Source organism: Capra hircus, chromosome 10 (genome assembly GCF_001704415.2).
Source record: "Capra hircus breed San Clemente chromosome 10, ASM170441v1, whole genome shotgun sequence".
Lineage (NCBI taxonomy): Eukaryota > Metazoa > Chordata > Mammalia > Artiodactyla > Bovidae > Capra > Capra hircus.
The window spans coordinates 87,632,224-87,775,505 of NC_030817.1; the positions used below are offsets into that span (position 1 = coordinate 87,632,224).

The 143,282-nt window shown below is 50.7% G+C and overlaps 1 protein-coding gene and 1 long non-coding RNA gene across 3 annotated transcripts; one reads left to right on the forward strand and one right to left on the reverse strand.

The window, feature by feature from the left end:
* On the forward strand, nt 4,474-22,446 carry LOC108636838. The gene is made up of 2 exons (XR_001918599.1): nt 4,474-4,769; nt 21,183-22,446. It is a non-coding gene; the product is annotated as an uncharacterized LOC108636838 (long non-coding RNA).
* Nucleotides 22,306-98,866, reverse strand: SMAD6 (SMAD family member 6). Of its 2 annotated transcripts, XM_018053607.1 has the most exons (4): nt 96,583-98,863; nt 88,522-88,578; nt 84,723-84,800; nt 22,306-23,260 (listed from the first exon to the last, which is right to left on the reverse strand). In XM_018053607.1, the coding sequence occupies exons 1-4, from the start codon at nt 97,397-97,399 to the stop codon at nt 22,719-22,721; spliced, it is 1,494 nt and encodes a 497-aa protein (XP_017909096.1). In that variant the 5' UTR covers nt 97,400-98,863; the 3' UTR covers nt 22,306-22,718. The 2 variants fall into 2 exon arrangements, with proteins under 2 accessions (XP_017909096.1, XP_017909097.1); XM_018053608.1 differs by lacking the exons at nt 84,723-84,800; nt 88,522-88,578 and having other exon boundaries at nt 96,583-98,866.

A 143,282-nucleotide genomic window follows, 5' to 3' on the forward strand; every position in this document is an offset into this window, starting at 1 on the left:
CCCATCAGCCAATGAAGGGATAGAGAAGATGTGGAACAAATGGAATACTATTCAGCCACAGAAAAGAATGAAACAAGGCCACCTGCAGCAACATGGATGAGTCCAGAGAGACCATGCTCAGTGACGTGAGTTGGAGAAAGACAAATACCGTATGCTGTCACTTAAGGCAGAATGTAAAATGCGTACAAATGCACTTATCTACAAAGAAATAGACTCACAAACAGAAAATAACATATGGCTGCTGGAGGGAGGAGCTTGGGGAGGGGTGGAGTGGAAGGTTGGAGCTGGCAGATGCAAACCATTATGCATAGCAAGGTCCTACTGTAAGCACAGAGAGCTACAGTAGGTTCAATGTCCTGTGATAAACCATCAAAGAAAAGGGTATTAAAAAGGACGTACATATGTATATGTATGTATAACTGAATCACTTTGCTGTTCAGCAGAACTTAAACTTGTAAATTAGCTGTATTTCAATAAAATTTTAAAAATAAAAAAATCTTGAAAAAGAAATATGAAAAAGAATATACATATATATGTATATATGTAACTGAATCACTTTGCTATACACTACCAACTAACACAACACTGTAAATCAACTATACTTCAATTAAAATGTTTTTAAATAAAAAAAAATTACCATTCAAGTGTTCGTAATAGTTATCAGCTTTGGTGGCTTCTGCTTAAGTAAGCTGGTCTTAGCTGTGATCCTTTATATTCACCCGTCTCTCCAGATTTTAGAGCCGCAGTCTGCCCTGGGACCTTAATTCTCTGATGGATCTAAAAGTTGTTGACTTTCAGTTTGCTCAGCTTTTCCCTGCTGTGAGGATGAGAGGGACATCTTCCAACTCATTTTATACATGGGTGTTGAAACCAGAAGTCCCCTCACTGGAGTCTTAATACATCTGCCAAAGGCCTGCCTTCCAGTCAAGGCACACAGAGACGGGCAACTGTGTTGGAATGGGGTGTAAAGCCAGGAGCAGCTAAGCTCAGTGCAGGGCCACTCAGAAGACCCACTCTGGGACTTCCCTGGCGGTATAGTGTTCAAGAATCCACCTGCCAATGCAGGGGACACAGGTTCCTCCCTGGACTGAGACGATTCCACGTGCCACAGGGCAACTGGGCCCGTGTGCCACAACTACTGAGCCTCACTCTAGAGCCTGAGCTCCGCGACGAGAGAGGCCACTGCAGTGGGAAGCCCGCGTGCTGCAGGTAGAAAGCAGCCTTGGCTTGCCGCAACTAGAGAAAGCTGGCATACAGCAACGAAATCCCAGAGCAGTCGAAAATTAATTAAGAAAGAAAAAAGAAGACTCTCCCTGCTCCTTGCAAGAGTGAGGTACCATCAGGGGAAACTGAGGTTCTGATGAAACAGCCTAGAACCACAACGCTAGGACCCGTCTGCTTCCCAATCCTCTGCCAGCTCTGACCTTCTGGATCCCTCTATCTCCTCAAGGGACTGGCTTGAGCTGTAGTAGAGACAGAAGCATGGGGTCATGAGGGCAGGCTGGCCAAGAACACCCCCTCCAGCTCTAGCTCCATCCTTCACTAACTGTGGCCTTGGGTTGGTCACTGCACTTCTGAGGCCTCACAAGTCAGTCCTGCCTTCTCTACATCCCACCGCAGCCTGAGGGCCAGCTAAAGGAGGGAGAGAAGGCAGGCTGAAAGCAAGTAGCTAATGTTCGTGTAGTTATGCGCCAAGCATCGTTCCTAGTACTTGATGTGTATTCATAGATTTAACCTGCTCAACAAAAATGTATGATCCAGGAAATATTGTTACCCTATTCCCTGGTGGCTCATATGGTAAAAGCACTTGTTTGCAATGCAGGAGACCCAGGTTCAATCCCTGGGTTGGGAAGATCCCCTGGAGGAGGAAATGGCAACCCACTCCAGTACTCTTGTCTGGACAATTCCATGGATGAAGGAACCTGGTAGGCTACAGTCCATGGGGTCGCAAAGAGTCGGACATGACTGAGTGACTTCACTTTCACTTTCTTTTATGGAAAAGGAAAACCAAGGAACTAGAAGTTTGCAACAATAATCAGAGTAAGTGGTGAAGTCTGGGTTTGAACGCAGAGTGCATATTCTTCCTGGGTGGCTCAGCGGTAAAGAATCCACCAGCCAACATAGGAGACATGGGATACGGGGGTTTGATTCCTGGGTCAGAAGAGGAAATGGCAACCCGCTTTAGTATTCTTGCCTGGAAAATTCCATGGACAGAGGAGCTTCGGGGGCTACAGTCCTTGGGGTCGCAAAGAGTCAGATACAGCTGAGCACACACATACATGCACATTCTAGGAAGGAAGGGTGAAGGAGTTAAGATCCTCAGCTCTGGGAAGCGGGCTTATCAGAGGGAGAGTCCCTCCCACTGTATTAGTGTGCCTGTGGGTGTTAAGGGCTGGAGGCTCCCTCCAGGGTCTTCAGGGGATGCTGGTGCTAACAGGGGAGCCGAGACCATGGGAGCTGGGCTGCTGCTGCTGCTGCTGCAGCTGCTAAGTTGCGTCAGTCATGTCCGACTCTGTGCGACCCCATAGACGGCAGCCCACCAGGCTCCTCTGTCCCTGGGATTCTCCAGCAAGAACACTGGAGTGGGTCGCCATTTCCTTCTCCAATGCATGAAAGTGAAAAGTGAAAGTGAAGTTGCTCAATCCTGTCCAACTCCTAGCAACCCCGTGGATTGCAGCCTACCAGGCTCCTCCGTCCATGGGATTTGCCAGGCAAGAGTACTGGAGTGGGGTGCCATTGCCCTCTCTGGGAGCTGGGCTGAGGCTGGTGCAGGTCCTGTTATCCTGCCCCTCTATGTGGCAGGACAAGGCTGGGGGACACGTCTGTGTGCCTCACCCCGCTTCTCCAACCTGAATGTGCACACAAACCAGAAGGATCTTATTTAAATGCAGATTTGGATTCAGCAGTTCTGGGGCAAGGCCCTAGATTTCGAATTTCTAACAGTCTCCTGGGTAATGTTGATCCCTGCTGGCCCAGAGACCACATTTGGAGAAACAAGACACTACAGGACCCTACCTCTCAGGCTTCACCTGCCTGATCCCTCCCAGTTCTGGAATGAGAGCTCTCTCCACCACCACCTCTCAGGAGGCAGCATAGTCTCTGAAGGGCATTTGAGAAAAGTTGCACAGGGAAAGGTCAGCCTCATAAACCCACTCCGGTATTCTTGCCTGGAAAATCCCATGGACAGAGGAGCCTGGGGGGCTACAGTCCATGGGGTCACAAAGAGTTGGATAGGACTCTGTAAACCAGTTAATCAACATGGGCCAAATCTGAGTTGAGCCCCGCAACTCCCATCACCTACAAGGTCCCAGAGCACTGGCTTCTGGCTAAAAAGCAGTGCTTATGGCACCTGTAAGATGGAGAAATGATCACAGAAGATGATGTCACAGGGTTGACGTGGGGAGTGAATGAGCAAGCATGCGTCAAGCGGTTAGCCTGGGGTCTGGCACACAGAAGGCGCTCCTTAAGCATTACCTCTTAATTTGGTCAATAAATAACCAGCAGATGTGGGTTTGAAGCTGCCTTGGAGAAAATGAAGTACAGTGGTCCTCAAACCTGAGCGCACATCAGAGTCACCTGGGAGGGCTTGTTAAACCTCAGCTCTCTGGCCTCCACCCCAGCGTTTCTGATTAGCAGGGCTGGGGTGGGGGTCTGGGACTCTGCATTTCTCACCAGTCCCCAGGTGATGCTATGCCACTGATCCAGGGACCAATTTGGAAACCCTCTGACCTAGGGGAACTCTTGTCCCTACCCCAAAAGGAGGAGTTTGGAGGCCAGGCCAGAGCTGGCAGTGCCAGGGCAGTCATACCAGGAGGGGGTACCTTTCCAGCAGCCTGGGCTCCAAGGACACCAGACAGGGGCTCGTCAGGGGCCTGAGGCCCCTCCGCAGGCCTCTCCTCCAGGCCGGTTCCCTCCTGCCTGGCCCAGCGCCCTGGCCCTCAGAAGGCCCCTCCACCCAGCTTTGTTTGCATTCCTGGAGCCTGCGTCAGCTTGGGCAGTGGGCATGTCTATGCGGGCAGGCCTGGCGCAGTCCTGGCGGCTGGCCCCGCTCCCCAGGCCTCCTGGGCAGGCGCTGCAGTGGCCACGCAGGGCTCACTTAGCGGGCCTGGTGACTCACGCTTCCTCCCGGATTCCGGGAAATGCTTTCCTCCTGTTGCTGCTGCTGCTTTTTTTCTTGTTTAATGAGGAGTTCTCTGCAGACTTCCATGGCAACCTCAGGATGGAGAGGCAGCGGGAGAAGGTGGTCAAATCCATTCCCAAGAGGGGCCCCAAGAATTCCCATCACACACACACATATACACCCTTGCCAGCCCTGGCCGGAGCCCCCAACCCACCATGGAGCTCTGGTCCAGGAGGGCTAGCCCCAGAAATGCTCGCTTTTATTAAAAAGGAATGGCCTCACAAAGGCACGACTGTAGGAAAGGTTGTAATTTGCCCAAATAAAACTTAATTTGATCCATGAAATAGCTGTGGTTTATTGTGTAATAGATGTGCTATGTGTTTCAGTTTAATAGAAGCCAATATAATAGGGGGCCAGCTGGGGCCTCCAGAGGCCAGCCTCTTTCCCACCACGCACAGTAGGGCCACACAGCCCGCCCTGATGGCGAGACCCTCCAGCGGGAGGTGATGGAGAAGGGCTGGCCACAGACTCCTGGCCCAGACCACAGAGGCCCGTGGGAGAGACAGCCCAGGGACAGAAGAGTAAGAGCACTTGAAGGAAAAGGAGAAAAGAGAAGAAATGAAAACCACCCTTTTTCCAAAGCAAGACTGTAAGTGTGAGTCTGAGCAGGGGGCTGTAGGGACGGAGTCACTTTCCTGTCCCCTGCTGGAGTGGGAGGGCCCCTACCAGGGGCTGTGGGAGGAAGAAGGATTGGTCTGTCAGCTGGCATGGCTAGGGAAGGGAGCCTCCAGGACAGTCCCTGGGGAGTAGGTAGCTTCTTCGGCCTCCAGAGGCTTCGTGCGCAGGGTCAGGGCGGAGGGGGTACAGGCTGGGGGAGAGAGCCAGTGTGGGGGCGCTGAGTGGCTCACGTGGGTATGGCGGGGCCCCGGAGATGGTCCAGGCAGCATTCCCTGCCCCCGCCAATCCTGACCTGAAAGCCCAGACCGAGGGTCAGACAGAGTAAATAAGCTGGGTGGGGGGGCACTCAGTCGCTCAGTCGTGTCTGGCTCTTTGCGACCCCGTGGACTTCAGCCCACAAGGCTCCTCTGTCCATGGAACTTTCCAGGCAAGAATACTGGAGTGGGCTGCCATTTCCTCCTCCAGAGGATCTTCCCAACCCAGGGATCACAACTGCCCCTCCTGCATCTCCTGCGTTGGAAAGCAGATTCTTTACCTCTGAGCCACCTGGGTCAAACAGCCAGGGAGCAGCTCAGCCGGGTCTCAGTCCATGAACCCTGACGACACACTGGTGCTGGGTCTGGGACCGGGACCAGTAGATGCGATGCCAAAGTGGTCTTCCAGATACCAGGAATACTGGCCAGCTGACAGAGACCAACAGAGAAGGGGAAGGGGCGTGGGTGGAAGGAGCGGGGTCTCACATTTGCCTGCCGGTCTCTGTGAGCTCGGCACTGCTTTAAGCAAGTCATGCGCATTATCTCACGTAATCCTCTTGACGGCCCCATATAGTAGGTAATATGCGTGCTGTCGCTCAGTCATGTCCGTCTCTTTGTGACCCCAAGGACTGTAGCCCACCAGGCTCCTCTGTCCATGAGATTCTCCAGGCAGGAATATGGAGTGGGTTGCCAGGCTCTCCTCCAGGAAATCTTCCCGACCCAGAGATCGAACTCACATCTCTTGAGTCTCCTGTGTTGGCAGGCAAGTTCTTTACTACTAATGCCATCTAGGAAGCCCAGATATAGTAGATATTGGTGGTTCCATTTTTCAGATGAAGAAATTGAGGCCAGGGTGGCTTGTCCAAAATCATAGTTACCCATGGACCCTCTACTGCCTCCTGTGGGTGAAGACAGCATCCGGTTACCAGCTCGCCCTGCCCCACCCCATTCCCTAGTCCTTTCTGGCCCCTGGGTCCAGTTTGTTCCTGATTCATTCTCCCCAGGAGTGCGTCCCTAAAAAAGGTCTTTATTTGGCTCTGTTTGACCTTCAACAAACCTCTGAGCTTCAGTTTTCTCATTTATAAAATGGTAATAATTACACATACCCCACAAAGGCTGCTGTGGAGATTAAATGAGATATCATGTAAAAAGCACGTGAGCCATGATTTGGCCTTCAGAAGATATTCCTTAAGTCCATCTATTTCAAACAACTCCCATTGAGAATACTATGTGCCAGGTAAGTTCTGGACATTAGCTTAGGGGGAAGAAACACCTAGATTTGAATTCCAGCTCTGCTGTTTACTTGCTGAGTATCTGGAGGTTACTTTACCTCCCTCAGTTTCACCATCTGTAAATTGGACATAACATTACCTATTTCACAGGGATGATGGGATAATTAAGTGAGATTACAGATGGCACATAATAGACAGTGCTCAATAAACAATAGTTACTTCCTCCTCCTCATCCACATTATTATTCTCTTTCTAAACTCTTTTATGGCATGGCCTCTAGCATGTAGCAACGACATGTCTAATGCAATGTTGCCCCATAATCCTGCTTGACCTGTGTCCCCTCTCCCTCAAAGGTTTCTCAGTCTATCTGTGAACTAGGGTTCCAGTGCTGAGGCTCACAGAACCGTCTGTATCCCGAGTACCCCAGAAACCCATCACACATGAACCTAATGACTGAAAGAATGGAAAGCAGTTACCCTGGAAGCATGGTCTTCTGTTCTTCCAAGGAAATGTCCTTTTTTCGCCAACTCCACTGTTGAGCTGAGAAGGGCGGGTCTGTGCGGCATTCAGAGGGACAGCAGCCTCATTGATCAGGGTGGGGTCTTCCAGGGAGAGCAGCCGAAAAGTCTTCTCTGAAAGCCAAGTGAGAGAGGAAATGCGCCCCATCACCCTTCTGGGAACTGCGGGCATGTGCCTCTCTCCCCCTCCTACCCTGCTAACTCCCACCTGGACCTGACAGATGGCAGCAAGGCCAGGGAGCCCAGATAGAAAGCCATGCTGTGGCCTGGCCACCTAAAGCCACAGTGTGGGGCTTATATGAGACTGGAGCCATCGAGACTGTGCCTCAGCTGTGCGTGTGTGTGTGTGTGTGTGTGTACACTTTTCCCATTATGTCTTGTGAAGTTTTCCCAGGACTTTGCAGAGGTGCTATAGAGGTCAAGGCAGATAGTTGAGGGGTGGAAGTACACTACACAAATGTAAGGTCAGACTTCCCTGGCAGTCCAGTGGTTAAGACTCTGCCCTTCCAATGTAGGGGGCGCGGGTTCCAGCCCTGGTCTGGGAACTAAGATCCCACATGCCATGGGGCACCGCCAAAGAAATGGGGAAAAAAATGTAAGTTTCATTTATTGTCATTTAATACAGTCAAACTTCAACTAAGAAGAATACTGGCAGATAGAAATGTTTAATTAAGACTTAACACCAAATCCCTTGTGGTTCAATGTTTATAGTGGAGAGTCTGGTTTTATAATTATAATTTATAATAAAGTTTAATATAATATAATAAAGATAATGCATGCTCATTGTAGAAAATTTTAAAAACATGGGAAAGTAGTTTTAAAAAAAACGAATGCTAAAACTACCCCTAACTCCACAACCCAGAAATATTCACTGGATATATTTAATATACATGTTTATGCATTAATATCACAATATTGATATATATGTGTCAGGGGTGGAATTTCAGTGCTTACTGTATTATCTATGTACATACGGAAATGAAGTACTTTGTATATGTATAGATTTATCACTAGGTTTTTTTTCCCATTTGTCATTATATCATAAACTTTCCAGATAATTGAAGATTCTAAAACATGATAGTTTTCTTTATAACACATGCTGATGGTAGGATGAATAGTTCAGAAAAATAGAAATTGGAAAGAAAATACTCCCCCAGCTCACTTTGATCTTCTCTCCCATTTTCTCAGGCACAATTGCCATTAGCAATTAAACATAAAAAAAGAAGAATTAAACATGATTTTAAAAAGCTGCATAAAATTTTGTCACATGGATGTGCCATTATTTCTGTAATTTCTTATATTGGACAGTTAGACTTTTAAAATTTTTGCTGCCATACCAAATGAATATTCCTCAGGAAAAATCCCCAGAGGCAGAACTGCTGGCACAGAGGGCATAACATTTTTAAGGCTTTTAATCCATATTGAGAAACTGATTTCCTGAAAACTGCACCCCCCCCACCCCCCCCGCCCCAGTTTGTTGGCCCATCAGCATAGAAGTACATTCATCTTATTTACCTCACTCCATCTCAGCCCCGTTGAGGGCTATTTTTTTATAGTCTGGCCAAGGTGATAAGTGAAAAATAACATCTTGCAGTTTTAATTGAGGTTTTGTTTTCTAAAGAAGTTAAACATATTTTTAGATACTTACTTTCAAATATAAACATAAACTTAGTCACATTTTTTCCCCTTCATTAATTTTCTTTTCATGTCCACTGTGCATTTTTTTTTCCTATTGAGTTTCTTAAATTTTTTTCTTTTTGATTTGCCAGGGATCTTTACATATGTGTTGTTATTTTAATTCTATTTATGGGATGTTTTGATATACAGAAATTTCTGATCTCACGCACACAAACATATACATACATCTTTTTCTGTATAATTTCTTCCGTGACTGTTGGTGCTTAGAGACCCTTCCCATCCAGAGATCAAAATCATGAACATTTTATTCTAGTTATTTCATGGTTTGTTTTCACATTTGGCAGTCTCAGCCATCTGGAATTTGTTCTGCTCTATAGTGTGAGGTGAAGGTGGAGCTATTCTCTCTCCTCCCCATTGCTGCTGCTAAGTCCCTTCAGTCGTGCCCAACTCTGTGCGACCCCATAGATGGCAGCCCACCAAGCTCCCCCATCTCTGGGATTCTCCAGGCAAGAACACTGGAATGGGTTGCCATTTCCTTCTCCAATGCATGACAGTGAAAAGTGAAAGTGAAGTCGCTCAGTCGTATTCGACTCTTAGCGACCCCATGGACTGCAGCCCTCCAGGCTCCTCCGTCCATGGGATTTTCCAGGCAAGAGTACTGGAGTGGGGTGCCATTGCCGTCTCCCTCCTCCCCACTACACTCGTCCATCTCCTTGGTTTCCTAGGCACCACTCATAAAGCAAAACCTCCTTTCTAGAAGTGAAAGTGTGAGTCACTCAGTCATGTCTGACTCTGTGATCCTATGGACTGTAGTCCACCAGGTTCCTCTATCCATGGAATTCCCCAGGCAAGAACCCTGGAATAGCCTTTCCCTTCTCCAGCAGATCTTCCTGACCCAAGGATCGAACTCATGTCTCCTGCACTGCAGGCAGATTGTTAACTGTCTGAGTCACCAGGGAAGTCCTTTCTAGGAGATTCCGCAAAGTGTAGCAGCCTCAGACACTGTGCCGTCACCACCTGAAGACGCCCCCAGCCCTCCAGCGATACCTTCTGTACACAAAGGCACTCAACAAATAGGTGACCCAAGGGTGCCTGGGTGGAAGAAGACAGTCCTCATCATGCCATTTATAACACACATGCTTATCTCCTGTTGTGTTAAATACTCATAAGATATTCCAAACTTGAAAGGGAAGGAGTCTCACAGTGAAGCGCCAGAGTGGGTGAAAGGCATCTAGAAAAGGGAACGGCATAAGCAGGGGCTTGGAGGGACCTCCCTGGTGACCCAGTGGCTAAGTCTCCACACTTCCAATGCAGGGGGCTGGGGGGTTCGAGGTCCGGTCAGGGAACTAGATCCCACACATGCAGCAACTAAAGATCCTGTGCGCCACAGCTAAGACCCAGTGCAGCCAAATAAATAAATAATAAATATTTTTTCAAAAATTAGCAAAGGTTTGGAGTCACAAATCAGTTTGGCCTATTTAGGGAACATGGTTGGTTCAGACCTGGGAGGGTGAGGGACTGAGAAGGGCCTGATACATCCCACAAGGGGCTTGGACTTTGATGGGCAGCCAAAGGATAGCTTTTTGCAGAGGAATGACTGACTAAGCTGCGTTTTAGGAAGATCCATCTGGCTGCAGCATAGAGAGGGAACAAAGGGAGTTCCTAGAGGCCTGTGGAGGGATCCGCTATGAGGGGGTGACGGCGATGCCACAGAAAGATCATGTGACGGAGCCAAGGTGGTCTGGGGCTGCCCCTTCCAAGCCTGGAAGTCTGTCCTCAAACAAGCGAGCCCTGGCCTCCAGTCCCTGTGAGACACCACCCACCAGGGAGCATTCTGAGCCCCTTTGCCCTGGTCCCAGTCTTGGCGTGCTTGGCTGCTCTGGGGGTGAAAGTCTAGGATACAAAAACCTCGGAGCCCAAAGGCCACCAGATTTTGAAGCAGCAGTGATCTCAGTCGAACCCTAGCTCTATGCCTTATTTCCTGTGAGACCTCAGGCAAAGTCCTGAGCTCTTGCTAGCCTCATTCTTCCATATCTATAAAAGGGGACAGCCATATCTGTAGAAAGTGCTAGCATGAGGGTCCAGTGTGAGTATTCCATCAGTGGGAGGGGGACTCAGTTTATGTCAGTACCATACCACTGCCCTAAAGGTTAAGTCTCCTGCTTAACCCAAAGGAGTGGCCAGGTGTAAGGCCCAGGAAGGCAGGTGGTATCAGAGCGGATAAACAACAGTTTATAAAAGAACACTGGGCCAGTGTGTGTGTCTGACTAGCCCTTTCTGCTCTGCTTTCTTTCCCTCCCAGCCCTCTGTTGCTGGTGCTGCTGCTGCTGCTGTTTAATCCCTTCAGTCAAGTCTGACACTGTGCAACCCCATGAACTGTGGCCCACCAGGCTCCTCTGTCCATGGAATTCTCCAGGCAAGAACACTGGAGGGGTAGCCATTTCCTCCTCCAGGAGATCTTCCTGATCTAGGGATTGAGTCCAGGTCTCCTGCATTGCAGCAGATTCTTTACCACTGAGCCACCAGGGAAGTCCTCCCAGCCCTCTATCAAGCTCTTATTCTCTTCTAGGTCGTGTCTCAGACCACATCATTGCTTGCATCAGTTCCCATCTTGTTTTCCAAAGCACTTTCCTGCTTCCAAGTTCATTTATTCCTTGCAACCACTCTGTCAAAACAAGTATTAGACCCATTTCATAGATAAAGAAACTGAGACCACTCCCTTGTGGGGAGAAGGTGGTAGGACGCCCTTTGGCTGCTTTATGCTTCCCCAGCCTTCTCAGCCTCCCAACCATGGTGTCCAGAGTCAGGGCACTGGCTGAGAGGCATGAAATTCTACAAGCCAGTGTCTTCAACGCACACGAAAGAATCCCAGCACCTTAGGTGAGGGAAAGCTAATGAGCACTGGAACAAGAGTCAGGCAGACCCAGTTACAACCCAGCACCACCACGTGGCTGTGTGACCTTCAGGCAATCACTTGACCTCTCAGAGGTTTTGCTTCTCATCTATAAAACAGGCATCATCCCACAGATGCTAAAGCATTGCTGGGAGCATGAAACGAGAGAACTGATGGTGTACCAGTTATTTACTGCTGTGTAACAAACTACATTGTTTTTAGAAAGACTATCTCCCCAAACTAGTCAGTCCAACCTGTCCTATTTGTCAACACCATCAGTTCCACCAGATGCCTGAGTGATGGAAGCTGGGTGAGGCAGACATTCCAAGGTGCTGACAGGTGTTCTGCATGGGAGGTGCAGGAATAGGGGATATCTCATGCTGTTTCCCATAACTTCTTGGTTTGGGAAGGTTAAGAGAAAGAGTGATCAAATCACAGTCAGTGCTATTTGGTGGTAGATAGCTAGTCCAGCAGTGCATTTAAGGCATGCACACCAACATGGCAGGCTGCACGGGTGCTGCCCATTGTGAAGAAGGTCCTGGCATGCAAGGTGCTCCCTTCCCAGGTGCTGGGTTGCTGCTTTTCGCTCCACCGCCACAAAAGCTATGTGTTCTCTCCCAGAATCTATCTTTTCCACACTCACCCTCTACTTGTACCCAGATCTTTCACCCAGAAGGGCCAGGTACACTGAGTGGCAAGGCACTTTAATAAAAACTAACGAGAATTCCATTTGAATCCCCTTTTGGTCAGACTACCAAGCATAGGGTGCATTAACTAGGCTGGCCATTCAGGGAAGCTAAGAAGTCGTTGGCCCAGGAATTATTCGGGCAGAATCTCCTCAAATCCACCCCCAACCCTTTTCATCCTGGTTATTACCCAGGAGGTGACCCAGAGTTAGGTGATCCCTTTCTGGGAACAGTCACAATCAATGACCAAGTTGCCTTATTCAGGTGTGTGGACCAAGAAGAGGGGAGGGAGAGAAAGTTGGGAATGTTGACCCAACCAAGACCATCCCTGTGAACGGCAGGGAACAGGGACGGTCATGAACACTTTGACCATCAGCCCCTTGTCAAGTGTCTTCTGCACCGTTGTTAAACTGTAAATGGCCCTGAATGCGAAAACATGACCCAGATCAGCTTTGGGGCCAAAATGTTGTGGCTGGAATTGGCTGATCTGGCTGCCAGTGACAACATAACTTAAAAATGTGTCAACAGCATGGAAGCATACACCCACAGCCCCAAGACGGGGTCAGAGGTCTGAAGCAGTCAATCTCCCATCAGCAGCCAAGGTTCATGCTTACAGGTCAGCTTTGGGCAGCAGTCTCAGGCCTGGTGGACTGTGTAGAAACATGCCATCCTTTGCTTGCTCAGGTCTCTGAGGGTAGTCATGTCTGGTAGGGGATAGGTTCGGGCAGCAACAGGGGGCAGGCTGGCTAGGGCAGGCATGCCAGTCAGTCTCATCAGAGAACAGACCATTTCCAACAGGCATCTGCAGGAGTGACCCACGAAGTTCAATCAGCAGGCTCAATTAGTGGCAACAGTTTGTGTCCCTATAGAGAGGTGTCTTTAATTTGCCAGTTTGTAGTTCTCCTAGTGACAAATGAAACAGCCAGGTCATTGGTCAGATCCAAGAGACAGCAAAACTATAACAAGCTCCATCAAGAGGACTGTTGGCTGGAGCTATGAGAACAGGCTTGAGTTCTGCCCACTGAGCACAGCGGCTGTGCCCATTCGCAGAGCTGGCACACTGATGCGGAGTAGCTGCCGCTGCCCAGTGGACACCATCGGGACAAACCCAACCTGCAGGGGAAAGAGCCCTGATACCAGTCCATTCTCCACCTATGGTTTCCTCCTGGATTTTGTCTCAGGGAAATTTCCCCAAGAAAGTCAAAATTACCTTAGAGCAGCCAGGACCCACTTAAAGACTTCTGACTGTCATCTCTGCCTGGATCTAAAGTCGGTAGGATACACTGTATGAGGGGCTGAGTCATCATTCTTCCCTAAGGAGCGTGACCTGGGCCACCCTCTTGTCCCAAGTGAACCAGCTGAAGTTCTAAGGATTCCTCTGGTTCCTGTCCATGTCGGTGGTGAATTTCTCTTCTTTCTCAGTGTTAAGTACCCATCTCCATAACTGCTATCTAAAAGGCAAGAGCAACCTCAATCCCCCAGGAGAAACTCTAGTGGTGGCTCGTTTTGATGGGGGAAACTGACATTGAACGTTACCTTGACAAGGAAGTCCCACTACCTGGAAGAGAGTTAACCATGGTCAGGGAAACATTTTGGCAGCTGTCTTTGAATCTCCTTCTTAGCACTCAGCCTGAAACCACCTCCCCAATCCTCCTCAATAAAAGGCAATAAAATATAGGGACATCTATTGCTCAGAGGGTAAAGCATCTGCTTGCATTGCGAGAGACCTGGGTTTGATCCCTGGGTCAGGAAGATCCCCTGGAGAAGGAAATGGCAACCCACTCCAGTATTCTTGCCTGGAAAATCCCATGGACAGAGAAGCCTGGTAGGCTACAGTCCATGGGGTCGCAGAGTTGGACACGACTGAGCAACTTCACTTCACTTTATTGCCCAATTGGCCATACATCTTGATCAATATATTTGCTACTGAGTTCCATGGACTTCCTCAAAATTCCATTAACTGGCTTGTAAGACCCTCCTCTTTCCTCATCCAGAAAGCCACGTCTCTCTCAACATCCCTCCTGCATCACTGTCAAAGTCTATGAAGAATCTAAGACTTTCCCCAATTTGTAAGACAATAAGTTAGCTTGCCCTGTTTCCTGGATGCTGATGGAAGACATGAGACGCCTGGTTCAAAGACGACAGATTTCCAGCACTCAGGTCACTGCTGCAGCATGTCTGCACTGGTTTTCTTGTGATGCAAAGAGGGACAAGCGACAACTTCACACCCAGTAGGGTGCTTTATAGGAGCAGAATCCTAAGCTTGGGAACCCAGATCTTTTATAAGGGGTAGTAAAATGCCTGTCCTTTGCACCAGAGGGAGACACTATCTCTAAGGCTCTTGGTTATCATATATCCTGGAAGAAAGAGTCTGGAATACAAGCAGTCTGTGCCTTTGCTGCCAAGATTCTTAGAGAGTCCCATGGAGAATTATCTCCCCACACTACAAGCTTTCTCATTTGGTCCCTACGTGATAGAGGATATCATTCTCATTTTATGTATGAGAAAACCACAGCCCAGAGGAAACACATGAAAAGTTCAGAGAGAGTGGAAAATGGTGGGGCTAGGATTCAGACATCAAAGCTTCCCACTTCTCTCCAAAACTGGCCCAAATTCCTCAGCAACTGCAGTTCAGACAGAAGGCTTGACAGAGAATGTGGCAAAATCTCTAATTCAGAGATGGTTTTCATGGCTCTTCTCACCCTAACCATGACAAATTCCAGAACAGACTCACCTCAAAGGCCTTTGGCTTATCCTGGTCACTTGGGAGCCCACCCCTGAGGCTTAGAAACTGTTCCAGGGGATGTTTGATGACATCGCCTGCTTAAGCTAGGGCCAGGCCGGCCAGAGCCCTCCCCGAGTGGAAGACCCCTGGGAATCTCCAGCCTCAGACTCGGATAGAATGAGATCCCAAATATGCAGACTAATTCCTCAGTTTAAAAATCCTTGTGTGGCTCAAGCTGGTTCTTCCTCCCTGCAAGTTGTGGCAGGGACACCCCTCAGCACAGCCAGGGCCTGGCAGAGACCCGGGCTGTGAGCCCAGATGGGGCCAAGGAGCCCAAGGGTCAGACCTCAGCCCCGGAGCCCCAGAGTGCAGAGAGCTTGGGAGCCAGCCGAGGCCTGTCACCAAGGCGCCACTCGGCTTTCTGGGGATCCAATGTGGTTTTTGACGTGTATTGACATTATATGTTGGGCAGCACAAAGCTGGGGATTCTTAAAGAGTCAAAAGAGCTGTCATGAGGGCCAGGAACGGCAAGCATCACCGCTCCACGGGTGGAGGAGGAGAGCGAAGCGGGAACGGGGCGGGGGTGGGGTTGCCACTTCCGAAGGATCTGATTCCTGTACACATGCTCAGAAAGCACCAAACTGCTGCCCATTTTAGACAATTTAAGGAGCCTAGCCAACATTCTATGGCCAGCGGAGAAGGTCTTTCTTCCCCCTTCCCTGCAAACGCTCACGAGTAGCTGTGTTTCGTCTGCAGTGCTAACACCGCTTGCCCTGCACGCAGGACGCAGTGCTGTTTATATGCATGTTTTCCTAGGCATTCCTGAAGCTCAAAGATCACTGCTCAAAGATGAGAGCTCGAAAGTGAAACTGTGACAAATAAACATTCCCAATTAATGCGCTGGTTCAAGCAAAACTGACCCCCCAAAGCTGGCAATAAATACAGTATTTTAAAAATTCAACAAATGCTAAATGGCACTATAAGCAGGTCCTATTCTAACCGCTTCACAAATAGAAACCCATTTAATTTCATCTTCCTAACCATCCTAGAAGGTGTCCATTCTAACAAATGAGGAAACTGAGGCACAGAGTCCTTAAATAACTTATCCGAAGTCACTTAGCTGGAGGCAGAGCTGGGCCTGGAGCCGCGGGAGTTGCCTCCAAAGCTTGTGTGCTCAGTCAAGTTCAGAAGTGCACCATTTATTCACAGGATGAGGGGGGTCCGGATGGGTAGATAGGAACACCAGCTCTGGAACCAGGGATCTTGGTGGGAATCTTCCATCTGATACTTATTAGCTGTATGACCTTGCTTAACTTCCCTGAGCCTCACCTATGGATCAGGGATAAGGATTAAATGAGATAATACAAAGTGCCTAGTATACAACACTCAGATGGTAAAGAATTTGCCTGCAACGCAGAGACCCAGGTTTGACCCCTGGGTGGGGAAGATCCCCCGAAGAAGGGAATGGCAACCCAGTCCAGTATTCTTGCCTGGAGAATTCCATGGACAGAGGAGCCTGGAAGGCTATAGATCATGGTGTCACAAAGAGTCAGATATGACTGAGTGACTAACACTTTAGTATATATTAATAACAAGTCCCTTAATAAATGAAACTGTTATGCTTATTGCTAAACAAAGTAAGGGTTCTATTACTAGCAAGCGCCCCAGCTCCTCTCAGCAGATCCAATATGAAAGCCCACCCTAGGGCTTCCCTGGGTGGCTCAGTGGTAAAGAATCCACCTGCCAATGCAGGAGACACAGGTTCGATCCCTGGTCCAGGAAGACCCCACATGCTTTGGAGCAACCGAGCCCGTGTATTACTACTGAGCCTGTGCTCCAGAGCCTGTGCTCCGCAAGAAGAGAAGCCACTGCAATGGGAAGCCGGCGCACCGCAAAGAAGACTAGCCCCTGCTCACCGCAACTAGAGAAAAGCTGGCACAGCAAAAAAGTCCCGGCACAGCCAAAGATAAATAAATATATACAATTTCTAAAAAAGAAAGCCCACCTTAGATTTTGGGGTGGGCAGCGAGGGATCTCTAGAACCCCTGGGCTCCTCCAGAAGGCATCATCAAGACATCTGGTTTAGACCTTTCATTTTTGAAGGGAAATTAAAGCCCAGGGAGGAGGCTTTCCTAGCACCATTCAGCCAGGTCTCCCACAGTGCCCCCAGGGAGTCAAGGAGGTCACATTAAAAACGATCTGTATCCTCTGCTCAGCCCATGAGCTCCTGGTCTCACACTCAGAAATTCTAGGCATTTCATCTACACTCCACTAGCCTCGCTACGACCTGCATTGAAAACAGCAAGGCTGCGAGGCTGTTTCAACTCACATTCCCGGTGACAGTCAGCCTTCACCGTTCTCCCCTTTTCCCAGTATCCTCCACCAAGCCCCCAACCAGGCCAAGGTGACACTCAGCTTCCTCTGGGTTATCCAGGCTGCCGGAAGTCAGCAAAACCCTCAATCTCAGGGTGAAGAATTGTAAAACTTTGTCTTCATTTGCCTTTTATTAAAAAGCATAGGGAACACAACAAGGAGAATATTCTTAATGCCACAGAACCACACACTGAAAACTGGTTAAAATTGCAGTTTCTGCTATGTCTATTTTACCACAATAATAACACTCACCACAAAATCATAGAAAAGATGAAAAAGTTCTAGGGAGGGTTAGTGGTGATGATTGTGCAACAGTGCAAACACACTTAATGCCACTGCATTGTACACTTCAAAATGGTTCAACTGGTCAAATTTACACTATATATGTTCTTTTTTTTAACCACAATTAAAAACAGACACAACCAAAAAATGATCTCTGCCACTAACCTGCTTGCCTCTCCTCTGCTTTGGTCAGACTAATGCAGGTTTCTCAGAAGCCTTTACAGCATCTCTGGGAGGTCAACTCTGAAAGGAGCCCCGGGTCAAGGGTTTGGCCTCCACTGGCCATTGCCTTGCTGTGTGGCCCTGGTTAGTAGCCTGACTCTCTGAGCTTCAGTTCTATGAGAGTAATGGAACTAGACGCCCTCCCACTCTGGACATTTTCTGATTCTGTGCTCTAAATCATTAAAGGATGCTCCCCCATCCCAAATCAGGAATTCTTGCTATCACAGCCCCAAGAGGGTAAAATAAGACTATAGGACTGGGGCTTGAGGCTAGTGGAGGGCGTGAAGGTTCTTAGAGGCCTAGAAGGAGAAGTCAGCTGGGGTTGTCATGGAGATGCATGGTACTAATAAACACACCCCCCTCTGGATGCCTGCTCATTCCTGCAGAGTTTATAAAACACGCCCACATCTAGTACTCCCATGACCCTTTCACTCCACAAACATCCAAAAAGCCCATCCTCTGTGTCCGGCACTGGGCTAGACCAGGGTTATAAGACATCTCTGGCTTCCAGGAGACTCCTAGGGAGGAGAGAGGGGACAGCAGCGTGGTCAGATCTTGCACTGGGCAGGCCAGGGCATGGTCGGGAGCAGGGGGCAGTTTGGGCAAAGGCCTAGAGGGGAGAGAGAGGTCTGGAGTGTGGTGTTTGAAGGTACTTGGCCAAGACGACTCAGGGCAGGGCTAGGTCCTCTCAGAGGCAGTGCTATGTCCTAAACACACAGGCAGCCAGCGGAGAGGTCACCATCACATGGAAGAGGTTCACTGTCAGATTTGGGTGCAGGCGCTTCCCTGGTGGCTCAGTGGTAAAGAATCCGCCTGCCGACGCAGAAGACATGGCTTCGACCCCTGATCGAGGAAGACCCACATGCCGCGAAACGACGCTGCCCATGCACCACAGCTACTGAGCCTGTGCTCTGGAGCCGGCAGCTGCAACCACGGAAGCCCACTCGCCCTAGAGCCCACGCTCTGCTACAAGAGAAGCCACTGAAACGAAAAGCTTGTGCACTGCAACCAGAGAGAAGCCCCTGCTCCCCGCAACTCGAGGAAAGCCTGAGCAGCAGCGAAGACCCAGCACAGCCAAAAACACGTCAATTACTTATTTGTTAAACAAAGATTTGGGTGCAGACCATGACTCCGGGTGAGGAGTGGACTGAAAGGGGCGGGAGAGGGAGGGAGGCCTATTCAAGAGGCCACAGCAGCTGCTGGTGGAGGCCCTGGCATCCTGGACTATGGACATCCAAGTGGGTCACTGACTATTCCTGCTGCGGAAAGTGAGGTTCTCCCAGGTCAGCTGACTGCCCCAAGCCAGGAGTGAGTTAGGAGATCTGAATCTGAGACCTCATACATGCTGAGACCCTAACCCCAGCTTTCCTTAGCAACCTGAGCTGCTTTCTAGGCCTCAAGGCACTTGCTGAGAGCTTAATACATGCCAGTTGTGAGTGCCTGCTGCTGCTGCTGCTAAGTCGCTTCAGCCGTGTCCAACTCTGTGTGACCCCATAGACGGCAGCCCACCAGGCTCCCCCGATCCTGGGATTCTCCAGGCAAGAACACTGGAGTGGGTTGCCATTTCCTTCTCCAATGCATGAAAGTGAAAAGTGAAAGTGAAGTCAGGCATGTCTGACTCGTAGTGACCCCATGGACTGCAGCCTACCAGGCTCCTCCGTCCATGGGATTTTCCAGGCAAGAGTCCTGGAGTGGGCTGCCATTGCCTAACAGGTATTAATTCACATAATCCTCCTGACAACCCTAGGATGGAAATACTCTTGTAATTCTGATGAGGAAACTCGGGCACAGAGAGGTTAAGTAACATGCCTCAGATCACTTTATGTGGTAAGTGGCAGAGTCTGGATTAGAACAAGGCAGTTACAGCCAAAGACAGCCAGAACAATGAAGCCTTCTGAAATGTGTGGGATGGAAGCTTCCGGAACAGGTAGTGGGAAGGGATGGGGGGAGTTCCCAGAAGTGAACAGAGGTGTGTGCACACCCTCTGGAGTAATGAGGGAATCTGTGTCCAGACATTGAGGAAGCAGCCAGATCAGGCATTCTGAGACCTGGGATTCAGGCTCAGTTCTGCCCCCAAACTTGCTGTGTGACCTTGGGCTCCTCATAGCCCTCTTTGAGCCTTGCGTTTTCTCACCTGAAACCTGAACACAAGATCTCCAGGACCCCTCCCCCTCCCAGCTGTACTCCTCTGGCTCATAGACCCATCCTTGCACACCCTCACCCCCAGACACTTTCAGAGACTAAGGCAGGGAAGGGACAGGACATGGGGGTGGGCTGTGCAGCAGAGAGAGAGGGGCAAAGGAGGGACTAACGCCTCTCCCCAAATCTAGCCAATAGCAGGAAATCCATTCCCCCTCTGTTCCCATCCTAGGTCTGGGCCTGGGGGCAGTAAACCCCACCCACCGCACTTCCCAGAGCCTGCAGCGACCCGGCTCCCACCACGCTCTCCAGAGACAGGGCCTTGTTTAGAAAGTGTCTTTGGAGCCTGAGTCACCAATCCCTGGGTGGTCTGGGGAAAACCACAAAGTTTCTGCAGGCACCACGACTGGGAAAGGGGGAGGATGGAGGTCCTGCTGCCACTTGTGACCTCAGCAACTCAGCCTGTCCTGTCTGGGACTCGGTTTCCCCCTGTGAACTGAAGGACCAGAACTGGAGCCTCAGACCCCCGCTAAGAAAGGCAGCCATGAGGCCTCTCCGCAACACTTGAGGCCATCCAAGGAGCTCAGGGAGGTTCCCAGGCTGGGCAGAGGGCAGGCCTGGGAGCAAGACTGCTCCAAGGTTGAGGCCCCTGGGTCCCCAGAGTTCAGCCCTCCAGACTCAAGGACGGTCCCCAGGGGTCAGGCCCACTCCAGCAAAGCCAGTCACAACCAGCACAAGAGAGGACATCGGACAAGACGCCCAGCCCACATCTGAGACAGAGACGTGTCCTGTTCCCCAGGGAGCTTGGGCACAGGACAGCATTCCCCTAAGCATCCATTTCTCCCTCTGGAAAGAGGGACTGGCCAAGAACACCCTCGCAGAGGTTCTCGCTCCGTGGTATTAAGGACTCACAAACAGTTCATGTCAGTAATCACTGACTTGAAAAGGAGACAGATACAGTGACTCCGGGCCCATCCTCCCAACACAGCACGGCTCTGCCCACTGCACCCCAGGAGGACCAAGGCCTGGACAGCGGGGACAGCAGAGGAAGCGGGGACTCCTGGGAAGCTCGGGTCTGGGGTGGCAGAGGGGAGTGAAAGGGACTGGGCTGGCTGACCTGGGTCTGAGACAGAATTAGAGGGGTAGAAAGGAGTCCGCTAGCATAGCACTTTGGGAAATGAAGTAAAAATAGTGTAGTTCTTGGAGGATGTGGTGGCCATGATTCCCACCTCCGGGCACTTTTGTGTAGCAACACCACCCCCTCTCCCACACACACACACATCTGCCACCAACACACACACATACTGTAGCAAGAATGGTTTGTGTGACCAACAGAACATGGCAGAAGTGATGGAATGACGCTTCCGAGATAAGGTTAGGAAACACAGCAGCCTCACACTTGGTCTCTCTCCTTTGGATCAGTTGCTCTTAGGCAAGCCACGTCATGAGTGGCCCAATGGACAGGCCTACGTGGTGAGGAACTGAAGCCTCCAGCCAACAGCCACGTGAGCAGGCTTGGAAGTGGGTCCTCCAGGCCCAGTTAAGCCTCAGATGACTGCAGCCCTGGCCGACAGCTTGATTGCAGCCTCAAGAGACCCTGAATCAGAACCACCCAGCTAAGCTGCTCCCGCATTCCTGAGCACAGAAACTGTGATAATAAATGGTAGTTGTTTCAAGCTGCCAAGTTTTGGGATAATTTATTACGCAGCAATAGATAATACACAGGACTTCTCAGAGCATTTAATAGGCTAATGTAAATCTCCAAGAAAGAAGATATACAATGTAACATTCCCCTTAGTTATTTGGCCAAGAAGGCCGTCTTTTTTTGAGTTTTCTCAAGAGAGGAAACTAATTTAATATGGCTCTGGTCCTACAATTAGATGTAAGTTCAAACCTTGGTCTGTTTCATGAGCTAGTCATTTACCCTTCCAGAACCTTTTATAGAGTAGAAAGAAACCACCTGCCTTTGCATCAATCATGACGACAGCCCCAGATGGGCAGGTTCTGACCTCCTTGGTGAGGGATCGGAGGGTAGCTTATTTAGGTCCTACAAGGGAGTTTCACCCTGGGGCTCAGGGAGCTTCCACAAGGCCATTAAGTGGGTCCAACACCCACCATCTCAGTCTTTCTTCCACAGATCATTTCCCCAAAGTGGTGAGAATTAGTCCTCTAGTTTGCAGACAGCTCAGAGATGGGAGGTATGGACCCACATCTTCCCCATCAGACTGAGAGCTGGCGTAGGCCACAGCATGAGCCTCTCCCATCAGATTGGAAGCGTTTACCCAGGATGGATGGGCCACAAACTCCCCCTCCTCCTCCTCCTGAATCCTGTGGAACCCCACAGCCATGGGAGGGAAGGGTCAACAGAACCTTCTCTGGTCTTAAGAACAAACATAGGTCTTGCCTTCCTTTTCAAGGTAATTCCCTCTATTCTTTAACCACTAAAAGACTGAAATCAAGTTTCAAATGCCTGACTGGTCAGAAACCCACGGAAACCCTGCATATCCCTCTTTGTTAAAAAGAAGACAGTTAAAAAAAAAAAAACTATAATGCGAATACTTTATTATCAACGAGTGACTGGTATTAGCTTTTTGTCTGGGCATTAATATTTCAGAAACCAGACACCAAACCCAGGCTTTTCCACCTGGCTCTGCTGTATCATTTTCTTTAAAGAAAAAAAAAAAAACATAAAGAGGAAGGAGGAAGAGAAAGAAAATATATCTGTATTATAAGCCAAAGTGCGTCTTTCTTGTTTTGTCCATATACACACATTGCACCATACATAAATAATTACATTGTAAAAATGACTCCATAATTACAAGTATAATATATATTTCCATATAATATATAAAACTTTATATTAAATCTAGGTAGATGATATCTGGGGGGGGTTCGTCCGTGGGGGCTGTGTCTCTGGGCACGGGGCCCCCCCTGGCGGCGGGGCAGGTGGCGGGGGCGCTATCTGTGGTTGTTGAGAAGGATCTCGAGCCAGCAGGGGCAGGAGGTGATGAACTGCCGGGAGTAGCAGGGCCCCCAGCCCTTGGCGAAGCTGATGCGGACGCTGTTGGGGTCGTAGGGGCCGTCGGCGGCGTCGGGCTCGGGGCCGTGCTGGAGCAGGCCGGAGCGCTCGAAATCGAACACCTTGATGGAGTAGCCGGGAGGCACCTTGCGGACCACCAGGGCGCGGCCGCCGGGCGCGTCCAGCGTCGGGGAGTTGACGAAGATGGGGTGCTCGCCGCGGTTGTAGGCCCACACGCCGTCAGGCTCCTTGCTGAGCAGGATGCCGAAGCCGATCTTGCTGCGCGTGCGCCGCACCGACTCGCTGCGCTGCTCCAGGTTGAGCTGGCCCAGGCAGAAGCCGCTGCCCTGAGGTAGGTCGTAGAAGATGCTGACGGCCTGGTCGTACACCGCGTAGAGGCGGCCCACCCGCGTCCGGTGCTCCCAGTAGGCCACGCTGCACCAGTGGCTCGGCTTGGTGGCGTCCGGAGACATGCTGGCGTCTGCGGGGCAAGCACAGGGCACGCAGCTGTTATTGCCGGGCAGCGGAGGTGGTGTGGCTGCCTGGCCCGGGGAGAAGGGGAGGTGCGTGGAGTTTCTAGCACCCCACAGACATGGGGAGCATCCACTGCGGGCCAGGCTATCCTCAAACTTAACCCGCAGGCCCCCTCGCCCAGCCCCACCCACACACACACACAGGCAGGGCACCTACTGTGCCAGGTGCCACGGGCACCCAAACACGAGCCACACCCGGCTCCGGTCCATCGAGTTTTACAAGCCAGCGGAAGAGGGACACACACCCACACACCCAAGGGAGGGGCTGAACGGTGAGCACCTACATTGTTCTGGGTGCTGTGGTCTGCACTCGTCACTCCACACGTGACTCTCTGGGGCCTCATGAAACGGCGAGGAGGCCACCTTCTCATTTTACAGATGAGGATCTGAGACTTGGCAGCCCAGGGCCACCCAGCTGGCAAGTGGCACCACCAGGATTTGAACCCACTCAGTCCAAGCCTCAACTTGAACAGAGTGGGGTGAGGTGCAAGTTAGTCGCTCAGTCATTTCCAACTCCTTGCGACCCTGTGGACTATAGCCCGGCAGGCTTCTGTGTCCATGTGATTCTCCAGGCAAGAATACTGGAGTAGGTTGCTATTCCCTTCTCCAAGGGATCTTCCTGACCCAGGACTCAAACCCAGGTGTCCTGCATTGTAGGTGGATTCTTTACTGTGTGAGTTACCAGGGTGAGGCAATGGAGGGATGTAAATCACCCTTTGGAGGGGTCTCAGGAATCAGAAGGCAGGATAGGGTAGGGTAGGGGACGTGGCCCCCAGTATCTCTTGCAGCTGGGAATCACAGCTGCTCAATGCTGACGGCTCCCAGCCTCAGCCTTGAGCGTCATGCAGTCTCCCAGCAACCCCCACCCCCAGCCCCTCAGGTTGGCTCTCTTGGCAGGAAGTGGAGGTCTTCACCAGAACTGCAGCCGCTTCTGTGAGACAGAGAAACGAAGGGTCTCTAAGTGGGAAAGGAGATCGCTCCTCAAGGGCTCCAGTTTCCGAGCTGTTCCTCTCCAGACCCCACTTTCCCCAGTGACAGCAAAGATGTGGCCTGGATGAAGACTGGAATCCCTTTTCACTCCAGCTGGGAGCACCTCTATGCGTCTGCGTGAATTTAACAATTTCCTGAAACTAGGTATAGCAAGGGCCCCGTCTTGAAGGGCAGGCTCCTCCTCACTGCCCTCAGGCATCGCTGGCCTCAGATTCTGAAGCATTTTGACGCCTGGGCTCTCCTTTGAGCTCACGGCTCTGAGAAGCAGACTGCCCAGTGGGGTGATGTGTTTCCCACTCAGGCCCTTGGCTGGGGCTTTGGCAGAGGGAGAAGGTCTGCTGGAGGCCTGATGAGGACACAGTGAGGCCCTTTATAGCTCAGCTTCTCCCAGAGAAACAGAGCAAAGTCCAGTCACACCTGAGGGAGAAAGCACTGCCAACAACTTCATTCAGGAGCCTGGGTGAGGTCAGCTGTCTGCCTTCAGTCCAGTCCCGCCCAGACGTCCCAGAGCAGCAGGGTGACAGAGCTCCCGACGTTCCCTTATGTTCTGGGAGCCCCCCCCCCCCGCCCCAGCCAAGCAGGGAGCTGTGCACCTGAGGGGCTTCCTGTTAGGTTGCTTGCTGTGCTCTGCCTGGGGCTGGGCACAGTCTCAAAGGGTGGCATTAAGGTCCCAGCCACAGGGCCCCAGGCTAGCCCCTGAGGATGTATACTTTGTCTCATGGTCCCTACGCAGACCCCTCATGGTTCTAGCTGTGGTCAGAGTGGGGGAAATAGGCCCTGCTCCCTGCTCTCAGCTGACCTACCCCTCAGCCAGTGGGCACTAGGCCAGTCCCAGCAGCTGGGCAGCCAGGAGTACCCCACACCCTTGTCCCCTTCTCCATCCATCCATCTGGCCTTGGTCTGAGAGTTGTCAAGATGCAGAGGAGCAGCACCGTCCCAGCCTGGCTGTGAAACTCCGAAACCAACCTTCTCCTTAGAGGAGAATTCCATCAGTGCTCCAGGCACAGAGGTGTGGAGGCAAAGAAATGTGCCTGGAGAATGCTGGGCGACAACACAGGCAGCAGGCACCTCTGAGTGCCCTCCGTAAGCCAGGTGACTTCTTGGTGCACCTGCTACCAGCCTTGTTTACAGGTGTGGAAACTGAGGCCCCAGGAGGTGCCATAACCGGCTAAGGGCACATGCTCAACAGTGCTGGGGCTGGGGGAGGGAGGTGGGAGGGGGGTTCATGTTTGGGAATGCATGTAAGAATTAAAGATTTTAAAATTAAAAAAAAAAAAAACAAAAACCAGTGCTGGGGCTGGCATCAGTGCCAGGCCGCACTCTTGAGGGGAGCTCGTCTCCACACTCCAGACAGGCGCCCCGCCTTCTCGGAGCCTCAGTCTCCCTATCTGTAACCATGACAGTTCTCGTGGGCTGTGAATCCCTAGAAGTGCTTCCCCAAAAGCTGGTGAGTCACAAACGAAAGACCTTCATCCCCTGAAGACTTACACAATTCTACTGGGGGAGGGAGTGCTGCTGCCCCGCCGACCAGCACAGAGGGGCCACCCTAGTCATAAAGGGGCAGCTCTGCCCCAGGGTGTAGCCACTCGTAAAAGCTTAAGAAGCACTTTAACAGAGAGAAGAGTAATGGGACCCTAGGGGTGGGGCACTTCCTCCCTCCCAGCTCCTCAAAGGCTTTTAATTCAAGGCCAGGTGGGCCTTCCTGTCCCCCTCCTCAGCACCTCCAATCCCAGCCAAGCCAAACCAATTGTGCCCTCATCATCTAACCACCCCCCCAAACCCCAGTCAACACCTGTGCCCTGGGTCTTGTCCCAGTCAGTGCTCCTCACGGGGGATGGAACCCTATGCATGGGGATAAACCACCCACCCCGAGTTGCCCTGGGGCCCAGCCTGCCCCAGCTGTGGTGCTCCAGGACACCGCCTAGTCCAGGCCTCACCTCCTGTGGCCTCTGGATGAGCAGTAACACCTCATCAAGCCTGGGCTCTGGGCCAGGGCTTCCAAATTCCAAGGGATGGACTGCCGCCTCTGGGAAGCCCTCTCCGACCTCTCCCTCCTGTGCACCTAGAGCCTCAAATGCAGCCTCGCTCTTGGCCTGAGCAGGGGTCTGTGCGGTTGGTCAGTGTCCCTGGCTGGCCTCGACTCTCAAGGAGGAATGGGTGGGTCTTAGTCCCCTCTGCATCTGTCCCAAGTCTGCAGGTATCGTCCAGGGTGCTCTTGGAACACCCTGCAAGGGAAGGAAACAGAATATATGCCAAGTGTGGGCATACTGCCGTCACCCTACCCCTTACTGGAATCCTTCCCAGTAGCTGGGGCTGATGGCCTCAGGCCTGAAAGCTGCTGGCCAAGGTCTAGGGTCTCAGGTCTCATCCTCAGACAGCAGCCCAGCAGGTGAGCCTGTCACCATGCCTGAGGCCTCCTTGTCTCCACCTAGCTCTCAGGGTCTCTGGGCTCCAGTGCTTGAGGGTCCCTCAGCACTATTTCATCCAGGGAGCCCCAATACTCTGGAATTTCACAAACCAATACACTGTTTAATGGGTGTGGGGTGGGAATATTACAAGGTCACTACAATTTTATTTTGTCACATACAGACTGGTTAAAAACCCCAAGACCATCTACTGTCACTAGCACAAAAGAAAGTACAATTTGATTCTCAAAAAATAGAGTATTTTAAAAATCAAATCAGAAAATTTTTAAATACATTTACATTGTAAGAAATTTTCTTGTTTCTTTCACAATAGCCCAGTGAAAACTCAGTCCTGAGAGTGGCCTGTGGGAACCATCAACTGAGTCCAGTGTCCTTGTGCCCCAAAGATGGTGCCCGGGGGGAGGGGTACCAGGTGACTTGCCCAAGGTCATATAGCGGTGGGTGGCAGAAGTGGGACCAGAACTAGAGACCTCAGAATTCTAACCTCATGCTTGTCCCATGATCCGAAAGGTTTCCGAGTGAGACAGACCTAACTTTCACCACTGACTAGATATGTGGCCATGAACAAGTCACTGAATGTCCCCAAGCCTCAATCTCCCCATCTGTAAAATGGACTTGTTCATAATTGAGTACCTCAATTACACAGTCCCTCTTTGAACTTTCTGGCAACTCCAGCAGCAGATCAATTTGGAGCAGAAAGAAGCAGCTGTTTATTTGTCCCCATGCTGGCCTAACCCTTCAAAGGCCAGGGCTCCTTAGGTGTTGGGGGTCATGACCCAGGATCACCACCATGGGAGGTTACAACAGGACAATGGACAGCAGTGGCCTTTGCAAATTGTAAAGCACTTTACCAGTGTTAAGCTTTAGCTCCCAGCCTGGTACCTGAAGTGCAAAGAGGTGCTCCTAAGTGAAGAAATCAAAGTGAAGCGATGAATAGCTGAACATGAGGGACACAGATGAGTGCTCCTGTGGCTCTGTTTACACACACACGTGTATTCACATCTAATGCTGCGTGTTCACAAGCTAACAACGCTCTCTGCGAGTGAGCAGTCAGGCACGCCCAAACCCAGGGTCCCCTCTCCACTCCCCTGAGACGCCGAGCCCCACTCCACCCACCAGGCCGCTCATCTGCAGCCTGGGCTGCCTCTCGGGATGCGAGGGGACAGCCTCATCTGCAGCCTGGGCTGCCTCTCGGGATGCGAGGGGACAGCCTCATCTGCAGCAGATCCTTTTCTTCTCATGGTTCCAAGGCTGTGGTCCCGCCATCAGCCTAATTAGGAACCAGCTCCTTAATTGCAAATAAATACCGGGGAGTCAGACCCGAGTGAACAACATCAAAGATGACCGCTCTCTGACCGAAACTCCTGCTCGCTACCCCCTGCTCAGGGCCTGGCCTAGTTCCCAGCCAGACTCTGGGTCTGGCTGGAAGGGTTCCGGGGGGAGGGGGAGAGGAGAGGCGTGGTCTGGCGTGATGTCTGGGGCAGATCTGGAGGAGCAGCACCAGACCGGGGGGGTCAGGAGTGCTGCAGTCAGGTGTTCCGTCTCCCAGCCCCGATCTGCAGGCGCGCTCTCTTCTCCCGGCCTCAGTCTTCCCCTCTGAACAGTGAGCTCTACGCGTCTATGACTTCATGAGTGTTCACAGCAGCTCTACCCATAATCACCCAAACCTGGAAAGCAGCTCAGATGTCCATGAGCAGGAGGATGGATGTTAATGGACTAAATGCTCATGCGTGTCCCTCCCCAAGTTCAGGTTGAAAATGCTAATCCCTGACGTGACAGTATTAGAAGATAGGGCCCTTGGGAAATGAGGAGCTCATGAACAGATCAGTGCCCTTTAAAAGAGACCCCAGAAAGCCCCCTCACTCCACTGTGTGAGACTATAGCAAGAATATGGCCATTTATGAACCAGGAAATGGCCCTCACTAGAGACCAGGTTTACCAGCAAGCATTTTGATCTTGGATTTCCCAGACTCCAGAACTGTGAGAAATAAATATGTATTATTTAGGCCACCCAATTTAGGGTACCATTGTGATTACAGCCGAAACAGACTATGATAATGGATAAACAAAAATAAGGCACATCCATTCAGTACAAGAGGGCTTCCCAGGTGGTGCAGTGGTAAATTCCCACCTGCCAATGCAGGAGACGCAAGAGACTCAGGTTGGATCCGTGGGTTAGGAAGATCCCCGGGAGGAGGAAATAGCAACCCACTCCAGTAGTCTCGCTGAGAAAATCCTGTGGACAGAGGAGCCTGGCGGGCTACAATCCATAGGGTTTCAAGGAGTCAGATACAACTGAGCATGCACACAATATAGTGGAACACGATTCACCAGTAAAAAGTAATAAACTACTGAAACACACCCCAATGTGGGTGCATCTCAGATGCATCTGGCTGAGTGAAAGAAGCCAGACCCAAAAGATGTGCTGTCTCCACTGATATGAAATTCTTAAGTAGACAAAACGAAGCTAAAGTGACAGAAATCAGAACAGGGATTACCTCTGGGGAGTAATCCCTGGGGATGAGGAAACTTTCTGGGGTGCTGGAAACGTTTGCTGTCTTCAACAGCAGGAACTCGGGTATACACACTGTCAAAAATCATGACCTGTGCACTGAAGAGCTGTGCAATGCATCGTAGGTATGATGCCTTGAAAGGATGACAACAAAGATAGAAATGTGCTGCCAGGCCAGCCCTCTGTGTCTTGTCCTAAAAGTGGTCTCAGCAGGGCTCCCAGGGGGCCCAGGGGACAGGCCGGACAAGGGTGGCCTGGCCTCTGGGTGGCGCCCACATTCCTGCCACCAGAGGGTGGTGGATGCCTGTCGTGGGCAGGAGGAGACTGGCCCAGCAGAAGGTCCCCTCCCCTGCACTGCAGCCAGCCCCTCCGATGGCTGGCATTCCTTCCTCTGGGCCTCTTGACCAAGTGAGGGTCCTGCGAGCCCAATGTGTAATTTTGTGGGGGTGCTGGGGCACCTAGGGGGCCAACTGTAGTCTGGGGAAGGTGGGGAAAACTGAAATACCAAGGAAAGCCTTTAGCTTCTTTGAATCAGCAGCTTTCTGTCAAAACAAAGGGCAGGAACGTTCCTGCGTGCTCCCCCGTGGGCCGCACACTCCAAAAGCCTGAACAACGCAATGCAGCCTGTTTCCCTCGTGACTTCCCCTTTCCGCCGCGCCAGACTGCCCTGGACTTGCCCACCCTGGGAGGCGAACCAGAGAAGTGCCCAGATGAAAGTCTCCGGATCGCTTAGACTCCAAGGAAGGGAAATGTGAAGGCTCCGGGCATTCGCAGAAAGCTGGCCCTGAGTCCCCCAGGCTCCAGCGCCTAGCTGGGCTGCTCAGGCCTCCTCCATGTTCAAAGCTTTGGCTGCTGCTTCACACCCCCTTGGGCCACAGCAGCCTCACTGCCTTTCCGGGGGCTGGCCCAGCCACACCTTAAATGAACAATGAAACAAGGGCAGACCCCACCGAGAGCTGGGAAGGGAGGCTCAGAGAAGCTAAGTGACTTGCCCAGGGTCACCCAGCAAGTTGGTGGCAGAGCCAAGGAGGAGCCTAGGGCTGGCTTTTCCAATCCCCTTTGCACAGAGCCCTGCTGGGGCCGCCTGCCCTCCTGGAAAACTCCTTTCTTCTGGCCCATGTCATGCCCGCGGCTTTTAAGTTCCCATCCAACCAGGAGCTTTTTCATCTGAGGCTCTCAGGCCTGGGAGTAATTACGTGGCCCTGCATCTGGTTAACCTAACACCCCTTTAAAAGCCTTGTTTGCCCATTAGATAAGTAGTTTTTGTTATCAAACTAAAGGGGGGAAGAGAAGTTTCCACTTAACCTTCCTTTGTCATTTTAAGCTGCAGAAATGGCTTCAGGTTTTGCAGCAAGTCTAAAGATGCAGCATTAATTAGAGGCTCTTTTTTTTTCCTTCGTTAAGGGAGGGGGAGACCCGTCCTTTATTCACTGAGATCCGGCAGTAAAAGCAGAGAAAGAATGCACACAGGGCCATGTTAATGGTCAACAGCTCAGAACGAGCCTCTCTGCTGAAAGCTCTCCAAAAGCAGGGCCCAGCTGACAGGAGTTTCCTCTTATTCGCTCCAACCCGCCCCTCCCCGCCCCCACCTCAACTCCAGCACCTTTGGCCCCTGGAGGAAGCCAGGCTTCCAAGAGGAAGTTCCTAATCGGTCATTACATCACGGGCGGTCTGGCCACCACCGCCGCCTTCACGGGGTCCACCTTGGGGGCTCATTCAGCCGCTGGTCTCTGGGCCAAGGACTGTTTGGCCACCACTTTCCAGACAGTTGACTAGCCGCTCTGCTGGGGGCAGGAGGGCGGGGGGTTACCCCCTGGAGAGCAGTGAAGCAGGCAAAGGGAAAATGACAACAGGAGGAGGGAGTCCAGGAAATTCGTGGTCCATGTGGCCAAAACTCAGGATTCTGCAGATGCAAAACTGAGGCCCCAAGAGGGAAAGGAACTGGCCAGGGCTACAGAGAAATTCACAATAGACTGGCAGCTAGGACCAGTTGGGTGTCTCCTGCATAGGGTCCAGGAGCAAAGCTGCCTATGGTGAATCTCAGCCCTGCCACTCACCAGCAGTGAAATCTTGGGTAAGTGCTTTCACTCCCTGTGCCTCAGTTTCCTAATCTGTAAAATGGGGATGCAATCAGCACTTACTGCCTCGAGCTGGTGGGGTTAATTTCAAGCGCATAAAATAATGCCTGGTTCAAAATAAGCACTCGGTAAGTAACAGCTATTCTCTTTCACTAGTGTTATTACCACTGTATATCTTATCTCTAATTGTATAAATTATTTAATAGATTGATTCAGCCTGAATAGTTCATAAGGGTATTCATATTAGGTTAGGTAATGTGCCAGTGGAATTGAGAATCAAGGGGAAATGCTAAGAAGAGGCGCACTAGTAGTAAGAACAATAAAATGAACCAGCCAGTAGTAATAGTAGTAATAATGATGATGATATACCAGCCAACATCTAATGAACTTTTACCAAATGCTAAGCAGAGTAGGAAGCACTTTAAATGCACTGTCTCATCATACTGTTCATTCTCTTAGCAATTCCCATTTTTAGACGCCGCTGAGGCCTGAAAGTCAGGTAGTGAGTCCAGAGTCCTCACCTAAGAAGCTGCAGATAAATCTGGGATCCAAGCTCATGTCTATCTGGAGACTGGGGACTTTGCATTGCTCTCTCATGGTTACAACCTATAAGCTGCAAAACCCCAGAGGCCTGCAGGGTAATGGCACAGAATCTGTGTTGTAACAGCCCATCCATGTCCACTCCAAGCCGGCACCTGGCGGCTTTATAAAGACTGGATATTCAAAGTGGTCTTTAGATGTGTCAATATGGAGGCCCCAACAGACACTGCTCACCTTTGGGGGTTTTCAAAAACCATGCCTTCTAACAACTATCTATGGACCCCTATGCAGCCCTGCGAACATATATTTTTTCAGTGTTTCAGTACAGTTTCTCCCATGGACGCCCATCTCCCCTCCTCGACACAAGGAGCGTGTTCTACACGTACTGCAGTAATGGTGGGTGACCAGGGCTGCTGACCCTGGCTGAGTAATTGGAGGGTGTGGGGCGTGCCGGGTGCTCTCTGCTCCGCACCCAGTTCAGGAGGCAGGATCACCCCCATTCTCTGAGGACAGACCCCAAGTCACAGAGGCCACAGAGCAGGGCTGCGTGGGAATCCTGACCGGATGGCCTGACTCCGAGCCCGCTTCTCTCTGCTGGGCCCTGCGTGCTGCCTCTGCTCTGCTGGGAGGCCCAGGGAGCCGCCGCCCTGAGGGGTTTAGAGGGAGTAAGCGCTGTCAGTGGCCAGCCTGCTGAGTCGTCGCTGGTCTTCTCTAAGAACAGTCCTGCTGGACCCAGCGGGATTCTTTCACCCTTGGCACCTTGACCCCTGCCTGCTCAGTCCCATGTCTCCTGCAGAACCAGGTGGCGGCCTGGGCTGAGGTGGGTAAGGTTTCCGTTATTTAATCTCCTGCAGTATGCGAATGGATCCTGAAAAGATGAGCTCCTCTTGCAACCCTGGCATAAAACAAGCTCTCATCTGGGCCCTGCTACACAGGGCTGCTCAGGGTGTCCTCCACACGTAGTATCCCCGGAGCCCACCAGGACCTACCACTTCCATCAGCATCCTTCTCGCCCTGCTGCCCCTGTAAGCTTTTCTGAGGTTCTCTGGGCCTGGGGGCTGTGGCTTTTCTCCCCAGGCCTTGGTGCTTTGTGGTCCAAGCTTCCTTCTTAAAAACATTCTGCAGGCAGGCCCAGCTCTGAGAGCCACACTGAGGCTGCCATCAGATCACTCTCCATCAGAGCTGAGCATCAGACTGTACCCCAGAAACACCAGCAGGCCTACCTGGACCGGTCCGACGGTCCTAAAGGAAGCCCCAACACCCTATGCTGGACAAGACAAGACGCCAAAGAGGCAGCAAGGAGATCAAACCAGTCAAACCTAAAGGAAATCAACCCTGAATATTCACTGGAAGGACTGATGCTGATGCTGAAGCTGAAGCTCCAATACTCTGACCACCTGATGCAAAAAGCCGACTCATTGGAAAAGACCCTGATGCTGAGAAAGATGGAGGGCAAGACGAGAAGAGGGCAACAGAGGATGAGATGGTTGGATGCCATCACTGACTAAATAGACATGAATTTGAGTAAACTCCAGGAGATAGTGAAAGACAGGGAAGTCTGATGGGCTGCAGTCCATGGAGTGGTAAAGAGTTGGGTATGACTTAGTGACTGAAAAACAACCGCAAGGAGGCTGAGTGGGAGAGCCTCTCAGACTTCAGGCAGAAATTCTAGTCTAGGTGGGAGAATTCTGGTTCCCTGTGTCCTGGAGGGAAGGACGGTGAAAAGCGTCAGTCTCCAAGGGGAGGGGAGGGGAGAGCCGGTGATAAGCAGCTTATAAAATCAGCCCCAGGTTTTCCAGAAGGAACCAGTTTCTGCAACAAAAGCCTCTGAACTTTGCTCCCATTCCAGGTCGTCTTTTGTTTTATCACAAAGTCAGGGCTCTGAGTAAGTTTGTTTCCTTAGCCAGAGACCCCCTGGGGTGGGAAAGCCTGGCTCTTCATATTAACCCTGGAAAGATTCTAAAAGAGCACTGTGTGTGCACAATGACGAAGCTGGGTACCTGGGTCCCCAGGAGAGGCAGCAGTTGTGAGAAGGGAAGGCCCCCCCACCCTCCTGCCCCCGTCCTCCCTGCCTGCGAGTCAGCCTTGCTGATGGCTGAACTCCTGAATTCTCACAGGAGCCAGGCCCTGGCTGCTCTTCGGGGTTCCTGTCTTGGGGGAGAGTGGGTTTTCACCTGAGCCTTCAGGTGCCAGAGTTCACTGACTCAACCCCACCTTGACTTCCCTGTTGAATCCGAGAACACAGAGAACCAAGTCGGCCCTTTGGGGGTTCAGACGGGGACAGCCTGCGCAGGCGTCAGAAGTGGGGGGAAGCGGTCTCTGGTAATTGGCGACGTGCTTCAAGGAAGTCCATTTGGGGACACGCTCCTGCCCTGTCGGGGGCATTCAGGGCACCTCCACTTCTCTTTTATTTCCCAAATACAATATGAGTTTTATTGGCAAACCTCCTGCCTCAGACTTCTTCCTGGACCTAACAGAAAGCCATACAAGCAAAGAACCTTAAAACTGCCCTCAACCAACTTGTCTCGGAGGCAGGAACCTACACTGCTGCAGAAACATCCCAGGGGAGGCCCCGACAACCCAGGCCCCTCAAACCCCTGGCTCCACCGTCCGCTGTGAGGGGGATCCTTTAGCTCCCTGGGCCTTGAACACCTCCCCCGCCCCACCCCCAGGTGTACTTTGTCCATCCCACTCTCTCTTGATCTGGAAAGTTCCGAGAGACCACAGGCAGCAGAGAGGTGAACTAGCGCAGATCCTAACAACTGGATTACTGTGACCAGGGGACTACACCTCTGAGTGTAGAGACCCGCTAGAACTGGGGGGCCCAGTTCAAAATGAAAAGGCAGGGTTCCTTGTTCAAAATGTATCCAGAATTTCAGTAGTGAAAGCGGAGCCTTAAACTGAGCAGAGGCCCCTTCTCTGCACAAGGCCCTGAGTGGGGCACACATCACCGAACACCCATGAAGCTAGTGCAACTCACTCCAAGGGGTCAAGGTTGGGGGGCGGGTTCATGACAGCCCTAACGACAGTAACTGGCACTTGATGAACACGAGATTCTTCCTCCATTCCCCAAAGTACATCAGACTCTTACTCAACTACCAAGGCCCCAATGTCACCTCCTTTGAAAAGCCTTCCTGAGTCCCTGGGTCTGAACCACTCAGCCCCTCCTCCATGATGCTCTTTGATGCCGGCATCAGGAGGGCGTGTGTCTCCACCTCACCCACCTGCAAGCAGGCTGGCCGGGGATTTGCCTCTGCCCTTCCCACGCTGGGATCAGGCACCCTGCCTCCTGACCAAGACGCTGTCAATAACAGGAGATGACTGGAATTTCGCATCTGAGGGCTGGGCAGGCACTTGGGAAATCATCGGATTTTCCCCAGGTTGGAAAAAACACAGCAGCCATGCCATTCCCCTTGAACAGATGACAGACACCAAGGTGGCCTAGAAGCCAGGGCATGGAGCCGGGGAGGGAGAAGCAACATCCTGTTTGCTGATCTTCACGATGCAACCCAGCCAATGGAACGCCAGATGAGCTCCCTATGTGCCACACTTGTTTCAATAAAGCAAAATCACCTGAAGCCCACAGTCACCTTGTTTGGCAATGGGGGTGGACTTAATTTCTCAGGCTTGCTAGGTCTGTGAGGGTGAATGGAACAGGGAGCATGGCTCTCCATGGAAATGCCAGAGAACAGGATGGGAGCTGATTTTCTCATTTGCAAAGCTCTCAAAGATATGCCTCACCTAACACCAGCGTGTTGTTATTTACCAATGAACCAGTATCATGTGACCTCTGCAAGTCAAATATGCCTTATTCACATTAAAGATGCGCTTTGGGATGCGTTTTGGGTGGCTCAGATGGTAAAGAATGTGCCTGCAATGCAGAAGACCCAGGTTAGATCCCTGGGTTAGAAAGATCTGGAGAAGGGAATGGCTACCCACTCCAGTATTCTTGCCTGGAGAATTCCATGGACAGAGGAGACTGGCAGCCTACAGTCATGGGGTTGAAAGGAGTTGGACATGACTGAGCAACTAACACTTTGGGATAAACACCCCCAAATTAAAGTCCCAGGGGCAGAGGCATTCAATTTACAAATAATCCTTGCATTGAAACCTTATCTTTAAACACAAAGGTACCTAATCCATATCTCTTTAGTGAAGGCAGGGTCCTACATACTGGATTTTCTTCAAGTGAGGCTTGCCTGGATCATTCTTACACATTTCTGGAGCAAACAAGGATGCTTTATAATAAGCAAAAAGCTAATATTGACTGGAGAGATCATTAAGCCACAATTAAATATTCATATTTGCTGTAAAGAACACAGTAGCATGAGATTTAAAGGTTCCTTACAAAAATGTTGCAAAATGACCTAGGACTTGGCAGAAGTTCATCCCTGCTAGTCGGCCTCCTGTTTGCAGTCGCGCTACTGTGCGCAGCTGGAGCTGCTGGGCGCCATCCCTGCCCAAGCTCCAAGCTGTCTGGAAAGGGATGGCTTGTTTGACATGGGGCTAGAGGTGCGGAGGAGGAGCAAGTCAGGCAACCATCCATCACAGCAGGCCTGCAGGTGGACACAGACTCATAGACTTGCACCCCATGCCTCAACCCCAAGTCCAGGGTCAGTTTCCAAAGCAGAAGGAAGCAGCCAAGCTTGGTTCTCGCAGCCCCTATAGCCCAAGTCAAGAAGTTGGTTCTCCCCCAATCAGTGGTGATGGCAGGATGCTGTTTCTAACTGTGGCTGCTGCTGCTGCTGCTGCTAAGTCGCTTCAGTCGTGTCCAACTCTGTGCGACCCCACAGACGGCAGCCCACCAGGCTCCCCCGTCCCTAGGATTCTCCAGGCAAGAACACTGGAGTGGGTTGCCATTTCCTTCTCCAATGCATGAAAGTGAAAAGTGAAAGTGAAGTCGTTCAGTTGTGTCCGACTCTTCGCGACTCCATGGACTGCAGCCTGCCAGGCTCCTCTGTCCATGGGATTTTCCAGGCAAGAGTACTGGAGTGGGGTGCCATTGCCTTCTCTGTCTAACTGGAGGGTTTTCCAATTCTCTAAGTCCATTCATAAAGGACCCCTTTTTAGGTTATGGCCTATAAAGTTCAGAGAGGCTGGGTGACTGCCCACAGGGTTAACGAGGAAGGAGGATCAGGGTTCATCCCTGTCTCTGGAGGGCAAAGATGCTCCCCCGACTGTCGGTTCCACTGTCAGCCAAGCATCTTGGGAAAGTGAACCGTCGGCTCAGTAAGTCCCTCAGAGTAATTCTTTAATCTGTGTCCAGATACACACGGGCACACAAGCTGCACGACTCAAGTCAATGCAGCAAAATGTGGGAGCAATGTCACAGCTGTCAACTGTGCTTCTGTTTGGTCTCCTATTCCCAAGGCTAACTTTTCAGTAGAGAGAGGTACAAGGCTTGTTTGCCATGACCCAGTGCCTAATTCTTTTTAACATACTTATCTGTACTTATTTGCCTATGCCTGCTCTTAGCTGCAACACACAGGATCTTCAATGTTTGTTGACATGTGGATCTTTAGTTGCAGCATGTGAACTCTTGGTTTCAGGATGTGGGATCTAGTTCCCTGACCAGGGATCAAATCTGGGTCCCAACATTGGGAGCTTGGAGTCTTAGCCACTGAACCACCAGGGAAGTTCCCAGTTCGTAATTCTTAACGTCTTCTATGAAAGACAAAGAGCTCAGGTAGATACCTGGGCTGAACCCAACAGATGGCAACACCCAAGGGCGTTCTAGAACTACTTCCCCCTCCTCCACGGGGCTGTTTGCAGCCACAGGGACCTGCATGACAAGGGCGGGGAAGGAGTGCCTTTCCTGAATCTGAAGTTTGAAGCAACTCTAGTAGGGAAAGGAGGTTGGATAATCGTGTCTACTTGACCAAGTGGCACACACCTGACATGCATGGGCCCAGCAAACATTAGCAGGACTTCGCCAAGTAATGATCCTGCCACTGCTGGGCCAATACTGAGGCCTCCATTCATCCCATGGGAATTCAGGGGCTCTCAATCACCATCTGTCCCCACACGCCATCTCATTTAACCCTGAGAACAACCCTAGGAGGTGGGCAGAATCTTACAGTGGAGGCAATGGAGGGTCACTGAAGTTAAGCCCCAGGCTCAAGGTCACAAAGTCAATCAGCCATAATTTGAACCCAGGAGAACCAGACTCCATACCCACTCTTCCTCCCATCCTTCTTGCAGAGGGTGACCTGATGGGCACTCAGCTTCTAGCCTACACAATTTCCAACAGGCAGTTAGCCAGCCTCTCTCCTGGTCCTCTCCTAGGGGTTTGACCAACACCTCCTCCACCGAGGCTGGCGCCTGTCCCCCCACTCCTCCCACCTCCCTTCCCCGTGGGCACAATTGGCTCTGCATTCCTGGAGTGCAGGCCCAAGAAGGAGGATCCGAAGTAATTCAGCTCATAAATCACGGCCATTGTGAATTTCCCTTTTAGCCACAGGCAAAGTCAAACTTTTCCTTCCCCCACTGCAGTTAACCACTCTCGGTTCACTGTATCTCTCCTGGCTCCTTCTGGCCAGGAGCCAGCGCTCAATTATTAATTAATCTGGGAGGTGCAGGTTGCATTCTTGGCCACCTAACCACTTCCTCCCTGGTCAGGAACTCACAGGCCAGGCCCTTTCAGTTACATCAAGAGTCTCACAACATCCCAGCCCTATCTCGTGGCCATAACTGCAAGAAAGGATGCTTCATACCAGAGTTAAAAATAACAGCAGAAAACCCAAACACCCAGAAGTCTCCTTTTCCAACTCCATCCCAGAGTGTCTACCTTACCTGTGTGCAAAAGCATAGTATGCCTGTTTCCCGTCTGTAAAATGGGGCTACATCCCCCTCAACGTGTGTGTGTGCGTGTGTGCGTCCATGCATGTGTGTGTGTGTGCGTCCATGCATGTGTGTGTGTGTGTGTGTAGGCAGGGGGAAGGTGGTGCTCCTAACTTCACCTGTTCACTTTAGCCTCAGGAAAAGGTTAAATGATGAATAAAAATGATGGGAGCTGGGTAAGCAGAGGGCAGGAGAGGCTACAGCTGTGTTCAGTTTTATTCAAGTGGTTCAGGTGAGTTCGGGCGTGAGAAAGAGGATAGAACTGTGAGCCCCTCTTTGGGTCAAGTCTTTGGGAGGTCTTTATACAGACAAACACCCCAAGAAAAGTGGGGATCAACAGAACAAGGTGACCAACCTCAGTGTGAAATGTATTCCCCTGTAACAGTGAGGTTCAATTGTGAAATCAGAGCAAAGCTCTCCTGAGATCAGTGCCAAAGCCTTGGGCTAAGTGGCACCATTAATTCCTGATTAGAAGTCACGCTGAAGGGTGGATGCCAATGCTAGTGGGGGAACGTCAAAAGTAAGCTGTAAGACCAGTGAAGGACAAAAACAATAGAGAGGTTAGCCATGAAATTAAAAGATGCTTTCTCCTTGAAAGGAAAGCTATGACAAACCTAGACAGTGTGTTAAAAAAGCAAGGACATTACCTTGCTGACAAAGGTTCGTCTAGTCAAGGCTATGGTTTTTCCAGTGATCATGTATGGATGTGAGAGTTGGACTATAAAGAAAGCTGAACGCTTAAGAATTGATGCTTTTGAACTGTGGTGTTGGAGAAGACTCTTGAGAGTCCCTTGGACTGCAAGGAGATCCAACCAGTCCATTCTGAAGGAGATCAGCCCTGGGATTTCTTTGGAAGGAATGATGCTGAAGCTGAAGCTCCAATACTTTGGTCACCTGATGCGAAGAGCTGACTCATTGGAAAAGACCCTGATGCTGGGAAAGATTGAAGGCAAAGGAAAAGAGTGTGGCAGAGGATGAGATGGCTAGATAGCATCACTGACTCCACAGACGTGAGTCTGAGCAAACCCCAGGAGATAGTGAAGGACAGGGAAGACTGGTGTGTGGCAGGCCACTGGGTCACAAAGAGTTGGACGTGACAGCAACTGAACAATGACAACATATCATTATATGTTCATAAATATGGTCATATTTGGTCATATACGGTCATAAATAAAGGAGAAATATCTGTTGTTGCTGGAAACTGCTGCCAAGTATCCTTTGGTCATCTCTGCTCCTCCATCCTCCACTGGCCACATACGCATCCCCCAGGAGTCAGCCTCACCACAGTGTCCCAGTTAAGCTCTGCACACTCAAGCCCTCAGGGTTTAGTCTAGGAAGGCACTTTGAAATCCCATGCGTTATCTACTCCATGATTTTGATCAGATAAGACAAACAGTTGTCTCCCAACCTTCCTATAGCATTGACATTCCGGGGAGGAAGGGACACTCTTAGCTTCCCTTACCCCATGCACTGAGGCTCTTGGATAAAACATGCATGCTGTCAAAATAAATGATCACACACACATAAAGTATCACTGATCAGGACCCATAAATCCAGAGTTTGTAACAATTCCGAAAGCAGCTGGGTTGAAGTTTTAAAAAAAAGTTTTGATAAACAAATGCAAAATATAAATAAGGTTCAGGAGAACTGTTTATTCTACTAGCACTGTATAAACAACGGGCATACCAATTACAAATCACTCTTATCTGTGCACTAAAGCACATCTCCCAATGACCTCTAACGGGAAACATTATCCGGTTAGCATCACCGTCTCGGGTACTTGAACGTCACAAAATTTGGTTCCCAGAGGCTAACCTTTCCAATCAGCCACCCGCCAATGGCCTCAGCTGGTGAGCCCCTGGGTTTTCAGTGCTCCCTTTCTGAGCATCTGCAAAGAAAGCCACTTGTGGGGGGCTACACTTCTAGCACCCCCAGGTCCCTCAGCGGCCGCCCAGGAAGGAGAGGGAGCTCTTGGCTCCCGCAAGCCAATGTGCCACCCGATTATCTCCATGCCCATCTGAAAGAAGCAGCTTCTCCGAGGGCGTGTGGCCAGGGGACGCAGCCAACTGGGGCGTTTCCACGTGAGAGCTGGTGGGCAGGGGCCCCACCCCACGTGGAAACCCCTCGGGCGTCAACTGCAGCAGGGGAACCCGGGATGTTTATGGCTTCCTCGGTGATTTCTAAATGAGCCAGGCCCCACATTTCTCCCTGGGAGGAAGTGCATTTCACCTCCGGGGGATGGGGGTAGAGGGTGGCCACTGATGGTTTCTGAGAGGCAGGCTAGGTGAGGGGACCGAAGATTCGGCTCAGGGAGTCGGGGGTGGCAGGAAGAGGCCCAGGCACGGCTGGGAAGCCGTCACGCTGAGAGGGTGTGTTGGTCCTGGCCCGGGAGGACAGACTGCGAGGCCCCAGCGAGGCGGGCAGAGGGCCAAGCTGGAAATACCGAGGGCTGCTCCAGCGCGAGGAGATGGCCCTGCCAAGTCAGGGAGGCGGCACTGACGGGGGAATGGCAGGTTCCGGCCGGGCGGGTCCCCAAGGCCACCGAGTCAGGAGCAACCGCCTGTGTCTCTGGGCACGTGGGGGCTGGAGCTGTGCCAGGGAGACCTGGAGCCGCCAGCCTCCCCGGGGTGCCCCTGTCCTGGCGCTACCCCGCAGCCTGCCCACCTAGAGACCCCAGAGGAAGGCAGAGCCTCCCCCCCCCAGCCCGCCCCGCAAGGGGCACTGGCCTCAGGCTCAGCTTTGAGGCTGAAAGATTGTTCTCCCTCCACCCACCCCATCTCCTAGATCCAGAGTTGCCCCGCAGAGCCGCCGCCCCCCATCCTGAGACCACCACCCCGCGGCTCCGGTCCTCTGTGCATTCCTGACATCTTTTGGATCACCAAGACTCTGGAGCACCCCCTGGGTGATGAAGCCAGCCGTAGAGGTGCCCCTTAGGCTAGCAAGGGCCTCTCGCCGTGTCCCATGGGCAAGATGCATCCTGTGTCTTGCAGGGTGGGGGAGCCAGGTACGCTGGGGGATGCTTCTTCCCCCTCTCCCTCCCAATGCCTTTGCACTCCTGCACCTCTTCCCTGGGCTTCACATATCGCCGTCAGGTAAGACCAACAACACAATGGAGGCTGCGGCTTGCCATATGCCCGCCTCTGCCCCCAGACGGACGTCCTACCACGGTCACCATGGGTTCTGTAGCTGACCCACAGTTTGGCCAGGACCTTCACCCATATGTTTGGAATCTGGGCATCCTCTAGGTTTGACCCTCTCCCTCCTCATGGTCTTTACCATCAAACAGGCAGACCGACTCGCTTACTTACAAAGATCCACCAAGAACTGCATCTTAGCAGGTCACTCATGCCACAGTCTGACCATCTCTACCTTCCCAAGGCACCGCTCCTCCTGACTGCTCCCACCCAGCCATGAGAGCTGCCCTGCCCAGGCCTGGAATATGTAGGGCCCCACCCTGAAACCCTGAAAGCAATTCCCTGAGGGGAAAGAGTGGGAAGGATGTTTTCAAGAACCACTCATTGTGGGTTTGGGGTCCAGCCAACAGAAGTGCCACGGAGAGGCAAGAAGAGCATTTGCCCAGGAGGTGGGGCTCCTCTCTCACGCTCACTTCATGCCTACTGTGTGCAACGGTGCACCAACCTGGACTCCCTGGAAGCAGGAATCATCAGTCCTGTGGCAAGGAGTGTGTGTCAAAGGAAATCAGAGAGGCTCTCGTTTCTGTAAACATCAGTCCTTCTGGTCAGTTCCAAGTTATTTAGTGGGCTACACACACACATTTTTTTCCCCTCAAACCGAGTCCTCCTTAAGACTTCCAGGCTGAGGGGAATAAAAGAAACTGCATAAACATTCTCTGCAGCTGGCCCATAGGAAGTGAGTTCTGGACCGGGCGTGTAGCTAACTGCAAGCCCGCAGAAAGTCTGCTCCCTTTGAGTTCCCAGGGGCATTTCCCTGCTCCCAGTTCAAAATGGAACCTGTTACTCGGGAAATCCACTCACCACCCCAATGGGTCATGTGAATGTCTCAGAGTTGAGGGTGAGGAGGGACATGACTGTCTTGGATTGGTGGAATCTCGGAAAATTATAGGGTACTCCGGAACACACTGTCTAACAGCAATAGCATGCTGATTTCAAAGAGAAACTTGGAGGAAGCAGAGGAATCAAAAGGATACTTGGGGAGCTATTCACTGTTAGCGCCAGAACTTATCCAGCCCAGCCTCCTCCCTTTACAGAAGGGGAAACCGAGGCTCAGAGAGCAGAAGTCACTTGCCAGAGGTTAGGCAGCAGAGTTGGGCCTCGTGGCTAGGGAGCCTGTCTCTAAGGAAGGACATGCTCCTCAGTATCACTGAGCTCAAGGAACAAACGCTCCTGATGAGTCTGGCCAACAGGAATTATTTTTGCAAAAGGGTCTGTTTGTTTGTTCTTGTGGGTAGCAGGCAAAGAGGTCTTCCTCACATGGCTGTCAGAACGACTCCCCGCCTCTGCCTGAGAAGTGACCCGCCCCGGCTGGCCGGCACCACCACAGACTCTCAGGCAAAGGATGTGCGTTGCAAAAATGGGGCAAAGTTTCCTATTCTGAAGATAACATTGTAAGACACAGGAAGTCTCCAAGCAGAGCCTGAGTTTCCAGAAGGTCTCTGCACACCCATTTGCAACCACTTCCATTGCACAGGGTTCCTAGAGGTCCAAGGCTAAGGGCTTGGCTGGGGCCAGGGCAGGGGAGGGCTGCGGAGGGCACCAGCGCTGGCCCAGGTAAGGGTCTAGAGAAGGCTTTTCAGGCCCCCAGGCTCTCTGAGCCTCCCTGCAACACAGACTCCTCTCTGAAGCCCAGTTTCTTTAACTGAAAAATAAAAGGGTTAAAAGAACTAGTGTTTCCCCTGCTTTGGGCCCTTCTGTCCAGATTCCCAGGCCCCGCCCCTGGAGATTCTGATTCATGGGTCCTGGGTGGAGCCCAGGAATCTATGTTTTTCACAAGATTTAAGAGGCCCCTTTCTGGCTGATATGTCACGATCCCATGAGGAGAGGGTTCAGCAGCCTGGCATAGCAGTGACAGAGCTGGCTTCCCCAGGGGACAGATGACAGGGGCAGGAAGGAGACCAAACCGAATCGACTTCCTAGCATTAGACAGACGTGGCGGTCCCAGTGCCAGGCTGGGAGACCAGCCGGGAAGGCGACACTCCGGAGCCACCGCGGATGGGCCTGACTCAGTGCATCTGGGCGTGTTTGAGCACAGGCCCTGGGGACAGCATGCACCTCCTCGTGGGATCCTGTGTCAGGGGCCTCAGCTCAAATCCCAGTTCTGCCACTTACTAGCTATGTGTCAGGGATGAATGGCCTTAGCCTCTCTGGGCCTCAGGCTCCCTATCTGTGAAATGGGATCAAGAGCATCCAGGACAAAGAATCATGGGAGAGGGAACGACTGTGCCAGGAGCTGACGTGTCCTGCTAGCTCACCCCATGGCAGGCATCTACTTCCCACAGCAACTCTGGGTGGGTGGGGGTGGGGTAGGGGGGAATATTATTAATCGCCTGTTCACTGGACACTGAGGAAACTGAGGCCTCCTAACTCATCCAAGGTCACCCACTGGTGAAGGGGTGGTGGCGGGACTCACAAACATGCAGTCTAACCTCCGCTCCCAGGGCGCGTGCGAGAGGCAGGGAGGCTCTCTCTCCATGGACACCCCTTTCCATATGCAGTCCCTGCTCAGAGTCCCCGCAGGGCACAAGGCTGGTCTCCTGGGGTCAGGGGACCGGGTGCACCTCTGCCCTCAGAACTCCAAGCCTGGGTAAGAGAGGACATGACCACCAAAAACGTAAGTGAGGGGCAGCGAGGCGAAGAAGGCTGGGCCACCAAATTCACCCAGGGGAAGAGGAAGCTGAGGGGGACCACGGAGGGGTGGAAGGGGTCGGGCGCGGCGCTTCGGGGCTGAGGGCTGGGCTGGGCAAAGGCACATGGGCAAAGTCAAGGCAAAGCAGCCTTCTGAGGCCAGATCACAGAATACAGAAGGGCTCACGGAGAAAAGAGAGTCTGCAGGCGTCGGTGAGGGCTGCGCCCTTGGCTGTTGGGGACACAAGGAGCCACAGGAAGGTGGTGGGCAAGGATCCCACTCCACTGTGAGCTCATTCAGGGCGGCAACCCTGCCTACAACTGGGTGTGTTTAACACTGGGAGACAGGTGGATTTTGTAGGTGGGGCTTCCACACTGCAGGAAGCACAGAATGCTGAAGAGGCAGAGCTCTTTCAACCTTATCTTGATCCATCAAGTCCTTTTAGAGACAAGACGGACCACCCTAAAACACCTGGAGGAGGCACAGGGTCCTGGCATAGGACAATGGGACAAGCACCAGGAAATAGACAGATACACGTAGTGCATAATGTTTGCCGTGGTCTTCATAAAACCCTCTTTCTCTCTCTCGTCTCCCGGATCTGTCAGCTTCGGAAAGCACTGTGTTACAAACTCCCATTCTTCTGGAGGTCTGTCAAATTCCCTTTTTATTTCTGTCTATCTTTTGTGTTGCTGTTCTTGTTTAGTCGCTAAGTCATGTCCAGCTCTTTGTGACCCCACGGATTTTAGCCCCCCAGGCTCCTCTGTCCATGGAATTCTCCAGGCAAGAATACTGGAGCGGGTTGCCATTTCCTTCTCCAGGGGATCGAACCCAGGGATCGAACCCTCATCTTCTGCTTGACAGGTGGATTCTTTACCATTGAGCCATCAGGGAAGCTCTATCCATCTTCTGATTTATTAGAGATTTCAAAACTATGTTGCTAAGTGTATAAAGATTCTTGATTATTATATCTTTCTGGCTGTTTAGCTTTGACCTATGTCAGGGGTCAGCAAATACCAAATGTGGCCTGCCACTTGTTTGGGGTACTGAAGTTTTACTGGAACATAATCACGAGCATTGTGGTGTGTGTGTGTGTGTGTCTGTGTGTGTGTCTGTGTCTGTGTGTTTGTGTGTGTCTGTGTGTGTGTCTCTGTGTGTCTGTGTCTGTGTGTGTCTGTCTGTGTGTGTCTGTGTCTGTGTGTTTGTGTGTGTCTGTGTGTGTGTCTCTGTGTGTCTGTGTGTGTGTGTTTGTGTGTGTCTGTGTGTGTGTCTCTGTGTGTCTGTGTCTGTGTGTCTGTGTGTGTGTGTTTGTGTGTGTCTGTGTCTGTGTGTCTCAGTGTGTCTGTGTCTGTGTGTATGTGTATGCCACACAGCAGAGCTCGGCAGTGGGACAGAGACGGAACAGCCTGCAAAGCCGACAATGTTTATCTAGCCCTTTACGGCGAAGTCTGCCAACCCTTGATCTTTGTAGAGTTTGCCTCTTTGTTCCTTCTAATGCTCTTTCGCCTGGAATTATATTACCTTGTGTTAATACTGCTGCACTTGCTTTCTCTCTGCTTAGCACTGACTTAGGTTATCTTCCCTGTCCCACCCACCTCCACCAATTCTCTTCAGTTTCAACCTTCCTATATGATTTTGTTTAGCTATGTCTCTCCTAGATTTATGAAAATAGTCTGAGAGCTTCCGTGATGTTTTCGTTACTATCACTAGTGTCGGGATTTGCCGTGTTGTTATTTTTTAATCTACCTTGTTTCGTTGCTGTTTTGCTTAACCCCCAGAAGGAAAGTCGCAAGGAAAGAGAGGGAGACTTCTGCTTTGCCAGTATATTTTCAGTGTTATAAAAAGAGGCTATAACTACATTGCTTGTGTGATGACATGCTACTTTATATTTAGTAATAAAAAGGAGAGTGTTAAGGAACCAAGGGTCATGAGTATACAAGGATCCATGTGATGAATTCTTCAGGCAACAAAAGTTCCAGTCACCCTTCCCTTCCCACCACCTCCACCCGCAGACATACACAAAGACAACAACCACTTTATATAAATGGGGTTTGCATAATGTGGACTTGGTTTCAAGGAGGGTCCCTGGTCCTCTCGTCAGCCTCACCAGAAACCAGGCCCTCGAGGCTACGGGAAACTGCTCCCTGAGGTCACCTAGCCTGCCAAGGAGGCCGTCCCTCCATCCCTGGCCCTAGCCCGGCCATCTCCACGTCTGCAGCGGGCCCGATCTCCAGTGCCCGGGCCCATCGCGTTCCGCCCGCCCGCGGCTCTGTTGTCCTGCCAGCACTTCCTTCGCAGCTCAGTGGACATTCTAGCATCTAGGGCGTGTGTGTGGAATGCGGCGATCGGGGCAGGCCCAGCCAGGCGCCTTCCAGCACTGAATCGCTGCCCCCACGCTCCTGGCTGGCCCCACCTCCAGAATCTCCTTTAGCCTGCTCCAGAAGGCTGGAGCCAGGCAAGCCCTCCAAGAGACTGGGGGCGAGGCCCTGAAAGGGGCCAGGGTCAAGATGTACCAGCCCCCAACCTGGGGACTCAGAGAGAGACCCATCCTCAGGGCCTGACCCCCCGAACCCATCACCACAGGAGCCAGTAAGAGTGATGCCCTGGGTTTGAGCTCTGCCCCTGACAAGTCCCCTGCCAGTCTGGGCCTCTGCCTCTACTCAGTAAAATAATCTGCTCACTCTCTCCTGACACCACGGGAGTCCTTGTCATTCTGGGTGAGTCCTCATTAAAGAGAGGGTGGCTGGTGGAGCAGGGGTTCCCACACTGAAGAGAAGGGGCGTGTCCTACTACATCTGACCCAGATCCTGGTACCCACAGACCCCAGGTTCACTTGCTTGTCACACCTCTCTTCCTGCGCCCCCCCGTGGGGAGTGGCAGTGTGTGAGGATGTTACAAAAGCATTCCCTGAACACCTGCTGGGCTTCCAGCCAGAGCTTCTCACACTGGCCTCCTCATTAGATCCTGACAGAGGAGACGAGGACTCTCACCTACACTGTACATGTGGGGAAACTGAGGCTTGGGGAGAGGAAACAATTTACCAGCTCACAGAAGACAGCCAAGCAGCAGGAACCCTTCCCCACAGCTCCAAGCCTCAGCGCTCTCGGGGTATTTCTACACTAGCTATAGCCGCCTCAGGTAAATATGAAGCAGAACTTCCCCTGGCACAGGAGAGTCAAGCCCAAACCACCCCCAGCCCAGCAGTGGCGGGGTCGGGGGAGAGGGCAGATATCTTCCTAGAGAGAAGAACCAGCCAAAATAGCCACAAGGCAAAAACACCCTGACTCCTCCACTCTCACCTCTCTCCAGAGGACCCAGCTTATGCCTCAAGCCTCCATGCTCCTAATTTGCTGTGCGACTTTAGGCAAGTCACTTCCCCACTCTGAGCATCCATTCCCTCAAAACAAGGGGGTTGGACTGTAAGAAACTCTGGTGTCCCTTCAGTCCAGTTCCACCCATGACTGAAACTGACTGAGTTGCCTCTGGAAGAATTTGCTGTGTATGGGACCCCTCCCCTCTGTGGGCATGTGGGATGGAGGGGAGGGCAGCCAGCGCAATGGAAAACAAATATTTTCAAGGGCTGGGAGTAAACACCACGGTTGGCATGGCAGAGCCGGCGGAGTTGCTGAACTAGAATCCTGAAACCGTTAAAAATAGGAAAAGAAACGGTACAGTTCACATATTTTGCAAAGCTAAGTTAAATCAACATCTGCAAAAAATATCCCCGTTAAACGGAATAGCAGGATTTCATTAAGTAAATTGCAAGTTGGCAAAAATTCTGAAAGAAAGGGGAAAAGCCACGGGCTGGCCTGTAATTTAAACCTTATTTTAACTGTGACAGCATGACTGCAAAGGGCTCCATTTCCAAACGAAAGGAAAAAAATAAAGCCTAAAAAAAAAAAAAAATTTTTTTTTTTAAAAAGGCCTCCTGCACTCCCAGGCACAGGGCCCCTCCCCCTAGCTTCCACGGACCCACAATATTTTCAGTAATTATAACGTTACCTAGTTTTCCCATGGATATAACAAATGAGGGACAGAGAAGGGGGAGGTGTGGGGAAGAGGGAGGAAAACGTGAGCACACAGACAAAGTCACCATTGTCACCTCTAATTAGGTTTTTTTAACCAAAATGGCCTGAAGCACAGAACTCTGGGAATCTTTTCCTTCCTCCAGGAGGCCTTTCTGTTTAACCCCACTGTGGGTTCCGCTGGCTGGAAGCCCCATGCAGAGGTGGGGGCCAAGCCCAGCCTGGCCCTTGAGCAGGATATTACCACCCGGCCCCCACGGTGATGGCCCAGCCTCTCACCTTGGGCAGGCTCTTCCTGCCCCAAGCCTCAGTTTCTCATTCCTAAAGTGGGGTGGCAACCGCAGCTGCCTTACCCAAGCTAGTGCTAAGAGGTCAGTGGTGAGCACCCTGTCAGCCACAGAGTACCCACAAAGTCCAGGGACATGCTGCGGGTTCTTCCACCTGGAGCCCATGTAGGGCCATTACTGCAGGTGAGCAGAAGGCTGCAGTGGCGATCACAGGGCCTTGGGGTCATCCAAGGATGACCTTAGCATGATAATATTCTCATCACAATGGACTTGAGCCAGAAGGTGTCGTCTACTGGTTCTTAATGCTTGTTTCCTTCTTTAGCAATGGAACATTCACTGCCCTTTGTCTCGCATATAGAATCTTCCTGTTAATCTCAGGATCTAAAACAGGTACAGGGACAACTACTCCTTCCCTCATGCTTTAGAGCAGCACCTGAAAAAGTCTGAAAAGTAAAGATCCAAGCTGTCCCCTCTCCTGGCACAAAAGGGGGAAACAGGACCAGTAACAGTCATGGCCCATGGTTTGTTAATTTCAGGGCAGGCGGGGACTCTGGGAAGTGCGGTCCTGCATGCACACTGAAGAGGCCTAGGAATCCATGTGGGCATGTTTGGGACCATCCTGTGAGCAAACAGGAACTTTCTGACAGCTTCCCAGCCTGGTGATGACTCCTCAACATAAAGGTCACCCTGAGAGCTGGGCCATGACCCCCCACAGTCCTAAGGAGTTTTTGAAAAGTAAGGACAGCACTAGAACCAACATGTTTGATTAGCTGCCTGAGTTTCCAGAAAATTCAAAGAGAGAGTGAATGAGCGAGCAGTCCTTATAGACCCAGAGAGGGAAAGACATTGCCTAAGGTCACACAGCAAGCACACAGCAGAGGAGGGCCCAGGAACAATGACAAAGCAGCCTACCCTGAGCTCCAATGGAAGCCTTCTCTTTCTGGCGAGGGGAGACACACGGCGCCCCCAGACCACAGGGCTCCCCCTCCCCTCCCCCAGCTCCTCACTGCTGCCTCTGAAGGCAGCCACAAGGCTCATCCTGTCCTCTGTGCCCTCTTGTCTTAAACGGACATTTTTTTTTATTTTATGAGATCATCTTTTTAACACAAGTTTTTTTTTTTTAATTTAAGTACAGTTGATGTACAATGTTTCAGGCATACAGCAAAGTGATTCATATACACACAAGTTTTCCGATCCTTTTCCATTATAGGTTATTACAAGATCCCTGTGCTATACATTAGATCCTTGTTTTTGTCTATTTACATACAGTAGTATATATCTGTTTATCCCCAATTCTTAATTTATCCTCCCCCCTCCTTCTCCTTTGGTAACCATAAGTTCGCTTTGTATGTCTGTGAGACTGTTGCTATTCTGTAAATAAGTGCATCTGTATCATTAAATGGACTTTTAACCCCTGCACTGTTGCCTTAAGTGCAATGTGCCTTTTCTCTGAGCCTTAGTGAACCCACCTGTAAAATGGGGATTAATGAACTATACTGCCCCCTACTCCCAGTGCTTACAAGAATCATGGGAAACACTTTCCTAAAAATGCCCAACTCTGTGCTGAACAGATGCTGCTGCTGCTAAGTCGCTTCAGGTGTGTTCAGCTCTGTGCGACCCCATAGTCGGCAGACCACCAGGCTCCTCCATCCCTGGGAGTCTCCAGGCAAGAATGCTGGAGTGGGTTGCCATTTCCTTCTCCAACACATGCATGCATGCTAAGTTGCTTCAGTCGTGACCGACTCTGTGCAACAGCTAGTAGGCACTTATTCTGCTCAACCCTCTAATACTTAGCTTAGTGCCTGCCTGGTAACACCACCACCAAAGGACAGAAAATAAAATGGGCACATGCCTTTACTGAGCTCCAACCAAGTACCACCAGTGGTACTTTCATGAGGATTTGCATGAACCGTGTGTGTGTGTGTGTGTGTGTGTGTTCCTGTGCTAGGGGAGGACAGCCAGGGAAGAAGTGGGTGTGAACCCTTGCATATTGCAAACTGCAGCCAACTCTTTGAGTAGTGCAATGAGACAACGCCCCAGGCAGGGTCACCTGGAGCCTGGCAAACTCTGACCTTTTTGCAAGTATGACTCTGAACTTGACCCCTGCCTTGATTTAAAGAGATCACAAGCAAGAGGCCAGTCAGTAAGAGTGAGCAAGTTCAGAGAACACAAGAGAGTGAGATGGAGACAGAAGAAGGATGAGAAGTAACCCCCCTTGGACCAGATAACAATATGACCCATTCATGGAGCTCTTCCTACAGGCCTGTTATTAAATCGGGCCCCTGAGGTAGGGCTCCTATTATCCTCACTCTTATAGAGGAGGACAAACGAGCCCGTGACCACCCACGGTGACTGTGCCATTTGACCCCAGAGCTTGAATCCCCAAGCACCCCACATGCTGCCTTTCGGGCCCGCTGATAGTAAAGGCAGGCAGTGCCAGGAAGCATCACCTGGCTGGGGCTTTTTCCCTCAGCAACAACACCCTGTCCGCACAAACCTCCAAAAGACCAATGAAGCCCTTGCAGCAAGAGGAGGAAAATGTTCTAAGTTTCCTTCTCAAGTTCACGAGGCTGTTTAGGGTGAGGCACCAGAGTCATAAAAGGTGGGCAGTGTGTACTGAATCCCATGAGCCATCCTATCGTGGCGGCGGGCTGCAGAGTCCCCCAACAGTCACTCCCGGCCAGGCCTTGCCAGGAGTTCTGGCCCAGCCCCTAATGCAGTGAGACTTTGAGCAAGTCACTTCCCTTCTGAGAGCCGGGGCTACCCCATCTGTGCAAAGAAATCTTGAGCTGACTGACCCCGATGTTTCACGCCCATAAGGCAGGACCCTTTAAAAAAAGGCCGCCCAGAGAGCTGAGCGGGGAGCAGGCATGCAGAGGCAACATGCTCACCCCTGGTGTATGCTGGGGGCAGCTCGAGGAAGCCAAGGCAGCAGGACGGCAGGGGTGGCGAGAAGGCGGCCGGGGGGCAGTGCTCAGGGGTCTGGGGGCAGGGAGGAGCACCGGGGGCCCCTTGCAGATGGATGCCTGACTCACAGAAGGTTCAACTCTGCCCAGATCCCACAGCTGGGATGACACACGGCGGGCTGGGGAGCAAGGCTGCTGGCACCGCGGTGGACACTGGATTGCCACGCCCCGCCTGGGCGTACCATCTGAACCTCAGCACCTTCTGCAGACCTCACATCCTGAAAGTGCTGGGAAAGTCTGATCGGGGCCTCAGGGCCTTTGTGGCAGTGGTGTGGGAGGCTTCAGAGAGGTAGAAAGAAGACAAAGGGGCTTTACAACCTGCTTCACGTGGCCCCCAACTAGCTCCCCGCCCTCTCTGGGGCTCCATGACCTCATATGCCAAATGGCAATGATTAAACAACCTTCCCAGGGCGGTGTGTTGTAAGAATTCAACAAGACAATACATGAAAACACAGTGCATGTGGTGTTGCGGCAAAGCCTTTGGCAAAGGCTACTGCCATCCCCCTGTAGTTCTCCCTGGAGTGTCCCTCACTATCCCAGCCTGGGAGAAAGGTCACCTCCTCCATGAAGCCCTCCTGCACTCGCCTAGGCAACCCCCATTGGGATCCCAGAGCAATCTATTGAGATCTTTATAATAAAGAGTTCTGTACTTGGCTTTTAAATTACATGCCTGCTACCATCAAATTGTGAGTACTGAGGGTGATGTGACCACCTAGCCAAGTGTAAAAAATTCCAAGCACAGAGGTGAGGGGACTCCCTATAGTGACACAGCAAGCCAGGCCAGAGGTGGCCTTGAACCCCTTCTGGACATCAGCCCAGGGTTCCCTCCCCAAATCCCTCCACCCAAAAATGTCTATAGTCTGTCAGAAAGTGGGGAGAGCACCTCCCAGCCAAGACTTCCAACACTGACCCACTAAAATCCATGTACGGCTGAAAGATCACTGCCCTGGGGGACTCAAGACCCTGGCAGGCTTGCTGAGCCTCAGTTATTACAGCTTGAAAACGGGCGATGGCTGTTTGTCCCTCAATGGGTTTCCTAAGAAGCAAGTGAAAAGCTGGGATGTAAACTGCTTTTTTAAAAAAAAGGCACCATTAAATGTAAAGGATTTCTATTATGTTTATAAGCAACTATAATAAAACGGACTTTACACAGCAGCTTCCTACGGAAGGCGTAGGAAGAAAGCACGCCAGCCACCCGGGGCCTGGCGGCAGTTCTGGTCGTCAGTAAGTCACTGTGTCTCGGGGAAGTCACTGGTGTCTCTGGGACCGTTTCCTCTTCCCAACAAAACAAAGGTTTGGTTGGCTGACCGCCAAAGCCCCTCTGGCACTAAAAACCTGCTCCATGCCCAGGACGGTCAAGGCACTGAGAAGGCAGCATGCACAGATCAGGGGCTCAAGTCCCAGGGAGCCTAAATGTTGGGTTGATCAAAAAGTTCATTTGCGGTTTTCCATATGATGTTACAAAAAACCCAAATGAACTTTTTGGCCAGTGCAATATGTTGATGGCAGGACCTGCCTGAGACAGGTGAGTGCCGCGGCCAGAGCACGTGGCCAGCCCATCTCCCCGCTCCCAGGCTGGCTCTGTGGTTTGCTTTGACCTCAACACATACCTGTCATGTCAGGAAAACACTGTGACCCAGGGGGCTCAGTGACCCAGGTTCAGTCTTAGTTCTTGCAAGCCTCAGTTTCCTATTGTGAAAGAGGCAGTGACAGAACCCTTCCCACTGGCCACGGTCCAGCACGCTGGAAGGGCTGCACAAGCTCTCAGTCTGTGAGGGATGGGAGTGAGAGTGGCCTTTTCTTGAGCATCTTTATCCTGGGCAACAGGCTGAGCGCTGTACTGGCTCCATTTCAGGCTCATGGTAAGCGGGCAAGGTGGGTTCAGTAGCTTCCCCAAGGCCATAGGGTACCGACTGGCCCTGTCTTCTGATTTTGGAGTAAGGTTTGAGCCCTCTATGCAGAGCTCTGATCATCTGATCCACCATCATCCTCTAACCCCTGCTCCCCCAGCCTCCCACCCTCCCCCGCAGAGCAGAACTCGACAATGTGCAAGGCACTTTCACCCAGAGAACCTGAAACCCAGGGCCTGCCTCAGTGTTAGCCCTGCAAAGGGTAGGGGCTTGTCAGGCTCTCCTTTGCTGAGAACAAACTTCGGCCAAGGGCGGGGTCCCAGGGCCACCAGTGGCCTCATACGTGGAGGCTGCCCACAAACACTGCTGGTGTTCTGTCCATGTCCCCCTCAGCCTACACCAGTTCAGTGCACAGCTCAACTTCTAAATGCCAGGACCTGCTTTTGTCCCAGGACACTCCTGAGAGGTTGCTGTGGGCTTCCTCTGCTTGAGAGCTGGAAATAGCAGGAATGAACACCCCAGGGAGTGATGGACTGGTCCCCCTGCTCAGCTGGGATAACTCTGAGGTGAACTACATGTTGTTTCCCAAAGTTCCCAGGAGGATTCCGCTCCAAGTGTCCACAGAGGTAACTGGCTTCATATAATGCTCCCTGCCCTGGCTTCTCCCACCCCATCCCTTCCCCACTCTCCACTGCTATTTCCTGGGTCAACCTCCTGCTCCAATAAACCATGCACTCAAATTCCTATCTCATGGTCTGCTTTTGCGACCCCTCAAAAGAAGAAAACCTTGCCTTTGCACCAAACAAATCACAGCTACAGTAGCTGTTGCCAGGCCCAAGTTCCTAGAGAGACAAGAAGTGCTGTGGGAACCAGGGTTGGGTCTTCTATGTTCTGTGTCCCAGCATCAGGCACAGGCTGGGCTGCAGGGAGGTGCCCCTAAATGGACCAGAATGAACATGAGAGATGGCTTGTTCACTGGATGGAACACTCATCCTTGTCCTGACCAGGCCCCAGTCTAGGTGGGAGATAAGATATAAAACAGTCCGTGAAGATGCTCACACAAAAACAAGTATTTGGTACTGGGGGGTTTCCTAGGTGTCAAGATAAAGCTCACAAGTCTTACTGCGAGCTGACTTACCTAAGGTCACACGGCTCTTGGTCTCAGCATGAAAAAGACTACGAGCTCATCAAGGGCAGGGGTGAGCAAAGCCAGCCTCCCCCCACCCTGTGTCCCGCACAGCGGCCCAGAGCATGGTCTGAACACAGCAAGCAATCAGTAAGGAGCCACTGGTGAATCTTTAAGGAGAGCCCGGGAGCCCCCCCATGCTGAACGTTTGAGGCAGCAGTCGCCAGCATGCACGGTGAGTGTGCACGGCGTGTACACACTGAAACCTTGAGTGACAAGGTTTTCAGCCCCCGCCAGGTCTGAAGAATGTGTGCAGACCCAGGGTCTCCCCTCACTCTCCCAGACGCCAAACCCAGCCTGTCAGCAGGCCCCAGCTGGCTCCGTGGACCCGGCACCTCGGAACCACTGTCCACACACACAGACTTGACTCCAGGACGTCATCTGGGTCCAGGCATCCCAGCATTGGCCCAGCCCACCCCAAAATTCAAATCACAAAGTCTCCAGACCTGAGGATCCAGGGAGGCTGCGTGCAGCAGGCCTGGCCCCAAGAGGAGCCCTGCTGTCACTGCGTCCCTGCCCTCAGGCTTCCTACACCTGGAAGGGCTCTCAGGTGCACCTACTCCAGGAAATCTTAATCAGGAAGGTGGGGAAGCTGCTGAGTCAGACCGGGCACCAGGCACAGTACTGGGTACCATGTACCATGTGCATCACGGCAAAGCCTCGAATCAGAGGCTCGGATCCAAGCCCCTCATTAAACAGAGGGGGAAAGAGCCCCTGGGGAGGGGCAGCCACGGACAGGGCTCCAAGGCTAAGACCTCGTTCTTGCTGTCGTTGTTTCAGTTGCTCAGTTGTGTCCGACTCTTTGTGATCCTATGGATTGTAGCCCACCAGGCTCTTCTGCCCACGGGATTTTCCAGGCAAGAACATTGGAGTGGGTTGCCATGCCATCCTCAGGGGATCTTCCAGACCCAGGGATTGAACCCTCATCTCCTGTATTGCAGGCAGATTCTATACCACTGAGCCATCTGGAGAGCCCAAAGCTAAGACCAAGTCCTGGCAAATAAAGCTTGAGAAAAAGTACATCCCACACACAGGCCTCTCTCTATAGCTTTAGGAGGAAACTCCCATCCAGTCGCCTCTTCCTGATGATCTCGGGCAAAAGCGAGTCAGGGCGCAGCAGGGAAGGGAAAAACCTGTGAAGGGGCTGGAGCGCGACCCCTCCCCCAGGAGCCTTGCCATCTAATGAAGCGAAGAGAAAGATTCAGGTGGCGGTTCAAACGCTGGCGTTTTAAAGATGAAAGTATGCGATTCAATTAAACGTTTAAGTAGTGTTTTCTCATACTAAATCACTGAATCGTTGGTGCATTCCTTGAATTTCTCAGGGCACTGTTCATTTTTATTTATTGTTGTAACCCAATGCCCTTAGCTGCGTGAATGGTGCTATTCGAAGGAAACTTGTTTTGCAACGGGGAAAGTTGTCCCAGGTCTCTTAAAAGGTTCATTATGTGCCTGGTAACTCCGTTCTATTAATAATTCCGGACTATATAGGCAGAGCTTACTTTCCATTCAGCATTATATTTTCCAAAATTCTGTAAACAGCTCCTCTACACAAACCCTTTTGATATTCAATTCCTCCTGTTTTGTTTTTTTTTTTTCCTTAACCACTCTTTTTCTCTGGGCCTACTTCTTATGAAAAAAGGAAAAAAAAAAAAAGATGGAAAGAAAGAAATCACCCAGCACACATATTTTTTCAATTAAGCCATGCTTGGTGCCAAAATATATGGATCGCACTAATAGCCATAAGTAATCTTAAGGTCTTTCCCCCAAATATTTTGATTATTTTACAAATCCCCCAAGGAATGTGCTCTTAGGGTGATTTATGTAGCTCAGTCAGGATTCGGGGAGGGGGCTGGCTGCAGTGGGGCAACTTAGGAGACAGGGGCAGCTGTGTGATACTGCAGAACCCAAAGGACTCTCAGGGGAAACTCTAGGCCATCTCTGCAGGGGTGAGAAGGGTGAGTTAGTGGTTCCTACATAGAACAGGTGGCTGCACTCAGTCCCCTGAGGGAAAGGTGGCTGGAGCCTCCACAGATAACCCCAATGTCTGATGACCCCCAAGCCACCTGCGTTTGCCTTGCATCCTAAGGTTGGGTGTTTCATTTGACCTCTATCAAGTTTACGCTGCTCACTTTTCAACTTTTACTAAGTATATACGACAAGGGGGGATCCCAGTGCCAAGGGAAAGTAATCTGGACTTAACCATCTATGAATACTCTTCAGGTGAAGAAGCAATGTGGGCGGATGAGGCGGTATCGTTGGCCCAGTGGGCTCTGCCACAGCATCCCCAGTCCTGACCACGAAACTCTTCTGCTCCCAAGGAACGAGAAGATGAGGACATGGTTCCTCAAAGAGCAGCTGGCATGAGCAGGCTGGCTTCCCCACAGGGGAGCTGAGGCATCTGGCCAGAACTTTCCGCTGACCAAAGGGACCCTAATCAAGGACGAGCCGGCCTATAGGGGTAGAAGAAGCTCTCAAGTGAAGGGCAGGTGTGGCGGCAAGGGCCAGCCTCGGCAGCCAGGGGCCCAAGGCCCGTCCACACCCCACTGGCTGGATACATGCCCTCAGCAAACTGCAACTCCTGCCAAGCCTCAGTATCCCTTCCTGCCAAGTGGAGCGAAGAATTTCTGTTTTCCTGGCTGGATCTTCTCATGGAAGATCAACTGGATCAACTGGGTTGTTCTTTGTAAATTGAAAATCAGGCCAGAAGGGATTCTGTGTTAGTACTGTCATACCAATAACTGACATAATAAATGCCCAGTTGCACAGCGTTCACTGAAAGTGACTTAAAGAAGCCTTTCCCTTCCTTTTGTGTTAAAGCTAAACCTACAGAACCAAGGTCTCTGCATTTTGAGATCCTCCTGCCAACTCTGAAGAACACAGTTCTTCATAATGAACTCTGACTCCAATGAAGCCACACTGGGGGGACACGCTGGGTTTGCTAGTGGGCCATTGTAACTGCCCACATCCAGAAGTGAGTCCTCTCCGCAATGCCACCATCAGCTACTGTCACAATGAACCTCGTCCTTGACTGGCCACCCGAGCAGTTTAATTATCATGTCCACCGAGGGCACAGAATCAGCCGCAGCCACAAGTCGCCAAGCCTCAGTTTGACAAAACTCAAAAGACACAAAAGCCTGGCAGTTGCTGTCTCAGCCTCCCACGCAGCAAGAGGGTGTCCCCAAATGAGCTTTTCCCTGAACGAGAGGATGCCTTTTCATAAGCAGGTATGCACAGATCCCAACCCCCAGGCCCTCACTGCCAACACCAGGAACCCCCCACCCCAGCCCAAGTCCAGAGAGGAACTTGGGAGCCTCTGTGTCAGCAGCAGGAACAATAGGCTGAAGTCAGGGTCCTTGAGGATGTGGAACAAAGAGCTGGCTCGCCGGGAAGGGAGACCTTTAACTTCCAGAAACCACACACGTCCCATCCCACACATTGTCCCACGACCAGGAGAGAGCCTCAGGGTCACGTGGCCGTTTGAAGCTCTCAGGTTTGTTGGGGCCAGAAAATCCCAGGCTTGCAAACACAAAATAGGACAAGAGTCACCACAGTGACGCAGCTGCTGGGGTCCCTTTCTGTCTGCCTGAGCCCTGAATCCTCTCACCTGTATGAGGCCCCAGAGGGTGCAGGCAGAGACTGGCGAGACCAGTGCCAGCCTGCCCTATCTCCCCCACCCCCAGCACCTCCAGCTGACTCATGGGGAGCCTCGGCCTCTTATCAGAGCCCGCCAGCCAGGCAGCAGCACACATCCCCACTGGCCGCACCTTCCGCCCAGAGTACGCTTTTGTCTCTGGCTCCAAACTGGCTGCGGGAAGTGGGGCGCAAGGGAGGGGTCGGGGTGCCACAGGCTCTGGAGGCACTCTAAGGGGCCTCCCCACCTGATGTCACGTGATCTTCACTTAGAGAAGCAGGGGTGGAAAGGAACTCAAGAGACCATCCATTCACACTGTGTAGGAGCAAGCTGAGGCCCAGAGAGGGAATGAGACTTGTCCAAAGTCACACAGGAAGCTGGAGGCAGAGGCTGCACTGGAGTTCCAACTTTCCCAGCCCGATTCTCTGTCCTGCGCTAGGCTGCTGATGGGCCATGTGCCCTGAGCAAAGGGCTTTGCTTTTCTTAAGTCCTCACCAACAAAATGATCTTGTACTCAGAATGTGAAGACACAAATCTAAGATGGGACAGTCTTTTGCTAAAATAACAGTCCCTCCTAGAGTTGGAAGCCCTTCTTTTAGCATGAGCAAAGGGGAAGCTTAGGGCAAGGAGTGGAGGGGAACAGAGCAGGAGGGAAAAGAGAGCCCCCTCAAAAGCTGTTTTACTGTGGGCCCCAGGCAGGGAGATGAGAGCTGGGGAGGGGATGGGGGAGTCAAGCTGAGGGGCAGAGGGCATGCCAGTCGGGTGGGTGCTGCAAAAGCAGGGCCTCTTGGTTGGGAGGGTGGGGCTGGATGGCCTGGGGCTGGAGCTCCGGACTTTAAAAGCAGGATGTTTGGCTGGGGCCTCTCTACTCTCAAATAAACAATCCACAACCTTATTCAAAATGGAGGGGTGTGCTGGGGAAGGGCCTGATCACCTCATTTCCATATCCCCTCCCCAAGGGAGTGCCAGCAGCTACCTCAAGGGGCCTGAGGACCAGTGGGTGGGAAGCAGTGGCAGGGACCAGGCTGGGACAGTTAGGTACCCTCCATCCTGAGGTCACACTGGGGTACCCCGTCTGGCTGGATATGTGGAGCCAGAATCTTGCCGACTGACAGCCTCTTCAACCACGTCCTGACCACAGAAGGGAGCCCCTGAGAACAAAGTCTAGTCCCTTAAGAAACAGGCTAAGGGACTTCCCTGGTGGTCCTGTGGTTAAGACTCCGAGCTTCCACTGCAGAGGGCACAGGTTCGATACTGCGTTAGGGAGCTAAGATCCCACATGCCACTAAGTGCTGGTGCTGGTGGGTGTGGGTCCTGAGGCTCAGTCAGTGAGGCAACTGCCCTTGCTCACGGGGAGTGGGGGCATGAAACTGGCATCCAGACTCCCTGTCTGGCCCTTTCCAGCACCTAGGAGTGGGGCAGGGGATGTATGTGGCATACAATGGGTCATCGGTTTCCTTGCAGAAATCTGGACCATTCCTCTGCCACATTCTTGGATGCATTTGTCCCTGGGAACCTTCATTCATCCAGCCAGTATTTATGGAGAAGGGACGTGGTTCTAGGCTCGGGGCGTAGCCAGCGGTGAACAAGACTCAAACCCTACTTCAAAGAGCTCACACCAGCTTCCGCTGGTAACAAGCTGCTTTTTGTTATTCAACAAACATTCACCATAGGTCTGGTCCACGTGCCTGCATCAGACACCAGGGTTGGCCAAGGCACACGTCCTGCACGCATGCTCCTGTGGCCTTTCAGGTGGTCAGCATCCTCCCCATCCACGGGGATGAGAAGCCACCTGAGACATGGACAGGTCTCAGCTCTTTCCTCTGCTCCCAAGGCAGGCCGCAGAGCATCCACTCAAACGCTGGGAGTGGACTATTTACCAAGTGCCTCCCTTCCTCTGGCAGGAAGTCGCTCCCAGCACGGTGGTTTTTTCCCCAACCCCCCTCAACTCTTTCTGGGCTCGTGGTTTGGAAAGAGCAAAGGGTTGTGAGTTACAAGATCCGGGCCCTCTCATTCACGGCTGCTGGGAGAGAAAATGGGTACAGCCTTTCCGGAGAGCATTCTGACCTTAAAAGTGCATGGCCTTTGACCTAGCAGTCCCACTTCTAGGAATTTATTCTAAGGAAATAGCCAGTGATGTGCACATGTGCACCAGGGCGCTTACCAGGAAGCCATGCTTCTGAGTTTAAAAAAAAAAAAAATCACTGCAACAACCAGGCCTGGGATACCAGTAAGGAACTATGGCACATCCATGACATGGAACGCTAAGTAGACATTAGAAAGCCCACAGAATATGCGTTGAATTAAGCAAATGTTCTCAATAGTGCTAGAGCACTGCAAATGGCTATATATACTTTTAGTTCAGTTCAGTTCAGTTGCTAATAACAACTCCCTTCTTTTCATTTGGCAGTATGTACATATACCTATAGAGCAGATTTCTATAATACTTCCCATTTTTGCTAAGAAAGAGGATGACAAGAAAAATACTATTGCAAGCTAGTTAGACGATAATAATTTCCTTTCAGGGTGGTAGAGCTAAGGGTAATCTATTTCTCCTCTGTGCTTCTCTTGTTTTCTAAATGCTCTGCATTCATCATGTATTACTTTAAAAAAGGAAGAAAGAGGAAATGCTACTGGGGCGGGGCTTGGGCCGGCTCCTTCACTACCAAGCCGGCTAATGTCTGTAGGCGCCTTCGCCTAAGGAGGACGTCAGTGACACTGATAGCTAGCAGGACAATACCTGCACAGCCACACAAAGCCCTTCCAGGTAGACACCCACTTTGCATATACAAAAACCGACTCCATGCTAGACCCCCCTGCTCACCATCTAAGCCCCACCACCAGCCACCCCAAGAGAACACAGCCCATGCCAACCCTGCAGCACTGGGTGGGAGTAGGGGGTGGGGTGGGAAGCTGGGAAAACCTGCCCCACTGCAGAGCCACCAACCCTTCTAAGAAAGGAGCACTCTCAGCTGCTACATTCTCCCCGCAGGGGACGCTCAGAATCCCATGGGAGTAGGCCCTGCAGGGTCTCTGGCTGGTGAATGCTTCCACCCATTCACTCAGCCTTCCCTGGGCAGCTGCCACAGCCAGGGTGACTCACGGAAGAGCAGAGCATGGTTATGTCCCGAGGTGGAAACTGAGGCCCACAGAGGGAAAAATCACGCCACCAGGGCACAGCCTCCCGCGTGCTGACCATCAAGGGGCAGCAGCTCTGGAACGCAGGATCTCCAGGTGGGGGGGCTCCAAGAAAACCAATCTCAGGGCTGAGGATTCAGGCAAGAACTCAGTAAATGCACCCCCACCCCAAGGTGAGAAGCAGAGGCAGGTATAGGCAGCCTCAGCAGAGGGCTGAGTGGGCAGCTCGGAGGAAAGGCCATGCCCAGTGAGCCACTGGGCTTCCCTAAGTAAGGCCAGGGCTCCAGAGGCGGGCACCGACTGTGACAGCGTCAGAAATGCCAGGGATGACCTGAGGCCCACCAGCTGCATGGCAGGGATGGAGGAGGGGTGCCACAGAGTCTTCCCCTAGGGAAGGGGCAACCAGTGAGAGCACCATGGCTGAGTCCCATCCTTGGGACTAAAGTTACTGCCCAGGGGGCTGGCTAGACATGCTGTAGGCCCCTGAGACTCCAGGCATTGGGGCCGCAGAGGACCCTTTCCTGTCTTGACTGCCCCACACAGAGTTCACAGGGAAAAGGCATCTACTGTCTCCCCACCTGGACCCAAAAGAACCAGAAGGCCAGAGGAGATGGAGATCCTTTTTTTTATTATTGTTATTTTTTAAATACGAATTATTTCCAGCCGGAAGGCAGAGGGGTGAGGGCCATTGGAGGCCTCCGGCCGCCGGCACCCAGCCAGCCTCATAAATGTCTGGCAGCTGGAGGGAGACTCAGCTCATTGCTATCGAAATGAGCTCGTTACTGCTAATTTCCCTGGCTCACCAACTGATGCATCCAGTGTGTTCCTGAATCTCCAAAGCCGTTTCCGAAGCCACCCTCATGGGATCTGCCAAGAGACTCTGAGTGTAGGCGGAACTTCAGGGTGGCCTCAGTTTCCCCAACCAGAGTGTGGGCAGGAGAAAAGGGAACCGAGGTGTAGTTCATCCAACTGCGGCTGAGTCAACCACAGGCGAGGCCAACCATCCCGCCAGGGCTGCTCATTCCTGCGGGCAAATGGGGAGACGGCAGGACAGCACAATTTCTCGGGGTCACTCAGAACAACCCCCTCCACTTACCAAACACCCAGCAGGCCCCCGGACAATACTAGGCACCTGGCATATACTATGTCTTTTCATTTACACCACAACCTGGCAAACAGGACCTTAGTAACCACTCTCATTTACAAAGAAACCAAGACTCAGAAACGTTCAGGAACCCGCCCCAAAGTACACAGCTCGGGAATACTAAGGCCTTCCCCTAAAGTCAGGAAGAAAAGCGGCTAATCGTGGCAGGGTTGATGCCCACCCTGGAGACACACGCAATCTAGGCAGGGTATGCAAAGGCTCCTCCTTCCTGGGAGTTGGCAGAGGAGGGCAAGCACCCATTGGCCACCCCAAGGTGGGGTTACCTGAGAAAACTTCCAATAAGGTGACCTGAGACAGGCACTGAAAAGGAGTGCGTCAAGGCTGTGTATTGTCACCCTGCTTATCTAACTTCTATGCAGAGTACATCATGAGAAACGCTGGGCTGGAGGAAGCACAAGCTGGAATCAAGATTGCTGCGAGAAATATCAATAACCTCGGCTATGCAGATGACACCACCCTTTTGGCAGAAATTGAAGAGGAACTAAAGAGCCTCTTGATGAAAGTGAAAGTAGAGAGTAAAAAAGTTGGCTTAAAGCTCAACATTCAGAATACGAAGATCATGGCATCCGGTCCCATCACTTCATGGGAAATAGATGGGGAAACAGTGGAAACAGTGTCAGACTTTAGTTTTGGGGGCTCCAAAATCACTGCAGATGGTGATTGCAGCCATGAAATTAAAAGATGCTTACTCCTTGGAAGGAAAGTTATGACCAACCTAGACAGCATATTAAAAAGCAGAGACACTACTTTGCCAACAAAGGTTCATCTAGTCAAGGCTATGGTTTTTCCTGTGGTCATGTATGGATGTGAGAGCTGGACTGTGAAGAAAGCTGAGCGCCGAAGAATTGATGGTTTTGAACTGTGGTGTTGGAGAAGACTCTTGAGAGTCCCTTGGACTGCAAGGAGATCCAACCAGTCCATTCTAAAGCTCAGTCCCGGGTGTTCATTGGAACGACTGATGCTGAAGCTGAAACTCCAATACTTTGGCCACTTCATGCAAAGAGTTAACTCATTGGAAAAGACCCTGACGCTGGGAGGGATTGGGGGCAAGAGGAGAAGGAGACGACAGAGGATGAGATGGCTGGAGGGCAACACCGACTCGATGGACATGAGTCTGGGTAAACTCCGGGAGTTGGTGATGGACAGGAAGGCCTGGCATGCTGCGATTCATGGATCGCAAAGAGTCGGACACGACTGAGCGACTGAACTTAACTCAACTGAACTGAGACAGGCATGCCATCCGTATCTGGGGCTGCCCAAGCGCAAAGGAGGGAGTGGCTAGCACCACCCACTCGGGGTGACCACCTCCCTGGGCCAGGCCCAGTTAGGGAGCAACACAGCCCAGAGGAGCAGTAGAGGAAGAAGCAGGAACCACTGCCTGCCCTGTGGGCAGAGCCCTCTACGCACCAGGGTTCATCTTCCCACCTGAGAGGCCGGGTGTCCTGCTGAGGAGCGAATGAATCAGCCTGGGGAGATCCATAGGCTGGAATAGAAGCAGCCATCAAAAAACAATGTTTACAAAAAGTGTTAAGGACTCAAGGAAATATTTACCAAATGCTGAGGGGAGGAAAAAGGCAGGACACAAAGTTGCATTTTTTAACAGAAAAACAATTTAAACAGAATAAGCCAAAACTTTTCCCAGTAGTTATCTCTGAGAGGGGGAGGATTACCTCTTTGAGCTTTTCTATGCTTTCCACATTTTCCATTAATGAGCTATATGCTTCTTTGAAAAACAAAAGCAAATGGGTGTGTTTTAAGTGAACCCCAATGATGCCACTGCAGACCCCTAACCCCCGCCCCACGTCCCTCTGTGCAGAGGATGAAGGAGCTGCACTGGGAGACAGACAGCCTGGCTGAGGCACTCTTCTCCTGGAGGCCCTAGGAGTGACAATCCGAAGCCCCAGAAAGATGGACAGATGAAGCTGCACATTTCTCAGCCATCTCTAGTGTCCCGGAAGGCTGCTCGGTTGAGCAATCCACACCTGGGTTCTGTGTGCAGCTAGGCAGGGGCCGTGGCTCCCCACTGGTGATATAGGACCAAGAGAGGGGTGCCTGAGAGTGCAATGCAAGGGCTCAAAGATGCTGCATCCACAGTCCCAGCATCCACCGTCCATAAGCTTGCTCAGAAAAGAAGGTGCCCCACAAGCTGCCAAAGCACCTGGGCTACTCCTCCTACAGTTCAGCCCCTCCATTCGAGCTTGTCCTCTGGCCACAGATGGAGCAGCACCCCACTCCCACCCCACCCCTCAGAGGAGGAACAGCAGAACTGCTCCCTGGAGAAAGCAGGGTTTTTCATAAACATTCCAGAGCCTGGGGTGGGAGGGGGTGCAACACTGGAAAAGCGGTTCTAAGATGACAGCAGGTGAGGAGGGCAGAAAATGCTCTCTTCTTTGCCATTGCACTGCAACAGAGTGAAAATACACCCATGAGACAAGCTCCTGAAGGCCAGAGGGGAAACAGGCATGGCAGTTGTGGGGAAGAGTCATTTTTCTCCTTATTTCTGAGCTTCTTAAGACATTCATTTCATGCACCACCACCCGCTGTTTTCATGGGAAGACATGAACAGGCGTACCCACGAGTAGCCCACGTGCACCATCACCCAGGGTCCAGCTCAGAGTCCAAGACCAGCAACGTCCGCCCCACCACACACACTCAGTCGTGTCCTCACCACGCGTCGGTGCCCACCTCCCTTGTCTCCTTGGTCCTAGCTGTCCCAAAAGAAAGAGAGCTCCCTAAGTGCCAGCAGCTGTTTTATTTATGTCCCCAGTCGGTGATGCGAAAACAGCATGTAGGTGTGTATTTTCAACAAAATTTAACACAAGCCTTTAAAACAGCCATTATCCTTTTGTGAGAGTCTATGGATGGATGGAGATGCATAGCGTAACAATGTGAGTGTATCTGATGCCACTGAAGAAGACACCTAAAAATGGTTAAAATGGTAAATTGTATATTGTGTTTTTTGCAACAATTTTTTTCAAAGCCATTCTTCTCATGCTCAAAGAGCAAGTGCCTGAGGGTTCCCTCCTCTAAGTGGGGTCCTGGCTCCCCATCCTCCTCCCCAGCTCCTCCGCCTCCTCTGGGCCATAGCCCATCTCAAAAGTGGGGAGGCCGTGAGCCTCACTTCCGTGTTTATCCAGAGTGGAGTTCTGGGCAGCGGAGGCTCAGCCCAGGCTGGCTGGGGCCTGGCTCCAAGGCTCCAGGTTTGCCATCGGGGCCGTTTTCCACCTACCCAGGTCCAGAGCTGGCACTACACAACTTCCTGGCTCACTTGCATTTTTTTTTTTTAACCCCCCTCAAGTCATTTAAACCTATTTACCTTTAGGCTACAAAGGGCCTAGGCTCCAGGCACGTGCACTCAGGTACCAGCCAAGAGGAGGAGAGTCAGGAGAGGGGGCCGTTCCTGAGGACAGTGGGAAGGGGAAGAAAGATGGAACCCCACTCCCTCATCAAAACCCTTCCTTCTGCCTTCAATTCAGCACCCACTTACCAAGTTCCTCCCCACGCCAGGCACGACCTGCAGACGTGGAGAAGTACTGAGCTAGCAGTGGAGGGGCTAGAAGACCCCTCGCTCATTCCTGCTAAGACGTGAACTGCTATCCCTGAGTCTGCGCCATGAGTCAATGAAGGATAGGATGACCAGCTCTGCCCTGAGGGCCAGGGCAAGCGCCGGAGAGGAAGTGACATGAGTTGGACCTTTGGAAGGAATAGGAGGAGCTGGCCAGATGGACAGAAACAGCCTGGCAGTGCAGTCCACGTGAAGGGCGCAACAAAGGTTCGGGGGCCGAGAAAGAGCCTGGCATGCTGGCAGTCTGGGACAGGGCCCGTGTGCCAGGCTGAACTTCCGCCTGCTGGTGGCAGGGAGCCGTGAGAGGATGCTGAACTGGGGAGGTGATGAACGGGGGCCCAGACTCCCTGCCTCACCCCAATACATTCCTGGGCCCAAGCCAAGGCAGGGGCCCTGGGTACTCTCCAGGTACCAGACCAAGGTTCCCTCTCGGTCTGTGTATTCCTTTCCACAGTCACGAATAATGAAAGCAGCCTAGGCATCATCAAGATTATCCAAAGCTGCCCAGATCGATTCTAACTGGGCTCTGCTGTCGGGCAAGACCTTTCTTTTTAAAAAATCTCTTGGCCATGCCTCGTGGCATTTGGAATCTTAGTTCCCCAACCCAGGATGGAACCCAAGCCTCCTGCATTAGCAGCAGAGTCTGAACCACTAGACCACCAGGGAGTTCCCAGGGAAGACCTTTTTGACGCCCTAGCAAGATACTGCCTCCAAAAACCTTTTGTTAGTGCTGTACCCATCCAGGTTGAAACACATAAGCTTTGATGTCTGTCCCATATGAGTATGAATCTTAGCTCCACCACTTACAAGATATGCGCTCGACGTAGGGTTGTCAGGTAAAATACAAGATGCCTGCTTAAAATTTGAATTACGAATAACTTTTAGTGTAAGTATGTCCCAAGTCAACTTCTCCAAGTGCATCAGGAAAATAACCCAGGTGAAAGAAGGCAGTGATATGCTTGGCATAAAGCCAGTACTCACTGGGTGAATGTTACCCTTTTCTTCCTTTCTTCTCAGAACCTTGTCCCAGATTTTTTTTTTTTTTTAATTTTCACTATGAAAAATTTCAAGCACACAGCTAAAGTAGCAAGAATAGTAACAATAAACTCCTCTATACCTATGGAGTGGATGCTGTTACACACGTCGCCCAGATTCCCTTTGTCCCCAGCTACTAGGAGGTTTCACAGATGCCCCTTACTGGAAGAACTGTCCTGGTCAGGCAATAATAGTCCCTCCCAGAGTGTGTGAACGTGCGTCTGTGTGCACACCTACCCGCAGCCAATGAGATGGGAACAAAAAGCTGACCCCTTGCCTCAAGGTGTGCCCAACTCTGAGGTGCAGTGCCCGTCCCAGAGCTCCCCATGGAACAAGCTGAGGCTAAACTCCAGTTGAGCCCACACCCTTGCTGCCCCATCCCACTTCCCTCACTCGCTTCTCCCAAGAACACGCCCCCTAGTAAGCTGAGTGTGTCCAAATCCCCATCTCAGCCTCTGCTTCTCAGAAGCCAACATGAGCTAACTCTCACTCGTGCAACAATGATTAAGATTGCTTCATTTAGCCCCTTTTATTTATGCACGTGTTTGTTTTGGCTAAAGTACCTCCCATCATTTCCCCCTACATCCTTCATTATGTGCGTCTAAAAAAAATGTCAGCCTCTAAGGTTTTGACTTCCTTCCCTAATTTTCCTCCCAAAGGGGAAGGCTCTTGTGGGGGAAAGAGTCATAACTTTCAGCAGTGCCAAGGGACAGAGATCAGAGGCCAACCAGGCAGGCACCAGGCCATCTACTCTGGCTCCAGCCCAGCCCTGGACTATGGCGTGGCTTTGGTGGCCGGCAGGCCATGTTCACCCAGGTCCACCTCTTTTGTGTGGATCAAGAGCTCCGGGACAGTGTCCCAGCATCTTCTCGGGGATGCCGCCAGGGTTTAAGTGTCTTTCTGTTCTTAAAGAAGGGGATGGCGTGGAAAGGCCAGCCCAGTCATGGCGAGCCACTGGCCAAAGCCCCCACCTGGCCTCCTGCCTGGACCCTGGGCAGTCCTACCAGCCAGGAGGCACAGCAGCAAAGGTCCACACGCTCTGACACACCAGGAGTCTGCTATGCTGGAGGCAGCACGGATGGGGGAAAGACCACAAATACACATAATAAACGTCAACCATTATAACCATTTTTAAACATACAATTCAGTGCCATTAAGAACATTCACAGCTTTAGGCAGCCATCAGCACTATCTGGTTCCAGGACTTCATCACCCCCGCAGAAACCTCATGCCCATTAGCGGCCTTTCCCCTCATGCCAGCTTCTGAGTTCAGAGAAAACTTGGGTTTGAGTCACAACTTCTTTACTCTGTGATGCTGGCAGGTAAGTGAAACCTCTCTGAGCCTCAGTTTCCTCATCTGTACAATGGGATGAGAACTCAGAGAGGTGCCATGAAAATCAAAGCTGTTGGGGATAAAGTGCTGAACTGCTCCTGGGGCTGTTAGACTCAGGCCAGGCAGGGTCCTCTGTGGCAGAGGATGCCCATTCCCTCCACTGCCCATCCCTCCCCACTGGTACCCTTTAGGATCTGGGGCTGCCTGCAGTGATGAAGGCGAGAGGAGGCTGCTTCCGTCTCCCACAGGCAGAGCGACTGGAATGAGCACTCACGGGTTCCAGCGTTTTCCCTTTTCCGTGCCCAGACCCGGTTCCAAACCAAAGAGTTACAAAGGCCTTTAAACTCCACACTCGAGGTGAGGTCAGCCAAAACCCGCATTTCCAAGCACGGCACTTTTATGCTTTGAAAACAGCCAAACGTGAACTGGCTACTTCTGAGGGTCACAGCTCCTGGCGGCCTCTTGGCTGCTGGCAGCGAGGGCGGCCTCACCAGCCTCTCCCTCCCTCCCCATTACCGTGCTGGGCTGTCTTTCCCCATCCAAGTCTGAGAAGAGGGGCCCTGTCCTCTCATCAACGACTGTGCAACCCCAGGCAAGTCCCCTGCCCTCTCCGTTCTGTAAAATCAGGGGAGGATTCCCTGAAGCAAGGACTCAGTCCTCTTCCAAAGCTCCCAGCCTGTGGCTTCTGTGAGCAGCAGGCTCAGAACTGCAAGGGATCTCTCCAGGTCACCTGATTCAGTCCTCTCCACTGCCTTCCATTTCATAGACAGAACGCTGACGCCCAAAGTTTGAGGCAACTCGCCCAGTGTCACATGCGTCTTGGTAGGATAAATTCACACTCGACTATCTCAGGGAAAATCATGGGGCATAGGTGAAGCTCCGAAGAGTCCAGGAGAAAATAATTCTCCACTTTGCAACACTTCCTCTGAAACATGGCACCAAGCACCAAAGCCATTAAAATTCTCCACATACCAGGTCAATGCATAAACTCAATACTAGTAATAAATAATAGGAAAACGCTTTATAATTTATAATAGTAACGAGAAATGTGAACAAAGTTGGAATAAATTTAATAATAAAGTGTATGATCCATATTTTGAAAGCTACAAAACACGAATGAGACAAATCAAAGACCCAAATATATGGAGAGATATACCCTACTCATTGATTGGAAGACTCAATAATATCAAGCCGTCAATTCTGCCCAAACTGATGTATAGATTTGATGCAATTCTAACCAAAATCCCAGCAGTTGTAGAAAATCAACAACTGATTTGAAAATTAATATAGAAATGCAAACGCTTGTTATAGCCAAAACAACACTGAAAAAGAACAAAGTTGGAGGACTCATGCTACACAATTTCAGAACCTACTATGGGGCTGCCTTGGTGGCTCAGTGGTAAAGAATCTGCCTGCCAATGCAGGAGACGCGGGTTCGAGCCCTGACCCGGGAAGATCCTGTGTGCCACAACTGCTGAGCTTGTGCCCTGGAGCCAGGGAGCTGCAACTAGCAAAGCCCACGTGCCCCAGAGCACATGCTTCCCAACAAGAGAAGCCAGTGCAACAAGAGGCCCGGGCACCACGCTGAAGAGTAAGCCCCTGCTCTCTGCAACTAGAGAAAGCCCGCGTGCAACAACAAAGAGCCAGCACAGCCAAAAATAAACAAGCAAACATTTTTAAAAACTCACTATGAAGCTACAATAATCCGGACAGGATGGCATTAATGATAAAAGGATAGACACATAGACAGTGCAACAGAATGGAGTCCAGAAAGAGAACAGACATAAATGATCAACTGATTTTTAACAAAAAGGCCAACATAATTCAAAAGAGAAAGGGTAAGTCTTTTCAACAAATGGTACTAGAATAATCGCACCTCCATAGGAAAAAAAAAAAAAAAGAAGAAACTAAACCCTTATCTCACAATTTGTACAAAAGTTAACCCAACATTGATTACAAACCTAAATGTAAAACCAAAAAGTAAAAAACTTTTAGAAGAATACATAGGAGAAAATCCTTGTGACCTTAGGTCTGGCAGAGTTCTTCACACAGCACAAAAACATGAAAAGAAACAATTAATCAACTGGACTTCAGCAAAAATTAAAAACTTCTGTTCTTTAGAAGACTCCATTATGAAGAGGAAACGATAAGCCACAGACTGGGAGAAAACATTTACAAAATACTTATCTTTTAAAGGACTGATAATCAATATATAAAAGAACTCTCAAAACTCAATAAAAAGTGATCAACCCAACATAAAAAAAAGTGCAAAGATCTGAACACACTATATCACAGACATAGATGGCAAATAAGCACATGAAAAGAAGTTCAGCATCACTCATCATCAGGAAAAATGTGCATTAAAACCACAACGAGATACCAGTACATATCTATCAGAATAACTCAAAGATAAACTGCCCATACTAAGAGCTGGTGAGGATGAAGAGCAACTGGAACTCTCTTACGCTGCTAGTGAGATGGTAAAATGGTACAAACTTCGGAAAACAATTTGGCAATTTGTTATAAAGCTAAACATACCTTGCCATATACCCAATAATCTTACTCCTAGGTATTTACCAAAGTGAAAACTTAGGTTCATACAAAAACCTGAGTACAAAATGTTTATAGCCAAAAACATTGGAAATAATCCAAATATCTATCCATGCAACATCACAAATGAATCTCAAAGCATTATTCTGAGTTAAAGAAAAAGTTACAAAAGGCCATTTGCAATGGGATTACATCTGTAGGGTGTTCTGGAAAAGGCAAAAGGAGAAAGACAGACGACATGAGTTGTTGCCAGCAGCTGGGGAGAGGAGTAAGAGTTGACCACAAGAAACACCAAGTAACTTCTGGGGGTGATGGAAATGTTCGGTCTCTTGATTACGATAATGTTACATCACTGTCAAATTTCACAGGACAGTACACTTTCAAACAGTTTTACTACATAGATTGCATCTTAATGAATCAAACCAAACAAACCCTATTCAGCCTCATGAGGGCTTGTCTTGTTTCTCCAACCGGTTTGATAAATGTGGGGGTTACTCTGACCCAGAGAGGCAAAGTGACTTGCCCAAGAACACAAGCTCTGAAGTCAGATGGATTTGTGTTCAAACCTCAGTGCTGCCGCTTATTAGCTTGCTTGCCACCCCTGGGCAAACTGCTTCTCCCATCTGAGCCTCAGTTTTCTCATCTGAACAATGAGGGCAAAGTAATAACAGAAGCTACCTTACTGGGACCGAACGAGCTTAAGGAAGAACAAACATGTTTTGCTACACTCAAAGTTTAGCTATTAGTATTACTTCCCGTATGGCTACTGTCATTATTACTGCCAAAGACCTAGAACTGAGTTGCAGGAAATGACTTCGATCCATATCTTCCTGCACGAGGTGGGCAATGACAAGCACCAGCACCACCAGTTTCCCTTGAGAGGCAGGCCTAGGCCCTACCCAGAAGGCATTCACAGTGTGGCTGGGAACAGCAGGCAAAATCAGTGCAAAATCAACCCACAGCAACAGAGTGGTGTAGGGACGAAAGCTACAGAAGTTCAGAAGAGAGAGAAGCCACTCAGAACTACACAATCCCTGAAGTCTTCCTGGAAAAGGCAGGCTTTCACTGAGCCACAAAGGACAGATCAGATGCAGCCAAACCACAGGAGAGGCCCAGTCGGGAAGGGGGAGAATGAGAAGACTCTCTCTACCCCTCTCACCCTTTCTCCTGGGAAAAGGCAACAGGAAGCCCACAGCCTCAGCACATCCTACCAAGGACTGGCCCTGGGCCAACAGGAGGTGCGGGCACGAGAGCAGTCAGTCCGGGCACCATGCGTCATCTGGGCACTCACATGTGCCCCCACATCTGAGCAGGAGGGTCCCACGGAGGGGTGCCCACGGATGCTAGGCTTTCACTCCATCCCCCGCTTTTTTTTCCAGGGACTTGAATTTGGGTTTGTCTGGGGAGTATTTGCTTAAGTCCAAGTGTTTTTCCCGCAGCCCAGGCCAGCCCCTTCCCTGCCCCTCCTGGCCCTCGTCTGGAGCTCCTGGCCAGGGAGGGCTGCCTGGCAGGGCCGCGGGCGCCTTTGATGCGCACGCCCCTCTCCAGACTTCAGTGTCGCTGTGTGCACCTCCCCTTTAATAAGTTATTTCCGTGGAAAACCCTGGTAACTCGGTCGTGAATCAAGCCTATAAACACCTCCAACCCATCAAAGCACCCAAGCAAGAGAGGGGGCGGGCAGGCGAGGAAAGTCTCTTACGGTAACTCTCACACTGCTCCCTCAGAAGGGCCCGGCTGCCCAGCCCGTGGGGGCCAAGCCAACCCAATGAAAATGTGACATGTCCCCCCACCAAGCCCAGGGATCCAAAGCCCCCAAGGACACTGTCCATCTGTGTCCCCGGACAAGGCGAGAGTCCCAGCCCAGCGCCTGCAAAATTTACAGCCCGGAGAGGCAGAGCCGACCGGCTGCTCCCGGGGTACAGGAATGTAATGTTTTGGCTACCGGTGAAAGGCCCAGTTTATTGGAAACACACTTCTTTTCCAATGTTTGGTTTCCTTTCACTCTTTTCTCCTTTTTGTTTTTCCCAGAGTGCACTGCCCAGGGCCTTCAGAAAGAATATGAAGCCAGAATCCTGCCTGGAGGGAAGCAGGGAGGTGGGGAAGGGGACCTGAAGTCAGATTATCTGAGTGGTGGGCTGAGCACCCTCTCTCTCCGTGTGGGCAGAGGCCTGGGTACAGAGTGGGGAGACCCCAGGTCTGGACTGGGCTCTGTCACCTGGGAGCTGTGGGGCCTAGGATGGGCACTGGCCGTCTCTCTGGTCTCATCTGTAAAGTGGACGGGACAAACCAAAACCCCCTTAGAAGTGTCTGACTGGGTGTCCTGGTCTTGGACGGCAGTCGGGCAGAGTGTGGACTAAAGCTGACAGTATATTTGATGGAGAGTTCAGCAAGGCCACTCCCAGGTATCTACCCAAGAGAAGCATGTCCTTATGTCCCCAGAAAGGCCCGTCCAGAAATATTTATTTGTAACATCACAGGTAAGAGCCAGAAACTGGGAACTGCCATAGTGCCCGTCAGGAGTGAAATGGACACGCTAGCCTGGGAGAAGCCTGGCTGTGCCCAGAGTATTCATTACCCAGAGCGAATGAGTGACCATCGACGTCCCCAACAGTATGGGTAAGCCTCATAAACATTCCATTTTTGGAATGAGGAAAAGCCCACAGGTCTGGAGACTACCAAAGGCATGGGTGGGGAAGTGTGAATAAAGGAGGTCAAAAGGTCCAAACTTGCAGCTATTAGACAAGGAAGTCCTGGAGGTGTAATATACAGCATGGTGACTATAGTTAATAATCCAGTATTATATATTTAAAGTTCCTAAGAGTAATCTTAAAAGTTCTCATCATGAGAAAAAGTAAAAATCATTTGTCACTCTGAGGTGATGTTAACTGAATTTATGTGGTAATCATTTCATAATATATACACATACTAGCTTGCACACCTAAAACTAATACAATGTTTCGTGGGTTTGGCCCTGCCACGCGGCATGCAGGATCTTAGTTCCCTGACCAGGGATTGAGCCCATGCCCCCATGCAATGGAAGCCTGGAGTCTTGACCACTGGACCAGCAGGGAAGTTTCACAGTGTGATAGGCCAATTATATCCCAATTAAAAAAGAAAAAGGAAGATCCTTCAGTGTTTGCTTCCATTTGCAACAATTTCAAAACTAGGAAAACTAGTCAATGATGTTCCAAGTCAAGACAGAGCCATACAGACCTTTCCTCTGAAGCAACGGTCAATCCACCTATCAATCAAAAGTACTTCTGGGGCTGGCACCACGGCCCACCACAGAGACAATTGAGGGCTTCCCTGATTGGCATTCAAGGCCCTCCCCGTGGGCCTCACTTCTTACTGCCCCTCCAGGACTGCTCCCTTCCCAGAACAAGCATCTTCCCATGGCCATGCGGTTGTGCAGCACGCCCCTGGGCCCGGGCTGCCCCTCCCCGCCCCCAGCCTGGCGACACGCCCCCAGCAGCCACCCTGGGCAGCGGCTGCCTCTCAGCCCACACTGTGCACTTGGGAAACAGCGTTATTCCCCGCCTCTCTAGGAAGTTTCCCCCCCAATCTTTCCAATTCGATTCTAGGTTTCTTGGGAAGGTCCTATCTTGGGTATGTGCTTCACCCAGTCCTATCCCTCATGCTAATATGTGGTTACCAATTCATTTAATTACCCTTTACAGAAAGCTAAATGTGCTCCAGCTGCATTACCTATGGTATAGGTGGGGTCTCCGTGGCATCCATGAGGGGCTGCAAAGCCTACTTGTCAAGTGGAGTAAAGTGAGCCTGTAAAAGGGAGGCTGAGTGATTTAAATCGCACGTCTGTTCTGGCTCCAAGGCCTGGGCTTTTCACCTCTGCCCTCCTGGGTCTACAGGCATCCTGTCATTCATACCCCACCCCACCTACATCCCTACTCCAAGGTCTAGAAGCAGGACAGGGCAGGACTAAGTGGCTTATTTTATTTTTTAGTGAAGCTGTTCAGACCCAAGGGAGGCATCAGGGCAACAAGGAGAGGGACTCAGGGCTCACGTGGGGCTGCCTTCAGCTTTCCTGAGGAACCACACAGAGCCCACTTTCCTGCAGAAGATGCAAAAGGCAACCTCCTCATGGAGGTGCTGCTCAGACACTCGCTGTTAGCTGAGTGTCTTTAAGCATCGAATTAACCATCTCCCAGACTCGTTTATCTCCCCTGAAAACTGGAGGTCACAATGCCCACTTCACCAGTCTGTGTGGAGATTCCAACGTGCAGGCACCTGGTGACTTTCAGAGGGAGGGTCAGATGTGACGCACTGGTGCTCTCCCACTGCCAGCCCCCAGATCACATGTGGCAGCTGAAGGGATGAGAGTCGAGCAGCCAATGAAAGGATCCAGCTGCTCTAAACACGCCCATCCCAGAAGTGATCAAGTGATCGAGGCTCCTGACTTGACGGGAAGATGGCCCAGGCACTCCAGCTCCCTTCTAGGTCTGTCGAGCTCTGGGATCTTAGCCCTGGTTGCATATTAGAATCACCTGGGGAATTTCTAAAACCCTGTTGCACAGTCCCTCCCCGGTCATTTCTAGACTGAGCGCTGAGCTTTTCAAAAACTCTTCAGGAGACTCTAATGTGCAAAAGAGGATTGAGAACCAAGGTGGGAGACCAGCTGACCCATCTTACAGACAGAGAAGCCAAGCAGAAGCAGGGTGAGACCACCAGGAGATGCTGGACAGAGTCAGGACTGGGACCCGGATCTCCTGGCCCTCGGGTGAAATGCGACATTAACTTTTGACTCAGAGAAAGCCCTGGGGGCTCTGCCGGACCTTTGCCTTGAGAGGAAGAGGGCAAGGAGCTAAGACACAGCTGGGCAGCCAGGTCAGAGGAGACAGGTCTGTCTCCGCAAGTACCTGGACTCTCTCTGCCCTCCTTGGCCCTTCTCCCAGGTCAAACAGCAGCAGAAGTCCTAGAAACAAGGCTCCCTTCAACCTAAATAGGGTCTCCTTGGACCTGAGACAGACAACATGAGCTGAGGGTCCCAGGACGTGAAGCCAGAGCCTCTCTGTGGAATCTGTTCCCCCTCAGGGGACAAAGGGGTGAGGGCGGAAGGGGTGCTCCCGTGAATCACAAAACAATCCCAACAACTTTTGCACGCCAGGCCCTGAGCTGGATGCCAGGTGGGGGTGACCCAGGTGCGGCTCTCACAGCCAAGGCCCCCCAAACCCCATTCCCAACCTCTGCCCTCTGAGAGCAGCCTTGTTTTGCAAACACTGTCCCCTCTTTTCCTGTGACCCTGCAAATGGCCCTGAGAGAGACCCTGCACACCCCTCGGCTCAGCAGGGCAGAACCTGAGGCCCAGAGCAGACGAGCAGTTTGTAGAAGACCACACAGCAGCTGAGCGGAAAGGAGGCCGGGATCTAACACAGGGCTGGGGAGCCTGTTCCCTCAGTGCCAGACAGAGGCGGTGGACAGAGGGCTGGGGAAGGTGGGCAGAAATGGGTGGAGGGGTAGACCCCGCCCAGGACTTGTCGGGTGCCCCATTTCACCCCCAAGAGGTTGCAGACTGGAGCTGGAGCCAGACCGGCCACACTCTGCTCCCATCCCTTTCCCATCACACCCACTCACCGCACCTGCCCCCAGCAAAGCCTCCTCCCCATTCAGCTGCTTCCCAGGGCTACACTCCTGGCTCGGCCTCACCCACCCGCCCCTTCTCCTTTCGATTTCACCCTGTGTGACTGTGTGACTGAGCCCACTCTCCCTCAGCCTGGCTCAGAAGGCCGGCCCTCCCTGCGCTGTCCAGAGCTGGCACTATGCTGGACAACTCTGAGATGGAAACGGCTTCCAGGCTCCTATCTCTGAGCCTACCCCTTGCCTTTTAAAGATCAATTAAAGCCTTGGCGATGATTCACCTTGCAGTCTGGGACAGTGCCTTTGATGTCTGTTCCAGACCTGAGACCTCTGTGTTTCCAGAGACTTCTACCATGGGGTGAAGGTAGCGTCCCTCCCTCAGGCCAGGGCAGCCACAGCTTTGCAGAGGTGCCAGCCCTCCCACCCCGGGCTTTATCTTCTCAAGCTGGGGGTGCCAGGCCTTGACTGGGGGGGTGGGGGCAAGGCACGGGAAAAGGGCCCGTGAACACCAGGAATTCTTTCCACAAAGGACAACTGGAAAAGCGAAGCACCTCTGCTTCCTTTGGCAGCCAAGGGCCACGGACGGAGAATGTTTAATATAAAAACATCTGACAAAGTACCTTCAGGATATATTTTCTGCATCAAAGAAGGAGCTCTTGGCAACAGGCGGTCTACCCTGACAAGGAAACTTTCGAGCGCGGCTCCCGATTGTTACAGACACCGGAGGAAAGCGTGCCAGCGGGGACAGGAGGGCGAGCCGTGCGGCCCGGCAGACAGATGGTTGTGATTAGGCTGGATGCAACCAAGTGCATTTTCTGGAATTTCAGGTCTCCTCAGAAAACCTGCTGGTTCCCCCGGTGACACAGGCCACCTGAGGCGGAGTGAGGGGCAGGGGCCATCTGCCTCCAGCTCAGAGGCACACAGCCCTGCATGGACAGGCACAGGGCTCCCCCTCAGCCCAGCAGCCTCCACGCATAAGCTCAGCTACTCGCCATCTCACTGACGTACTCATGTACTCATCCAGCAACCACTGATGAGCAGAGGCTCTCTAAAACCTGATGGCAGCTGTTCACGTTGAACCTCGGAGACCCAGGAACACAGACGCCCCAGAAGAACAAGAACCAGGAGTCCCATATCTTTCAAGGGAAAGATAGGGCACCATGCCAGACTCCAAGGAACCCAAAAGAGGCCGGAGCGCCTGGGTCTGATCCCAGGTCCACTGCTTTCTAGCTGGGTAACCTTAGGAAGTTGGTTAACCTCTCCGCGCCACAGTTACTTGTCCTTTAATTTGGCTCATAAGTAGCTACTTCATAGACCTGTTGGGGGGATTCATAAATGTGATTATTAAATGTGTTATGATCTGTCTTTATTTTTATGTGTTCTCTCTCTTTTCTAGGTCTCTTTGTCCCAGGCAAAAATCCATTCATTCATTCATTCATTTATGCCATGACCATTCATGTCAATTCATTCATGTCATTAAGCCAGTGACCTCTGGCTATTGGCTAGGACCTGTGCTGGATGCTAAGGCAAGGTCCAGAGCCCCTTCAGTTCCAAGTATACACCGGAGGTCCCCCGGCCCCAGTAACTACTACCCCTCTGTTCCAGCCATTCTTCCAGATTCAGGACATCTCTGGATTCAACTTACCCTCTTCCCCATCTCTCATGTATTAACCTTCCGCCACAGATAAACTCAGAACACACAAGGCTATTTGCACAGCCCTCTGCTTCTGCACAAGCTCTTCCTTCCTCCTGACAGGCTGTCTCCATCCTATCATCCTCCTGGCAAACACCGAGTCATCCTACAAAGCCCAGCTCAGAATCACTCTCTCCTTGAAGCTTTCCCTGAACACCTCATTCCCACCCCGAGAGAGTCCCCCGTTCTTGTTTCTGTGCTGGTACGAAGGCCTGTCCGCATCTCCACAGCGCTTAGCACAACCACTCCCCATTCTCTGCTTGCCACCTGCCTCTCCTAGACCATTGGCTCCTAAGGGAGAAGTCCTGGCTTTCTTCACTTTGAGCTCGTGCACCAGCATGCAGCAGGCTCCCATGCACAAGTGTCCAAGCTGGTGCCTGACCTGGGGGTAGGCAGAGCAGGAGTGGGCCACACCCAAGGGCACCTCCGTCTAGGTTCAAGGCGAACTAGTCAGGCCACCGTCCGCCCCAAACTCTAGGAACACATCCTTCCTGCTCTCTCAGGCCAGTGGAACCCTCTTTTCAACTCGAAGTCAGTCCCCTTGCCCTCCTGCTCGCTCTTCTAAACCACTCACTCAACACATGGCCCCCCAGACCCTGACAGCCCCTGAGCGCTGTCACATGTCAAGGCTGAGCACAGTCATGTGCAACAATGCTATCCAGGCCCTGCCTGTCACCCAGGTGCCATCAGTTGGTAAAAATTCACCAAACTGGACACCAACTTGTATACTTGGTATATTATAAAGTCTTTAAAAATATATGTATTACCTAGACCCTGACCTCACACCTCATCTCCCACCAACATCAGGTACTTTCCTTTCCAACCTCTCTACCCTCCTTAGGTTTCTCAATATCAGACTGTTTTTCATACCTCCAGGCCCTTGCACTTGATATTTCTTCTACTGGGACTGTATCCCTCAAGCCTAAACCCTGTTTCTTTGGTAAACTCCTATTTATCCGGCAAAACCCAGCTTAGATATCACCTCCTCCAGAGAGTCTTCCTGGGCCACTTCCCACACCAAGAGTTAGTCACTAAGCCCTTCTTCCTCTTGACTGCCTCTTATACCACTTTTCATGACTACTATTTGTGTCTTCACCTGTTTGAGAGCAAAGATGATGTAATTTTTATGTCTGTGTCTCCAGCCCAAGCGCAGTGCCTGGCACATTGTAACAGCCATGCCTACCACATGTACACCAAGCCTTGGCTGACTCAATTGGCATCACCTCATTTCACCCTCACTATAGATGATACATTGTCATTGCCACCCGATTTTATAGGTGAGAAAATCAAGGGTCAGAGTGGCTCAATGGCTGCCCCCAGTCCTACAGCTGGGAAATGGCAGAGCCGGGACTTGAACCCAGGGCCTGCTGGCGTGCACTGCATGTTCTTCAGCCCAGCTTGCTGCAGAGGCTCAGCACACACTAACGGAGCTGCGCTGAGGACCTTGGAGAACGAGCAGGTCTCGGGTCTGTGCTGGACCAGGACCTCTGAGGCGAGCATGCTTGAGCCCAGAAACAGCAGCAGGACTCAATACTGCATTAACTCATTCCCCTCTGTAGGCACTGACGCATATCAGACAGCACCGACCGCAGAGGGGAACCTCCTTGGGGACCAATGACAGGAAAGGAGGCAGGTGGGCGGGCAGCACGGACCCGTCTGAGTTGTGACCTGGCTCCACCTGCTATATGCTTGCTGTGTGGCCCTCAGCCACTCTCCTGAGCTTTCTGAGCCTTTGTGTCCAGAACATGCAGCCTCTGTTCTGCCAATCTGCAGAATGCACAAGTCCTAGAGGATGATCTGCGCCCTTGAGGCGCTTTCAGTCTGACTGGTGGAGGAAAGACATCCACATCCAGCTAAACCTCCAGCTCTCCACATTGTCCTACGGAGCTCTCTTCCTTCCCAGGCCGTCTCTTCCAAATGAGAGGCCCATCCTCACTGATGCAGCTCTGAAGAAACCAGCACACTCCACAGGATGAGACACTGGTACACAGAGTCAGGTACCAGACAAAGGACTGCCTGGTGCCCATGACAGGCAGCTCACACTATGACTCACATATAGTGGGTGCTTAATAGAGCACCTGAACAGTTATCCAGTAGGCACTAGAATGGGATATTCTGTTCTAGAGGGGAGTCACTGGTTCCTGCAGAGCCAGTGCTCCACACCCCAGCCCCCAAGCACTGGAGTCAGGCAGGCCTGGCTTCTAAAGCAGCGCATCACCTCGAGCCTTGGTCAACGCCCAGAGCTCACTCAGCACCCAACACCGAGTCTGGCCTGGCTGCCCTTCCTCATCAAGGGCAAAAAAGCTCCTTATGTCTTGCTCATTCTGTGCTTCTAACCTAGAGCCCAGAGAACCCAGCCCTCAGAATGGCCATTCCCATGCGGCCCTTCATCCTACAATTTCTTTGAATTATCGCATATCTTGCCTTTCAGTTGCCAAAAAGAGTGGCCTACCAGCCACTCACACTTTAGTCTGAATTTAACCAGAGTGAATATTGCTTTCCTCCCCAAACTAACTCAAAATCAAGGGAATGGGAGAGGGGTGGAGATGTAGAAAAGAAGAGGATGACCTGAGGGGGCTTCAGGCAGTCAAGGGGCGGCAGTCAGGCAAGGAAGCCAGAGTGTCAAGGACCTGAAGCCATGCCAGAAGGGACTTCTAGGCTTTCAGGTTTTCCTAAATCCCACTGAAGACTCCAGGCGTGGCAGTCCTTTACTCAGTGGCAGTTCCACATTCTGACCCCTTACTAGGCGATCTTGAAGTCACCTGCCCCCATGAGCTTCAGTTGTTGATGGTGTGGATCACGTATCAACATGGGGAAGCGACATACAGATCAGATGAGAGAGTGTCAAGCATTCAGCAGAAGGCTGAGCCAAGACAGACGTGTGTCCTGCTGCCCCCACGACACCCACCGATGTGTCCTCAACTGCCCCAGCTATGACTACCTCTCAAAACCCCCACCCTATTCCCCCTAATGTGGCCTCAACAACAGGACAGGAAAGTGAAGCAGAGAGACCTTGGAGCTGGATAAAAATAGCCAGCCTCGGGCCGGGTGCTGGCATTGTCATTGTGCAAACAAGGGCGGTCTCCGGCCTGGGCTGCAGACACCCTGCTCCAGCGACACTGGTCCCAGGATGCCGAGAGAGGCCAGGCTCCCAGGGACAGCGGCGCCCCCTGGGATACAGGGAGACAGAGGGGACTGGAGTGGTGGCTGAGCTGGTCTCTGGGTGGTTGGCAAGATTCACCCAATAGAGAGGTGCCTCTTGCCAGGCCCCAGCCCTGTCCCTGGTGCTTCAATCAGGACAGGCTGACCCCAGGTGGCTCGCTCTACCTGGCCAGGTGTGGCTGGGGGAGGAGGATGGGGATCGCTGCCATGGGAAGCTGGGTGGGCCCTACACAATGCGTGAGCTGGGCAGTCACATGGCTCAGGCTCCCATCCCAAGCCTACCACCTCTGGTTTGGGAATTTGGGGCAGTGGCCCAGCAATGAGCCTTAGTGTCCTCACCTGCAAAATGGGGGGAATCACATCTGTGTCACTGGGTTATGGTAATGAGTCAATGATATGGAGAACAACCAGCAGTTAGCAAAGTGCTAACTGTGAACGCCAAATGTTAAATAAATAAAGGTCAGTATCAGCATCCTTATCACCTGTCCTTGAGCGTCACGGGCCTGGCTCAACACATTCTACCCACTCGGAGCCCTCACCTTTCCCACCTCACCTCCCGCCCTGCCCTCGTGCACCATGCATCTTTACAGGATGAGTCTTGTTTTACCATCCACTGAGACCTCTCCGGGCCTTCTCATCCTGCAGGGCCTCCCTGCCTAAGCCTGTCCTCCAGGGTGACAGCCACCCACAGCCCCAACTCTGCGTGCTCCCAGCATGCAGGGGCAGTGCCAACCCCATTGGTCCTGGGATCCCCACGGCACGAGTAAGCTGGAAAAGCTGAACCAGGAGTCCCTCAAGCGGGAGGAGACCTGTGCCATCCCTGAGGCGGGCTTGGATGATTGCACTGGAGAGGACGCTCTACTTGCCTACTGAGACCACCCGCGACTCAGACCAATCACCCCCCAATAGGAAATCCGAAACGTCCTCCCCAGTTCCTTCAGCCCCTAAGAATCCCAAGGTGCTGGGTGCCAGATTTGCTCATGAGAGCCACGTGATCCTCATCCACAGTAAAGGGCATCAGTGCTATCCCACCAGTCAGAACCAAAGACCACTCTGGGATAACTGGGTGGGAATCCCAAACACGGGCCCACTGGACCCCAAGGTAGCCAGATCTAACGGCCTCAGGGTCTCCAGAGACCTCCCAGCCTCGAGAGGGTGCTCCCTCCTGGGAACCGAGTAAAGGAGGGGCCTCCAGCAGGTTCTCTGGGCTCTGCTCCCTTCCAGCCTGAGCCGCACAGCAGGCCAGCTCTGGGATGACCGCGATCAAGAGAGACGACGTCTGCGAACATGCCATGAACCCGTAAGGCACCTCCACACACAGCAGTTTCCACCATTGACAAGGGGAAGGGATGCTGAAAAACCATCCATCCGACCGTGCGACCGACGCCAGTGCAATCCATCCAAATTAAATACACTCTGATTGTTGGCACAGACATGGAATCACGCATTCAGGAATACTTTTAAGCCTCTTGCTTTATATTTACATGCGGCTTCCCTCCACACAGGCAGAGAGGGAAAAGAAGGGATTCAGACAACAACGTCTTGTGCCGCTCTAGTTAGGATTTCAGGGCAAGACATTTGAAGCAGTAGGGTCAAAAGGCAGGGTGAAAACAAAGCGGCCCAGTCAGAGGGGCCACCAGAGAGCAGAAGGCAAGTGGGGCCCAGAAGACCCGGGCCGCAGTACCAGCTGTGTCATGAGCCCCACCGTGCCCATGGGCAAGTCACTGCCTGCTCTGGCTTCTAGTTTCCCTGTCTTCCAAACAGACACACTCTTGTGCTCTCTTGAGGTTGTGACAGAACACAGAATGGATGGGGAAAGGCTCTGGACATAGGCACTGAGCAGGTAGCCCTGAGCAGCCAACATCAAGACACCCTTAAGTCAAGGAGAGCGTACATAAGAAATGACAGAAGTCCGTGAAATACGTTCATTGGAGGTACATCCAGTCTTTACGGAGAAGTGGGGCACAGAGGCGTGGTCAGGAGCACAAAGGCGTGGTGGCAGATGGCTCTGCTCCTGTGTGACCTGGGCAAGTCACCTTCCTACTGTTATGAGTCGATGATCATAAAAGGGCCTGAGTACAGGATGTGGCCCAAAGTAAACACTCAATAAATAGCTACGATGACTGTTGCTGCCGTTATGACATGGGGGTGGGGTCAGGGGAGGATGGCTCAGATGCAGACAGAGGCCTTCTTGCAGAGATCCAGCCATGCCCGCTCTGGAAGCATCTCCAGCCCAACAGGCTGTCACTCAATGCAGCAGAGCCAGGCCATGAGCCCCAGCTGTCCTCACAGCGCCCCCTACACACCCTGCTCCCAAAGGGCCCCACAGACCTTGACACCCGAGTCCCTCCTGGCCCTGGAATCCCCTGGCTCACCACTAACCTGTCATTTCTCAAGGAAAGCTTGATCTACATCTTTCCCAGAATGGGAAAGGCCCTATGGCCAACACCTAAATGCCGGGGGTGGGAGGAGGCTCTTCACCAGAGTTCTCTCTGCTTCCTAGCCCAGCATCCACTGCCCAGAGAGAGACATGGAAACCACAGCCTCTGGAAAACTCCTCACGGGTCAGACTTCATGAATGTTCTACCCACTCCATTTCCCCCTCTTCTGACCCTTCCCATCAGTCCTTTCCTAGAGGTGGGGATAAGAGAAACCTACAAAGACAATGAAAACAAACACATCCATTTTGCTGCCTCTCGGCAGCAGGGGGAAAGGATCCCTTCAAAATCGGGATGGAGAGTTGGGCTGCGTTTTCATCATTTCCACAACAGACTACTAGTTAAAGCATGGATTGCCGGACACTGGACAGGTTCTCACCCGCAGGCCCCATTCATACAGACTGTTCTTCACCCCAAGAACACCAGTGATGAAGACACTGATGGTCTTCTCCTTGACGGGTAGGAGGCCCAGGGAAAAGAAAAGGCGGGGGGACAACAACAAGACCTCCATCAGGCCCCTGCCACCGGACCCCCTCCTGTAAATTCAACACAACAGTAACATGCAAGGGAAAAAGAAATGCCAACCTGAGAATTCACCCGGAGCTGTGATGAGGGAGTTGGTGGCCTCTGTTTCAGTGTAAGACAATGTGGAATCAGATAGATCTGCAGGAGGGAAGAGAAAGAGAACTTAGTTGGCTGTCGGGGTTTCCTCTCTTATTTCTCAAGCATGCATGCGAGTGTGTGTGTGTGTGTGTGTGTGCACGCACGCATGCGCGTGCACATGTGGGCATGCGGATGCTTGCAAAGGGCAGCCTGTGCCTCACAACTTTCTGCTGCCACTCCCCGTCCCACGATCGCACGAGACCAGGCCAGCCAACCCTGGAACTCTTCTGGAAAATGCTGACTGCTGCAGCTCTGGCACCTGAAAAAGTTTCAATTGCTCTGACCACAGAAATAACCCAAGTTCAGGGGACCAAACAAGTAGTAACTTGGAGCCTCCTTGGGTAAGGTTAAATTAAGCCCCTAAACAATTCATAGCTGCTGCACTTAATTACAACCATTAAAATTCTTGAAGCTGTTCCTTCTTGCTTCCTTCCTCCTTCCTTCCTTCCTTCCTCCCGCTGGAGCTGGGGAAACTCTGTTTTAACAAGTTACCAGCCATCCTCACTCTGTCCCGCTTACACCCCTCTAATTAAGGGCTCAAGCGTTTGCTCCCAGACTAACTGTTTTCTCTCTCCCTTCCCCCACTCTCTCACATCCAAACCTGCTCCCAGAGGAACTTTCAACGTCTGGACTGGTTTTTCCTTTTTTCAAGGCATTCATTTGTTGTTTAAGTAGTTTTAAGTACCTCATACGGCGCACACTATTTGTTTCCTCTATCTGCAGTGCAACTTAGAGGGGAGATGGGAAATTCTTTTGCACAAGTTTTCTCCTGAACACTGAGCTGCTAGTGGGACAAGCCGGTGCCTTTCGGGACAGGCTGACTTGGGAAGTTTTCCCTGGGCCTGTGCCTCTGCCACCAGCAACGGGGTGTTGTCCCTGTTAAGGGACAGGTCTGTCCAGGAGTCAGAAGACATGTTCTTCCTGGAAGGCCTGTAGCATCTTTCATCTTCCCACCCAGCTCAGTGTGGCGCAGCTGGTCCCACTGGCTCAGGAGAGCCACTCCAAGCTGGGGAAACCCTGAGACAAAAACCGTTAGCCTAGGCCCTTGCGAGCTAGAATTCCATTCGATCCTGTAGGAAATTTTTTCCTTTTACCACATGGCTTGGGGAGCGGGAAGATGAAACATTAACCAATTTGGCCTTTCTCTATTTTTTTTTTTTCCTTTTTCTTTTCCCACTTGCCAGATGCTGACTGGGTGTTCTGGGTTTTATTTTGTTTTTTGGTTTCATGTGATCACAGCAGCTTAGAAGTGAACTGACTTTTTGTTTATGAAAAACTAACAATGCAAGGAAAAGAAAATAATACAAAAAATAACTCAGACTATTTACCAGGGCCTGAGAAAGTTATCTCCTGGTCAAACAGGTTTGGAGGAAAATAGGGACAGATGGAAAATCTCTTTTAAAAAAAGACAATAACCTCAATGCCTAAGTAGGAACCTCGTAAAAGAATTTTGCTTTTCATACCTAATCTTCCCAAAGTGTTCAAGCCCCAAGTCTTGTTGCCACTTCTTGTCTGAAGCAGTAACATCCCAGGCTGAACCCTGTTTCTTCATGAAGTGCTGTGGAGCCGACACAGCCAGCTTCGTGAACTTTCCAGGGGTTGGGTGATGGGTGTTTTCCATCTCTTGCAGCTACAAGTCCCTGCCATGCACTCTCCAACCCCTCGCATCTGGGGCTTCTAGCGAGGCCCTCCAAGGCCGTTGTAGGAAAAGAACACTCCCCGCCTCGGTCACTGCTCAAGTCCCAGGGAGGAACCCCATTTGGAAGCTGGAGCCCAGGGTTCGAGTCCCACCCTCCACTCTTAGTAAAATCAGGGGTCACCAGCTTTGCCTGCCAGGGGCCCAAAGAGAGTATTTTCAGCTTTGTGAAACTCTCCACTGAAACCCTCCACCTCTGCTGTGGTCCTGTGGCAGCGGCCACAGACAGCACAGCCGGCTTCCAGCAGAACACCGTCAGGGATGCTGAAATGTGAATTTCACATGGCTTTCACACGCCACAAGAGTCTTCTGCTTTGGGTGGGTTTGTTTGGGTTTTTTTCTATTTTTTTTTTTTAACCATTTTAAAAAGCAAAAACCATTCTCGGCTCATGAGCCACGAACAAAAACAAATGGTGGGCTGTCGTCTTCTGACTCCTGAGCACCAGCAAACGTCACTTCCTCTTTCTCCATCTCAGTGGTCCCATTTGTAAAATAACAGGGACACTTGTTCATCTTCAAATGGTCACTCTGCCTCGCTGGACGGGGTCCTGATTTTTTGTGGCTTTATCACCAGCTGACCCACGATTCCTCAGGGCAATGATCCTCGACACTCAAACTCAGGTGCTACATTTACTAAGAACATTTGAGGGTTTTGGTTTTTCTTTTCCCCCATCTTTTGAATTAGGGATCTTCTAAGCAACTAGTACAATTATGTTAACTCAGAAAATACTGAGACAGGCCTGGGAAGGAAGGGTAGGGTGCCGCTGAGCTGAACAGGGGCTACTGTGGGTTTCTGCCTCAGCCCCACTGCTTATCAGCTGGGCAGCCTTCAAGTGACAGGGTACCCCCAGACGACCTTTCCAGTTCCTCAGAGAACTAAATCAAGCTCCTCCATCCACGAGATGACCATACTTCAGGAAAAGCAATGAGGAAGTTGCCACCATTAAGGCACTGACTCATACCCCATCCTGGGACAGCCTCTGTCGTCCTAGACGGAGGAGGACCAACTCCCAGAGGGAACCAGTGGGCACTGCTGTCTCCGCAGTGGGGGGCCTGGAAGGAAAACTGGACTGGATGCCTGCAAGTTTATGACACTCAGGAGTGACCTCCCAGATGGTGCTGACACACACTACCGGGAAGAGGCCTTTACCAAAAACAAAACAAAACCCACTTTTTGTGGTCACTGGTGGAATGTGTTAGCATCACTGCCACGCCATCTGACTTTTAAAGCTCAGGTCTCATGGGAGCTGCCTGGGTCACCAAGTCACTCTCCTGGTGCTATTAAGGCCATACTCACTCACCCCAACACAGGGATTCTCCACTGGAGGAACCAGGAGGGCCAGAAAACAAGCCATCTCTACTTTTAAAACCATATGCATCTACCCCAGCATACGGGCTAAGCATTCAGCCCCAAGGCTTTACAGAAAACACGTCCTACCTCTGAATGGGACCTGCCAACAGTGACATTACCACTGAGGGGTACCCTCCATGCTTGAGTGTACCAAGACACTTGCTTTCTAAACCTTTCAACTGTTCTTTCTGCCCAGGTGAATTTCTTGGCTTAATAAAGGTGGGGGTGGGGGTGGGGAATGACATACAGCTCCTTTCGACAGTGACTTCATGCTCAGCCTATCTGTCATGGTGCTAATTAATACACATCAAAGGAGAACCACCTAAGGCTGGGAGGGAAGGAGAGGAAAAGAGACAGAAACCCTAACCCACCTCCAATGAGATGCTGAAGTCAAAACCCATTCATCTCCCACAGGCTCATGTTTAAAGGTCACAGAGAGGTTAATGATGAGCGAGGAATTTCTAGATGTAAATAGCCCACTGCAGAGGCTGGGTCGGCTCTGGCCCAACTGGGAGTGTGTTTGTAAAACTTCACCCACCCCATTTCAAAGGCAACCAGGCTGGGGATCCCTTCCTCCCCTTGCTCTCTCTCGGGCTCTTCAGCACTGAGGCGGGGCCCTGGGGGAGCCTGGGATGGACACACCTCCCCAAGGGTCAGAGGGAGGACACACTTACCCAGTGGCTTGTACTCGTCGTGAGGAGACAGCCGAGAGTAGGGGGGTGGCGGTGATTCTGGAAGACAGGAGTCAGTGTGTCACTGCTGGGATGAGAAAGTTCACACAGAGGGGCTCTACATGTTTTTGATGATTGATTTCCTCAAATAATAAACCCAGCTCCCAGGAAATCAGCGCCTCTGCTGCCCAAATCCCCTGGAACAACATAGGGAAAGCCACAGTCTTAGGCCACAAACCTGGGCGCAATCCCCGCTCTATCTCCTTCGGCTGTGTGACAGCTGGCAAGCTACCTTACCTCTCTGAGCCTGTTTCCTCAGCTCTAAAATGGGGAAAATAATCAGAGAGACTCCCTAGGTTTGCCAGGAAGACAAAAGCAAATAAAGTATGTAAAATGCTCAAGACGATTCTTGGAACTGCAGAAAATTATCTAGACAAACAGCAGCTATTATTATTATAATGAGAGAAACACGGGTACAGGCAAAGTCAGAGCTAGGATGCTCAGTTACATTTGAATTTTGGATATACATGGGATACACTTTGAGTATAAGTATGCCCCTTGCAATATCTGGGACATACTTATGCTAAAATATTACATGTTGTTTACCTGAAATTCAAATTTAACTGGGCATTCTGTGTTTTTCTTTGCTAAGTGTGGTAACTCTAACAAAACTGAGTGAGGGCAGAGGCCCACAGAGACACAGAAGCTCACTTACAAACAAGCTACACTAGAGCAAAGGCCCTTCAGGGCGAGACGGGCATGACTGGTTAGGACCGAAAAAGCCAAACCCAGCTCCCCAGATGGGAGACCATACCCCAGTCACCACTGGTTCTCGGCCTCAGTCTCCCCCTCTGTAAAGAGAAGGGGCAGGACGCCACCTCCGTGGCTGCCCACCTCAGACCCTGTGTGATTCCTTATTGTCTATGGCATTTTCCTTTGGGTTTCCTTTCATTTGCCTAAAATACTTGTCCTTAAAAACATATACTTTGTCTTCAGAAGAATTCCTTAGCCTCTTGCTTTCTGGGAAGTAACAATTTGCTAAACTAAGTAACAATTTGCATGCATGAAATGACCCTTCATTTTCTGTAAATGAAACTAAACACCATCAAATCGCAAACTAAAACAAACTCTCAGTGGTAGTAAAGCGGTAATAACTATTATTAAGCAGGTATCAGGAATGACACAAGGGGTAATAAGTGTTTTTCGCAATTATAATAAGGCACAATTAGTTGTAGGAGCAGGCAGCTTCACCTCTTCCCCAACCCGGCTTTTCCAGCTAGAAATGACTTCAACAAAGTCTAGAAACAGGGAATCTTTTGTGGACTGGATTGGGGAGAAGGAAACTGAATCATGGATTAGCCACTGGGAGCGAAGCAAACATTTGCTGAATGCCTACCCTGTGTCTCTCTCTGCGCTGGGGCCTTTCCATTTCATTCACTGTATTTCATTCCTTTGGACCTTAGGTACAGAGTGGTTAATCATGCTCATTGGGTGCCTACTTTCATTTCATCCTTTCTCGAAAATAAAGAAGACGACCATTATCATCCCCATTTCACAGATGAGAAAACTGACTTTTCCAGTGCCTCCCCAGCCAATCATGGTGGAGCTGGGATCAGAGCCCAGGCCTGCCTCTACTCTACACCCCAATGAGACAGGCAATCAAGAAGCACCCTGTTGGGACTTCCTTGGCAGTCCAGTGGTTAAGACTTCACCTTCCAAAGCAGAGGGGTGTAGGGTCAATTCTTGGTTGGGTAGCTAAGATCCCACATGCCTCGTGGCCAAAAAACCAAAACATAAGAGAGAAACAATAGTGTAACAAATTCATAAAAGATTTAAAATGGTCCACATTAAAAAAAAAAAAAAAAAAGGAGCATTCAGTCTTCCACTCCTTCATCCCAGCTGGGTCTGGTACATCCCATGCACAGAAAGCGTTCAGTATAATGTGGACAAAGACAACAGTGATAAGGTTAATGGTAAAGCTGGAGGGAGAAAGAGGACACACAGGGCCAAGAGGGTCACCCAAGAGAGACCTCACGCAAGACTCAAGGAGGGGAGCTGCTTCCTTCAGTAGGAGCCCCTTTATCCACCAATCCTGACCAGACTCAAGTGAGGACCAGACTCTCAGAACAAGAGGCAAAACACAGGAAGGGCTAGAGACCCATGGGGAAAGAGAATTGAAGCCGGTGCTCCATTGCACAGAGGAGAAGGCTGAGGCCTGAATAGGAGAAGCGAGTCCCTCAGAGTCTGACAGGGAGCTGGTGCAGAGGCAGAACCAGAGGCCAGGCTTCCTGACCCCCAGCCTCATGCTCTTCCCACTACCCCCCACCAGCTTATCAGAAGGCCTCCGACTCCTGCGTCAGGGTTCCTCTTGCAAACATCTGATTGGCTGAGGCCCAGGCTACACGTGGGCAGGAAGTCTGGACATCTGCCCCCAGATCTGTCCCCAAAAGTGAAATCTGGCAGCGATGGGCTGTGTTGGCTGGAGTCAAGCCACTGTAATCATCCCCAGCATCTCTTCCAGTGGCTGTAACCTGGGACCTGGAAAGGGGAAGAGGGGCTCAAGAAGATCCCTCTCATGGAAGCCACTTAGGCCTTGAGTTACGATACTCACCACCCATAGACACACCTGAGCTGGGGGCATCTAACACATGAGTGAGGCAAAAAGCAACTCCACAGACCTGGGAATTGCAAAGCTTTTAGGAGGGACTTTACCAGCACCCCCATCCTCCTCCATTCTAGCAAAACCATCTGCACAGAGACTGGAAGCACATCATAACTTCCATCCTGCCAAGTCGCTTCAGTCGTGTCCGACTCTGTGCGACCCCACAGACGGCAGCCCACCAGGCTCCTTCGTCCATGGGATTTTCCAGGCAAGAGTACTGGAGTGGGTTGCCATTGCCTTCTCCAATGCATTAAAGTGAAAAGTGAAAGTGAAGTCGCTCAGTCATGCCCGACTCTTAGCGACCCCATGGACTGCAGCCCACCAGGCTCCTTCGTCCATGGGATTTTCCAGGCAAGAGTACTGGAGTAGGTTGCCATTGCCTTCTCCAAACTTCCATCGTAGGCAAGTAAAAAAGAGACTCCACCCCCAAGACACCGGAATTTAGAATATCAGAGGTTTCCCCCAACTCAACTTCTTTTAACTGATGGGGTAAGTTGGGTAGAGGCAGGTAAAGGGCCCATCCAAAGCCACACAGGAAGGCCGAGGTTATTCTACTTCAACTAAGCAAAGGGGGAGGCCAGTTCAGGACCAATACCAAGTTACATTAAAAAAAAAAAAAAAGTTATCATTCACATACCCTAAGATCCACTTTTTTAAAATATACAATCCAGTGGTTCTTAGTACATTCAGATTTGTGAGACCAACACCACCACCTTATTACAGAACATTTTCATCACCCCAAAAGGAGCCCTGCCCCATTCGCAGTCATTCATTCCTCCCAATCCCTAAACCTCAGGCAACCACAAATCTACTTTTTATTTTCATGGGTTTGCCTATTCAGGATATTTCACACCAAAGGCTTCCTATAACATGAGGACTTTTGTATCTGGCTTCCTTCATTTAACATACTGGTTTCCAGGCTCAACCATGCTGTCCTCTCATACTTCATTCTTGTTTATGGCTGAATACTATTCCACTGGATGGCTATACCACAATTTGTTTATCCATCTATGAGCTAATGGACATTCGGTTGTTTCCACTTTTTGGTTCTTAGGGAATAAATGCTGCTATACACAAACCTCTCACTGGCACCTCCAACACATCAACCCTCCCCGCACGGATCTGGGAAGAGGGAGCCCCAGGTCAAGAACTCAGGTGGGACAGAAGGTCTGAAGAGAAAGTGTAAGGTGCCTCCAGGCCCTCTGTCAGCACTCCCCTCTTAGAAGCTATCTTAGTACTTAGAAATCTTGTGCTGATTTCCGAATAATAACTTTTGTGCTCTAAACTTCAAGGGGAGCGCTCTTAGGGCTCTACAGGCCCCTTGGAAAGAAACGATCATGGGCAGGAGGAAGGGAGGGAGGGAGGAAGTTGGGGAGGGGAGAGAGAGAAAGAGATCAGAAACTCCAGCCTCTGCAGACAGCCAGCCTCAGACATTAACTTCAGGAATCGCCTCCAACTTCCTTCAGAAGTGAGAGCAGTCAGCCAGGGGCCGAGGGTATCAGAAGGCTAACACTCAGCCCAGTTCAGGTCAGCTCAGCTCAGCCCAGACAAGCCTCTGGTTAGCCCCCAGGGGGTACTGAGCCTTTGGGATCTAGACCCTAACTGCAAAGCCAGAAGAGTTCACAGCCTCTCTCCCACTGCCTGGTAAGGTTTCAACTGGAGACATTACCTTCCACCCCATCTGTGCAGCCTAGCATCTTCTTAGGAAAGGTTCACGTGCCTTCCTGGGCCTCCCAGTTTTCACCCTCCGGAGGAGTGGCCTCCTGGGTGCCTGTCCCCTCCACCCCCAGAACCTGAGGGATCAACCCCAAGCCCTGGGGTGGGAGAAGCCGAAAAGAAGCTCTTGGCGCTTTAAGGCCGGCGGAGCCTAATTGCCCAGATTCCCCCGGCAGCCAGATAAACAGCGCAGCCGGCTGGCGCCAGCAAGAGGCAAACTGCACATTATCACCCCTTCCTCACCTCCAAGGAGGAGCTCCGAGGAGCAGGGCGGGCAGGCCGAGGGGCCGCCAGAGGGGCGGGGCGGGGGCTTGGAAGCCCAACTTGAAATTGATCTCATTTCAAAGGGATAATGCCAGGCCAAATAAAAGGAAAACTTTCTAGCCCATTCTAATTCCTATAGTCCTGGCCTGGGAACCCTGTGTTTTCCTAGGCGGCCTCTTCCAGTTGTTCAGAAGTTCTCTCCCTAGCTCTGTCTCTTTCCCTGGCGCAATTTGGATAATAGTAATTTACTGAATATAATTACAGAAAAAAAAAAGTGGTGAAGCAAAGAGCAGGAGATTTATTCCAAAGTTAATGGATACTTTCGGGAGAAAGGAGCTCTATAAACACAGGTTAGAACTGTGATTAAAGTATTTCTCCACATTTCCGTCCACATAGGCACCAAGCTCAGCTAACTGGCTTTTCCTGGGACAGAAAGATACACCAGAAGGAGGGAAAGCCAGGGCTTGAGTCCCACGGGAGCAGGAAGCCCAGGGCAGAGCTAGGTATGGGGGACCCCACTTTCTGAGACAAGCATGAGGGAGAGGGCAGGCCTGTGTAACCTGGAATCCACCCATCGGGCTTTAAGGATGCTGTTCGCCCCCTTGCTTTACAGATGAGAAAAGAGGCCTAAAGAAAACTGGCCCCAATGCCCCAAAGCAAGCAGAAGGATGGAGCAGCGCTTGCTCTGAGCTGCAGGGAGTCACACTGCCCAGAGTGGGGCCGCCTGTCACTAGGGATCCCTCCTAGGGGGCACTGGGGTGCAAGTGGGTGTCCCTCAGTTGGCCTGCTGAGTATTCCAGCCTACTCTCTGTGTGTCTGCTGGCCCCGGTGCCCCAGCCCTCTCCCCCAGGGGCCTGGAAGGAGCAGTCTCCTTATCAGGACGCGCACGGCTGAGCTCCAGCTATGCACCCGCCCAGCTCAGGGAGTCAGGCTGGCGGCCAGGAGGCGGAGGTGGGGTGGGCAGCAAAGAGCACCGCACGCCCCCCACCTCCCGCCCGCCAGACCCCCAGTTCTCAGTCCTGGTGGCTTAAGCCATCAGGCAGAGGATGAAGCAAAAGGGTCCAACTGGTGCCTAAAGGACACTTGTCCCAGACCACCAGTCCTCCCAAATCCCCCTGGCGTGGCCTGAATGGGGGGGTGGGGTGGGCCGGGTGCAGCGCTGAGCTAGTGAAGAAGCTGGAGAACAGGCACAGCCCCTGCAACAGCGCCTCCTTCTGGGACAAGGAGAGGAGTCAAGTGCCAATGCTGAGTCTGGAACTTGATGTCGAGAATTTTCTAGAGCCAATCCCACTGACCCATAGGGAGACAGAGAGGGGAGATTACTCCCCCTCCAAGGTCAAGTTGTCATACTGGCAGGACAGAGCCTAGGACCAGGTCTGTGGGTCAGAACCAGTCCACTGCAGTTTGCCCTTTAACTTAAAAGTGCTCAAGTTCACCAAATTCAAACCAAGACTTATCCAAAAAGTATGGGCAGGGTGGGTCCTGCCTGTTTCCAATCTCTTCATCCCATCTCTTCCCACCCACGCACCTGAACTTGCCTGGCACCTTGACTCTCAGCAGGGCCCCTCCTCCTCCCCTTCAACACTCATGTCCCTTTACCACCCAGCCTGCAAGGCTGCTAGAGGTGCTCCTGTTTCATGCACACCCCAGACGCCCGGCCTGGCCCTACTTCCCCCATCTCTGTCCCATCTCTCCTCTGACCCCTACCCAAAGATTCTGTTTCTTGAGGGCATGGATCCTACTCATATTTCCACTCTCCCCACTACATCACCCAGCGTGGTCCCTGACACAGGGTAAGTGCTCAACAAATATCCCCCAGCAGACTGATGTGGTGAGAAAGAAAATGGCCAGCGGGGCCTTCTGAAAGAGCAGAGGGAACCCCACAAATTCTCTCCCACTGAAAAAAAAGGGACCAGGAACAGAGCAACCACAGTTAGGTCCTACTCCTCAGAGGCAGGGAGGAGTCAGAGAAGAAAAGTGGGAAAATCCACTTCCAGGGGAAGCTGTCAGAGAGGAACAAGGAACACAAAAGGCCCGCAGTGGGCCACAGATAAGGGACTGACCAAGCTCCTGAGAATCTGGCCTGCAATGACCATATGAGGAGCAGGCAGTCAGATCAACGCTGCCTCTCCCCAGCCCCCTTCAGTGCTCTCTCTTCAGGAACCACCGCTGAAGCACCGTCCTTCCCCTCCAGCCACCACCCCAGACATAAACAAGACACCTGGGACACATCCATGCTTCTAGCCCCGCCCTTCCCTTCCACACAGGGAGTCAGAAGACCTGTGTGATCTGACCCTCTTAAACGCCCCTAGGCTGGGTGTTGTCTCTCCCAAGAAGGGCCAGACTGGAAGAACTCAGGGCCTGCCCAGACCCAACACCCCTGCAGAACACCCCTCTTCCCCCCCTTACCCCGAACCCCCCGCCATGCCACCTAAGATGCATACACCCAGACGATGCTACAGGCTAAACTGCGTGATCCCTGTAGTGCAAGGGGAAGGGGGTGAGGATGCAGGAGTCTCCATCTGTCCTCACCTCTGCTCCAGCACACAGAGCCTGCTCAGGTAAGCAGGACTGGGTAGATCACGTGTACAGAAAATCCCAGCAACAGAACAAAGAAGGGGAGCGGTTCTCAAAGGTACTAAAATAGCCTGCTTCCTTCCCCAGCTACACACCTCCAGGACGCTTTTGATTCTCTAGAAAAGCTGGACACAGACTAGAGAATGATGATGACAGAAGGCCATGCATTTGACACCCAAGGGATTCTGGAAACAATCAGAACGAGACGGTGGTCTTCACTCTGAGAAAGGCTACCCTGCCAAAGCTTTGCTCCAAAGTATAGACAGGAACAAGTGGGACATTTACGAAAACCTTTGACTCCAGCCATGAACTGTCTACACCAGAATTTACAACTTGCATCTACTTGGATCCGACAAAGCATAACACAGGTATAGGCGTATGCACACAAATGCCTCAGGCCACGGCTCGGACTAGGGGTTAATGCACTGGGGGGGTGGGGGGTGTCTTTGGCCTCTCCTAGACCTGCCCTTCTCTCCTACTGTCTACAAAGTTGGGGTCTGCCTTAAATCCCTGAAGCCGCACAGAGCAAAGTGCAATGAGCACCTTTCTGAGTTTGTTTAGTCGCCAAGTTGTGTCCGACTCTTCGCGACCCCATGGACGGCAGGGCGCCAGTCTGAGTTCGCTGAAGCCTTAGATGAAGTTGCCGTTTGATGTGTGCGCCCACATACCCACTACCCGGTTTTGCTGCCAGGATGAGGCGCCTGCACTGGGAACTCCCACGCTCCGGGGCACCCGGGGGAACACCCGCAGCTTCGCCCTCCCTCCCGAGAGTCAAGGGGAGAGAGAAGGCCACGGAAGGTGGCTGGACGGGAACCGCGAGGACCCGCAGGGCGCGGCGTGCTCACCTGGCCCGCAGAGCCGGCTGAAATGGTAGGGGTTGCAGCACACGGTGGGGCCGTCGGCGGCGGCGGCGAAGCTGTGGCAGCCGCACAGGGGCTTGAGCTCCACGGCGTGCTGCAGGTCGGGCCAGCGGAAGAGGCGTCCGAGCAGCAGCTGCGGCGGCGCGGGCTGGCCGCCCAGGCGGAGGTCGGCGCGCGGCACCAGCACGCAGCCGCCCGGCACGCCGCCGCGGGACTCCACCGCCTCCAGCAGCGTGTCCAGCGAGCGCTCCTTGAGCCGCTTCAGCAGCGAGTACGTGACCGTCTTGAGTTCCTGCTCCAGCAGCAGCAGCCGCGAGCGGGCTTCGCGACTCCGCCCGCCGCCCTCCGGCTCCTGGGCCGCCCCGACCAGGGGTTCGCCGGCTTCTCGGGGAGCTCCGGCGGCGTCCCGCTCCGAGAAGAGACAGCAGGTCACCGTCTCGCAGTCACTTTCGGGCAGCCAGCCCTGGCCTCCCGGCTCCCCCACGTCCAGCGAGGAGCCCCCAGAGCCGGCCCCCGGCTCGGACATGGGCCTCGGGGGGCCCCCTGAGCGCCGGCGTCTCCCAGCGCCTTGGGCGCCTCGCTGTCCCACCGCGTCCCGGGGCCGCCGCAGGGCTACCGGGCGGACTTCGGGGCGGCCACAGCCTCCGCCTTCTCGTGCCCGCGCGGCCGGCTCAGCTCGGCTGCCCACGCTCCCATCCTCGTCGCCACCGCCGCCGCCGCTGCCGCCGCCTTCCTCCCGGTCGGGGACCACACGACTTCGCCAAAGTCGCCGCACCAGCCCCGAGCGTTTGGACCTGAACATACGATATCCTTTGGCGCCGGGGGAGGGGGGGGAGGCGGTCTCCGGTTACCGGGGGTCCGTTTCCTCAGCGAGGCGCCGGCTGCGCGGGCCGCAGCCCCACATGAAGCTCTGCCGCAGGGCGCCGTGCAAACCGCGCACAGCCTGTCGTCGAAGGGGCACCGCAAGGCTGCAACATGAGGGAGCTCGCCGGGGCTGGACGGCGGGGAACGCGCGCACGCCGATCCGCAGTCCGCGCCCGGCCCGCGGCTACATGGACCCCGGCGGCCGGGAGGCTCAGCAACTCCAGCCCCGGCGCTTTAGAGGGACTGCAGGCGGCGCGCCGCCAGAAAGACCCCGCATGGGCCGGCGAGCCTTCAAAAGTTGCGCGGCTGGTCCATGAGCACAAAGCACTCGAGCTGAACTCCCCAAATGTGTCTGGAAAGCCCTGCCTTTAAAACCCAAGCGCTTCACTACATGGGTTTTTCCTGCAGGATCCGAAAGGCAGGCTTGTTGATGATACCCTCGGCTTCCTTCTTACTCCCTGCAAAAAGAAAAGGGGGGAAAAAAAGGAAAGGAAGAAAAAGAACCCCAAACAAAACCAAAATCCCTGGAATTGCATGCACGAAAGGCCAACTCTGTCTCAGGTCCCAGGCGCTAGATGCACTTGGAGCGAATTTCTCCTGAACGCGGTGTCAACACATGAGTGGAAACTGTAAAAATCCCAAAGAGCTGCTGGGAATCCTTAATTAAAATGCAATCCACCGAGGCAGAGGTCATAGCCCGCCCCACGCCGCATTCGGACGCCCAGGACGCTGCGGCTGCAGAGGTCGCCCCCCTCCCCCTCCACAAAAAGTGCCTCCCGGTGGCCCCGCGGTCCCGGCGAGGTCTGGCGAGGCAGCGCCCGGCGGCTCTTTCTCTCGGCTCGACTCCCTCGCTCGCTCCCCCACTCGGCTCTCTCTCTCTCTTTTTTGTTCTCCTCAAACGCACACTGAGGGCCCCCGGAGGAGCGCCGCGGAGTCATTGGCTGCCTCCCATCATATGCCAGTCTAGACACTTTGGCGGCTCCGCGGCGCTGATTGTTGCGCAAACAAGGTTTCAAGTTTCTTAACTCTTAAAGGAGAACACGTCCCATTGCAGGGCCCGAGGCTCCAAGGGGCCGGCTCCCGGGGCGGGCCGAGCCCCGGCCCCCGCCCCACGCTTGCCCCAGCACCACCCCCCTCCCCCGCCCAGGGCCTGACAGCGCCCACGGCCGGCTCTCTGGCTCGCGTGCGCCGCGGGCACAGATGCGAGCGCGCGCGCGCGCACACACTCACACACACGGTTACACAAACCACGGGCAGGCTGGCTGCGCGAGAGTTTGGTGGACCCACTGAGACTCGGACGCAAACGGGGCGCTTTGCCTCTCCTTGGCTTGTGCACAAACTTCAAACACACGTTGCACTTTAGAATTGGTACAAACCCCTATCCCAGGGAAGGCTAATAAAAATGGGTGTGCGTGTGTGCTTTCCTGGTTTACGTTTTTTGGCAGTAGGGGGCGGCTGATTTGTTGGGGTGGCGGGATCTAACGTGATAGCACGAGGTTTCCACACCCCTGCTCAAAGTCGGGGGTAGTCTGCTGGGCCAGTCGGGTGGCGTGGGATACCTCACGCAGAGGGACTCTAGGCTTGCTCGAGGTAAGGAGTTACGGAGGGTGGGGTGGCGGCGGGGAACGTCTCTCGGGCTCCTTTCGGTCGCCAAGTCTTTCCCTCAGAGCTAGGCGGGCCGCCAGCCGTCCAGGCCCCCTCGAGGCTGGGTGACTTCTCCACCCGCTTTCCTTCTCCAGTTTATTCTCTGCACCACAAAGAGGGGTGTGAGTAGGGCTCGTGATTTCCCCAGCGACGTTTCACCACGGAAATGGGGGTGGGTTGGGGGCCAGATCCCTTCTGATCCCGGGCAAGCTGGTGGGGGCGCGGTGGCAGCAGCGGGCCGCCTGGCGCGGGAAGGGTTAAGGCCGCTCTTGCCCCTGGAGCCGGCGCGGCGGGGTACCTCCTCGGGCGCGCTCTCTCGTCCGAGGGTGGCAAAAGTTCAAGCTTGTAAAGTCGGGATTGGCCCCGCGCGGAGGGAAAAAAGGCCTGGTCCCCCCTCCCTCTCCGGGCGCGGCGCCGATTGGCCGGGCCACGGGGCGGGCACCGCCCTCTCCCGGGCGCGCGGCGGCACCGCCCCCGGCGTGGCGCCCCGCCCCTTTCCGGGCAAGAGCCCGGCCCCGCACTGAATGAAATAAATTCCGCTACTCTCATTGGCCCGAGGCTGGGCGCCATTCCCCCGCGGGGGCGAAGGGGGCCCCGGCGCGCGGTTCTCGTGTGGGTTCCCACGTGTGGGGCTGGCCGTGTGAGGCAGCCGCAGTGCGAGTCCCCGGGGCCGCCCCGACTTAAGTGTGCGCTGGGGGAAGGGCAGTGTTTGCTGGATGGGCTCACCCTTTGCTGAGCTTTACCTGGACCAGGTACTGTTCAGTCTGCGCCCTCTGGGAGAGGCGGTTACTCTGGCGAATGGAGGGTCGGGCTTAGAAGCTTCCTCACCCGCATCCCCTTCTGCGTTAGCCAAGACAGAATAGCTGTCTTGGCCTCATTTTCTCGTTTGAAAAACGGAGATGATGATGCCTGTCCTGTGTTTTCACGGGACCATGAAGCCCCTATGAGATAAGTGCATGGAAAGTACAAATCGCAAGCAAACAGGGTGAATTTTCACAAGTGAACAAAACACCAGTGTAAGCAATACGGAGAGGACAACGGACCCTGAGGCCTCTTTTCAGTCACTTCTGTCCCCTGGGGAAATTAGTGCGTCTTAAAATAGGAGGAGAAATTTAATGTAAAGTGTTTTATCAGGGTATCCACTGGTTTGGCTGTGGATTATAATAATAGCTTGCACTTACTGTGGGCAAGGCCATGTTTCAAGCATTACAGAGATTTTAGTCATTCTCACAACAGCCCTGATAGATACTATTACTTCCATTTCACAGGTAAGTAAACTGAGGAAGAGGAATTAATCATTGACATGAAGATAGTCTTCAAAGTGCTAAAATAATGCTAATTCCACAGAGACATCAGCCGGTATGTGCGCTCACCCTGACAGCAAGGAAGTGATGTGGGTCTGTGTTGCCAAAGCATATCCTTGAGGACAGTGCTTTTCAAACCGGTCCATTGGACCTGCTGAATCAAAGCATTGTGGGGTAAGGCCCCAGACTCCATTTAACAACACTTTGGGTGTAGGCATAGTTATTAACCATTAACTTATAGTTAAGGACACTGAGGCACAAAGACCTAGTAACTTGTGCAAGCTCTTATTTAGAGGCTGGATTTCAACCCAGCCAGTTTGGGGGAAGGGGTGTATGTGACGGGAATCTAAAGGGAAAGGACAGCAAGCAGACAGATGACCCCTCAGGGCTTCCACAAATGCTCAACGCCTACCCCTGGAGTCAAACCATGTCTCCTTCCCCCTCCATTCCCCAATTCCTCCCTGAGGTACCAGGACATTCCTTTCTGAAGGGTTCCTGGGGGAGCACCCTGAGGGATGTCAGGTCTGTGTCTGGGGCCTCAGACCAAGGAAAGACTGAAACAGAAACCTCCCTGGGGAGGGCTGCCTTCTTTCCTGAGCAGTAATTTGGACAGAGTTTTCCTTCTGCTCACCCAGAGATGAGGCATTGGGGGTGGGGTGCCTTTAGGTGCCAGCTAGATGACACCTGAAGAGCACGGAAACCAGAGTGTGGTAGGCCTGAGTTCAGGACTGAGTCTGCTTAACCTCCCTCGGCTCTATAAGCCTTGGGGTGGGAATAGGAATCGTGCCACAGATGGTAACCAAAGTTCAATGACATGAGGTCCCAGAGGCATCCCTCATTCCAGGAAGACCACGTCTCAATAGCAATAATATCAGGAAAGAAAGGATGGTGACAGTCAGCCCCCTTGTCCTTGGATTTCCAGGGCCCATCCAGCCTGGCCTGCGGCTGCCTGTGTTGTGACCACTAGAGGGTGCGTGTGGCAGTGCCCAGAGGGCAGGGCCTCAGAGCTTCAGCCTTAGGTGGTGGTTGTTCAGTTGCTAAGTTGTATCCAACTCTGCAACCCCGTGGGCTGTTGCAGCACACCAGGCTCCTCTGTCCTCCACTTGTCTCCAGAATTTGCTCAAATTCATGTCCTAGCTAATGCGGAAACATCCAGGCTTCCCAGGTGGCGCTAGTGGTAAAGAACCCGCTTGCCAACACACGAGGCATAAAAGTTGCAGGTTTGATCCCTGGGTTGGGAAGATCCCCTGGAGGAGGCATGGCAACCCACTCCAGTATTCTTGCCTGGAAACTCCCTTGGACAGAGGAGCCTGGTGGGCTATGGTCTATAGGGTAGCAAAGAGTCAAACACACAGAAGCGACTTAGCATGCAGAGGCATGGAAACATCCCAAAGACAAAAGACCGTGTTTCCTTTTTTAGGGCCAGATACTAAGAAGGAGAACACTCAACTCAAGTGGCCCTGGGTTCAAGTCCCATCTCTGTCACTTCTTGGTTGTGTGACCAAAGACAAATTACATAACCTCTTCTGAGACGGATGACCGCTGCGGGCCCTTTCTGTCTTGAAGAATGCGCACAGGCATGTATCCACCCACGACACACACTCGTCCAGTTCCTAGTGGGTGCCAGGCCATGTTCCCGGCGCTGGGGACGCTTCAGTAAGCAGAACACAAAAACTCCCGAACTCAAGGAGTCCAGTGGGAGGACAGACAGACCATAAGCAAAATAATCGCATCCAGCATCTTGGAAGATAAATGCGCCAATGTTACAAATAAGACGAGACAAATGCCAGGAGAAAGTGGGTGTGGTTCAGAGAAAGTGGTCAGGGGATACTTCTCTGGGAAGGTAGCATTTGAGCAAGGTCTTGATGGTGACACTGTCTGACACTATCTGACACTATCTGGGAGATGAATGTTGCTCAGAAAACAGCAAACGCAAAGGCCCTGAGGTGGGAGTGTGCCTTGCATATCCCAGGACCATCAAAGAGGTCATGAGATGAGACAAGTACTGTGGGAGGTGGGGGGCATGCAGATTATAGGGTACCCGGGCCATTGGTGGGTCTTGGGCTTGTCCTGTGAGCTGGGAGCCCCTGGAGGTTCTGAGAGGAGGGCCACGGTCTGCCTTCTGTTTGACTGGCTCCCCCTAGTTGCCACACGGAGAATAGATGGCAGGGCAGAGATTGCGGCCTGGTGGGAGACGGTTGCAGTGGCCCAGGAGAGGCCATGCTGGCATGGGGAGGAAAGGTCAGATCCTGGACATATCTGAAGATAGAACCAGTGTGACTTGCTGTTACACAGACTTGAGAGTGTGAGAGAACATCTGAATAGTGTAGACACCTTACTGACGCTTATTTACTTAATTTTAAAAATCAGTTCACCACTTTTATTTAGCCTTGTCACAAGCAGTAATAGCCATGGCGTCACAAATGTGCTAGTTAAATTTATGACTTTAAGATAGATACATAAAGGGACTTCCCTGGTGGTTCAGTGGCTGAGATGCTACGCTCCCAATGCAGAGGGCCTGGGTTTGATCCCTGGTCAGGGAACTAGTCCCACATCCCACAGCTGAGAGTTCACATGCCACAGCTAAAAACTGGGTCAGCCAAATTTAAATTAAAAAAAAAAAAATATATATATATATATAATGATAGGGGCTTCCCTGGTGGCTCAGTAGTAAAGAATCTACCTGCCAATGCAAGAGACAGGTTCGATTCCTGGTCCGGGAAGATTCCACATGCCACAGAGCAGCTATGTCCATGGACTACAGCCACTCAGCCTGTGCTCCAGAGCCTGGAGGCGCAACTACGGAGCCCATGTGCCAAGCTGCTGAAGCCCATGTGTCCTAGAGCCTGTGGTTCACAATAAGAAGCCACTGCAAGTCCGTGCACCACAACTAGAGAAAAGCATGCACAGCCACAAAGAGCACAGCCAAAAGTAAATAAATTTTAATAATAATAATAATGAAACAAATATATAAAATCAGGAATCCCTAGAATCCAGTGGTAAGGGCTCCATGCTCTCATTGCCGAGGGCCCAGGCTCATTCCCTGGTTGGGGAACTAAGATCCCACAAGCTGCGCGGTGTGACCAAACAAATTTTAAAAATAAAGCATTTCTTACAAAATAAATACATATATACATAATACATTAAAAAAATAGGTGGTTTATCTGTATATCACCTGAATTATCCTAATAACCATCTGAATACATCCATTGTTGGGAACGCCGGTTTAACGAATTCCTAATTTCACCTACTTTCAGGCTTTTTTGTTTGCTCACATCTTACTTTCTCTCAGAAGGACTTTTCCTGGTCCTGTCTACAATTATGGAACCTATTATTACCACAGCCTCTATGAATCAAATGCCGACTTTACCATTACCACTCCAGGCAGCCTATGCTTGGGCAGCACGGGGTAATGGTTCTTAACCATCATTTTGTTGAACCAAACAGACCTGGGTTCAAACCCTGTTCAGTTACCTCTCAGTTGTGTGACCATAGGCAACCTCCTTAACTTCCTAAAACAAACCCCAATTGGGTGCTATGATTACTCCCAGATTAGAGACTATACACAGGGAGCCTGACACTTAACTGGTAATAATAATATTGGGAGGTTGTTTTGAAGATTCAAAGGCTTAGTCCAGTGTCTGGCACCTAATAGGTGCTCAGCACATGGGAGATGTTATCTTCCCAGGTAGCGCAGTGGTAAAGAATCGCCTGCCAATGCAGAAGGCACAAGAGATGCAGGTTCGATCCCTGGGTGGGAAGTATCCCGAGGAGAAGAAAACAGCAACCCACTCCAGTATTCTTGCCTGGGAAATCCCGTGGACAGAGCCTGGTGGGCTGCAGTCCGTGGGGTCGCAAACAGTCAGACATAACCCGGCGACTGAGCACGCACATTAGCTAAATAAGCAAGGAGTTAGTTGTTTTATTTAACCTCAATTTCCTCATCGATAAAATGGGCCTGCTTGACTGTGGCAGGAATAGAGTCTTGGCACCCTGTGGAACTCAGCAGCTCCTGGGAACCTAGAGAAACTGCCCTTCCCAATGCTGCTGGTCACACCCCTTGTGCTGCCCTTAACCCTCCACTATCTAAATAGTCTAAACAGCTCAGAACAGGACAGGGAGGGGAGCCAGAGGAGATTCTAGAACCAGAAAAAGAGTGATTTGTCCAAGATCACAGGGCCGCTTGGAGGGAGTCAGAGGTTGACCTGAGGTTTTCTAGCTCCCAGGGCTCTTTGCCCCTTATCCCGGTGCCTAAGGCTTCTGACCCTAACTGTGCAGTGTATCCAGAAGAGGAGATAAAAGGGCAGCCTTGGGGTCAGACTGCCTGGTTTTAATCTTGGCTCTGGCGCTTACAGGGTGGCCTCGGTCACTTTACCTATCCTCTCCAAGTTTCAGTTTCCTCATCTGTAATATGGATTTAATAATAATAGTACCTACCCTGTAGGATCACTGTATTGATTGATATATATGCAAAGCATTTAGAGCTGCTACTGCTATTTTGCTCCTTGTGAGTGTCATGTGAAAGTGAAGTCGCTCAGTCGTGTCCGACTCTTTACGACCCGTGGACTGTAGCCTACCAAGCTCCTCCGTCCACAGGATTCTCCAGGCAGCAATACTGGAGTGGGTTGCCATTTCCTTCTCCAGGGGATCTTCCTGACCCAGGGATTGAACCCAGGTCTCCCACATTGCAGGCAGACGCTTTAACCTCTGCGCCACCAGGGAAGCCCTTTGCCCTGAACATTATCAGGCTTCAGAAATACCAGGTGAATGAATGAACAGAGGCGTGAATAAGTGAAGTCTTCATCAGCAACAGTCTCCTGGTTGTTAAGAGGGCCAGAGGTAGTTACACAGAGACCTGGGTGAGGACTGTAGCTTCGCTGCAGTGAAACTGGATTGCCTTCATCCATCCGTCTCAAACTAGGAGAATCCCTCGAAGTCAAAGGATTTTTCTGAAGGGCTAATTTGACTCAAAAAGGTTGGAGAAATTTACTTTTATATTATATTTGCAATGTATCCCATTTTACTATTAAAGCTAACCTAGATGTATCAGGGAATAGTATGCAAAATGGAGGGGCTTTTTTTTTTCTTTGAACAGAGATGAGAGATTCCTAAAGAATGTCACAATCACTGTGAGCAGCACCGGACTGTGACCCCAGACCTGACCCCCGGCCTGAGCCCAGGCCTCCTGGTGGAGGAAGCTCACTCCCCTTAGCCTTCAGCCAAATCCAGGAGCCCTCGTCTCAGAGACAATGCCCGGGAACAGGGCTCATTTGAGTTCTTGACTATAATTCAGGGACTTGTTTCTATAGGGCACTTGCTATGGGTCAAAGGCCTTTCGTGCAAGGAGCCTGCCCGTCAGGGACTGGGAGATTACTGGATAGTCCTTGTTATTCAGTCATTCCTCTACACCACAGCCAGAAAAAGGTTTCAAGCACTTCTCTCTCATCACAAGGCTCCCAGACTGAGAACCATTGAAGCCCCATGACCCGGAAGGGCAAAGAGTCACTTCCCAGCCCAAGTAGGTGTAGGTCCCCTCTCAGCTCCCCTCCCATCACGTGGACCCTGAACAAGAGAAGGCCTGCGCCCCAGAACACCCTAAAGGCCCCCTGTTTCCTGTCAACTGACACCCAGCCTTTGCACAAGCTGGTTCACCTGCCTGCAATGCTCTTCCTTCTTTTCCGCCAGTTTTTTCCTCTCTCTCCCGAGAGACAGGCCTGTGGCTGCCCCCCTTTCGCTCTCCTGGCATCTGTACAGACCTCCTTCCCAGGGACGCAAGTGATTGTCCCAATCTGAGAGGCCCCCAAGAGCAAAGCGTGAATGCTCCTCCCCTCTGTACCCCTAGCACAGCACCCAGGAGGTGCTCCCAAAATTGGGGAGAAGGAATTTAATGTAGATAAATATGGCCACTTTCACCTCCCCATGGAAGTTGCCCCAGCTTCCCCTCCCTCGCAGGATTCCCTGGTGGCTCAGTGGTAAAGAATCCGCTTGCCAGTGCGGGAGATGCAGGTTTGATCCTTGGGTTGGGAAGATCCCCTGGAGAAGGAAACGGCAACCCACTCCAGTATTCTTGCCTGGAAAATCCCCATGGACAGAGGAGCCTGGCGGGCTACAGTCCATGGGGTTGCAATGAGTTGAGAATGACTTAGCAAATAAACAACAACCCCTCCCTCACAGTGCCCACACCTCTCGATGCTGTGATTCCATTTTATATGCAGACATACACATGTGCTCGCACATAGTGAAATAATGTATATATACAGTTATTTAATGCACAATTGGAAGAGTGGGAGTTATGCTCCATAAGGTGACTTTATAACGAAGAGATTGGAAACAAGGTTATCAATAAAGGATCTAGTTAAATCAATTACTGTATATCATCCAGCTATTGGAAAAGAATGAGGCAGCCCTCAGTATGAAAAGATCAAGATAGTAAGTACCTGAAAACAAACAACTCAATGAAAAAATGGTCAGAAGACCTAAATATACATTTCACTGAAGAAATCATCCAGATGGCCAACCGGCACAGGAAAAAATGCTCAACATTGTTAAGTTATTAGAGAAATGCAAATCAAAACCACAAAGTCTGTATCAAAAAACCAGTATCAATCAAATGGTTTTCATCAAAAAATCTATGAATAATAAATGTTGGAGAGAGTGTGGAGAAAAGGAAGTCTGTCCTACACTGTTGGTGGGAATGTAAATGGTATAGACACTACAGAGAAGAGTATGGAGGTTCCTTAAAAAACTAAAAGTAGAACTGCTGTATGATCCAGCAATCCCATTCCTGGGCATATATTTGGAAAAGATGAAAACTCTAATTCGAAAAAATTCATGCACCCCAGTGTTCTTAGCAGTACTATTTACAATAGCCAAGACATGGAAGCAATCCAACTAGAGAGTAGCCTCTGCTTGCCGTAACTAGAGAAGAGCCCCCACAGCAACAAAGACCCAAATAAATAACATTAAAAAAAATAAGAAGAGCTAGAAGAACTGACCACAGTGGGAGAGGGCATCCTGTCTGGCTTCCTGTCTGCATATCGTCTCTTCTCAGCTAGACCGGGACACACTTGTCGCTTTTGTTTACTTCCCAGAGCTTGGTGTACAGAGGGTGTGTAATAAACATTTCTTGCCTCAATCCCCACTAGCACTCACTGTGCTCTGGGAAGGGCTGGGGGACACAATGGTCAGCAACTTCCAGGACCCAGGACTCTGCACAGGGCTGCATTGTGACTTCCATGGTCCCTAGACACTTTGTCTTCATGGGTACCTTCTTCCATAAAAAAAAAAAATTATTTATTTTACAAGTGTTTTGGCATATGTAATTGACATTACATTTGACAAATGTAATCCAGGCTGGATTCATCATTGTATGTTTATCATTATTATTTCTTTTCCTCTGATTTCAAACACAATTAAAACTAAAACATTTTCTAGGCCCCTTAAAATCACCATGGGCCCTAGGCACCATGTCTGCCGTGCCTAATGGGTAAGTGGGCCTGTGCCCTGGGCATGGCTGGTGTTCAGTAATCAGGCACTGTTTCCAGAAGCAGCCTGGCCAGGGAAATGCACGTGGCCTTTGGAACCCTAAAGGCCTGGGTGTGATCCCAGCTCCAGTCCCTACCCACTGAGGCTCTGAAGGCAATCACTAAGGTTTCCTGAGTTCAGCTTCCTTCCTGCTGAAATGCAATGTTGCCGTGAGGATTAGAAATATAACAGAAGATGCTTCATAAATGTCCAATATTATTAGCTGATTTGTCTCCAGGAGGGAGTGGGTGCCCGAAGGTAGCCCAGGGACATGGTTGGCTTGGATGACACCAACCACAGTCAGAAATCCTGGCCCCTTCAGGAGAGGCAGAAGGGAGGTGGTGGGAGGACATGCATTTACCTGGCTTTAATTATACTCTTAGTATATAAACCCTTATATATGGATATAATCTTTTATATAAATATATTCATAGACTTTTAGACATATAAAATATTATATATGAGTGTATATACTGAGTATAAATATATAAGACTATAAATATATATACTAAGTATATATACATTATATACTTATATACAGTATCTATGAAGCTATATACTCAGTATATATCTGGAGCAGATAAAGATTAAAATTCAGAGCCAGGCCTCTGCTCAGGGGTTCTCGGCCTTGACTGTGCATTGGAATCACCTGGGAGCTTAAAAAATACTAAAGCTCCACCCCTACCCCAGACCAATCAAATCTAAATATCTAATGGGGGGCTGGGTATGTGGGGTGCTTTTTAAGCTCCCCCAGGTGATTCTAATTTGAAGCAAGGCTGAGCATCCCGGTGGCCATTCCTGCGGATGGAAGGTGTAAGCTGTCTTATCCAGCAGACAACGTCTCACCCCTACAACATCTAAGACCATAAACTCTTCAGTGGCTGCCAGAGGTAGACTGAAAGTGGGGTAAAAGTAACTTGTAGGAGGCCCTTCCAAGGCCCTGCACCCATCAGAGTATTCTTTTTCTCTGGGCCAGCCTCCCAAATTGCATAGATTCAGACAGCACCCAGCCTAGAACCACCCCTGTGGATGCCTCTTTCAGCCCAGAACCTTGCTGGGTCCTGAAACAAGGGACCAGAACACGCCCCCATCTGACAGGGCGGGTAATAAAGAAGACAGGGGACCTACTCCCGCAAGCACTAAGTAGGTTTCTCCAGGGTGGGCTGCAGACCTGCTCCACTTGAGGCTGCTGCTGCTTCAGTCGTGTCCGATTCTGTGCAACCCCATGGACTGCAGCTCACAAGGCTCCTCAGTCCATGGGATTCTCCAGGCAAGAATAGTGGATGGGTTAGCCATGCCCTCCTCCAGGGGATCTTCTCAATCCAGGGACTGAACCCGGGTCTCCTGCATTGCAGGCAGATTCTTTGCCACTGAGCCACCAGGGAAGTCCCCTCTACTTGAGGACCTGAGTGCTATTCATCTGCACCCCTGAGCCACTCAAGATCTACTGAATTGGCATCTCTGGATTAGGCCAGAGGCCGCATCTGTCACTCTCCAGAGGGAATTCTCATGCACAGGTGCATTTCTGAGTCAAGAGAGGACCCATAGTCCATGTCTTGATTCAGGAGGAGGCTACATAGTGTACACACAGGTGAAAAAACCTTCAAGGTTTACATTTAATATGTGTACTTTATGTGCTCAACCTAAAAGCAAAACCAAAAGAGAACCAACTATGTGTCTGGAGCTTTAGGAAGGAGAATCAGGGGAGGCTGTCTGGAAGAGGCGCTCTTTGAGCTAGGTCTAGGACACGGAAAGAACAGGGGACAGAGCAGAGGGAGTTGGGAGGTTCACTGGGGAAGAGACTCTTGCGGCCATAGCAGTGGGGGAGGCAGGTCGGAACAGGAAAATGGTTGTTTTTGAGGCCTTTTCAGGTAGCTGCCTCATCCCCACCCAGCAACAGGGTGTCCTCAGAGGCCCACAGGCTGCTGTGGTCAGCATAGGTAGCCCATGAAAACTCCCAACTTGCTTCCAAGAGCATCCAGGTCATTCTCCAACAAGACAGCATTGTTTGGGGTTCCAATGCAGGGCCAAAAAAAAAAAAAAACAGAGAGCTCAATTGTCCCTGTCATAATGGGTATATAATTTATAATAATGTCAGCTATTAAAGGATTTTTAGTAATTAACTGACAGTGGTGTGCTATTTCACTGCATTTTTGCCTGCCATAATGATCTTGAACTTTACAAGACAGTTTTGAACTTGCTCAAAATAAGTCCCGAATACAAAGAAGGGCAGGGTCATCCCAAATAAGGGGTAAAAGATGTTGGACAAAATGGGGCTGTTCTCCTCCCAAAAAGAAGGTGAGCTGTGCAAAACCAGGAGGATCGCAGGCCCACTGTCTTCCCAGGGAGCTACATAACCAGTCAGATGCCTGGCCAGAGCAGCAACCCAAACAAATCAGCTGTTTCAGAGCAGTGTATTAAGCTGCATTCTTTTTAATACACTGTGTTTGCATGATACACAGCTAAGAATATTTTTCGCAGGACTTCCCTGGTGGTCCAATGGTTAAGAGTCCACAGTCCCAATGCAAGGGGCACAGATTCAATCCCTGGTCAGGAAACTAAAATACTGCATACTGTGGCCAATAAAAAATGTTTTTAATATATTTTAAAATTTTTTAAAAAAGGAATATTTTTCTCTTCCCCAGAGAAATATACTTCTACTCTCGTGATTCTCTTGGTATATTTTTTGCTCTTTCTTGACTTTTAACAAAATAAAACAAATATTTCTTTCTCCTCTTAATTCTGTTACGTAAAAAGACCAAAACAGCCAACATAAGCCCAATGATAAATAGTAACGGACAGAGTGCTGGAGAGGCATCAGGGAGTGGTGGGGTCTGTGGGAAACTGATGCACTCAGGCCCAGTGTGAATGAGAATCTACTATTCCACTCCAGACAATCAGGACTGCAGGCTCCTGGCAGAGACTGTTAAGTGCCAATGGCAACCCCAGTTCTTTTTCTTTCTTTTTAATAACAGAAAGATGATTTATTTTCAGCTGGGAAAATTTCGTCCTGGGAGAAAAGGGCTACTTTGGCTTGAGCGCAGTCAGATGACCATCTGCATCCTCCCTTGCCCTTGGTATAGCCATGCAGCTATCGAGACAATAAGCTGCAAGGAGACGCGTTGTGCAGGAATTCTGGGAAGGCTCATCCGGAGGCCCCCTGTTTGACTTCAGCTTTTCTTCTCTGGCCTAGAATGTGGATGTGATGGCTGGAGCCCTGGAAGCCACCACGGACTGTGAAGCAGCCTTTGCAAATGGGAGCTGTACACGGAAGGCAACAGAACAGGGAAGCCTAAGCCCCTGATGGCTTTCTGAATCTACCTACCCAGGCCTGAGCTGCCGGTTTATCTCCTGGCTCCTTTTATATGAGAAAGAAACATGTATCTTATTTAAACTACTGTTATTTTGACATTTTCTGTTATAATCTGCCCAACCTAATTCTAATTAATACAGCTGGGCTCACTATCACAATAGTTCAACTTTTCAAATTTAGCCAGATTATATGAACTTGTATATGACATAGTTTGATGTCATACATGTTGGAAACTTTATATAATTATTTAAAATACTGAACATGCCAAACAAATTATGTCTGAACTGCATTCAACCCAAGCCCCACTCTGGACTATACCATTGATGATAGGTATTAAGACTTGATAAATAGTCATTTCTCTCTTCTGGGAAGATAGTAGGATTGTGCTTCTCCACCCAATTGAACTCAAATGTGTCCATGTGACTTGCTTTGGCCAATAAAATATGAGCAGAAGTGATGCGCAATACTTTTAGGCAGGTGAGTTAGGAACCAGTGTGTGGCTTGCCATGTTCTCTTTTCCCTGCCGCTGTCATTATGGAAATATATCAATGTGGAACTTCCTGCAGCTGGACGGTCGAGTGACTTTGAAGAACAGAGCATCCTGATAACTCATCAGGTAGTACCTAAACATGGTTATAGTAAAGCCACTGGGACTGGGGGGATATTTGTTACCATAGCATTTTCTAGTTTAGCCTAACTCATTTGCCCTGTGATGATACTGGGCCCACACTGATAACCCAGGATAATTCCCCATCTCAAGGTCATCTGATTAGCAACCTTAATTCAACCAGCAACCTGAATTCCGCTCTGCCACGTGACCTAACACAGTCACAGGTTCCAGCAATTAGGATACACAGTTGAGGGTTGCAGAGATTAGGACATAGACATCTTTGGAGGTGGGGGGAGCACTCTGCTGTCTACCACCCCCCTCCCACCCCAGGAGCAACAATATCAGCAGCGCTCACTGAGCACTTGCCACGCACCTGCCAGTGCGCCCAGCGCTTCTTTTCCCGAGCAATCTCGTCCGTTCTTCACAACCCTAGGAGGGTAGTGCTGCTGCCGCTGCTGCTGCTGCTGCTGCTGCTGCTGCTGAGTCGCGTCAGTCGTGCCCGACTCTGTGCGACCCCAGACACGGCAGCCCGCCAGGCTCCCCCGTCCCTGGGATTCTCCAGGCCACAACACTGGAGTGGGTTGCCATGTCCTTCTCCAATGCATGAAAGTGAAAAGTGAAAGTGAAGTCGCTCAGTCGTGTCCGACCCTCAGCGACCCCATGGACTGCAGCCCACCAGGCTCCTCCGTCCATGGGATTTTCCAGGCAAGAGTACTGGAGTGGGGTGCCATTGCCTTCTCCGATAGTTCTCCTAGTGTTCTCATTTTACAAAGAAGTCAAGCAGTTCCCCAAGTCTACCCAGAGAGTAAGGGCTGGATGTTGGAATTTAAACTCAAGGCTGCCCAACTGAAGCCAGGGTCCCACCCACATGCTGCATCCTGAGAAGCCACCAGATCTGTTCAACTAGATGCCACCCCTCCTCTGTGCTTCCATAGCTGAGTGGCGGGTCTCTCTTGTTTAAATGATACTCTTCTGAAATCTCAATTTTGGGCAGGCCACCTCCCTACATCAGCTGTCAAAGTAGTAAGAGTGGTTATTTAATGAAAATCTACCCTGTCCCAGACCTTTCGCATACAACAACTCTGACACCCTGGTCAGAGTTAAGGCTGCTAAGGCTGGTCTTGTTTCCACTTTCCAGAGAAGGAAACTGAGACTCAGACAGGCGAGGGTCAGCCTCCAAGGTCATTGGTGTCAGTGCTGGAAGTTGAACACAGGCCTAACTCCAAGGCCAGTTCCTGCTTCTGTGGTTGTAAACACTTGCTGCCTTTGTAAGCATGGGAGAAATATAACATCTTACGGAAAAACCTGAATGAACTTGCCGACCAACCCAATAACTATCATGAACTGAGTTTAAGCTGGCAGTGTAGTCCCGTGGTTAAATTGGGGATGCTGGAGTTGTGCTGCTGGGGTTCAAATCCCAGCCCGCTCGCTTTCTTCCTGTGTGACTTATGCCTTGATTTCCTCTACCGTAAAATGTATAATGATAGCACCTATCTCACGAGGGCTGTTGTGAAGATTAAATGACTTAGTGCATCTCAAGTACTTTTGACAGTCATTGTCCCATAGCAAGCAGTGTGTAAGTAGCTTTAATTGTGGGGTGGCCTAGTCTGCTGAGCGTCAAGCAGGACCCCTGCCCCAATGTCCGGTCATGTTACCGGTCCTCTGCGCCAGTCTGATTAGAAAGAAAGGCATCTTTTTCTGTGAAACGTTATGACCTCAAACTAACTAAATAGAAGGTTCTCTGGAAGACCAAAAAAAGATACATGTTGAGAAAATATTTTATAAACTGTAGAGAGAAGTGCCCGTGTTGGGTATCACTGACCTTAATGAAGTGCTTAACAATCAGGCCGGGAAACCATAGACCCACCAGAAGACCCAGTGTCAGCCTTCTCAACGTGGGGCCCCAGGGGACAGAGAGAGAGCAGGCAGCTGTCATATTTCCTCCTCCCCTCCCATCTCCGCACCCCAGCCCGCCCCCATCCATCCTGGGGCTGCAGGAATGCGATGGTATCTCAGCAAACAGACAGTCTGTTCCCACAGGAGATGGGGCCGCCCCCAGGAGGCCCCACTCTCCCAGCCACTGTAAACACAAGGGTCTGTCCTCTTTATCAGCTTGGCTCAGCAGCAGTGGAGACAGTCTGCCCGCTGGAGAGTCCCCGCGCAGCGATAAGCTGCTGGGCCCCTTGTTGGCGGCCCTCCTGGGGCTGTAGCTGGGCTGCCCCAGAATAGGAATCTTGGGGCTGGCCTGGCTTGGGGCCTAAACACCTCATCCAGGGGCTGGGAGGCTGGATGCCTGAGCTCTGAGGATGTTAGCCACTCAGATGAAGGAAGCAAAGGCCCAGAGTTGTCAAGGGGCCAGGCCACAGAGTCTGCAAAGCCCCCAGGAGCTGGCCAAGACTTCTGAACCTGATAATTACATCGCTTTAAAAGATATCTTTATCCTCCTTCTCCCTCATCATCATCATATTTACAGACCATACATATTGATGATCGTTTTACCCACAATATTTTCCCATCCACACTCCATTCAGTGAATTAATACACAGCAAGTGCTCAGCACTGGGCTTGGTAAGGACTCAGAGAAGCTCACCCTGCAGACATAATGTAGTAGTGTTCCTGTCATCATTCTCGTGGTGCAGACAACCCCCAGTCCCTTAAGATAATAACAGCTAGCTTTTATCTGGTCATACCTATCATGTCCTCGGTTTCTCCACTGACTGGATGTGGGGAATACTAGAGTGAACAGCATTCTCATTTGACTGAGGCAGGAACTGAAGGGTCCAGAGAGGTGAGGTGATTTGCCTAAGCTGCTCAGCCAGCACGTGGCGCAGCTGGGACCAAGCCCTCAGACTCAAAGTCCGACAAGCCCCTTTCCATCCTAGCCATTGCCTGGGCTGCGCTGCTGTTCTCAGTTGCTCAGTCGTGTCCGACTCCGTGGGACCCCGTGGACTGTAGCCCATCAGGCTCCTCTGTCCATGGGGATTCTCCAGGCAAGAACACTGGAGTGGGTTGCCATGCCCTCCTCCAGGGGATCTTCCCGACCGAGGAATCTAACCTGAACCCGAGTCTGCTGCATTGCAGGCGGGTCCTTTACCTTCTGAGCCATCAGGGCCCACAGCCAAGCACGGAGGAGCCTGCACTGGGTCTTGGGTCCCTGTCCTGGATCCTTTCTGGGGTCAGGCAGAGGCAGATCAAGAGCCTGGGGTGGGGACGGACTGACAGCTTCTCTACAGCACTCACAGCGCCAGCAAGCAGCCGTGAATTCAAGTCCTAAACAACCAGTGTGGCTGTGAACCCACAGGATGGGCACCTGGATGGGAGCCCAACGCCATGGGTTCCAGTCTCAACTCTGCGGTTTTCAGGGCGCTGACCTGGGTGGGGCTGGGCACTTCTCCTCTCTGGGCTTGGTCCCCAGATCTTTACTTCCTTATCTATAATATATCACCTCCTCTGGCCTGGCTACCTCCTCCAAGAGTTGCTGGGTGAACTAAATGAAACAATATGCAGTAAAACCTCTGGTTCGGAGCTCCTGACTAAAATGCTTTCTCTTCCGGATCAGATGAATTTCAAACCACTGACCATCCTTTACTGCCCAGTTCAGATGCCTCCTGTTCCTAGAATCCCTCTCTGATCTCCCAGTTGGGCACAACCACAGCCTCCTTGGAGCTGTCACTTCTTTCCCGGGGTATTCTCTCCCTCGCATGGGGTCAAAGTTTGGGACTGATTTCTCGTGGGATCCCCAAATCCTAGTATGGAGGCCAGCACACATTAAGTGCTTGATAAAGTGAGTGAGTCGATGAATGGACTACCAGAGTGAGATGGACACTCTGTCCCCCTGCTCTGTCTATGAGGCTCAGAGAGCATGTCTCCTCCTCCTCTTTGGGCAGCTCACAGGGGTAAAGACCCCTGAAAGGCAAATCTTCTTAAGAAATTGTTTCCTTCTTTTGCCATCTCCTACTCTCAGCTCCAGATCCTTATGTGTTCCCCGGGGCTCCCAGGATTCTATCCTGACTCCTTTGCCTGGCTTTGAGGCCCCTCCCAACCTGTCCTCAGTTCCCGCTCAAGCTCTTGTCTAGCTTATGGTCCCAGGAGTGCCCTCTGCCTGGACCTTGCTCTCTGTTACCAACACTCGCAAAAACATCTCCACTTTCACGGAGTCTACAATGCAAGCACCACCATCACCATCTCAGGGACTTCTGTTGCCTTCCCTCTTCTAAATGCCCCGCCCCCCACGTCCCCAGAGGTACCTTCTCGTAGCCAAGGGACCTCCAAGTTGCCTTTGATTCTCATGAATGGGTCCACCATCACCTCCCCCACACACCAGCTGGGCCCGCGAATCTCCCCTCCCCCATAACATAGACTGTGATCCTCAGGGTGGCAGAGGGAAAAGATGGACACTCAGCTGGAATTTGGGACATAGAGAATGGCTCCCAAAATGTCTTAAGTTTTCTCCAGGCCATGTCTTCTGCCTGTGCCCACCGGAGGGTCCTACCCCCAGCATCCACAGGGACCCCAGATCCCACATCACGAGGCACCCCTTTAGTCCACAGAGGCTATGGCCTCTCTGCCACCCACCCCTGAACACCTGCCCTGTTACCACCCTTACTCATGAATGCTCACTGAGTGTCTTCTCTGCACCAGGCATACCATTCCAGGCCCTGGGCAGGGACATAGCAGCAGCTTTCATTCTAATGAAGCAAAGGATGGAAACAGACAATTAAACAAAAATGAGTAAAGTATAAGACTATTTTAAGTAAGTTTTGTTATAGATAAATTTACTGTCATTGAAAGTAAGGGCCTAGGTTTAAAAGAAAAAAAAAAAAAATGCCAGGATGGATTTTGGGAGTGCAGAGTGGAGTCGCTACTCAGTGGGATGATCATGTAGACCTCCTTGAGAAGGCGACATTTGCTCAAAAAGCCAAAGGAGGCAAGGCGGCGGAACTTAAGGATTCTGAGGAAGAACAGTCCAAGCAGAAGGAACAGCCAGGACAAAGGCCCCTGTGTGATTCCATGTTGCCTTTTCTGTGCACCCACATTTTCTTCTCTTTATTTGGCCCTGAGCAGAACTCAGGAGGGGCTTCCCTGGTGGCTCAGTGGTATAGATTCCACCTGCCAATGCAGGAGATGTGGGTTCGATCCCTGGGTCAGGAAGATCCCCTGCAGTAGGAAATGGCAACCCACTCTAGTATTCTTGCCTGAAAAAATCCAATGGGCAGAGGAGCCTGGCAGACTGCAGTCCTTGGGGTTGCAAAGAGCTGGACACGACTTGGACTAAACAACAGCAACAGAGTTCAGGAGTGTCAGAGGAAGTTGCTCACTTGGTCACCTGTCCTGCTGCACCAGGAGCTCCCTGGGGCAGAAACCCTGTAATGGTCAAGTTCACAGTCACCTCAGACCCCACCCTGACATGTCCAGGCACACACACACCCAGACCCACACCCTCATGCCCAGACATACACACCCAAACTTGTATATAGAGATCCACACACTATGGTCAATAGAGAGGCCTCAGTGATTGTCTATTGAGATGAACTGAGTGCAGAGTAAATAATAATTAAGTGCACCCAGCCCCGTCTAGTTTACAAAGGTCTCCCTTGTAAGGTCTGCTCTTTGAGCTTCAGAACTGGGTGGTTATTAAAGTGAGGCTCAGAGAGACCAAGGTGAACAGGCTGGTCACTGGTATTTGCAATACTAGAACCTAGCTCTTCTGATTATCATCCAATATGTTTTCATTAAAAAAAGAAAAATCAGACATGAACGTAGAACAAAATGTCTATAGAAGCAAGCGTCCCTCTTCTCCCCACCCTCCCCACCCTCCTGCGAGGCACTCAGCTTCCTCCCTAGAGGCAGAGTGCACTTCTCAGCTTACTTTCAGTGGACACCAGGCTCTCCTCTCTCTGTGAAGAGAATGTGCCTTGCAGGTACACCTGGTGTTATGAAAACAGGCCAGGAGCCCGCGCTCTGGAAGCAACCCCTTTGCTCCTAGGTTGTCTGGAGCCAGACCTGGCATCCACTTGGTTTCCCTAACCCTACAGTTCTCTTGGATCCATGACATGGTCACTGAATGTCTCACATCTTCAGTCTCAGGGATGATCCACTCATCATGAGGAGCTCAAAGAGAGGAAACGGGGAACCGAGAAGAAGACGGAAGGAGTAGGGAAACCAGGCACTGCAGGAAACCGCACTGAGCTGGAGTTTCTTTAAAATGAGGCCCCCATTTAAGGACCTCTGGATTCTTCCCCAGACCTTTCAAAGCTGATGGACTGTGAGTTCCCAGTGAAAAGCACGGGGCTGGAGTCACTGGATGACCATCCATACTGTACCTTAGCACGCTGCCCCAAACACACTCAGCTACAACTGTGGAGTCCAGCGTGTGGTTCTCCCTTACCAGGAGCAGATGAAAGTGTGTCAGTCATGGACCTGCCGCAGGACCCTACAGCCGAGGGGAGACACACACATGCATCCCAGTTGGACAGTGCTCGGGGAGTCTTGAGGGATCAAAGGATGCTGCTTCTCCTGGAGGCAGGGAAGGAAAGAGAAGAAGGATTACACAGAACCCCCCAGCAGAGGAGCCGACATATACAAGGAGCAGAGACACTTAAGAAATGCTAAGGGGGGCTTTCTTGGTAGTCCAGTGATTAAGAATCTGCCTTGCAATGCAAGGAACCCCAGCTGGATCCCTCGCCTGGGAAGATCCCATATGCCTCGGAGCAACTAAGTCTGTAAGCTACAACTCCTGAGCCCGTCCCCCTCGGCCACTGAAGCTCATACTCCTGAGCCCATGCCGCTCGGCTGCTGAAGCTCATGGGCCTGGTGTCTGTGCTCTGCAACAAGAGAAGCCATCCCAATGAGAAGCCTGCACACTGCATCGAAGAGGAGCCCATTTGTTGCAACTAGAGAAAGCCCATGTACGAAGGAAGTCCCAGCACAGCCAAAAAATAAAAGAAATAAATCTCTTTTTTAAAAAAGAAAAGAAATGCCAAGGGGAATTTTGACTTTGGGCGGCAGAGATCAAACAGGAAGGGTCAGTGGGGGTCAGAAGCGAAGGGCCTGGATGTCAAGGGGATGTGTTTGATTTTATCTTACTAAGTGGAGGTTTTCAAGAGGGTTGTGGCAGGATCTGATTGTGTACTATCTGGATCTCTCACAGACCATGAGCAGCATCGAGAAGGGAGTGGAGGCCTCCAGGGCATGGGATATGAAGTTCTGACTTTAGTTGAGCAGAGAGAATGTGTTTATGATGCTTTATTTCTTAAATAGGGTGATGGGGACACTGTTTCTACTTTTTTTTTAAATATGTCTCAAATAATTCCTAATGAAAAGGAAATTTTAAATAAAAAAGATAAAGTCGTAGACATCTCTTGTGGTCCAGTGGTTAATAACCTGCCTCCCAATGCAAGGGACACAGGTTTGATAACTGGTCTGGGAAGATTCCACATGACATGGAGCAACTAAGGTCCTGTGCCGCAGCTACTGAAAGCCTGCATGCTCTTGAGCCTGTGCTTTGGAACAAAAGAAGCCACTGGAATGAGAGGCCTGAGCATCAAAACCAAGAGTAGCCTCTGCTCACCACAACTAGAGAAAGCCCCGGCACAGCAATCAAGACTCGGCACAGCCAAAAATAAAATATTAATTAATTTTTTTAAATGTCCTGAATTCTAAAAAAATAAGATGAAGTCAGTGAATATAAGCTCCAAGGAGGTGCAGATAACAATAGCTAATAATGAAGCTTGTTATGCACTTAATCAGAAAGCTTAATAGGCACTATTCCTAGAACTTTATAAGTACGCAGTCATATAATCGTCACAACCCTATGAGATGAGTGTTTTACTCCTAAATTACACATCAGGATAAGAAGTATAGAGAAGCTGAGTCTCTTGCGCAAAGTCCCCTGGTCAGTAGGATAGAAAGCAGGGCTTCAGGGATCACATTTCACCAAGGCTTGTACCGCCACATGGCTCCTGCTCACTACCACCTCCCCAGCACCCGGCAGAGACCAGCTCTATAGTAAACTTTCACTGAAGCAAGTTCCCATGGGCAACACGGCCCAGCCCTTTAAAAGTATGCCCCGTCGGGAGACCAGTGGACTGGCTGCGACCTGGCCACACGCCTTCCTCCCTCTCCTGCCTCCAGGCCCAGCCGTCCTGGGTTAGTATGCCTACAGTAGGTGAGCCTAACTCAGGCCAGCGGCCACACTCGCCAGATGGGGTGCAGAGAGGGGTGCAAGGGCGGGGAGGCTAGATGGAGCAGGACCTGGGTGGGGCGGGGCTAGGGCGGGCCGACGCCAGGTGGAACACCCTCTGGGAAAGCCTGCCCTCCTGCTCTTTCTGCAAGGCCTCGCGGTCACTCCCTCGGAAAGATCCCCCTTTTGAGGGGGCCAGTTTTCAAACCCGAAATGGCTGTGCAAAGTTCTAGGCCGGGTATACCAAGAGGAGGTACCCAAGAAACCTTTCTGTGCAGAGCGCCGGGTGCCCTGGCAACGGAGGCCCAAGTCGGGAGCCATGGTAGGCTTCTGAGCAGTAAAGGGGCCAGCAAACCTGAACCTGGACGACGCACTTGCAGCAGGAAGCTGCCTCCGCCGACCCACACCCCCGCCTTCTTAACCGTCCCTTGCCACACGTCCCTTCTTTACTCCTGACCTACTTGCTCATCTTGGAACATTTCATTCCCTTTCCCACCTCACAGCTTTTACCCTCGTTGTGTCCGTTTCTGGAAAAGTAGGAGGAGAAGCAGCAAATGCTTGCAGCCCTTACTAAACCCTTACAGGCACTGTCTAAGCACTTGACATGTATTAACTCATTTAGTCCTCTCCACAACCCTATAGATATTAATATATATATATATATATATATATTTTTTTTTTTTTCCCCTGCTCTGGGTCCTCCTCCCAGGGTTCCAGCTTCTCTAGTTGTGGCACACTGGCTCAGTAGTTGTGGTTTAGTTGCCCCATAGCATGTGGGATCTTAGTTCCCCCTCCAGGGATTGAACCAGAGCCCCCTGCATTGGAAGGCGGACTCTTAACCACTGGACCACCAGGGAAGCCCCAGTGAATACTATTCTTATCCCAAGTTGCCTTCCCACTGGATTGTTCACTACCTAAAGACATCAACTATGACATGGTCATTGTAACAAAAATAATACTAATAATAACTCACTTTTTTTGGAGCATTTATTAGGTGTCAGGCACTGCTCTGGAGAAGGCAATGACACCCCACTCCAGTACTCTTGCCTGGAAAATCCCATGGGTGGAGGAGCCTGGTGGGCTGCAGTCCATGGGGTCGCGAAGAGTCAGACACAACTGAGCGACTTCACTTTCACTTTTCACTTTCATGCATTGGAGAAGGAAATGGCAACCCACTCCAGTGTTCTTGCCTGGAGAATCCCAGGGATGGGGGAGCCTGGTGGGCTGCCGTCTATGGGGTCGCACAGAGTTGGACATTACTGAAGCGACTTAGCAGCAGCAGCAGCAGTAGCAGCAGGCACTGTTCTAAGCACTTTACCTGTGTGAACTTATTTAATCCAACAATCTTCTAAGGCATGTACCACCCTCCCTGTTTTACACAGAAGGAAACTAAGGCAACAAAAGGTTAAGTGTCTTGTCCACAGTTATGCACTTTGTATAAATTCAGGATTTGGATTCAGGCCCTTCAGACTCCAAAGCAAGTGCTCTTTTCCACATACAGCAGCTTGCAGGCCTGTTCCCCACTGGGGCCCGGGGTAGAACTCTGGCCTCCCCGTGGGCTGACTGGAATCTCTTCCCAATTACCCACAGGCCTGCAGGGCCTCAGAGTCAGCACAGAGAGCACTGGTGGTCGTGAAGCCTGGCATATGGAGCCTGTACCTCTGAATCTGCTGGGGTTTCCAGTACAGGGGAGAGAGCTGGCAGGGCAGCAGTTTCCTGTTGCTGCCATCACCAATTGCTGCAAACTTAGCGGCTTTAAATGACGCAAGTTATTATGTTACAGTTCTGCAGGTTGGAAGTCTGACATGGGTCTGTAAAATCAAAGTGTCATCAAGGCTGTGTTCCTCCTGAGCATGCTGGGGCAGAATCTACTTCCTCACCTTTCCTGGTTCCTAGAGGCCTCCTATATTCCTTGGCTGGTGGCCTCTTCATCTTCAAAGACAGCCACAGAGACCTTGACCTTCTGATGTCGCTCCTCTCTGACTGCTTCCTCCCTTGCTTCTCTTCCTCTGACCCTCTTCTGCTTCCCTCCTCCCCTTATAAGGACTCTTGTGGCTACACTGCTGCTGCTGCTAAGTCGCTTCAGTCGTGTCCGACTCTGTGCAACCCCAGAGACAGCAGCCCACCAGGCTCCCCCGTCCCTGGGATTCTCCAGACAAGAACACTGGAGTGGGTTGCCATTTCCTTCTCCAATGCATGAAAGTGAAAAGTGAAAGTGAAGTCGCTCAGTCATGTCTGACTCTTAGGGACCCCATGGACTGCAGCCCACCAGGCTCCTCCGTCCATGCGATTTTCCAGGCAAGAGTGCTGGAGTGGGCTGCCATTGTGGCTACACTGGGCCCATCCAAATAACTGAGGATAATCTTCCCATGCTAGAGTCAGCTGCTAGTAACCATAATTCCATCTGCAACCTTAATTCCCAATTTCCTTGTAACCTAACACATTCACGGGTTCTGAGGGTCAGAACATGGACACTGTGGGGGTGGGGGATTAGTCCTCCTACCTCACAGGTGTTTCTCAGATTGTCCCTCAAAACTCCTCATCCCTAAGCGTCCGTAAAATTATTGGAGCAGCCCTCCAAGCCTGCACAGTGGAACAGCCTTCCCCCTACCCCAGAGAAGTCCCTCACAGCCCACGAAGAGGAGAACACATGGGGGTCAGCTGAGGACTTGGCGTCAACTGCTTGACAAGAAGAGAGCAGCCCCTCAGAGCATTTCCACCTGTTATCGACAGCTCGCTAATCCCCAGTGGGAGGCCACGAGGCGACTCACATCCCCACTGTAAAGTGGGGAAAGTGAGGCAGCCAGCCCAGCATCTCACAGACACCTCCCAGCTCACGCTCTGAATCTGCGCTCATTCTTCAGGAACCTTGCTGCTCACAGTTGGGTGTCGGCCTCATCCTGGTGGCCAGGGTGCTGGCAATCACATAAATAAGACCTTTCTCCCCCATTGCGATGCTTTGTTGAGCGTGAATTACCTAGCACATGCCTTCTTTATTAAAATAGCACAAATATTATTAGGTAAAATCATAAATTAAATTAAGGGAAAAAACCGTTTGAATTTGTTTGTTTTAAAAGTCAGACGTAAGAGAAACTGTGGGGTTTGCATGGGTCATGTCTGTGAAAACTTTTCTGCTCCCCTATCTCAAGGGGTATTTCAGAGAAGCAAGGTGCTAGATGTGCCAGCGCAACACTGTTTGCACATATACGCGCATGTATGTGCACACGCACGCATACATTGCCACCTCCCCAGAGACCAGGAAAAGCCTGCTGTCCTGCAGTCAGCTGGATTCTTCCTTCCTAATATGGATGCTTTTTTCTTTCTTTTTCTTGCCTGACAACACTAGCTAGAACCTCTAGGACGATAGTAAATAGAAATGGCGAGAGCAGACAAACTCATCCTGTTTTAGGGATCTTAGTGAGAAAGCATCCCATCTTTCACTATTAAGATGTTAGCTATATTTTTCATAGATGCCCTTTATCAGGACAAGAAGTTGCCATCTATTCCTAATTTATTTAGAGTTTTTATCAGGAATGGATGTCAGATTTAAATTATTTTTCTGCATTTACTAAAACGACCATGTGATTCTTCACTTTTAGTCTGTTAATGTGACGAATTACATTGATTTCTTAAGAGTACACTAACCTTGTGTTTCTGGGATAACCCCCGCCCCATGACATAATGTATTATCCTTTTCATATACTGCTACATTCAATTGCTAAAATTTTGCTATTAATTTTTACATCTATGTTCATGAGGAATATTTGTCTGTAATTTTCTTGTAATATCTTTGACTGGTTTTTGTAAGAAGGTAATAATACTAGTCTAATAGAAGCCCTCCTCTTCAGTTTTCTAGAATTTGTGTATAATTAAATGCTTTCTTCCTGAGATGTCTGGTAGAATTCTTTAGTGAAACCATGTGGGCCTAGAATTTTCTTTGTAAGAAGGTTTTTCACTACAAATTGTGTCTTTAATAGATCCTGGATTATTAAGGTTGTCTACTTCTTCTTGAGTGAGTTTTGGAAGTTTGTGTCTTTCAAAAAAATTGTCAACTTCATCTAAGTTGTCAAGTGTATTGCCACATATTGTACACATTAATAACATTCCCTATTATCCCTGTAATATCTGTAGAATTTGTGATACTTATTTTTAATATTGGTCATTTTTAATCTGTTGCTTTTCTGTTTTTATTTCATTGGTTTTTATTCTAATCATTATTTTCCTTCTTCGACTTACTTTGAGTTTCATTTGCTCTTCTCTTCTGATTCTTTAAGGCAAACACTGAAATAATAGATTGAGGACATTTTCTTCCTAATAGAGGCATTTTAGTGCTATAAAATTTCCTCTACACACTGCTTTAGATACATCCCACACATCTGGATACACTGTGTTTTCATTTACATTCAGTTCAAAACACTTTTAAATTTACCTTTGCTTTCTTCTTTGACCCATGGTTCACTTGGGGATTTTCCAGAGATCTTTCTTTGTTGATTTCTAATTACAGTTAACCCTTGAACAATACAAGGGTTAGGGAGTGACAATCCTCTACATAATAAAAAATCTACATATTACTTTATAGTCAGCCCTCTGTAGCCACAATTCTGTATCCGCAGATTCAACCAACCACAGACTGTGTAGTACTTTAGCACTGACCATTGAAAAAAATCCACTTATAAGTGGACTCGCACAATTTAAACCCATCTTTCAAGGGTCAACTGTACTTCCACTGTAATCAGAGAACATACTTGGTATGACGAGTCATTTTAAATTCACTGAGACTTGTTTAAATGAGTAGTGTGTCTGGATAAATGTCCTGTATGTACTTCAAAAGGATGTATATTCTGCAGCTGCTGGATATATTGTTTTAGAAATTTCAATTAGGTCAAGTTAGTTGGTGTGTGTGCTCAATGGCTAAGTCATGTCGGAATCTTTTTGCCCCAGGGGCCGTGGCCACCAAGCTCCTCTGTCCATGGGATTTCCTGGCAGAAACACTGGAGTGGGCTGCCATTTCCTTCCGGGGATCTTCCCAACCCAGGGACTGAACCTGTGTCTCCTGCGTCTCCTGCATCGGCAGGCGGCTTCTTTACCACGGAGCCACCTAGGAAGCCCATTCAAGTTAGTTGGTAGGGCCGTTAAAAACTTCTATATCATTCTATATCACTGATTTTCTGTCAACTTGTTCTATGAATTATTGAAAGAGGAGTGTTGACATCTGCCTATAATTGTGGATTGTCTCTATCTTCTTGCAGTGCTGCTCTTTGCTTTGTGTATTTTGAAATGTGGTTATTAGATGGATAAACAGTTAAGACTATTACATTACTGTGATGAGTTGTCCTCTTTATCATTATGACGTGAACTTCTTTATCCCTGGTATTTGTTTTGCTCTGATTTCTACTTTATTTGATATTAACATAGCCACTTCAATATTCTTTTGATTAATATTAGTATGGGGTGTATATATATATATATATATATATATATATATATATATATATATATATGTTCTTTCTTATTTTGCGGGGACCGCATGACATGTAGGATCTTAGTTCCCTGCTGCTAAGTCGCTTCAGTTGTGTCTGACTCTATGCGACCCTGTAGACGGCAGCCCACCAGGCTCCTCTGTCCCTGGGATTCTCCAGGCAAGAACACTGGAGTGGGTTGCTATTTCCTTCTCCAATGCAGGAAAGTGAAAGGTGAAAGTTCCCTGACCAGGGATCAAATCCATGTCACCTGCAGTGGGAGCTCAGAGTCTTAACCACTGGACCACCAGGGAAGTCCCAGTATATATTTTTCTATCCTTTTACTTTTAAGCTATTTTTTTCTTCATATTTAAAATGGGTTTCTTATAGGCAGCAGATGGTTGGGTCTGTCTTCTGTTTGTTTTTTCTTTTTTTAACACTGATATTTTATGTTTAAGTTAAATAATAAGAGTAATTTAGATAACAAACGTAGGTTGGGGGGTTCTTTCTCTTTTATCCAATCTGACATTCTGGGTTTATTTGGGGTGTTCACATTTAGTCACATTTAATGTGATTCTTGATAGGGTTGGGTTTAAATCTATCATTTGGTACTTGCTTTCTAATTGTTCTGACCCTTATTTGTTCCCCCTTCTCCCCCTTTTCTGTTTTTTTTGCTATTAAATAGCTTTTTATGATTCCATCTTCTTGCCTTTGCTAGCTTATTATCTGTAACTCTTTGTGTGATGTTTTAGTGGTGTCTTTGGTGTGTGACTCTTTAATCTATCACAGTCTACCCTCAGATAATACTGCACCACTTTAGAGTATACAGATCTTGTAACAGTATAATTACATCTGTCTCCTCTAAGCCTTTGTGCTATTGTTGCCAGATATTTTTTATTTAAATTTGCTACAAATTCAACAATACACTATAATGATTTTTCCTCTTAATATTCAAGTGTGTTTTAAATATATTAAGTAGTAATAATTGTAGTTACCATTTCCAGGGTTATGCATCCTTCATGAAGATCTAGGTTTCCATGAGGCATCATTTTCCTTCTCTGGAAAGACTTTCTTTAAAAATCCTTGTAGGACAGATATACTGGTGATGAATTCTTTTTATTTTTATATATCTTTAAAAGTACTCATACAGACTTTTGTGAAAAGTCTTTCTACCACTGTTTCTGAAAGATGTTTTTGCTAGGCAGAGGTTTTATTCTGTTGATACTTTGAAGATGTTCTACTGTTTTCTATCTTCATTGTTTATAACTAAATATTTGCTGTTATCCTTAGCTTTGTTTCTCTGTATGTAATATGTCTTTTTCTCCTCTGGTTGCTTATAAATTTTTCCCTTAATCACTAGTTTTAAGCAGGTTGGTTCTGATGTGCTTTGGTTTAGTTTTCTTTATGTTTCGATTGCTGGACTTTCTGGAACTTCTTGGATCTGTGGGTTTATGGTTTTCATCATATTTGGAAATTGTTCAGGCATTATTTTTACAAAATCTTTTATCAGTCTCATTTTCTCTTTTCCTTCAGAAATTTCAGTTGCACATATATTTGGCTTCTTGAAATTGCCCCCACAGTTCACGGATGTTCCATTTATTGTTCTTAATTCTTTTTCTTGCTGTGTTTCAGTTTGGATAGTTTCCTTAACTATATCTTCAAACTCACTATTCTTTTCCTCTATAACCTCCAGTCTCTCCTTAATCTTACCCAGTACTTTCCTCATTTCACACTTTGTGATTTTCATCTTTAGAAAGTTGATTTTTATGTCTTATATATCTCCAATTAACATGTTCAATCCTTAGCTTCTTGAACTTATGGTATATGGGTATAATACCTGTTTTTATACCTTTTCTCAATTATGCATTAATGACCCTCTCTTCATTGAGTTTTTTATTTTCCTTCTTTGTATGCCCGGTAATTTTGATGAAATGTTAAGGACTGTGACTTTTACCTTTTGGGGTAAAATCCTTTTGTATTCCTAATATTATTCTTGAAATGAGTTCTGGAACATGGTTAAGTTGCTTGGAAAGAGTTTGATCCTTCTGGGTCTTGATTATAAGCTTCATTAGACAGGACAAAAGGAGCGTTCAGTCCAGGGCTAAGTGTCCCCACCACTGAGATGAGAGCTTCCATGGCACTCTGGCAGACGCCCAGTCATGGACACCTTATGGTCTTCTGGCTTCCCTGGCGGCTCCGACGGTAAGGCGTCTGCCTGCAATTCGGGAGACCCCGGTTCAATTGCTGGGTTGGGAAGATCCCCTGGAGAAGGAAATGGCACCCCACTCCAGTACTCTTGCCTGGAGAATCCCATGGACAGAAGAGCCTGGTAGGTTATGGTCCATGGGGTCACAAAGAGTCAAACACAACTGAGCGACTTCACTTTCCTTTCCTTTCCTTATGTTTTGGAAGCAAGCACTATCCTGAGCCCTGTGGAGCTCCAGGTACTGCTCTCTAACCCTTGGGGGTTCTTTGATGGCCTTGGGTAGCTTTCTCACACTGAATACTAGAGGAAACTGTGACTGTCTCTCCCTATGAAGCTCTCTCCTGTCTAATATTTTTCCCTGCAAATTCTAGCTACCTTGGCTTCTCTGGACTCTCAGCTGCATCTTCTCCAGATGACTGCTGGGCTCTGCATAAGTCACTTTCCCTTTTCCACGGATGGAACTGCTCTCCGGAAGTAAGCTGAGGCCATCAGAGCTCATCTCATTTGGTCTCCATCACTGTCCTCTGCTGCCTTATAGCCAACATCTTGAGAATCACTGTTTTTTATATTTTGTCTGGTTCTTCGTTTGTTTTAGATGGCAAGGTAAATTAGGCTCCTGGATTTTTTTTTTCAAGTGAAAGTGTCAATAATTGGAATTACAAGTTGAGGACAAAAATATTACTACTTAAAATAGCATTTAACAGAATTCCCTGGCGATCCAGTGGTTAGGACTCAGCACTCTCAGTGCTGAGGGCCCAGGTTCAATCCTTGGTTGGGGAACTAAAATCCCACAGGCTGCACAGAGCAGCCAATAAATTAATAAAATGGGTTTAAACATTCTCTGACATAAATCATACCAATGTTTTCTTAGGTTTGTGTCCCACAGCAATAGAAATAAAAACAAAAATAAATGAGACCTAATCAAACTTACAAGCTTTTGCACAGCAAAGAAAATCATAAACAAAATGAAAAAACAACCTACAGAATGGGAGAAAATATTGGCAAATGATGCAACAGAAAAGCACTTAATCTCCAAAACATACAAACAGGTCATACAACTTAACAACAGAAAACCAAACAGCTCAACTGAAAAATGGGCACAAGACCTTAACAGACGTTTCTCCAAAGGAGACATACAGATGGCAATAGGCACATGAGAAGATGCTCAACATCACTAATTATTAGAGAAATGCAAACCAAAACTATGAGGTATCACCTCATACTAGGCAGAATGGCCATGATTAAAAAGCCTGCAAATAACAAATGCTGGAGAAGATGTGGAGAAAAGGGAATCCTCCTACACTGTTTGTGGGAATGTAAGCTGTGACATGGAGAAGGCAATAGCACCCCACTGCAGTACTCTTGCCTGGAAAATTCCATGGGCAGAGGAGCGTGATAGGCTGCAAGTCCATGGGGTCGTGAAGAGTCGGACACAACTGAGCGACTTCACTTTCACTTTTCACTCTCGCACATTGGAGAAGGACATGGCAACCCACTCCAGTGTCCTTGCCTGGAGAATCCCAGGGATGGGGGAGCCTGGTGGGCTGCCGTCTATGGGGTCGCACGGAGTTGGACATGACTGAAGCGCCTCGGCAGCAGCAGCAAGCTATGACAAACCTAGACAGTGCATAAAAAGCAGAGATATTACTATGCTGACAAACATCTGTAGTTAAAACTATTGGTTTTTCCAGTAACCATGTACAGATGTGAGAGTTGGACCATTAAGAAGGCTGAGCACTGAAGAATTGATGCTTTCGAACTGTGGTGCTGGAGAAGGCTCTTGAGAGTCCCTTGGACTGCAAGAAGATCCAACCAGTCAATCCTAAAGGAAATCAACCCTGAATACACACTGGAAGGCCTGATGCTGAAGCTGAAGCTCCAATCCTTTGGCCACCTGATGCAAAGAGCCTACTCATTGGAAAAGACCCTGATGCTGGGAAAGACTGAGGGCAGGTGGAGAAGGGGATGATAGAGGATGAGATGGTTGGATGGTATCACTGACTCAATGGACATGAGTTTGAGCAAGCCCTGGCAGATGGTGAAGGACAGGGAAGCCTGGCGTGCTAAAGTTCACAGGGTCGCAAAGAGTCAGACACAACTTAGCAACTGAACAACAAGTTGGTGCAGGCACTTTGGAAAACAGTATGGAGGTTCCTCAGAAAATTAAAAATAGAATTACTATATAATCCAGCAATTCTACTCCTTGGCATATATCCAGACAAAACTATAATTCAAAAAGATACATGCACCCCTATGTTCATGCTAAGTCACTTCAGTCACGTCCATCCCTTTGCAACCCCATGGACTTTAGCCCACCAGATTCCTCTGTCCATAGGATTCTCCAGGCAAGAATACTGGAGTGTGTTGCCACTTCCTTCTCCAGGAGATCTTCCCAACCCAGGGATTGAACCCAGGTCTCTTAAGTCTCCTGCATTGGCAGGTGAGTTCTCTACCACTAGCACCACATGGGTACCCATAACCCAATTCATAGCAGCACTATTCACAATAGCCAAAACATGGAAGCAACCTAAATGTCCATCAGCAGATGAATGGACAAAGCAGATGTGGTGCCTATATACTGTGGAATACTACTCAGCCATAGAAGAGAACAAAATGATGCCATTTGCTGCAACATGGATGCAACTGGAGATTATCATACTAAGTGAAGTCAGAAAGACAAAGACAAATACCACATGATATCACTTTAAATGTGGAATCTAAAATATGGCACAAATGAACCTATCTACAAAGCAGAAACTGACACAGAGAAGGGACTGGCAGGTGCCAAAGGGCAAGGGGCTGGGGGAGGGGAGGACTGGGAGTTTGGGATTAGCAGGTGTAAACTCTTATAAATAGGATGGATAAACAAGGTCCTACTGTATAGCATAGGGAACTATATTTAATATCCTATGATAAGCCATAATAGAAAATAATATTTTAAAAATTATGTCTATATGTGTATAACTGAGTCAACATGCTATACAGCAGAGATTGGCATAACATTATAAATCAATTATTTCCATAAAAATTTTAATTAAATATGAAATCGCATTTTAAAATATGAAAAATAGATAACTGACAAAAGCTGTGTAAGATCTGTACGGTGAAAAGTACAAACATTGCTAAGAGGAAATTAAATAGAGTCCAGAAATATACCTCCACAAAAACAATTGGTTTTTGACAATTGTTTCAAGACAATTCAATGGGGAAACAAGAGTCTTTTCAACAACTGTTACTTGAATAATTAGATGGTGGTGGTTTAGTCACGAAGTTGCGTCTGACTCTTGCCACCCATAGCTGTACCCTGCCAGGCTTCTCTGTCCATGGGATTTCTCAGGCAAGAATACTGGAGTGGGTTGCCATTTCCTTCTCCAGGGGATCTTCCTGACCCAGGGATTGAACCTGTGTCTCCTGAACTTCAGATGTATTCTTTACCACTGAGCCACCAGGTAAACCTGAATAATTGGTTATCTATATGCAAAAACAAAAACAGAACTTTAATCCATACCTTGCATCATATATAAAAACAAACTCAAGAGGGACCTAAATGAAAAACTTAATACTATAAAACTTAAGAAGAACACACAGGAGAAAATCTTTGTGACCTGAGATTAGGCAAAGATTTCTTAATACTTATCAAAAACACAATTGATACAAGAATAAATAAGTTGAACTTCCTCAACATAAGAACTCCTGCTCTTTGAACTTTTGGAAAAGGCACTGGTAAGAGAGTGAAAAGATAAGCCACAGCCTGGGAGAAAATACTTGCAAATCAGATATTTGATGAAGGACTTATACCCAGAACATATATAGAACTCTCAAAAGTCAATAATGAGAACATAAACAACCCAATTTAAAACCAGGCAAATGCAGACTTCCCTGGTGGTACAGTAGTTTAGAATCCGCCTGTCAGTGCAGGGCATATGGGTTCAACCCCTGGTCTGGGAAGATTCCGCACACTGAGGAGCAACTAAAGAGCTCTCGAGCCACGACTGCTGAGCCTGTGGGCTGCAGCTGCTGAAGCCCTCATGCCCTACGGCTTGTGCTCCAAAACCAGAGAAGCCACAGCAATGAGAAGCCCACACACGGCAATGAAGATCCAGTGCACCCAAAAATAAATTGTTTAAACGGAAAAATAAATAAAACTAGACAAATGATTTGAACTGACGCGTCACCAAAGAAGACCTACAGATAGCAAATAAGCAAATGAAAAGATGCTCAATATATTAGTCACTAGAGAAATATAAATTATAACCACAGTGAGATGTCACTACACAGCTATTCAGTTCAGTTCAGTCACTCAGTCGTGTCCGACTCTTTGCGACCCCATGAACCTCAGCACACCAGGCCTCCCTGTCCATCACTAACTCCCGGAGTTCACTCAGAGTCACGTCCATCGAATCAGTGATACCATCCAGCCATCTCATCCTCGGTCGTCCCCTTCTCCTCCTGCCCCCAATCCCTCCCAGCATCAGAGTCTTTTCCAATGAGTCAACTCTTCGCATGAGGTCTAAAACAAAAAAGACCGATCATACCAAGTGTTGGCAAGGATATGGATTCTCCTACACTGCTGGCTGCAGTGAAAATAGTATAGCCTCAGTAGAAAACAGTTTAGCAGTTACTTTAAAAAGTTAAACATACATCTACTATATGACTTAGCCTTCCATTCCTTGGGTATTTACCCAAGAGTCATGAAAGCTTATGTTCATACAAAGACTTGAACACAAATGTTCATAGCAGTTTTATTTATAAGATTGAAAACCTAGAAACATTCCAAATGCTCATCAGCAGATAGATTAACGAATTGTGGGATATCCATTCAATGGACACTCAATGATAAAAGGATTGAATAATTGATACATGCACAATATAGATGTGCTCAGTCACCCAGTCATGTCCGACTCTTTGCGACCCTGCAGACTGTAGTTCACCAGACTCCTTGGTCCATGGGATTCTCCAGGCAGGAATACTGGAGTGGGTTGCCATTTCCTCCTCCACAATATAGATGTCTCAAATATATAGTCTCAAAATAATTGCGCTGAGTGAAAGAAGCCTTACACACAAGAATACATACTGTCTGACTCCATTTATATAAAATTATTGAAAATGCAAACTGATGTATAGTGACCTGAAGCAGGTCAGTGGTTGCCTGGGGACTGAGGTGGGGGGTAGGGAGAGAGGGAAGGATTACAAAGTGGCAGGAGGAAACTTTTGGCAGTGACAGACATGTTCATTTTCTTGATTATGATGATGGTTTCATGACTGTAAACATATGTCAAAACTTATCACATTGTACACTGTAAGTAGGTGCAATTTTGTGTACGTCAGCCACATCTCAACAGAGCTGTTTTTAAAACATGAAAGAAAGAAACAGAGATAAGTGTGACCTGGCCTCTGCTTCCAGCACCCTGATGGGGAGGGGAAGGAGGGCTGTGCATTGTAACCTAATCAAAGCCTGAGGCTGGAGGGTGAAGCTGGAAGGGCGGAGTTTAAGCAGAGTGAGGACTGGAATCTGAGCTGGAGACGGGGAGCCTTCTGAGTTCCTAAAGTCACCCTCCCACGTGAGAGGCTGGCTCTGCCTTATCTCTAATGCCTTCTCCCTCCAACATTCTTTCATCCTAAGAAGTTTCCAGCCAAAAAAGACTTCCTGAAATTGGGCAGGGAAGCCTAAGGAGGCTAGAACAATAGCAGAGCCCCAACTCTTAGCAGGCCAGGCTCTTGCTGCACACTTTATCATGCTTAACCCTCCAATGGCCCCAGTATGAGCTAGTTATCAGGGCCCATTTTACTAGTAAGAAACTGGGGCAGGGTGGGGATGGGGGATGGAGGCTGAGAAAGGTGAAAAGACTACTGCTCCAAGGATAAGAGCTGACGGCACTCCCTCCTCCCAGCCACAGCATGCCCCTGAAGTATGTCTCTCTCTCTCTCTCTCTCTCACACACACACACTCACACACACACACACACACACACGCACACATACGGAGGGGTTGGAGAACCACTGGTTGCAGGACACTTTAAAGCCTTTTCTCAATGCCAGGCACTCTTATTCTGGAGAGCCCACGCTACTCCATATAAGGCATATTAAACCAATGGATTCTATAGTGATTATGATTTTTACTCTGATTATTCATTTTATTTGTAGTGTTTTTGTTGTGCCTGAAAGCCATGTTCTTTTTCCCAGTTTCTAACATTTTTTTAAGCTCTCAGTTTTAAGGGCAAAGTGGCCCTATTTATTGGTGGCGGGGGTTTGGGGGAATCTTTTCAGGGTGTGTGATAGCTTTGGGGGTGGTATCAGGTTGGGGGGAGCTTTTTCAGGGGGTGGTAGCTTTGGGGAGGTGAAGACCCAGGAAGGGGCCCTGAGCCCTAATACAGACGCGCCTGGTTCCTGGGGTAGGGGCAGGGCAGTGCTGCCTGGAAGCCTGGTTTCACACGCAAGCTCTGGAGTCAGAGTTCTCTGCTGTACACCCTGACCCCACTGCCACTGTATGACCTGGGGGGTGTCATCTTACTTCTCTGAGCCTCACCTTCTTCTTCTGTGAAGCTGGGATCTTAACACCTATTGAACAGGGTCAATGACTATAACATATCTTGTTGGATGGTGTTCAAGGACCTCTACTGTGTGGAGACACTTGAGGACTTAACAACTAATGTCTGAACAGGAGCAGAAATCCTGTCCTGTGGGCCATTTCAGCACCCCTGGACTCTGGCTATTTCCCTCTGGAGTCATCTTAACTTATCAAGTCACAAGTCCCTGAGTCACCCCCAGCTCTGCGGCCAGCTCCCCAACATACTTCCTGTGGCCCTCCTCCACCCGCCCCATATTGTTCCTTACCCACCACACTCAGGGACGTTTTGTCTCCCTGGGCCTGGCGACTGTGAGCCGCTGGGAACAGGAACTGCTTAGAGGCCCCCGGTCATTCCCAGGAAGTTCACGTGGAATGCAAGTGGACGTGTCCAGCGGCAGGCCTGTCTGCCCAGCCCAGCCTCCAGCATCCAAGCCCCTGCCTCCCCCTCCCCCACCCACGCCCGAGGGTAGTAACAAGATCAGAACAAGGGACCCCAGCCAGGCCTTGGGCCTCCCTCTGTGCCTTTAGAGTCACAATGTCACCTACCATTCTTGCAGAGTCCTGGATGTGCCCTTAAGGTTTCTGGATCTGGGGAGGTCCAGGGCCTGAGGGAGGGACCAGGCAACCTGAGCACAGGAGAGGGAACGGGACCATATGTATTTGCAACACATATGTAAGTGCATCAATATTTTAACCATTGGAATGGCAATGCCCACACATACTGGCTTGAAGGTCAGCCCTGAGGGTTCAGTCCCCTCTGCCTACTCAGGTGCCACCTCTTCCAGGAAGCCCTCTCTGACCCCTTCAGCCAGGATTAGGTGTTCTTTCCAGTGGCTGTGCTTAACCCTGTTATAGCACTTGTCACATCATTATTCCCAACACCTATTCCCTTATCTGTCTGACCCTTGAGATATTCTGGGGAGAGGGGCTCAGAGGGTCTTTCTCAGCTTAACTTCAGTGAGAAGGGCTGCACTTCTATGTTAAATGAATAAAAGGCGTCAAGTGTGTCTACAACCCATCAGGGTTGGGTTCACATCCCTGCCACCCCCTCACAGTTAAGGCTCTGTGGTGTTTGTAAACCACCTTGCAGCTCAGTTTCCTCCCCTGACAAATGTGGTGAACAGTGGCTGCCTAAGCATCGGTTGGAACCGTCTGGGCAAAGTGTCTATCTTTCTCTTTTCACTAACTCTTAGATGAAGCTTGAGTGACCACCTGTCATTGGCCCAGACAGAGGAGTAGCTTTAACTTTCTGGTTGGTGGTCTCCTGAGAGACCTCAGTTGAATTTGGCTGCTGCTCAATCCCTTTTCCCTCTGCTAAATGCAAGACCCATCCCCCTTGTAAACTCCCAGGCCTTGAATTGCGCCACTGATGTATGTGCTGCCCTGTCATCAACAGGGAGCAGCTTATATTTGTAAAGAGTCTTGGAAGTCACAAATCTGATCTTCATTTCCACAGCATTGGTAACATCAATCACAGACGTCTTCCATTGAACAGATGAGAAAACCAAGGTTCCCAGAATCCCACAGTGTGAACTACGTGTAGACAACTACGGGTATGCCCAGATCCTGCTTGGACTCACTAGCATTTTGACGAGAAAGTGTTAGTCACTCACGTCTGACTCTTTTGTGACCCCATGGGCTGTAGCCTGCCAGACTCCTCTGTCCATGGGTTTCCCCAGGCAAGAATACTGGAGTGGGTAGCCATTCCCTTCTCCAGGGGATCTTCCCAACCCAGGGATCGAACCTGGGTCTCCTGCATTGCAGACAGATTCTTTACCGTCTGAGCCACCAGGGAAGTCCAAAGTATTCTGACCCAAAGGAAAGCCCCAAGTATTGGGTTGGCCAAAAAGTTCATTCAGGTTTTTCCATAAGATGTTACAGAAAAACCCAAACAAAACTTTTGGCTAACCCAATAAACAGAATGATTCGTTAATGCTGTGATTTGAGGCCAAGAAGGTGGGAGAGGAAATTGAGGGATAGCGAGGGGGCTTTTCCAGGCTTTTGAAACCCGATCCCACAGGTGGTCACCCCCTCTACCCACAGTTAGACCTGGAAAAGCAAACACATCTCGCCCTTGCTGCCTCCCTGGCCCTGGGAGGATGCAGAGAGAAATTTGGCCCTGGCTTTGTACCAAGCTGGCTCTCCACCCTTCGTTTTTATAAGTTCAGGCAGGAGAAGAGGCTGGAGAAAAATCTGCTACTAATAAGGAAATCAATTAGTTGGTGTGCGTGTCACAAAAAACTTCAATAAAGATCTGCCTTTCGGGGATTTTTTTCCTTACTGTTTTTTTTCCCCCCAAAGAGACCTGGCTGAGGCCAGAATGTGTTTCCAGCACCCTCCCATCAGAGGGCGGCGACGCTGCTGCGCCTGGAGTTGATTACAGGAGGGATACACTTGCTGCCCAGCTGGCACTGTGGGCGCCTATGGGGTCCCCTCCTGTGCCTGGCTGGACCACACCCACGGGCGGTCAGGGAGGAGGGTTGGTGTCCACCCTGTCTGCTGATCAACGAGGCTGAGAAGAGGCTTCATGGCCCTCCAACACACACAATGACATACACACAATCCACATAAACACATAATCTCTCACAGTAACATACAGACAGCCCAGATTGCACACAGACCCACATATCACAACCCACATACAAGCACACATACAATTACACACCTCCACTCACCCCCAAGCACATATCTACATATTCTCAAACACCCTTCTCCATATACGCTAGTGGTAAAGAACCCACCTGCCAATGCAGGAGGCATAAGAGACGTGGGTTCGATCCCTGGGCTGGAAAGATCCCCCAGAGAAGGAAATGGCAACCCCGTCCAGTATTCTTGTCTGGAAAATGTCATGGACAGAGAAGCCTGGCAGGCTATAGTCCATGGGGTCACAAAGAGTCAGAAACAACTGAAGCAACTTAGATGAGGATACACGCATATAATCACACACACACACTCTGCTCATCGACACCCACACACACAATCATTCCCACATAATCCACCCACTTTCACATGTGCAGTTATTCCCACCTACTCACCATCCCCCACATCCAATCACACACTAACTACACACAGTTGTTCATGTAATTACACACACACACCTAGTTGCCTACAGTCGTGCACAGAATCACACGCATATGCTTGATGTGAGAATCCAAGAATATCTGAGCTAGGACTGGACTCGCAAGTTCTCATCTCCAGCCTCCCCTCACATCACTAGTGGAGAAGCTAAGGCCCGGAGAGAGAGCATGAATTGCACAAATGGTGCTTCTCCATCCTTTCCCACCTGGTGAAAGATGTCTTGGGATGAGAAATGTTGAGTAGGGATCCAAGGCTGAGAGAAGGCAGGAGAGAGAAACTCATCAGGAGCCCAGCCTCCAAAGAAGATGAGCCAAGTCCTCTAATAAGGGAAGGTAAAAATAACAGCCAGGAAGCACTCTACATCATTCCCCCAATCCCTACCCAGCCACCAGAAGAACACCGTCTAAGCGCAAAGGCTGGGCTCACTGGGGAGGCGGGCCAGGGTGCCTGAAACTTGGCTCTGCCATTCATTTGCTGGGTGACCTAGAGTAAGGTAATTCACCTCCCTGAGCCTCAGTTTTCTCAGGTATAAAATGGGAATAAAACTGACCTCGCTGAGCTGGAGGGAGGGATAACGCTCATGTCTCCAGAGCGCCGAGCACTGTGCCTCGCAGGTAGCAGGCACCATCCATCTGGCCTCCTTCGCCTTCAGTCCCTCACTCAGACTGCAGTTTTGCCTTGTGATCTGGTGAGTCCCTTCTCTTTTTAGGCTCCGGCTTCCCCATCGAATGCTTCCCCGGTAGCTCAGAAGGTAAAGAATCTACCTGCAATGTGGGAGACCTAGGTTTGATCCCTGGGTTGGGAAGATTCCCCTGGAGAAGCGAATGGCTACCCACTCCAGTGTTCTTTTCCTGGGGAATCCCATGGACAGAGGAGCCTGGCAGGCTGCAGTCCATGAGGTTGCAAAGAGTCGGACACAACTGAGTGACTTTCACTTTCACACTTTTTCCCCATCTAAAGGCATCTCTAAGGCCAAATAGTAATGAGTTCCTCTGCTAAACAGAGTGGACCTAGGGGGTAACCAAGACAATGGTCTGGAACTCGCCCCTGAAACCCCAGGCCTTCAGGTTAGAGGGGAGCAAGCAGGGTTACTGCCCCTCAGAGCGAAGGCTCTGAGAGGAACTCAGCCTTTGTCAGACCCTGCCTGGTGAGGCTGGTATTTGAAATATTCTTCTGAACAGTTGAGAGACACTGGGAGGTCTCAGGGCAAGCAGGGAGGAGGGACCTGGTTGCCTAGGAAACCATGTGTTTTCACTTTTCTAAGAGAGGGGGTGCCTGAAGAGGAAGGCCTGGGGTGCACCCAGTGGAGGGGAATGGGGGCAAGCTGAGGGGGAAGGGAGGAAGCCAGTGAGAGGCCTGAGGGAAACAGTTACAATAGGCCCCAAATGCCTGTGGGCAAATGGCAGACCCAGAACCACCAAAATGCTCCCCCAAAATACAGAGTCCTAGGCCCTGCCCAGGACTCACTAAGCGGGAAGGCAGGAAATTGGACAGGGAGATGGAAGTCTACCTTATTCACCAGCCCCTGGCCTGGGAAATTAGAGAGAGTCAAATTAGGAAGAAGGACATCGAGGCTAAGCCTGGCCCTCTAGGACTTTGGTGTTCTCATTCATAAAAACAGGGCGAGAGGAGGGAGGGACAAATAGAAGCCAAGGCCTCCCCACCACTCCTACTCTGGAGGCTCCGGCAGGAAGGCAGCAGCCTGGGCTTCTATGAAAGGATGATCTGGGCTCAAATTCCAGATCTCCCAGTTACTGATGTGGTCGTGGCCAAGTCATTTCCCCGAGCTGCAGTTTGCTTGACTGTAAGATGGGTGTAAACCTATTATTATCATTATTATTATCTCTTTTTTAGTGTGGTGAACTAAGAGTCGTGTAATATGAAACCTGCTCTTCTGTTCTTGCCTTGGGGTGTAAGAACCTTCTCAATCTGGCCCCTGCTCATCCTTTCATCACCACATCCCCTAACGCCCCTCCATCCTTCCATCGCCGGGCCTCCAGGCTTTGCCTGTGCTGGGCCCTCAGCCTGCTTCCTCTTTTCTTCCTTTTATCCACCCCAGACCAGTTCAAACATCCCCTCCTGAGTAATCCCTGGCTTCACTCCTACCCCAGAACACCACGATGCCTGCTCTATCCCTGCTGGAGCTCCTCATTACTGCCTCTCAGCTCTTCATGCCCCAAGGCATTGGCAGTGGGCAGGGGAGGGTCTGTTGTTGGCTGCACATAATCTGTACTCAGACTCACCCTGAGCTGTCCCCTGCAGGACTGACCTCCCTTACAACCCCAGAGAGCAGGTTAGATCACTTGCCCCCATCCCAAGTGTCTTTACCTGTGACCTCCTGGATTGCTAAAAAAAAACAGATGCCTGCAGTAGGGAGGGGGCAGAGAGGTGCCTCCTTGTCCTTCTTTCGTGTATAAGATTCCAGTCCCACCACTACCTACGGGCAAAGGGGGTCTTGGGTGGCACCTTAGAGAGAGGAGGATTCCTGTAATCTAAGATGAAGAGGGCATTCTAAGCTGAAGGAGCAACCAGAGCAAGGGGCAGGCGTGCTGAGAACAGGGACCCACTAGGCGGGACTCAGCTGTCTCTCTCCCCACTGCTGGAAGAACCCAGCCATTTTTGCTTCTGGGGCCTGGGCCCCCACAGACCACACTGGAGGTTGGCACCCTGAGGGGATCAGCCGGCCCTGCCTCTCTGCCTCGGGCACCCAGCCACTGAGAAACGAATGCCTCTCTAGACCCCGGATGCGGAAGGTCCTGGCAGGGGTCGGGGAGTGGCTCTGGCCGGTTGCATTCTTCTCTGGGCCCCAAGTATCTCTTCTATAAAATGGGGATGGGGCAATCTCCCAAAAAAAAAAAAAAACGCCCTTGCGGCAGTTCCAAGTTGGCCAGCTCCTCCCACATCAGCAGCCAAGGCGGCTGGGGGCGGTTTAGGGCTCCCTGCCCTCTCAGAGGCCCCTCCACCGGCCAGCAGCCCCATCTCCCACACCCTCCCCTCACCCTAGGGAGGGGCGGCGCGGGGAAGAGTGCAGCTCTGCTCTGCGGGACACCCCCACCCCAGCTTTGCCCTCAGGGAGCCCAGAGGGACCAGCCCGCCAGTGTGGAGCCAGGAGCCGGAGCCGGTTAGGGGGGAAGGCTGGCCAGCCCGGGGCTGGCGGCAGGAGACAGCGCGGAGACAGGGCGCGATAAGGCGGCGGCTCAGCGGGTGGCCCCTCCCCAGCCCCACCGGGTCAAGAAAACCGAACTCCAGCATCCGGTGGCGGGCCGGCGCGGGGAGGGCCGGCAGGGCGGGAGGCTGGGGCGCGAATGGTGAGCGTGGGACTCCTTCCCTGGGCTTACCCTGTTAGGACCCTGCCTCTGCCTCCCAGAGGCTGGGGGTGCACCCCTACTCAGTGGGGGTCCATCCCACTAGGACAGGCCTGGGACAGGGGTCTCAATCTTGGGGGATCCGTGGTCCAGGAACTAGGGCAGGCAGGGGTTGCTAGGAACCTTGAATGGAGGGGCCTGAAGCCTAGCACCCCACTGCCAGCTGGCTGTCCTCAACTGGGGGAAAGAGGTGTTGAGCTCAAGAACAGTTGCACTGGGGTGGTGGTCAGGAATAGAGGCTTCCTGCCCTGAGGGACTCCCCATCCTGGAAGGATGCTCTGTGGGACCTCAATGGAGCCGAATAGGGGTGCACTTTAAGACTCTGGAGGTTGGCAAAGGTCTGCTTACCGGCACTGACTGACCACACACTGTGCCCCACAATTTTTACTATTATTCTTTGAAACAGACTGAGAGACAGGCTTGAGGAAGGCCTCTGTTCCCTCCAAGGATCACACTCCGTCTTTCTACAGCTTCTTGCTCAATAGGCCACCCTTGCCTGGTGTACTCCTTTTCATCCTGTTGTATGTGGTTTCTTCACTAATGCACATTCATGCAAACTTACTAGGCACTTACTCCATGCCAGGCACCGTGCCTGGCATTGCAGTTTCTGGAGGACACAGCAGAACTGGCCCCGGCCCCCCACAGTATTTCACAATCTAAAGAGAAAGACAGATAACAAACACAATGAAAAACTTATTCGCAGCTCTGAGGAGTGCTTTGCAGCGGGGTACAGTGCATATGAGACAAGAGAACTGCCCTACTTTGGACTAGGGTGCGGGGTTCAGGGACACTTCCTTTAGAAGGTAGTTTATATACAGTCATTTGTTTATCTGGCTGGGTCAGGGCTTAGTTTCGGCACATGGGATCCTCGTTTTGTCGCAAAGGATCTTTTATTGCGGTACGCTTGTTGCAGGCACACAGACTCTCTAGTTGTGGCTCGTGGGTTTAGTTGCTCCATGCCACGTGCAATCTTAGTTCCCCAACCAGGGATCAGCCTGTGCTCCCTGCATTGCAAGGCAGAGTCTCAACCACGGGACCACCAGGGAAGTCCCCTTTAGAAGGCAGTTTGCCCAGAGATCCAAAGGCTGGGCACACTAAGGAGAAAAGAACGAGGTACGGGCCATGAGGATATCCCATGTGAAGATGCTGAAGCTGGGATAGCGCACCCCCAGAGGTCAGAGAAGCTTGAAACAGGCCCCATTTTCAGAACAGGGGCCCTGAACAAGAATGGGCAGTGGGTAGAGTCCAAAAGGCATCAAAGACTGGTGGTCTATGGTAGGGATGGTGATGAGATGGCAGAGAACATTAGAAATCTGGGAGTGCCGTGACCTGGGTGTATTTAAGAGTCCTTTGGCCACTGTGTGGTGAGTGGACTCGAAGGGGTTGGGACAGAGTTGGGGCCAGACAGGGGGCTGTTGCAGGTGCCCACAAAAGAGATGCCAGGGCCTCAGTTGGACCGTTTGGCTTCTGCCTCATCTCTCCATTGAATTGGTTTTGACAGGTTCATAGGTGACCTCTGTGTGGCCAAACCCCACGTGATCCTCTCTGCTTGCCTTTCCCTTCCTGAATGCCCACTCTGTGCCCAGCATCATGCTGGCTTCAGGCTCACTTCCCTGCCTGCACCCCCCGCCCCTCACCACCACACACACACTGTCCAGACAGCTTCACCCATGGTCACAGACTCAACCACCCCTGTACACAAATGACTCTCAAATATTTTCACCCTCAGTCCAAATACCTTTGTCTGCTGCACAATGGACATCCCACCCGGCTTTTCTTGGTTTCCCTGAAGGCATCCTGCCCCCGAGGACCTGTTTAGATCCTGCACCCTCCACCCCCAGCCAGAAACTTGAGTCCGCCTTGACCTCTCCTGCTCTCTCTCACAATCACCTGACTCCACCCATCCCCCTCCCATCTCAAACTCATCAGCTCTTCTCCCTTCCTATACCAACTGCTTTTCTAAAACACAGATGTGTCTTCTGCTCTCCGCTCCGTGCTGGTTCTGATTCCTGATCAACCTCAGAACAAGCCCAGGTTTCCTGGCACAGCTTCCATGCCTTCTAAGGTCCAGGACTTACAGTCTCATCTCCCACCAGCCTCCCCGGCCCTCACACTGCTATTCTCTAGACACATGTTTGCACAGGCTCTTTCTTCTGCCTCGTGATTCGCCAGACTCTGCTCAGAGACCTCCTCTGGGAAGCCTCCCTTGACTCCTGGCTCTGCTTGCTCTCTGTATTTCTCCAGTTGGTGTTGGTGATAGATAGGAAAGACAGAACTTTGCCTTTCCTATATGGTCAGGACTACAGTCCATGGGGTCACAAAGAGTCAGACATGACTGGAGCAACTTCGCACTCACACATGCACCATGTGAAAGAGGGAGTCATGGCCACAGAAAGATGGGACATCAGGGACAGACAGACAGTAATAGCACAGCCCTAGGCTAGACCAGCAGGGCGACTGTAGTGGGAGCCTGTTTAAAGATGGAGACATCACCACTGGCCAGACCCCTTCATGCCAGCCGGCCTGGCTGACACAGAGGGGCTGCGGGAGGCCCCAGGAAGACATCCT

What these genes read in the sequence shown, in the direction of transcription:
- SMAD6 (XM_018053607.1), bottom strand. Translation starts at nt 97,399, where the DNA reads ATGTTCAGGTCCAAACGCTCGGGGCTGGTGCGGCGACTTTGGCGAAGT. An exon ending in CAGCCGGCTCTGCGGGCCAG is followed by an intron (nt 88,579 to 96,582) that starts GTGAGCACGCCG and finishes CCTGTCTTCCAG; the next exon opens with AATCACCGCCACCCCCCTAC. An exon ending in CGACGAGTACAAGCCACTGG is followed by an intron (nt 84,801 to 88,521) that starts GTAAGTGTGTCC and finishes TCCCTCCTGCAG; the next exon opens with ATCTATCTGATTCCACATTG.